A 140,432-nucleotide genomic window follows, 5' to 3' on the forward strand; every position below is an offset into this window, starting at 1 on the left:
TATGCTCTTGGATCCCCTCTGAGCTATCCTGCAGCCCACTTCTGCAGACGGTGTCTGTGTTCTGGCATCTCATTTCCTGCTTACTGCCTTTTCCACATTTAATGGCTTTTCTATTGCCTTTTCCCTACTTACTGCTTTTCCAGCCTGATCCCTCTGGAAGGGTTAGCTGGAAAACACCTGCAAAAGCTCTGCGGGTGGGCACTGCTATGAGGTGCACATCTAAGGCACTTTGCAGCCTGGACACTGAGCAAGGCTTTGCCGCTGCTGGGACTTGCCCCAGTTGATGTCCTGGCTCTGGTTTGACAGGTCATTTCCTCCTTCCTCCCATTTTAGTCACTGCGTCATGTCTGGGGCCCTGCTGGAGCCCAACCACAGTTTGTGGCCGCATATCAAATGCTCAGCTTGCTTCAAACAACAGCCACTTTGCCCTCATAGCTTAAAACCACGATGGGCACTTTTTGCTTGTTATGTGCTATTTTTAAAGTAAGACCAGAATGTGATTATGAAAATGTGCTATTCTTAAACTAAGACCAGAATGTGGGGTCCCTGGCCCATGAACGCATTTCTGTGAATATAAATGTCAGGTTTGTGTACAGTTCTCCCACATCCTTCACTCAAGATTTGCTTCCTTATTATTTCTTTCTGAAGCTTAATAGTTTTTCAAGCTGTGCGTCTTCTGTGAAATCCAGGCTTGCACACTCTTGAACTGGGTTTTTTAGGAAGCAAATTCTATTTTGATAAACCTTTTAAGCTTCCTCTTCATCCTAAACAGCATGAACCTGAGTTGCTCTTCTCCTGGAAGGCTGCTTTCCTGCTGCGATGCAGTACAGGCCTTTCTGAGGCTCCTTGCTCCTGTGCTGTCTCACGATGAATGGATGCAACACTAGAGCTTTCAAAAGCAAGCTGCGGTGCTCCTTGCCTGGAGGCAGTAGGACTTCTGTGTCATATGAAAGAGGCAGTCCTCCTACCAGGCCTTATGAAACAGGCAGCAAATTCATGCTTTGAAGTCCCTTTACTTTCTCTCGCAATGTTCCAATTTTAGGTGTGAAAGTCAAGTTTTGCTGTTGTCATTAGGGGTATCCAGAGAGGTTTGGAAGGGTCCCAGCAGTGCCTTCCAAGTGAGTATTTCTGCTCGCAGAAAGCATGCTCCTGTTGGTGGTGTTCCTGGCCTGGGATTTGAGAGGTCTTGCTCCACAGAGTGACAGGACTGGACTGAATCAAGCCAGTGCATGGTTTGCTTCCAGTTTCGGAGGCTTAAACAACAAAATAAACCTCTGAGTTCTCTCCAGATACTCTCCTGAGGACTCCCTCCCTGCTTCCCTAGGATTCACATCATTACTGTTCTTGCCGCTCCATCTTTCTGTTGATGTGAAGTTGGGACAATGAATCCCAACACAAAAAAAACCATGGGATAAGCCAGGAAAGCTTTCACTGAAACCAGGAGCATCAGAAACAAATCAGTAGATGATACGGTAAAAGGAAGTCAGGATGACTTCATGTATCCATTGAGCTACTAAGGCCCTCTAAAGGACTGGAGCAGGTTTGGTAGTAGAGGATTGAGTTTTTAGATATTTAAGCATCAGAAGACAGATGAGGCTCAGGTGTCCATGTCTATGTTATTTCCCTTCAACTTCTGCCCAGTTCATTGCCTCTTGCAGCTGCAGAGAGGCATTTTTATATCCCAGCTTCCCAAGGAGCCTTACTAGTCCCTATTTCGTTCGTCTGTCCCTCCTCCTGCAGTACCTGAGTGCCTACGGATCTTTAATGTACTCACCTTCACAGCACCCGCAGTCAGGAGACGTGGCCAGACATTGCCAATGAATGTTTTTCAGTCCCAAGGTTTGTATTCCTCCAGGACTTAATAGTTAAAACTGTAATGCAGCTAAGAGCTGTCAGAAAGTAATTAAAATAAGCTTATCGCTACTGCTGGGACTGAGGCAGACTTACTGTGTTTTAATTTTCCTGTGGCAGGGCACGGGGTTGAGGCCTGTGATTCTTTCTTCAGAGCACTGCAGTGTGAAATACCTGCTCACCCATGTATTTGTCTCCCACTTGGTTAGTCAGCTGAGGCAGCTAGATAAAACAATACAGTAGCTTCTGTCACAGGCTTTATTTCTAGCTTTGACTGCTCTAGCAGGGGTCTCTGAAAATATACTCTGGCACTGAATTTTCTTCCACTTTATTTTTAGTGTATCTAAAGACTGAGCATTAGATAAAGATTATGGCCGTAGGTGTTAGAAAAACAGCTTTTTCAGGTGCTATGTGTGCGGGAGTGCAGGCTCCATCCATTTCACACATTCATAATTTAAATAGTAATTAGAAATTCTAAATAACCTCTCCCTGGGCAGTAGCTAATCTTCATTAAACATCTAAACACCAGCAACTAAAACTAGGTCAGCTCCTCAGTGGCCCACGGTGGGAGGAAGGAGCCATGCCCGACTGCAGCAGTGCAGGATCTGGCTTCCCTGGCTCTGGGAAGGGGCTGGTTTGCTGCATGCTGAGGGCTGCACACAGAAGGCCCCATCCTCCACAGAAACGGGAATGCTCCTTCAGCAGCCACAGAGCTGTGCTGCCCTGCAAGCAAGGAAGAGATGCTTCCCTGTGAGGGTGCTGAGGCCCTGGCACAGGTTGCCCAGAGAAGCTGTGGCTGCCCCATCCCTGGCAGTGTTCAAGGCCAGGTTGGGTGCGACTTGGAGCAACCAGGTCCAGTGGAAGGTGTCCCTGCCCATGGCAGGGGTTGGAACTGGATGAGCTTTGAGGTCCCTTCCAACCCAAACCATTCAGTGACTCTGTGAGTCTATGATCCAGGTGTGGTAGGAGAGCAGGGCAACGCAGGGTGCGGGGAGCTGAGGAGGCAACTGCCCATGCTGTTCTGCAATTGCTGATGCAGGGAGCGGGTCTCAAGGCTGGGATTCAGAGGTGCATGCTCATCGCAGGCAGTGTAGGAACTGCTGTGTGGCTGAAGGACAAATCCTGCTTTTGCAGCTCCACTCCTGTGTCTCCGGATCCCTGCTAATAGCTTCCTGGGTTTTCCTGCCCACTCCACCCCAGTGCCCTCAGGTTTTCCTTTCCTTAAGTCTCATGCCTCATTTTGTTTTCCCTGCATGTGCTTCTCTCACTAACCCTCACCAGCCCAACTGTAGCCCCTTCTTCCCCTCTCACTGACAGCCACGTAACTTTTGTTTCTGAGTTCAGGGAATCAGCACTGCTCTCCCCAGTCAGTGCTTCAGTCCCTTCACTGCTGGAGAGAGTGAGGAAAGCCAAAGAGATCCTGTTGTGCAGTTCTGACACAGGCAAAACCCGGTGGAAACCAGACGGGGGTTCTATGAAGAGCCAAGGGCACTTCAGAGGAACTGCAAAGCACCAAGACGTGCAGCAAAGCATTTGGTCCACAGCAAGGGACGCTGCCTGTGTGCAGAGGTCCTGCCTGGTGGGCTGGCTGGTCTTTTTCATCCTAATAACTCTGTTTAGTGATTTGCCACAACAGCTTCAGCGTCGGGTTCAGAAGTGGCAGTGGTTCCCAGATTAAAGTAAACCATCTTATGCAAATGAAGTGCTGAAATGGTTTGCAGTAAAGAGTATCACAAGCAAGAAAACACAGCTCATCTTGGCTGATTATTGTACTAAAAAAACCTGGCTGTTAAAGGAAGCAGAAATTTGCTGTGCCTGTGGGAGGGAAAGGAGAAGAGAAGGAATCTTTGTGACTGCACATGCCTCCGTTAGTAGCATTATACAGGTGCTGTTACTGCTTCTATTCACCATCCATCTGCAGCTATCTAAGACTGTTAGAGCAGCCTTGCAGAACACGATCCTGCTTTGGGAGCAGGAAGTGTGTATAGACCTTGCAGAACAAAGAGATGGCCCCACAAGGGGTGCAGCGCTGGGATGTGCAGTTTGCATAGTCGTAACATGATTTCTTTCATCCCTCTCTACTCTGCTTCCCCCTTAGCTGTGCCTCTAAGGCAAAGCATAAGTTATTAGCCAGTCTGCTCCAGACAGATAGCATTAGCAGACCAGAAAGTGCTGCATCCCAGATGTGAGCCAGGAACTCTGCACGAGTGTGATGGCAACCTCCATTTCCACAGTGAAGCCTTCAGCAACCTCTTCAGTGTGGGACTGACCTTTCAGCACACCCTGTAGCCTATGTATTAGGGAGGCCAAGGAACCTGGTGATGGGTGAAACTGCTTGCATACAGTTAAAGGGGCAGTTTCCTATCCCCAGGAGAGAAGCTGAGGAACAGAAGGTTAGAGGGGAGAATGACAGTGAAAAAACCCACCTTTGCTCTCCAAAACCCCATTCAACCCTCCCAGCTCAGCATAAGCATTAGCATCACAACACTTTCCTTGGCACCAGGACAGTGAGACAGGCAAGAGGGCATGTCCAGCACTACTGCATCTACTCAGCTAAAGGGCAGGCACGGAGCAAAGCTAATATTGAGCAAAGATTTGGATGGGCTCCGCTTGCTTCCAGGGTCATGAGGCAGTATTCCTAAGAAAAGCATGGCTTAGCACCCTGCAAGGAAGACAACAGAAAGGTCTCTCTTACTTAAAAAGAAAAGCTTTATTTTGATACATTAAAAAATCTATACATTTCTTAGACTAAAATACAGTTTTGCATCAGTATCCTGGCACAATGTCAGTTTACACAGAAAATCTAAGATTAGATCAGCACTGTTAATTTCCTTTCTCTTCCTGCATTCACAGCTTGCAGTATAAAACATTTCAGATTCTCAAGACAACAATAAACAGTGTCACATTTGCTTTTCCCATTCCCAAAGGAGGTGGCTTCCACTGGAAAAAGGAGCACCTGTCAGTTGATCTTGATTCAATGTAAATCACTAAGCCAGTCCAGGGGTTTGATTGCCCTGTTCAAAGTGTGAGTGAAAGAGGATGAAAAATTTATTTGCAGATGAAGCTTGGATAGACAATGCAAGTACTGTCAAGCCTTCAAAATCTGTTCAGAAGATTTTCCTTTTTCCTTAGGTATCTGCTATAATCAGCAACACCATCCACCATATAGAAGTAACTCCTTTCTATAGGTATAGGATTCCACCTTCTTTCTTGCTCTGAAGAGCTCCAGAGCAAAATAAGAGCAGGGCACAGGGGATGTTGCTGTGAGATGTCTGTGAATCGAAATGTGTTTTCTTAACTACTGTGAAGATCCTGTGGAACATTTTCTACCTGTGAAATCCTGCTCTCCATGGCCCCATCTAACCTCTGACAGCTGCTTTCTGGCCTACACTGGAAACAAACCCACCTTTCTCTTTTCTTTTCCCTCACTCCCCTGTGAGACACTACAACATTCTCAGTGGCACTCTTTCTCTCATGAGAGGGATTCTCCCTTTTCAGTCAGAGCAGGGCAGGACCCAACCAATATTGAGACTGGAGCACACGCAGTATTTATTTGAGAATTAGAAACTGTGCAGTGAGCGCCCAGCTTCTGCTGGGTTTCATGAGTGACAGCGTCCTGATCTCACAAAACCTGTCTGAAATACTCCCTAGCTGCTCCTATTTCACTCAAATAGGAGGGAGGTGGTGGTTCACTTGAGGAATGGTAGCCACCTATGCTGCCAGCGTCTTCCATCACATACACAGAGAAGCCAGCTCTCTGTGTTACTGAAATTAGGCTAGTTCTTCTAAAGTCAGATGGTACTTTTGCTCCGAATGCTTGCAACTTTGGTTCTAAGGGGAGTCCCATATTTCTTCTATAGAAAAGTACCAAATGCTTAAAAGACTTAACTCATCATACTCGTGTATGATGACTTGACCTCAGGGGAGTAGAATCTGATGGTGTTTACCGGTTTTCTGTTAGTTCTGTTCTAACAGATCTCTGTCAAATGAATGTCAGATAGTTTAGCCTCCAAATGGGTATTTTTAGATAGATTCATGCTACCTATTGTCCCTAGAAATATTTTCATAATTCCAATATCTCTGAAGAGCTTTGGCTTGATTGCATTAGCTTGCAAACACTGCAAGACACATCACAGCGCCATCCCAGATCAGAAATTCTGCCTTTTATACATGACCCACATCACAAGAGACAAGTTTCATCTCATCCCTCATCTCTCCAAATAGAATAAAAATACCTTGAGAACAGTATTTGCTACAGAACACAAGAAATACAGTTTTACTAGTCTCCATTATATTTTGTTATGTGATGGAAGTAGCAGCAGAGATGAAGTAATTGAAAGAGCATTTGAAAATGAAATATTTAGAGTAAATTTCCATTATCCCAACAAGTAAGCTGAGTGCAAGAAATGCTTCAAATAAGCCTATTGGGTTTTGTTTTGGGAAACACAAGGTTGTTTTTTTTTTTTCCACAAAGAGGAAATAGGATTTCTGTGGTGATAACATGTCACACAAGCTGTTCAAGAAACAATGGACTAGTGATGTTTAGATTTAGTAAATAGTATCTGCACAGGCAAAGCCATGATTTAAAAACAGAAATGCTGTTAGGTATCTACTTTTAAATCTTAAGATTGTTTCTTAGAATGACTGTGCCATGTTCAATACAGCATGTAAATATTCGCTCAGAACCAAATGATCACTGGATGGCGATGATAAGTATATGTCTGCTACATGCATTTTATTCTGACTCTATAACATACATTCATAGAATACATCGTAACCACTCAGAACAAACCACTAAAGTGCATGCCCCGAGGGCATATAAATATGTTGTCTCGAACACTGGCTGCTTAATTGCCAGAACACTGATACAGAAAGGGCTCATTTTTGCTTTATATCCCCATTTTGTGCTGAAAGAGTAAGAGCTAGCATCCCCTGCTCCCTCAGTGAAAGGGAGCACCGCGGAGCAGGCTACTTGCCTGCGGCAAAAAAAGCCCTTTCAGAAAGAAGCAACCACCCTGAGAAGGTGCTATACAGAAATGCAGGGAGCAAGTCTTGGATTAACTCTTGGGTAAGTGGGCCTGTGTACTGGTTTGGGCTGGGATGGAGTTAGTTTTCTTCACTGCAGTCTGCACGGTGCTGTGGTCTAGATTTTTGACCAAAACAGTGCTGATTAACACAACTGCGTTTTACCTGTTGCTGAGAAGTGCTTGCACAGGGTCAAGGCCTTCTGTTTCTCACTCTGCCACCCCAGCAGAGCAGGCTAGGGTTGGGCAAGAGGGTGTGAGGGCACACAGCCAGGACAGCTGACCTGAACAGACTGAAGAAATATTCCATACCATATAATGTCATACTCAGCAATAAAACTCTGTGTGCGTGTGGTTCCAAAGTAGCTGTTGCTTGGGCATTGGTCTGCTGGTGGGAGGTGGTGAGTGACTGCCTTTGCATCACTTGGGATTCTTTTCTTTGAACTATCTTGACACTTTTTGTCCTTCCAATCCTCTCTCCCATCCTGCTGGGGTACTGAGCAAGCAACAGAGTAGGGGCTTATCTGCCAGTCAGGGTCAACCCACTACAGTGTGTAACTGGGATTTTAAGTTCTCCCTTCTGTCTAGGACATGCTTTCCTAATGCAGAAAGTCCTTGGGTTACTATGCCAAGCTAAGGCCACATGTAAAAACCCATCCTGTTTTTGGCAGCTAGGAGTGTGAACATAAGCTACAGAAAAGCTGAATAAGCAATTCTAAGGTGACCATACCATATGTTTAAATCTAGAGCAGCACTGAAACTGTAAAAGTGATGGGCTGCACTCCTAATGCCAGCAAGCACAGTGATGGAGTGATATTGTACAAAACAAAAACCCACCTCAGAACTTCAGGTCAGCACCTACTACCCCTCCCAATCAGTCCAGGGAATACCCTGAACCATTGCCTCAGGAAGGTGAGAAGGCATGTGCTAACATCAGTGGAACAAAGGGGAGCTGACACTCGGCCACTTGGCACTCATTTGCTGGAAGAGCAGTACAGAAATGAGACCTAAAAGAACATAGCTCTCTAGGGCTGGAAGAGCAATAAAGATGACACGCTGCTGCTCAACTTCCAAATAAGAGAGTAAAATAATGTGGAAAAAATGTAAACAATTTAAAGAATGGTATGCTATTTTCCTTTAAAACCTAGTTGATCAAAGGCTACAAAGCAGACCATTTGGAGGAACCAAATGCTGGGAACCGGCAATCCCACTGGCTTAATTTTTAAACTCAAATTGGCCAAATTGAATTTCCAGTCCTCAAGCACTAAGTCCACAAGTTCAGTGGACTTCCCAAGGAGATGATTTCTCTGTCTCAGCTGTCTTACCTGCTTCTCCTGCAGTCTTATTCCCAGGGCAGCATCACTGTCTAGTTAGTCTAGACCGCTTCCCACAAAACAGTCCATATACTGGCTTTAATAACCAGCTGCCAAAACCCAGTATTTAATCCATCATAACTGGCAGACCCCAGCACCTCTATGGCCAACTAGCCATTTACATGTCAAGTGTTCTCCCACGCCACTATCTGTACTAGGGAAGGAAAGCAGAGTCTAAACTTCTAAACTGAAAAGTTGTCTCTTCAGATGTCATCTTCTGCTTGCCTCCTTGCACAAGACAGAGCTGGAAGAGGGCAGTTTGTAGTTTGTTTGCAAATGAACCTCAAAGGATATTCAAAAAGCTTTAAAGGGCCACTGGAAAGCCTGCATGTGGATGGAACGCTTTTTTGGCATGACTGAAAAGCTCTGCATGTTGGATATACACTCAAGAATGGTGCACACGATTTTATTAAGAACTTGGTAATGATATAGATTTGCCACTTAAACATTACAACTACCCATAGAAAAGTGTTGCCTGTATCTTTTAAACACCATGTAAATAAAACAAATTTATTTTTAAAACAGGATAAACTGCTATAAAAATGGTGCACAGTCAAGTAATACAAAAATACAAAATTTGTTTCCAACTGCAGTTCTAGTTGCGATTACAGAGAAAAGTCCCCACCCAGGACTTCCAGTGAGCAGAGAACACAAACTTGTGGAACCGATCATAGCAGAAATTTGTTGTCAAAATGAGCAAAATTCAAGGCTTCAATCAAAGCACCTTCAATATTTTCCAAACAAGATGGAAATTAGTTTCTCTGGAAGCAACTGGGTATGTGATAAATCTGTTGGCCTTGGAATTCAGTTTCTAAGGTTCATCTAAGCCAGCTTCTAAATTTCTGTTGCTAACCCCCATTGATATACACAAATATCGGTGTTCAGTGCCACTGCTGTCTTACACATTGGTACAGCAAGAATGTCTCCTCTCCACGAACTTAAGGCTGCTACAGTGCTTCTAGATAGCCTGATCTCTAAGTTCAAGTGAGAGGCCTCTCCAGTGGTCCAGGTTGAACCCCTAGGTTGAAGCTCTAGGTCAGTTAGCACTTACACGGACGAGTAACTTACAACTTTCTCCTGATGTCAGTGGAGCTACCGATTTGGTTTCCTTAACTGTCTAAGAGCTGGCAGGATTGGATAATTCTGTCTCCCTGCCTCCCCAGCAGCTATAATTTCTAAATGCATTTTTACTTTCATGTAGTTTGGGTTCTGTGATACGAAAAGAGTAAATCCTTTTAATTGGCTTACCGAAAGAAAACTAAACAAATTTATCAAATGATTTATAGAAGCAGGAGTGAAATATTTCACTGTTGCCGAAAGGTAAGAGCACTGGTTAGGTACACGATATCATATATTTTTTTAAACCTTCGGCAGCAATTTGAAAGTCTGATCCTCTGAAAGGAAGCACAGATAACTGCTTACTTATTAAACCTTTGTAAGACAAGTTGTGCATGTCTCTAGCTAGACATACCACTCCACTCCATTGCAAACCTTCTGTAAAAAGGCTTTTCTCTTCCAAAAGATTTTCTTGAATGGAGTGATCGAACCATCGAGGCATTATTCATTTGTACAGAGCTCGTATTTAGTGCAATAAGTTTAAAAATTCTGCTCTGAAATATTAATTTTACATTAACAAAAATAGTTTTCTTAAAAAAATTGTAACAAAAGGAGTATATAGCATAGACAGAATCATGAATTCTTAGCAAATACACTTCTAAGCATTTACCATTACAGTATGCCGAACAATTTAATATTAGCATTTGTATCTGGTGAGCTTCCAGACTGAAAAGAAATATAAGTATCTAAAAATAATAAAAAAGCATGTTCTTTTGTTATTATTTGATAACTTTAGATAACTATCCTGGCAGTTGCATTTCCAAAGAAATGTTTCTCTGCCCTTTCCTGTTTTAGCCACCCGCTACAGTACATACAAATAGGGATGAAACGACAGGTAACGAACAGTCCCTTCCTCCTCCCAGAGCTCTCCAGCATGAATGAAATGAAGCATACAGTACTTTTTTGTACAGGTGTACAGTCCATTTCTCTTTCCATCCTCAGCATCTTTATCTCTAGTCATGAATTAATCATGAGTATGACTAAGACTGAGCTTTAAAAATGTTATTTCAGTTGTTTCATATGGAGAATTCATACCCTTCAAAGGAGCACTGCTGAAGTGTGAAGAAGGCTACTGAATTCAAGGGGAGGATAGAGGGCAATGGGTATGAGGGGTAAGTAGAGTAAAACAGGAAGTTAATTGCATATAAAAATTTTCTGTCCCCATTTTGTAGTTTCTGTTTAATAGGAGATGCAAGGGCTCCCACACACCTGAATACCTGAGGAGTTGGTTATTGTGATATCTGATACTGACAAAACAAAACTATGCCCAGCCAGAGCTGAAAAGTAAAATGACTGCTTGCAAACCTGTTCAAATTGAACGAACTCTCACTGAAACCACCTTCTGAAAAACTAAATTTGAGACTTTTCTTGATTTGAAGGTTTTCCTTACATATAACTGTCCTGACTTTAATGCAGATTTAAACAAACTAAGCAAGTAAAACTCTCACCACATTAGCAGTGTCATGGGAAATCTGTCTCTACACCAGTCATCATTTCAGATTATCTTTACAATGATACCTCCTCCAGATTGTAAAATATCAGGCAGATAAGAATCAACATTTCCATGACCACAATGAATAATTAAAAAAATGGAACAATGATAAAGCTGCTTGTAAAAGCCACCCGTATGAAAAGAGTACATGTTTCACAAAAATAATTGTTAAAAAAAGTATTAAATCCCTGTTCCTTTTCTCTGCTTTTGGCTGTTTATTTATATATATATATATATATGCATGTATATATGTATATATATACTGTTTTGGAATGTCAATGGGTTCCAATATGGCTGGCTAGTTTCAAGATGAACTTGCTCCAGAGGCCTAGAAAACAAAGTCATACAGTACAGTCTTAGACAAATGCTAAAGGACAAGGAGAAACTGAGTCAAACGGGTCACTGGAAATCACAAAGAAAGAAAAGTGAAAAGTTGTTTTTTTCTTGTGCCTGGATACAAGAACAGAAGGTCCCAGCATTTAGGGCATTTCAGTTTTAGAACTAATTGTCATGTCTAAGAAATATCTGCATTTCAAAGAGGCTGAAGCAAAACAGAAAAGACTATTTCTAAAAAAAGAACAAAAAAAAAAAAAAGAAGAATAATTAAACTAATTTTCAGATACCAAATTTTGGGACTATAGGTACTACTAGTACAGAAAAGGATTATGAGTGACCCTATCCTAGATGTAACTGAGGCCTTTGCCAATGACTTGGGGAAAGGTATAAGAAACTTCATGGAGGTAATTGCTGTGTCCTGTCCTTGTCAGAAAGTGAGATCCTAGTATTCCAGAAACTAATCAACTGGAGCTGAATGCCCAAAAATGGAAGACCATTTGAGAGAACACGGCGCCATCAGTTCCAAACAAGACAACCACATGAGCAGCAAAACTGGGAGTAATTCAGCAGGTGACACTCAGGGTGAGCCCGAAGGGCTCAGCATTTTCACCAGCAGTCCTAGGAGGACTTTGAGACAGTGCCAGGCTGAAGCACCGAGAGTCATGTTCATAAAAGAACAAGACCGTCTTTTACTTGCAAGTACTTGGTTTGCCCTTTTACAAGCAGGGGCACAGTGAATAGGCTTTAACATCCAAGCTTTAGGCAGTCAAGTAAAAAAGGCTAAGTTGCAATCTGTGCTAGCACTGATGACAGCATAAGTGGAAAACCACTTAAGGTAAATCACTTGTTTGAATTAGAGCTTGACATAATGAAATTTTGGACTGAGATATTTTCTGCATGTGACTAGAGTGTTTGCACACCCAATTCTCAATAATTTTAATGGTGTCTTTACATCTACAGCATTTAGATCACTCTGAAAACCTCAACATTAGTGTTTGTTTGAACAGCTAGAATTACTCCCAGAATAAAACAGTAAATGAGAATAGAATTAGTTTTTTTAGATGTATAAACACAGCAGCAATTAGGCATAAGCAAATCTAGAAATTGGTATAATGAAATAGCAACACACGCAAAGCTACACATCTATCCACTTTACACCAGGAACCTATTCCAGCTTGGTCAAAAAGTGTTCATGCAACATGGCTTCATGTACATCATTGAAAAAAAAATCTACTGTTAGCATACTCTTATTTAGATTCCATTAGGTTAAAAAATCGTCCCATGGTAAGGAACTGAGTCAGGTCCCAAATACTCTGAGAAAGTATGATGGAACAAAATTTTATTTCACAAAGTAATATTGCACGATGACAACTCATACCTTGCCCAGCCTGGCTCTCCATCATATGTTCTCACTTCTCCACCTTCCAAACTCATCCTCCTATCTGTTATCTGTACCATGTATAGCTGTTCCTTAGTCCAGGCTACTCAGACATGCAATGGCTTCCTAACAGGCACACCATAAGTAAAACAGGCTGCAGAAGCATAAATGATGCATTGTTCACTGTCTGTGTATCTGACAGTGTGAGATGGAAAAAGCACACAAGAGACAAGCAACGTAAGTAGTTGGCAATAAAAACAAACAACTGGGAGAAATGTCATTTCAGCAGGTTGAAAGGAATCACTGTATCCAATTCCATGGCACTGTATAATATATAAAATAATTTGGTGAGAGCTTTAAATGCCTGGTCCTACTTTGCAACAATGGGTGCACTCAGTAGTGTTCTTCAGGCTTTTATGGTGAACAGAAGATGAACAAAAATTGTTCAGCTCATGGCTGAAAAAATGATTAAATTCAGAAAAGCCCAATGAATTCCAGAGCCACCTTATTTTGAGAATATTTGGCAATTGCGACTGTGTGTGCATGCCACAGAGCATGTGCTACTAATCCTAATGAAATGATGCATTTGTTTCAGAAGACACAGTTCCTTTCATCTTACTTTTACAGGAGATGGTCTCAGCTGTGACAAAAACTCTGCCATCCAGGTGATAGGCAAGCTCACAAACAGAAAAAGCAGAACATCTTGAGTGATACAGAGAACAAAAACTTCTCCTGAAGAAGTGCAGTCAGTAAAGACAAAGAGGGAGAAGAAGTAAAAGTGAAACTCTTGGAGGATCGCCACCTCCTCATCTGCACCTACCATTGGTTTTAGCTCTCTGCCCTCAGCTCCACCTCCCCGACCAGCTTCTTTCATAGATTTCCTACTATTCTCCACAAACTCCTGAAAAACAGTAATGAAGTGAAAAGAGCTTTCTTAGAGCAGACTCCAAACATCAAATATCAAGACAAAAATTTAAGATGCAACTGCTCAAAATGTCAACACAACTTGTTCCTCTCATTTCTCTTGTTCAGATATAGTCCACAAAAGATCGAAAAAGCCTGCCAAATAACCACAAAGGTCTCCCTCATTTAATTCTGGAAGCCACAGAGGTATATGCCTTGTGTGCTGATAGAACTTTCACATTTACCACACAACGCTCTTCTATATGGGGCAGGAAGGTAAAGGGTGGTTTTCACAAAAAAAAAAAAAAGAAATTCCAAACAAAAAAAATCCCAAACCCACCAAAAAAAACCACACACACACACACAAAAAAAAACCTTCAAAAAAAAAAAAAAAAAAAATCCCACAGAAAAACCCAAAGATCCCAGTTACTACATCCCATCCTGTTAACTGTGTCTAATGTTAGAACTCCATTAACAGAGGCACTTGGAGACAAATGCTTGCAGTCTTGCTGATTTCCCCAACTTCCCTCAATTCAAGCACTTAAATTTTTCACTGGATCAAAATCACCTATTCATGAGGATTAGCAAAGATTATAATTCAATTTTAAGTCATTTTCTTTTTTCTTTTAAAGGCAAGCATTCTGTAGCAAATTTCAGCAAACATTAGCCGCTGGTGTTTTGTGATATCAACTGCTGACTAAAGAAACCCACAATGCTTTTAAAAGTTATCTGTCTTATCTTCCAGGACAGCATGCTGCATTTTACTCTTATCCTGTGCTAAAAACCAACTCATTAGCTACTATATACACTAGATTCTGCAGTGTTTTACCAAAAATTTAATACTAAATTCTTGGCATGGTTTTCTAACAAGTAATCAGAAAAAGAAATTATGCCTAGAATTCAAGAGAATCTTCCTCTGGCCAACGCATGAGTGTGTATTTTACAGTGACATATTCTATGGTTGACACAAAATACTGGTAGGAAAATTACCTACTCGAAAACAAACTGAAAAGCTTGAGAGGCAGGATTTTTATGTCTTGGTCTCTAGCTAGAGTGAACAAAGGATACGATGGAACAAACAATTCAGAACTGAATTGTGCAAAAGGCCTTGATGTAGCAACTAGGCTCCAGGACAGAACATAAAACCTGTTTTTTCTGTGTGTGACAGACAGTCAAATTCTGATTGCTGTCTATTTGAAGACAAAAAACTCCAGTGTGGTCACTATCCATGTGTGGGGTTGAATTCTCTGATATTTTTTCTTTTTCATATCCTAAGAGAGATCCTTCTTAGGAAAGCATAAAACCCAAGCCGTTACCCCTTCTTTTGCTTCTTTCCATTCTGCACTGTATCATTTAACAAGAAATGATACCCAAGAGTGAGATTCTGTAAGATCTAGCAGCCAGAAAATAGAAGCCGATATCAGTGATGCCAAGGGAAGGAAGCATTATTACTTACTTATTATTAATTACTTATTATCACACTGCTTGCTGATCAAGCCATGAACAAGACAGCAATGTAACCAGATTAAAAAAAAAACAACAAACAAAACATATTAAAGCCAGCTAGTGAGTTCACTTCCCTGTCAAAATACCTATTTTATGGAACCATATCTGTAGATTTAGAGAACAAGGCAAAACTTACCATAAGAACTTTATCCATGTAGAATTCCCTTCCAGGACTCCCATCATTGTATTTTGTATCGATGGCAAAACATAAGAAAAGGACATCAACAACCATTTCATAAATGGAAAGGAAGCAGTGAGCAACCAGGAATGCAAAGAGGCAGACAATGATGAGTGGCAGCACCCAGATGGTGTAATCTCGTTGGTAATTCAGCAACATGATCCCAGCCAAACCTGTACTGCAGACAATCAGGACCTGAAAAGGAAAACAGTAGACAAACTTAATGGTAGAAGACTTTTGACATTTTATTTTGGTCTGATACTGTTCTGTTTTGTTTTTTTTTTTTAACCTGTGTGCTTATTGCTTTGCAAAGGATTGATTTTGCTTGATTTTCTCTGTCTCATCTGCATACAGGGGAAAGTAGATCAGAACTCACATGAGGCACTTCATGTAACAGTCTCCACAGAACTATATTGTGTGTTAGACCTCAACAGACATCTATTTCACTGGCTACCAGCTTGGTCTTTGGGAATAATAAAATGACTAATACAATTGTTGTGGTAACTCAACATTTTGAACATTTCAGAACCTAATATTATGAATCGTAGAATAGGTGAGCTTTACTGTATTATGAAAATATCAAGTTGAACTGGTAGAGAAGGAGCATGATAGAGGAGGCAGGCTGTCAGCCTAGCACTGTTTTAGCTGACACTAATTTTTATATGCTGCACTGTTCATTTTAACATTTCTGTCACCTGTGCATTTCTCTAATAATTTCAAAGACATCTTTTCAGGGAGATGTTTTCTAACACCTTTTAGACCCCTCCATAAAACCGTGTTATGCAATTTCATTACCTCCCAAGCACCTATGCCTTCATTATGTGTTTATTGCTTCTCACATTTTATTGGCTTAATTACTAGATTAAAAGATCAGACTACTGTATTCTGACGTAAAAAAAGTAGAGGAACGTAATAAGGAAGACAGCTGAGCCCAACCAGTGTCCGAATGCTTATGCATTTGAGTGGATTGGTATTAATTTTTTTAGTAAATGATGACACATCATTCAAAGGATAGGAATAATTCACTGGATTAAGTTCCATGAAGTATATTTCCAACAGCTGGAGACCCAAAAATGTGGCTGACCACAGCAATTATTCTAGTCTCCTTTTAATCCTCTGATAGAGTGCATGCCAAGAAACAGGAATTTTAATGCATGTTGTATTTGAGGTTCAAGCCGTTGCTAAAGAAAGCTTGCTAATATTTAGGCCTGTAACAACTGTATATAGCAGACATACATACCTTTCCTAGAAACAGCATAAAATCCCCAACTGTGTTTATGGCAGCCACTCGCAAAGCATTTTCCACTAGAATAACAAATGCATCCTTTGCTGAGGTGCAGAAGTTGGTGCTGTTGATAGCTGTGGCTGTATATGCATTCTGGGAAAAGGAGATTGAAGATCTCAAAAGATGATCAGGTATTTCAGATGGGAGGGTGGAGGGGGAAGATACAGCTTCTGAATAAGTCACAGAAGTTATAAGAGGTTAATGAACAAAGATTCCCTTGAGAGTTGTTGAACCAAACAGTACGTACCAGCTGACAGAAGACTATACAAGGTGGAAGATTACTATTCTTCTCCTCCCTTGCTCATCATTTATGCATTAACAAGTTTATTCCAAAAAACTAATTAAATAGAATTTGCAATTTCTCTGCAGGAGGAGGTGAGCAGTGGCTTAACTACAGCAATTAAGTAGTTAGAAAAATATTCTGGAAATACAAGAGTTTGGGAGCCATACAAGTCCACCAAGATAATTTCTAGATACTTCACTCGACTGCATTCAAGGTTAGCCAGCACAATTTTCAAGGGTTACACTGGGTTTTTTAAAATACTTTCTTCTGATCTTATTTTTTATACTTCCACAAGCAAAAAAGTGAACAGTGGGAAAAGAGATATATTTTTAGATATACTTCACAGAGGTGGAACCACAGGCCAGTAAAATCTCTTTTACAAAGGAGTCTGAGCAGCCAGTGTGTTGCAACTTGCGACTCTTTTCACTTTGTAAATTATAATGACAATTTGATGTTACATACAGGTTTTCAATTCTGTGAGCCTTAAATATTACACCTAGAAAAGCTTCCCTCCCTTTCACAGCAAACGTATTTTTTGAAACTGTTATGTAGTTTGACAGGGCTGACATGAGGGGGAGCATCTCCAACCACTAAATAAATTGTTACAAGGTTGAGATACCATATTCGCAAAGATGAATACTGCCTATTTTTCACCTTTGCAATGTAAACAAAGACTAATGGAGTGATCTGAAGTGTAATTTCCGTAATGGAGACAAGACTGAGCTACCATAAATCAAGTTCAGTTCCATAGTATGGTACATTATATTTTAGCCTCAAGACAGCATTCTGGGAATATATCTGTATATTAGCAGCCCTTAGATAAACTTTTAATATTAAAAAGCTTACCTGATTTAAGTAGGTCAGGCACTTTTCTAGACACCAAAGGCAGCAGATGCAGGCTTTAAGCATACAGCGAGCACAAGCATTTTCCTAGGGAGCACAGAATGTGGGAAAACAAAGATAAAGAAGAAAACCAACAGATCTTAAGCAAACAATAATCCTTTGTGTTTCAGTAACTGATAGGTTGGTAATTTAAGCAGTCCCTCTCAGTTCCACAGTCATTTAAAGACCAGATATTCATGGAATCATAGAATGGTTTCGGTTGGAAGGAACCTTTAAAGCTCATCTAGTTCTAACTCATCTGCCAGAGGCCAGGTTGCTCCAAGCCCTGTCCAACCTGGCCTTGAACACCACCAGGGATGGGGCAGCCACAGCTTCTCTGGGCAGCCTGTTCCACTGCCTCACCACACTCATAGTGAAAAATTTCTTACTTGTATTTAATCTATGCCAAAAGAAGGCTTCCATCCTCCCACACAGATTACATAAATGTGCAAAAAACATCAGGCCTTGAGTTTCCGTAAGAAAATGTAATCTATTTCTCTTACTTTTCCTTTGAGTTGTGTATGAATATATATAAGGATCATTCGTGGTATCTTCACTAGCGTGATAATGAAAGACCCCTTTGCTACTGTTCCTAGGTGGTAACAAACAAGGCGATTAACAGATGCCAGAATAGGAGTGAATGGCAGATTCCTTTTCTCCCTGTTGAGAAAACGAGTAAAGTAGAATGATCAGTATGCATGCAACATCATCCAGAAGTGCTACAAATTCTCAATAAATAACATGTAAACCGAATGTGTTATCCTTATATTAGGTTTCAGGATATATTGTTCACTCCACACTGTCAGTCTGTGTAAGCCACAGTTTTGGCTCTAATGCAGTAACAGGAATAGGAAAAGGAATCAGTATGTCTTAAGGGCAGGATTCCTAGCAGCTGTCTGCATTACTGCTATCACCAGCTAGCAGTTCCTATAGAACTACATTTGATGGTGTGCAATTCAAAACCTTCCAAACCCAGCGAGAAACAATGTTAGTATTTTTTTCAATGGGACTACCGATAAACTTGTCTTCCCCTTCTGCTCTGTTGGAGATCTTTGTGGAGACTTTGGAGAGGACATTACTATTTTTATTTATTAGGTAAATCCTTCTCTCTGATGTTTTGCATTTCTGATTTAGCTATTATATCCTCAAGGACCCAAGTATTAAGCCCTAAAACAAGCTTTTTTACTGCAATATAGCTAGAATATTTTTAAGCTGTCAGATGAATACTCACATTCACAGGTTTGAAGCAACTCCCCTTAAAGTTTTTATTTATATTTCCTACCAGGGAAGCCACTTCCGTTTCTTTCAAAGAACAGCTCTATTCAACATTTAAAGAATGGCTCTTCTTTATTAGAAATGCAAACATAATTACAAGCATATTAAAGGAACAAGTGCTAACATTTCTGTGTTTTCTTCCAATTAACTTTTGAAGCTTAGGTGGGAGAAGCCAAATTCCATTCTCCCTTGGGCAAAATCACATAAATGGTCTGAGTCTTACACCCAGACAACCCAACTACTTCCTCCTTTTGAGGCAAATATAACTGAGGGACGAGTCTGTAATGCAGAATATTTTGATGTTTGCTAGTGTCTGAGAGGAATCATCCAGCTAAGGTGAATGAAGAGATGACATGTGTGAATTTTATATCACATTTTGTGAATTAACATCATATTTTATATGTGAATGACACATATAAAACATTTCTGCATGGATAACTTCATCTCATTTGCTGTGGAAAGGTGCTAATATGCAAAATAATGGGGAGCTCCAAACTAATGCCCTTTCTTTTCTTACAAAGTCACTTTTCAGATCAGAATTATGTCTTAAAAAGCACCAAAGGATAACAGTAGAGAGAAATGGGTATTTATTAACTTAAAATAAAATTCCTGTTATGGAATGACAGGATACAGTTAAAAAGAATTCACACTCAGGTGACAGAAAATACATAAACTTACCAAAGAAGAGTATACACTGCTAAGCAATCTATTTCAGTATGAAATTGTCATCTCTTTTCTGTATATTCCTAGTTCTTTACTCAATCTAGTTTAATTATTCAAGAGATTACATCCCTGTAACATCTCATAATAACTTCATAGATGTATTTCATTGGTATACTGGAGTACTTCATCATTAATAAAATAACAGAATTTCTGTCAGCACAAAAAATTAATTCCTTGCCTTTGATATTTTTGTGAGGACTAGGGCAGATAAAGAGTCAAATGTAATTCACATAACAGCCACAATTAAAAAAAAGACAAACCAATTAAACATTTGTGATAGGACTCATGCATTTGAAAAATATCTGTATGCATTATTTAAAACCGCATTATTTTAAATACCAGACACTTAAAAGCAAATGCCATGAATAAGAGGGTAGTTGCTGGATATCATTAGAAATTTTTGCATACAATATTCTTCATATGAAAAGCTAAAAACATGTATGAAAAACCACTAGCTAAACTACATGTGTATTTGGGTTACTAATGCATTCGTCTTGGCAATAACATCTTGGTTTTCCTTAAGTAAACCACCATTGCTAAATGTTTTGTCAACATACTCTACTCATGCTGCTCTTTATCCAGAGGATTTGTATTTATACTGTTTGGAAAAGACTTTGAGAATATCCAAAATAAAATAACTTACCTAGTTCCTGAACAATAAAATGCAGATGGGGGGGGTTGGGCTTGGGTTGTTTTTTTTTTAAAGAAATGTAATATGAACTACGAATATCTAGGCTGACATGTGGAGAAGCTTCATTGAACCATACTTTTATAAAACAGGTATTAATGTACTTGCTTCTTTTTTTCCAAAAGTATTTCCATAATACTTCATATCACTGATGTACCATTTATTCTCACAAAATACTAACACAGTGTCAGATACCACTTTTTTTTTTTTTCCCTGAAAAATTTCAGTCCTAAATGACTCAAATAAGATCTTTTAATTTCTTTACTAGGGACTAAAACCCCAAAGCTAAATTTGCTATTCTAAAACCAGTTTTTCACTTGAAGAAAAATTCTTGTGCATGAAGTTTGGTAAAACCATTGCTTAATAATTAGTATTGCCTTCTGAAACAGCTAGCAGATACATGCAGAACAGCCAGCATAAAGTATGCCTTGCTACATAATTTAATACCCAAATATAGAAATAAAATGTAGAACTTTAATGCACATTATTTTGTATCACTTTTTATTTGTATATGATCTTGTCAGAATCTACATGTAAATGATGAATATAGTAAGACCTTAAGTAACCTTCTGTACAAAAGATTAATGAGGTACTGTAATTTTAAAAGGGCACTGGTTTGCAATTCAAATAATAATCAATTGCTTTCAATGTTTTTTTAATCTTTACTGAGCTTATCAGCAATAATTATTAGCATCACAGATGACCTTCCAGGTGCATCCTGCTTTGTAAACAACCATCCATGTCCATACAATGTGCACACGTTACAAGGCAAACAAGACTTCAAGTCCTAAATATTAAGAATACCATATATAACCAACAAACCAAATTATCATACAACTTGATATGATTTAAAAGAGTCAATAAAATTCAATTGCTCCCCACCTTTCAGGATGGAAACAAGTATCCTCCCCAAAATCTTTATCCCTCATTCTTCCTGCTAAATCAATTTCTAGGCTACTCACAGTAGACTTAAGTTGTCCTTACCTTGTAAAGTAGTATGTTACAACAGCCCCTGCTACTGTCATCTGCTGACATGCTAGGATAAACTCGCTGATCCAGATGAGTCCCACTAAATGGTACCACCACATGTATTTCAAAGGACCTGCCATTCTAAATTCAACAAATCCTTCTTCATTTGGGACAGGATTACCTAGAAATAAATGAGGATAAAAAATGCAATGGTGCTTACACCAACAAAGAAGGAAGCATATAGCATTAGCAGTTCATAACTGGCTACAGCAGAACCCGTTTAGCTTCTACTACTAGCTCTAAATGTCATGTTTAGGAGGACTGTTCATCAGAAAGATACAGCTTTTGAGACAATCAATATAATGGCATTTGAAAAAGGCACTACAAAAGAAAACCAAAAACATTCTGAGTATACCCAAAATCCCACACTATTTTTAATTTTTAGCCACATGGTAAAAATTTCCAAAACTAACCACCATTAAGTAGCAAAAATTCTCTATAAACATAATGAAAGCCTGCTTCAGTCATTCCTAATTTCAGTCTGCTGCTCTGTTGGTATTATTCATACAGTAAGAATCAAGATTAAACTTCATAGCTCCTTACATCTAGATGTCAAAATTAACAATCACTTTTTGTTTCCCTTATGGTCTTTGTTCATGTATCTCAACAATATTTGTAGCTTTAAAGGTATTTACAGACATGAGGAGCAGCTTTAGAAAGTTTAAACATATGATTTCATACACTGACTGACAGCAGCCCTGAGGAGAAAGACAAAGGATGTTGGTTGGTGAAAAGTTCAACATGACCTGGCAGTGTGTGCTTGCAAGCCCAACCAACTGTATCTCAGGCTGCACCAAAAGAAGCGTGACCAGCAGGTCAAAGGAGGTGATTCCCTCACTCTACTCCACTCTCATGAGACCCCCCCCTGCAGTACTGCATTAGCTCTGGGGGCCCTGATGTAAGAAGGATGTGCACCTGTTGGAGTGAGTCCAGAGGAGGCCATGAAGATGCTTAGACAAGCACCTGTCCTATGGAGACAGGCTTGAGAGCGTTGGGGTTGTTCAGCCTGGACTCTTTGTCTAATCTGAATAGCAGTATGATGCATTAGTCTGATAGCACATATTAGAACCCTCCTAGGATAAGCTCTAGTTTAGTATGCTAACCCACATTGAGATGTTTTATCTTACACAACAGTTATGTGAACAGCTGATGAGGTTCAGTAAAATACTGGAAATAACATCGTGTTACATCAAGTGTAAAACACCTTGAACACCATTGTTTTGACTTAGCATTGATGGCACCTTCTCCACCTTCTTAGCTATGCTTTAGTGCTTATATAAAAAAATTAGCATTTTCTTGTGAATAAACCGAACTATGGAAATTATTTTGGTTTTAATGAACAAGTTCTTCCTAAGAGTAGGCTTCTTTTTAAGTTTTCCTTGTTTGGATTGAAAAGATCTGTACCTACTTGCACAAAGATTTTGTTCAACTGGTATCAGTGAAGATACTGAGTGCACATAAAGCTAAAGGCATACATTAGTCTTTGCAGAATCAAGGTGAATTAAAGAGTTCTGTCTGTAAAATATAATATCAGCCTAAATTCTGCTACAAATTTAGTCCCTGTGCAGTGGTCTGTAACTCCCAGAGTGAAGCATGGAACTGAGACTTAACTCACTTTTAGAGGCAAACATTTTCTGCACATAGCACAGCATGTAATGAAAATTTAAAATTTCAACTGTAATGAGAATGAGATCAAGAACACATGAATCCTATTACCTCCATCCCTTGCTAAGTGGCTATGAAATAAAAAAACACTTACCTTGCATTACCCTGAAATAGCTCTGTGACTTGAAACACTGCTACTATTGGACTGGCAGTAAATAATAAATTTAAAAATTTTAAGTTTTTAGTAATGAATGACAGTATCTACTGCCTACAACTTATTGCAAAAAGCATAGTCATCTCCCATTTTAAAAAGCAGTTGCTAGGTTTCTGTGCTGAAGTAACTAAGATTAGGACCTATAGAACCAAATAATTTTAGAAGTCCTTGTCAGTCCCTGAACATAAAGCTCTCATGTTCTATGCTCTACACAGCAGGCAGAAATTGAGAGTAGAGTGGCTGCTCTCAGAATACAAACACAGAAAATCTCCTTAATAATCCTGGAAAATGCAAGAATAATACTGGACACGTAAGTTATGAACAACTGAAAACTACTTCTGGTATATTTACATTTTGGGAGACTGTAATTGTGTGCAACAGCCCTTTCATTACTATGTCTTCATCTGTATGAGTAGTGACTACAATACAATAGCTTATGAAATCAGATGCAAGATTAGGCTGGTTTTAACCTGCTTATGTAAAATTAAGAGGGAATTATTTTAAAAAAATTGTTATACCCTTCTTACTAATGGAGTTTTCTGATTTGCAACATGCCAACTTGCGTCAAATCAAAAAGCCATCCTAAGGCACAAAGTGACATACTGGGAATGCAAACTCAAGCATACAACTTTCTCAAAACAAGTGTTTTGAAGTCATCAAAGCAGACAAGAACAGAAGCACAGTAAGTGTTTTGGGTTTTTTTTTCCTAGAGGTTCACACACACCTTTTAACTAACTGCCTGAAACCATACAAAAATGGAGTGGAATTTATTTAAAATAAGCCTGGTAGCTGCTTACCTGTAGTACCAAGGAAAAGCAGGACTGTGATCCAGTATGTCCAGAAGAGGATAAGCACAAAGAATGTCCAAAACGGCTGGAAGACTAGCAGTGGCAGGTGAATGAAGACCTTGCCAGCCACATGGAACAAGGCAATGGTGAGAGCTACTCGTTTACGCATAACTAACATTATCAAGAACAAGATAACCTAGAGGAGAAGTTTCAAAATCACATTTTAGAGAACTGAAAAATAAGTAAGCTATCATTTTGCACAGCTAGGATATTCAAACGCAGCAAATTAACTTTATCTATAGAATCACAAGATCAAAATGTAAAATCTGCATCAGCTTCTTCTGGTGAGAAATTATTTTCCAACTTACACTTTGCAGAATACCAATCTCATAATTATGTATTTGGAATCATCATCAGGCTCAGGCTGATTAGATTAGACCAGATTCTATCCTCAGTTGTTCTATAAACCAGTGAACTCAGCAAGATGTAATGAAGAATACAATTTAACATTTATATTTGAGCATGGTGTGGTGGTCTTGTCATATAAGTTAGTTAAACATTGTCAACTTTTAGTAGTAAAGTCAGTGACTCTGAAACAAAAAGCAAGGCCTAAAGAAGATAAATTGGTTCAATAACCAGTGTTAGTATTTCAGCTCACAATGATGTTTCTGTTAATGAAAAAAGTTTGGGAACAACCAATTTCAGAAGTAGGAATGGTTAAAGGACTTTAAAATAAACTGAAATGGCTAAGTACCCCTGAATGCGGAACCTAAGAAAAATCATGTAAGTGAAATTGGATTGGGAGTCCAATATTGTAGCTATTCTTGGAAGTCCCTGTGGACATTTTGTGGTAGAGGAAAGTAGCTGCAGGGTTAGGAAATCTCTCCTGACTCAAAACCAGGTATTAAAGAACAATGCCTGGAAGTAAAAAGCAAACGAACAAACAAACCCACTGCAACAGAGCTTGGAGTAGAAATAAGCTCTTAAAAAATGTGTGCAACATAAACCTTTCACCTGAATAAAAAAACAAGACACCATCAGAACAATAAAATAATACAGTCATTAGCAAAGCATACCGTGAAGACTGTAGCTGCAATGGCATAGATCAGGAGAGCCTGAAGATTGTCTTTGGCTATTTGAGTCTCAACAGCACTGGCAGATATTCGTTCTTTAGCATACAGCCACCACAGGACTCCTGTACCACCTATGTTTGAGAGAAAAAAAATGACAGGGTAAATGAAAGATGCTCCTTCTGTGTGACACTGTTAAACTACCTAGCAGAAAAGGAACTAAACAGTTTCTTCTTTTTAAGTCTAGTCTGGTAAAGAATACTCAGGGGCACTGATGCTTAACCCAACAGGAACTTTGAAGGAAGGAGAACTGCTTAGTCCTCCTCTGTTGCCCTCTTCTCAAGTGGATATATTCCTTTCCCAGACTCACAATACTATGACCACTTAAGAGACTTGCAGCTCTTTGTGTTTTAGGGTGAAGTGCATGAAAGAACTACTTCATGGGGAACCCTAACAATGAAGATCACACCTTCCAGCACACAGGCAATAGAGGAACAAAAATAAAAACAAAGAGTTATATGGTAGGATGTATGTTTATATGTGTATAATAACATAGGGAGTAAGAATTTAGGAAGGGAAACAGAGAGGGGCCTTTAGATTAGGGTGCAAAATAACAAAAGGAACAAAAGGAGTCTACAACTCCTGAGAAGACTAATCAAGAAAAGAAGGAACAGCCCTGATGCTGAAAATGGCACCTTGGACTACTGACACATAACTACCTCTTCATCACGCGGTGTCTTTTGAGCATTGGAACAAACATCAGTGAAAGGCACAGGAAGCCAGTATAACTTTCTCCTAACCCTGCTACAAAATCCTAAGTCTTGTGGCCAGAATATCATTCTCCTATCCTAGCTACCTGTCTGAGGTAGAACATTTCTTAAATAGAGGACTCCAGCCCCTCAGAGAGATGAGCTCCCCCCTTCTGAGATATAAATATAAATATAAATATATATATATATATGTATAGATATCTTTTGAGTATCCTTCTCTGTTCTGTTCTTATTTCTGATTCAGCTGCATAAGCTTATCTAGGCATCAGAAGCCATTGCTCAAGGTACTCCACTCAGGTCTGAAATGGAAGATGCTCTTTTGGCATCTCCTAAGCAAACAGTGAATACAAAACAAGCAGTATGTCTCACAATTGGCATGTCCTTATTCAGTTTGTGTAATGGGTGTGATTTTTTAGAACAGAACAACAGATGGCAATAAGTTATTCAACTCTTTCACTCAAAATTTCTAAAGAGAGTGAAAAAAAAAGAAACCTTTTTTTTTTTAGCTTTTCTGTAGTCACAGATCCTAAGACCAGTGAGCAGAAAAAAAACAAGTGATCCCGAAAAAACATAGATGGTCTGATTTTTTTTTTTCCATTCCTTGCAGTCATGATTGCAAGAATTAAATTGCTAGTGCTTCCTAATACGATTATTCTATTTTCATTCCTTCCCTACAATTATCTCCCCATACATTTTGGCATAGCTACTGAGTATTAAGAGTAGAAAGCTCTAGTTTTACAAATGTGAAAGTTAATGTGATAAAGTAAGGCTATTTTCATGCAAGCTATATAATTTTGGATAAGTCAGTGTGTAGCCATTCCGAAGACAGCACAGCTGGTTGCATTTCATACATGACCTAGGTCATGCAGAACTTTCCAAGTCAAACGGAAATACAAGATTTCTATTAAAAATGCCAGAAAAGCATTGCTTCCTCTCCTGAGGAACAGCTCTTATATACACCTACAGAGCTATTCAGATGACTGAAGGGACTGATCAAGACGACACGGTTGTGTGGGCACATCTACATCCCAAGATCCCCTGAGGCTGCATAAATAATAAGTTGCCCTTTGATTCATGCATGCTTAAGTACACCCAGAGGGTGGGTATACCATCAGACACACCCAGACTAGCTGCATTGCTGACATGCTCAGAAGGCAGGTTAAGATGTAGGAAATGCTTAGGTCTGTGCTACAAGTGCTGTGAGGAATATCCCATATTGCCTATGGAGGCTATAATGAGCTAGGCCAACGGGAAGCTTGCCAGCCAAACAGCGTGTGCAGCAAGCCACTAAGGAGCAATGTGCTCTCTGGGAGAGAACTGCAATTACAAAGGTGGCTTTTTTGCAAGACATATGCAAGCAACTCAACGGAAAGCTGGAGATAAGTGAATGGTCTAAGATCTTTGCAGGATTGTAGCTGGCCTGAGGACACGGAGCATAAAGATTAGAACTGGGCACTCAGAAGATGGGGAGACAAACAAGACTTACCAAGTGATCCCAGAATGACAAGAATTGTTAAAATCCAGACAAGTACTCTTGAAATGTACCTGATTATAACCATCAAAATCATGGACAACACTGCAAAAGAAGACAAATAAAATAAGCAGAGCAATTATGTCAAGTAGAAATTCCTAATTCTCCCACTGCAGTAAGATAACTGCCTTCCAGCAGGATTTTTAGACAGATTTCTGAGCCTTACAAACTCACTGCACAGACGGTTAAGTATTTTAGGTACCTCTACAACTTCTGCTTTTATACTGTTGATTAAAACAGAGAAAGCATAAATACATTTACAGAGTACATTAAACACAAGACATAATGTATACATACAAACAGAGATGTATTTAGACAATGACAAAACAGACAGCAAGATATGATAGTACTCCAAGTCTGGTAATGTAAACACACCTCCTGAAGACCAGAGCAGAGTCTGCACTCAGGTACACTCGTTAAACAAGTGCAGATAATGTGATGCTGTGTATTTCAAAATGTCATGCCAGTAAAATGTAAAAAAAATTACAACTTTATTTTCCACATTCAAAATAAGCTCATTAACAAGCTTTGTTCATATAGTTCCACTGCCATTTAGGAACTGCATGTTAAAAAGCCCTCTACAATCTCAGCCAACTAAGATTTAATGAGTGATGAATGTAAATGCACACACATATTTCTGCATATACATATTTGTGTACAGCAGTTACACTGGAACCTGGCTTTGTGAATCACACAATCTTACCAACTGTTTACAAATAAATAAATTCTGTAACCGGGAAGGTATGAAAAATATTTTTTAAATTAACTGTATGTAAAAGTCTGTACTAACTTCTGACTCTACCCAACCAGTAGCATTGCTAATCAGCCGCTAGCTTGCAGAAGCAGAACAGTCTTTCTGCCGTTACTATCAATTACTGCTGCTGTCAGAATATAAGAATAAACAACTTTCCAATCATAGTTGACAAGATACTCAATGGTCTTTTGTGTTTCTGGAGTGGTTTTTTTTTGTTTTGTTTTTGGTTGGTTGGTTGTTATTTTTAAATGGGATCTAGCATCTATTTTTGGCGGTTTTTTTTTTTCATTTGTCTTTTTGTTACCACAAAGGCAGCCTGAAAACAAAGAACTTTATTTGGTACAGCTTCACAGTGCTTCTTTCTAAACCACACACTGCTCATATACATGGCTGGTATCTGAAGCTTCCCATTTTAGGATTTCAAATTTTATACTTATTAGGAGTATAGAGTCATTAATAATTTATGTGGGTGAGTAGCATTCCACCTTAATTCACAAGACTTAAAACAGCACTTTGGTGTAGTACAATGTGTCATTCTATAGGCCACAGGCATCTCGCAACTGTAGAAATGAGTTAGCACCTCTATACTGCTGAGATTTTCAAATGCCTGAAGCTTTTAATTCTGGAAGAAGGGGAAGAAGGAGGTAACATGCAATAGAACAAATGAGCACTTAAGTTTTTTGTTTTCTCCCAAAAAGTTCTCATGTCCCTGCATAAGTAAGTTAAATGAAACAAACTAAACCCCCTACATTCTCAAAAATAGTGCTATTGTGCATTTCTCACCCTGTCCTTTTTATTCAGAAACGGTTTATTTGGAGTTGGGTTGGCAGAAAATGAGTATTCGAAATGGGAAAGGGGAATACTATAATAAAAATTAGGATAATGGGGATGCTCTGTTAACTGTACCAAAACTAATGTTGGCTAACCAATAGCCACATATCGTCTATCTCGCAACCAGTGCAAGCGGAGTAAAACCAGGAGTGCACACATAGATTACTTATGAGTAAGTTACACAGCTGTCAAATAAAATTTTTAAAAAGCATTCTGAACAATTTTTCAAAAGGGCTTATTGCTATAATTCATGTTGCTTTCTCGTATTGTGGGTAGAGGGTGTTAACAATCTCCTAATGCAGTACTAAGAAATAGCTAGTAATGAGAAAAACAATTACCTAGTGATAACAAGCAAAGTCCCATTATAATCTCTTTGCTGGTCATAACTCCACTAATCAGCCTGTGTAAGACACTACTGTCACTGACAAAGGTGATCAGGGCCTCTGCAAACTTGGCATAGCAGGAAATGTTCACAGGAGCACAGCGATGGAAGAATGGAATAGGTGCACTGGTGACACAAGAAAAAAAAAATCAGAAAAAAAAATTACTCCTACTTAATATAAATGCCACATCAACACACAAATGAGAGGTGAATAGATGCAACCACTCCACCCTCATAACATCATAACCAGAAACCATGTGTTGAATGCACAAGTGCTGCTGGAATGAGGATGATCATGAGACGTGATGCAGTTCTTACAAGTGACCCTGAGACACTGGCGTGCACAGTCCAATAGGAAATTATTACCCTCCCACTCTTAAACGGCAAGGCTCAGAAAATACATGTTCCTATTTCGACTTAAACATCTCTCAATCAAGTGTCAGGTGGTGAACCAGCAGCTGAAACAATACCTTTCACTCATGTTAGAATAGAATACTAGCCCGTATTTGCAGCAAAAGAAATCCCAGAATGACAATAATAAATATATCAGCACTTCCAACTGCTGCCAACCAAAACTTACGTATTTATTCTTTGTTTTTCCCATTCTGAACTTGCTCTTGTATTGAAAATTACAATCACAGGGTTTACTTTCATTAGCTTTGTAAAAATTACGCACTACATTCTTTGCAACACATGCAAAGATGCCTATATTGTTTCATTATTCCTGAAGTGTTTTGGGAGCATCCTCCCCAAACATACCAATGCTGTGCATTAAACTTTGCAGAATGCTCAGCAGAACCTGCTATCAACTCCATCAGAGGAAGATACAAGACAGCAAAAACTTCTCTTGAAAAGTGGGTAATTGTTTTCCAAATGTTTCCCATTAAGTAACTGCCTTTCTTGCTCATAAACTATGTCAGATCTCAGAGTGGCCTATCATATCTTTTGATCAATCTTCCCGATTACACTTCAGGCACAGTCCATGAACTACATGTTCCTTCCTGTAATATGATCCAGTGAAAGAAATACCTTTTGTATTAAGTCAGACTTTTCTTCTAACCTCTGTATTTGTTTCACCTTACCCAATCATCCTAACTTAAAAGATTTCAGTGGACTGTAGCAGCAATGCACATAATCTTTTGTAGTTTCCCCATTCAGCAATGACCTATAAACCAGCAATTTTCTGTACTCAATAACTATTTGTTAAGCCCATGCCTTTCCAAAATTCTGTCATTCTAAGCACATAGTAAGTAAACCAGCTGCCTTAGATGCACCCTTTTTATGCATTGTTTTTTGTGGGGAAGTTAAAAAAACAAACAAAAAACAAACGAAAAAAGACAGCTTGCTGAAAAGCATTAGTGTGTAATTATTCTGTCTAGAATTCAGGAGAACTTCTGATCACCTGCCACAGCTAGGTAATTAGTAGATCCTAGTTTTTGTTTGAAGTGACTGATGGTCGCACATGATACGGTTTTAAACTTACTGTGCTGAGTTGGTCAATGCATTTGGAGATGCTCATATTGACAGTATACTTTTGGGTAGTAATGAAAACAGCAGTTAAGCACAGCAAAGTAACCGTGAATTAGTCACAGTTGTTAAAAAGCAAATTAAATCCATACTGATGGCTGCCCTATTTAAAAGGTGGCCCGTGTATCCTCTCAGCATCTTACAATATAGCCTATTTTGGAATATGCAGCATACTGCACTTCATTATATGCAGTTATACTGGAAAATACCAGTAACAAATTTTAAGCTGGGAGTAGGCAAAGGACTGTCATTCCTACATTCAAATATGAAAATATCCATTTCAGAAAGGGTAACTAATGGGTTTAAAATACTGTTTCAAAATACATCCCAAAAGAGGAAACCATGCTTTTTGCATGGTTTATATTACTCATTTAACATCACTTAAGTTATAGCAATTTCACTGTACATTTTAAATTGCCTATTTCTATGTGCAGTAATTAATTTCTAATGTTGCTACAAATAATTAAAAAAAATGAGGTTAGTCATTCCTACAAGCCTTCCTGTATAAATGGGACTGCTGAGAATCCACCTTTTGAGATCTGCTGCTATTTCAGTGGTTCTGACTGAATGAGTAGGTGAGGTAAGGCATCTTGTTTAATAAAAAATATAATAATAGACCTGCAGTACTTTATATGGCCTTTTGATTATAACTTGGTATATTACATACTGAAATGGAATGACAAGTTTCTGAGAATAACAACATGATGCTTGATCGTGAACAAGAGTTAGTAAAGTTCAAGCCAGGAGATGATGGTGTTAAAAATAGTATTTTATGATGGTGTTAAAAATTGTATTTTTAAAGCAATATTCAAGTGATGTTAAGGGACCCATCTGATTGTTCAAGTACTAGATTTCAGAGGAGAGCTCTTTCCTCTCACCACTACACCTGGGCATCTATAGCAACCTGTGTGTGGGGATTGTGTTAGAATGCCACTGCTAGCTACTCTTTGTAATTTCTTTATATAGGGCAGCCCTTTGGCATAGCTCAGCATAGGTGGCTGATAGAAAAATGCTGCAGGTAAAAGCTGGACCCATTTTCCTTTAGGGTTTTCTAAAGAGTAATGCTCTACTGAGGCTGAGATGTAGTAGGCACAGTTCCTGTAACAAACATGTACGGCTGGCTGCTTTGCTAGACTGTGCTGCTGTGTTGAAGTTGGAAATGATGCTTGAAGCTGGAGGATCAGAGTCCACTGAAAGGTGGAGCCCCAGATGAAGGGTGTGAAGAAGCCTGGTCATGAAACAGAAATCACCAAGGAACAGTTCTCACGAAACACCCTACCTCCATCCCATGGCCCGAATGGGAATCAGATGGTTCGTACCTCTGACAGATCAAATCTGAGAATAGGAGTGTTAGGCAAGTTCTTCCTGAATGCCTCGGCCTACATAGAGTTGGGGTTTTGTTTGACTCCACAAGACACAATTTCCCTTCCAAATTACACTAATTTAGTCAAATAATTTAACTATAAAAATCTGAAAAACAGAGTGGTTTACAGATACAATGTTGGCCATTTTTGTCTGAAGGCATTAAGCTCAGACTTTTCAATCTCAAAAATATTAAAACATATTGTACATTTTACTCATACCAGAAAAAAAGGCAAATATTCCACCTACACAGTGGCTTTTAAAAAATAACTCCTGAGGTGGCTTTTGTAAGGAATTTCCATAGTGTCATTAGAGCTCCAACACACTGTTCTATCCTGTTTTCTTATTAAGCTATATTCATTCAGATTGAATAACATGGGAACACACAGTGAGAAAAGTCACTATAATTCTGGCAAAAATTAAGACTGACAAGCCTTTTCAGTATGCAAGCTGGCACTGAAGTTTTCATTTGTTTTTGTATTACAGCTCTAACAGCTGGTTAGCTGCATGGAATATTAATCTGCTGTGGAGAAAAGTAAAAAAAAAAAGTAATATTCCAGCTGCTACTTATTGTCACTATAATATAAAAACATTATTCACTACAGAGGCTAGAATGAATACAAGAGAGACTTAAAATCACAGGTTTTAGAACTGACACAATTATAACATGTATTAAAAACGTAACAGAAAACTGCACAGGAAAAGAATCTGCAGTTACAACCCACTACTGAATGTGTCTGAGAAGCTAAACTTTGAGAAAATACAGTATGATTGCTCTTGAGTGAGTGGAATTACTGTCAGAAGGATATGAACAAAAGCAAACAGATCACTACTTTTCTCATCAGTGGTCATCTCCACAGTTCAGGCAGCACAGCTAGCAGAGTTTCGGGGTCTACAAACTTCTCTATCCTACTTCACAAACAATATAATATTTTAAACAATAAAATTCAAATCAATTTGTTTATAAAATAAAATCCTCTTTTTTGGTACTTGGCCATCCTCGTATTAGTCATTTGGGGACTGAAAGAATTCAAAATGAAGAAATTTGCTAAATTTGATTGGCTGAGGTCAGGTATAAGAAATTAACACTACAGAGGGCTGCATGTCAACATATCTCTTTTCCTCCCAAAGATCTAAAGTGCACCATAATTGTCTCTGATCTGCATTGCTGACATTGCTTGCTATAGGGTGAAAGGCAGTAAAACAGCTGATACTCAGCACAGTAACTTTGTTACATGAGATAAAAGAAAACTTGAAGATACCAGCTGAATACTCTCAGTAACAAATGAATGGCTACTTTGGGTTCTCCTTTAAGAGCTGCCTTCATAACCTTTTAAAAACATATGACAATAATACACTAAAATATCCACCTGTCAAACTGATTAGATCTGTGCTGCACATTTTCTGAAGAACTATCACAAACAAATCGTTGTCCCTCCACCCCCAATCAGACAAGATGTTAATATTACCTCTCTGGAACAGGGTATTTAGGACATAACTTGGCAGCCGCTGGGTCTGTAGTGTATTCCGATGGCTGTAGTTCATAGCTACACAGAGTGGATCCTGTTGAGAGGGAAAAAAAAAAAAAATATATATATATATATAGATGGGAAAATAAATCAAATATTCCTATGTTTTGCAAATCATATTACAACTGATACAGGTCCTGATTCTGCAGCTCCTCATGTTATTACCACAGTTATGCTACAGTTCCTCCTGTAATGGAACAGTGGATCAAACCCAGCACAGGCTTCACTGTAACAGAATGACACTCTCCATCTAGCTTTGGTCTTCCAACATTTGTGTATTCGAGTAGAAAAGGCTAATTAACAAAGTAGTGTAAAAGAGAAGGACATAAAGCACTTAGAAGTCACCCTCCTCTGCTACTCCATCACACTTTTTTTTGATCATTTTTGGTGCATGAATATTGCATAAGACAATATTCATTATAGAAAGAATATTCAAGGTGTTTGAGGTTTTTTCGGGGAGGCTGGCTTTTTTTATGTCTGTTTTCAAAATATAACCGCTCTATAGATTTCAGGGAGAACAAAGGAACTGAACTGCTGAAGTTAGAAAGTTGCCTGAAAAATAACATAAGCTCTGCAGTAGATGTCCAGACCTTTTAATGAAGCTGAGTTTGTTCCATTGAACAAATTGATATAGCACAATAAAGATCAAGTTGCCTACAACAAAATTCAAACATAATTTAAGGCTTCCTCAGTACCTTACACTTGCCTAATGGAAGTACATTATCTAAACAGATCTCTTTCCATTTGTCTATGATCAAGATACTGAATATCTGAGACAATGCTTCTAGGAATATAGCAACCACAAACAGATTGGAGCAGCGGTCTCTCAGAAACTGAAGAGGGAAGAAAGCCTCCAATGGTATGAGCTGCCTATACAGATAAGAGTGTCTTCCCAGCTTGTTTTATAACAGATAGCTTACTCCCCAGTGCAAGGGCTCTAGATACACAGCCTTTAGTGTCTTTTTTTTGTTTTCCTATGCATTAAACTAAGGACATCTTGACAATCCCTATAAATATTCAATTATTTACATTGTGAAAGTCTATTTTCTTGCAATGCTTTGTAGCAGAGAGTTCTACAAACTGGCTCTGGATAATACATACACACTTCTACCCAAGGAAAACCAAGACTTTTGACACACAGCCTTATCGCAGCCTGTGTGTCACCAACAGAAGTATTATGTGTAGAAACTGTAGAATATTATTTGCAGAAATCTTGTTTACCATTGCCACACTGCTATCTCTATTAAGAGCTATCTTCTATTTACAGACTGAAAGAGAAGACAGAACAGCTGAGCAGGCCGTCCCATGCAAGCTATCCCATGCAGTTTCTGGAACATTACTTAAATACCACTTCTATGAGCTAGTTTTCTGGGGGCAGATCAAAACCACCAAATACTCCATTGAAGAAAATTGGACTTCCAATTATCAGGTAAAACATGTTAACTCCAATTTCAATCATACTTTTTATAGAAATCCTTACGCTTATGAAAAAAACAGGGCATCAGACAAACATCAGACATAACTACCTTTCTTACAATGTAGTTGTAAATGTAGTATCTAAAAGAATTGTTCTTTTTGGACCATAGGTTCTATACTGCTGCAAAAATTTTTAATCTATTTTTTTTATATGGAAACGTTCTGGATCAAGTGCATTTGCAAACAACTCCAACACTGATGGAGGGGCAGCAGTAGAGAAAGAGTCACATGTTTATCTCTAAAACAGAAGGAAAAAGAATATTGCAGATATTTAAATTTATTTTGCTTTGAATACAGGAAAAAGGCTAAGTTACAAGGATCGTCAACAGTCAACTAACATGAGCCAGCTTGTGTCCAGGAGTGTAGCGATAGGACAAGGGGTAATAGGTTTAAACTTAAACAGAGGAAGTTCAGGTTAGATAGAAGTAAGAAGTTCTTCACTGTGAAGGTGGTGAGGCACGGGAACAGGTTGCCCAAAGAACTGGAAATGCTCCATCCCTGGCAGTGTTCAAGGCCAGGCTGGACAGAGCTTTGGGCAACATGGTCTAGTGTGAGGCATCCCTGCTCATGACAGGGGAGTTGGAACTAGATGATCTTAAAGTTCTTTTCAACCCAAACTATTCTATGATTCTAAGACAAAAAAGGTAGAATTTGCTATTGCCACAGAAGACGTTTCAGGCTCTTTGCAAGAATGTGTATCTTAAGACCTTCTGTTTGGATCTTAAATCTAATCCAAGCAAAACCAAATGCCAGATCTTGATCTGCACACAGGTCACAAGCTATTCGAGTAGAACTTACAAACAAGGGTAACCCAACAAGCTCCTGGCTGTGGATAAAACTAGAGACACCTTTCCAGGTCCCTCTGGAGCAAAACGGTGTGTTCCCTCCTGTCATGAAATGGAACATTGGATGACTGGCTGTTGCTATCATCTCTTGTCTGAGAACTGCTTTTGGGGCTCCTCTGGATCTTTTCTCTTCAGATGCCTACTTCACACAGTGAACTTCTTTAGACTTCCAATCAAGCAGAAAAATACTTTCATGGGGCTTGTCAGACAAGAAACATTATTTACTCTGCATCTATACAAACTATCAGCCCAGTAGCTGAACTAATGCCCATGAGAGTCAACTGTCCTTTTGTCCTACATAATTAAGTATGTTAATTTTTTATTATTCCAATAAATATTTATTTCTTTGTATTTTGAAAACCTTCCAACTTCTCTAATACTGTGTAGGAGAGTTTTATAAGCCAAATGAGTGCTTGAGTAATGTATCACTTTACATCACACTTAAACTGATTTCTTAGCAAAAGAGGCCCTGTGCATCAGTAAATGTTTGAATTTTGTAAGGTGAGAGTGGGAAGAATGGACTGCTTTGCTAAACCTTCCACCCCATACTAGTTTTTCTGTGTTAGTAGAGACTGTGTTAGCACAGCCAGTCTTATTCTTGCTGTTTGAGTTTGCAAGGCCTCCAAAAGTTTAAAGAATTTGAATCATCTACCTTCCTGAGATAATTACTTTACCGAAGACACTACTATTATTTCCAAATTATTATAGCTCGTAAATGTTTCAAAAACATTATGGGTAGAATTCAGAGAATAAACTAAAAAATCATTAAAGTAATATATCCTTTGCTTCTGACATCAATGCACATATTTCTTCTGGAGAAATCATTAGGCAAATGGCATCAAACTGTCCTACAAGGATTAGATTTAAGACCCCAACATACTGTAATCTTAAAGAAAATACTTCTAAAGTACACAAAGCAACAGTTGGCAGGCTAGCAGTGAGCACACAGAGTTTACAGGTCCCTCAGTGCTGTACTTCGAGCTTTCAGCTACAAAGCAATATTTTGGAGACACAACACAGCTTCTGTTCCATGGTCTCTTTTCTATGAATAGCATTGCTTTAGCCATTAGAATATATGACTAGAGCAAAGTATCTCAAGGGATAAATTTTCCTTTCAACCTTAACTTAGTTGTAGGAAAATACAGCAACCATTTTCTTTAAAAGCCTTCTTTCTGTTTTGGCTAGGCTTGGATTAGTAAGGAGCTGAACATACACTGTCTCTGGCATTCCTAAAACCAGCTACATATAGCACAAATTTGGTAAGATACTGTAGAAAGCCAGGACAAAGGGGGTCCAAACACTTAATTCACAGACTCCTTCCAACTGACACAGCAATTAAAATTCATGTGGGCTTAGAGGACTTTCCACAGTAGTACAGTAAATAGGAAGATACACACTAACCTGAGTTGGTTAGATAAAACTACTTTTAGAGACCATAGCTCCAGTACAGCTTTCCTTCCTGTATTTGCTGTGTTGTAAACAAACACACAAAACTTTTGCTACATCAGCATCACTACCAATATCAAAGTTTACAGCTTGAAAAATGGTTAAGACTTCCTAAGTCATCCACTAAAAGGACCAGCCCACAGAGGAAACCACTGACATTCATACTGTCTGAACAATAGTGGGTGGAAAGCACACCAGGGGTTTTGGATCCCATTCTGAGCTGCTCAGCAGTGCCTACCCATCTGTTGGCACTCTTAGCAGAAACTAAACCAAGGACTTTCAGATATAGAAACATGGTCTCATATTCAGAGTTAAGGATTTAAGCAGAAAAATACAGAACTATGAAGAGATACCTGGGACAGCTTCAGAACCAGCAGCATGTTCTGCTTCAGTTAGGCATGGCCCCTTTTCAGAGGCAAAGGACAGCCTGACAGACTAGACACCACAGTTTGGTATGGAAATTGATATGATTTTCCATTTTTGGTCTCACTGTTCTGATTGACAGAATGTACGTACTGTACATGTATGTAACGTAACTGACTTCTAGAAGACCATATGATGAAATAGAGATTATGGTTAAAAAAAAAAAAAAAAAATCAACATCTCAATTTTAAGCATTCTCTCTCCTTCTCAATCAACACCCTATTAGTCCATCAGTAACATAAATCCTCTGACACGGGAATCAAACTCCGGGTAATCACTGATACAGAAATGTGCAGAAATGCTAGCAGGAGTGAGCCTGTTTAAATCACAACTACTGGCCTCTGTATTTTCACAGCCCAGTAGTAATTCCTCTTGGGTTCTAGGTGCTGTAGAAGTAAGTTTCACCAATTAAAACATAGCTAACATTGTGAATGCGTGACTCACAGGTGATTATATGCTTGACCAACCCACGCAATACAAGCCAGAGGTACTGACTGCTGAACATTGACAGAGGTGGAGTTCACTGGCATTCAGGAAGGACAAGGCTCTCAGACTCTCACAAGGATGAAATTCTTTACAGTTTTCTACCTTTCTCACTCCAGAGCTTGCCTTAAATCTACCTGTCAAACTTTATCAGCTCAAAAAGTTTCATATGATGAGACAACTTGGTACACTACTAATAATTGCATATTATATTAGCATATTATGGACTAACAACGTGACATAGAGAAGTGGAAGCTTAACACACTGGTTCATGTATCTGTAGGGAATTATGCTGCAAATTCCAGAGCCAAAACCACTGAACAGGTAGGATGCTAAGCACTACTTCCACAGAATGACTTTGCAGCCAGGATTTCTCAGATTAATATGATAGATTTGTTGTCACTGAAGAAAATAAGCTTCATTTTCTAGATCTATGCACTGGTGCCTTCAAGAAGCACAGTGTGTATTTTAAAGGAAAGTAAGGATTGAATATATCTAAGCTTCTAACTGTTGCAGAGAGACAGACCATCACTTCTTTTAAAGAGTGAGCATCACAGGGCGGGAGAAATTACAACTTGCATTTCAAAATAAAAGTGAGACTGAAATAAAAGTAAGTATTCTCCAGAGCCTGAAAGAATGTTCCAAGAAAGATCCAGCACACAACCTCACTACTTAGATATTTAATTGACTCCGGAATTGAAGACCACAAAGAGAACCACTGAGACAGCTAAGCATGCCTGCTGTTACAACTGACCATATGTAAAAAAGTCCTAGAGTCAGAATTCATATATATGCATTTTGGGTTGTAATTAAAAAGACCAGACTATCTACCCCCCATTCTTACAAACAGTACAGAAAGCTGAGAACAAATACTAATATATCCATTACTCCACTCATCTCTCTTCCTGTGCTAAACAAAATCAGCTATTCTGGAGTCAAATTAAAACTCCATTTTGTTCAGTAGCAGATGTTTCCTCTGCTGTATCTTTATCTCCCCACCACTTTTAGATCAAGGATATCTTTGAGTACTAACCTCTAACTAAACAGCCAAATACTACTATTCTATCAGTTTATCTTTTAGTGTCTGAAATATCCTCATGGAAATAAGTTTCATAAATTAACCATAACTTGTGTGGAAAAGAAAAATCTAACTTTTGATGCCTAGTAGTTTCATTTTTTACCTCTGGTTTCACATTACTCAGATTATGAGATCTAAGAGAAGTATTTTTTAAACTTCTCTAAGCTGTTCCTGCTTTTAATGACCTTACTCTTCCTGAGAAGAAGAATCTTGTTTTGTGATCATTCTTGTTTCCCTTCTCCGTATGTGTACACATACTGGGAATATACAATGCATGTGTGTGCATGTGTATAAGTTTAAAAAGTTTAAGAAAACACTTTGCCAAGGAAGGACCACAACACAGCCTTTGTGATGCCAACAGACCATGAGTTTACACACAAATAAAGTTCCTATTTTTTTATCTTCACAATCCACAAACATCATGCTTTCAGACAACGCTGTGCTTCTACTCAATCCGCTCGCTGTATTGTCAGTAGCGCCACAATCTGTTTCCCATGCAGCAGTAAGCATTTTAAAGTAAAATGCTAAATGCATAACAATAGTTGTTTCCCACACCTTCATTCTGGGGGCATTCCCTGCCATTTGACATGTTATTCCACTGCAATTGATAACAGATTTTTTTCATGTAATTCTAAATAATTTAGAAGCTTGTGCAGATTTATTACTTGACTGTTCCTCCCCTTTACAAATGGCTTATTAATGTAATCAATAACACAACACAATATTACTGGAGAACTCCACATGCAGCCAATTTCAGTTGTAAAAACAACTTAATTCTGACTACAGGATCCATTTCCAACACAAGACCCTGACAAGCAATTCTGGTAACAAGGCAGAGTAGCAGTGGGTGACTCCGTATCTCAAAACCAGTTATAGTGTACTTCTATTTCAGCTATTCAAAAAATGACACTCAAAACTAACATACCCAGGTGCCCAAAGAACTAGCAGCACAAAATCTCATTAACTGTAAGGAAAGTCACAAGCAAAGGTGTAAGTTTCAACCAGGACACCTTCACTAAACACAAAGTATGTGGGGGGAATGACAGCATAAGAAAAACAACAGAAGCTGGGAGCAACTGACGTAACTGCTATTTCTAAGGCGAGTACCAACAGTAACTGCAAAGACATACTCTGATTACTACACATGAAGAAGTTATTATCTTCAGGCAAAAGAAAAATCCTTTTTGTCTTCCCATGGTTCCTCCCCATAGCTCCCAGAGATGACCTGCTCTGACTTAGCCAGACTGATTTCCTTTATTGATTTCTTTCAGGTCAAACTCCGTAGCAGGCTTAATGTAGCTTTACCTCTGGCTCTAAGTCCACCTGGACCTCAAATAGCCTAGCCCAGCTACAGAATTCTAACAACTGAGATGCCTGTCAACATGTTGTAAAATAGAAAATTCATTTTAGGTTCCTAAACATGTATCCAGTCATTTACACAACAGATAGGAATATTAGTTCCCACAATGACCACTCACTATAGTTACCACTGAATTAAACACGGCAGAAGTTATGGCCACTTATTTTGCATTTCTTTTTAATAATGACATTTCATTATTCATTTGGCACAGTCATACGTAAATTATATCTTCAAGGATATTTCAAAATGCTTTTGCAAGTCCTTGAAAACAGCAGCACAATATGTCATGGACATTAAATTTTGAAGCATCAGTCAGATTACTGGAAAAAGCAGCTTTCAGTTCACATTACTCAAATTACACTTTTTAAGTGCCAAGACCAACAAAAACATTGAATCCCAAGTACTTCCTGCCTGAGGTGTTCTGCTGCATGAGAAAATCCTGGGGAGACCAGCCACAGCCAGTTCACAATATACAACGTTCTCCGTTGTGTCTAATCCATAGTTCCACAAACTTAAGCATCAGCATGGCTGTGTGAGAACAGCATTAGAACATGATCTCAGCCAACACTGCTCCTTTCTGCTCCTTCCTCCAGAAGTTACCAGAACATTCCCATATTTTAGAACTTGCACTTTTGCACAGGCTGAAGATCTGAGTGGTCAACTGCACAACTTTTTCCTTCCCTTTTTTCTTCCTTTTGTAGAAGGTTACAACTTGGTTTCCAGCTTTCTGGGTGCCAATTATTCTGAATAGGTTAAAGGTGCACACTGAAATGCGTTCTTAAAAACAGCCATGCTTTGTGAGGGATGGGCTTCTCCTCCTCTTTAGACAGAAAGATACCACAAATGCAGAACCTGACTGTGGGAGAACAAGAAGGGTGGGAGTGGGAGTGAAGTTACTGTTCTGAAATGTCAGCTGTGTATTCACCAAATCAGCTCCTTTCCCCAATTTACAGCAGAATACCAAGTATATTATTACTGATTCCGGAAGCCAAAATGATGCTTTGTCATGAAATGATCTTCATGCCTCAAGCAAGCATTTTCTCTGCCCTAAATGGTTATTTATAATCTTGCTTACAGAAAAATACAAGCTGTACTGCACAATAAGTAAGAGCTCTGCCATAATTGCTTTGAACCTTAGGGGCTGGCAGTTCTGACATGTTGTGTGGAGGCAATCAAGTGCCTGTCCCTCTTTGGAAAATATACCATAAATACTAAGCTAGCTGGAAGATCATATTGGCTATTGATAAAATCATAAATCAATATAAGGATATTGTAGTATATGTCATTATGTTACATCTTTTGATAAAGATGTTTAGATTTGAAAAAAACCCAACAAAACCAAACCAAAACAAACACCAAAAAAACATTTGAACTTACCATACCACCTCTCGACAGGATGAGGCACAACAGATGATTTCTCTGGGATAGAAGGGTTCTTAAGCAGTAATTTACGAAAGAATTCCAAGATGCATGGACAAGTAGGGTGATTATAGATATAACATGTGAGCCAGGTGAAAATGGCTGGCTCTTCAAATGCACATGCACAGAGCCCACCTCCAGCACAATTGCTATTTTCAGGCTGCAGGAAGGGTTAAAGTTTTCAGAAAGGCTCAGCACAGCAAAATTAAGAGTTGACTGCATTCTCTACCCATGTATTTAAAATACTAAGGTGTTTTTCTTTTTGAGTCTTAGAAGCTCAAGCCTGGGGAAATTCAGCATTATCACAAGAAAACAAATACATATGTCTTGCCCTCCTCCTTCTTCAGAATTTGACAGCTGATCTCTGAATTTCAACTAGATATCAAAAACAGTGAAATTGCAATTAAACTCTGTGCAGTCATGTTCAAAGTCCTAAGATTTCCTCATTATCCTTTTCACAGTGGAGTCTATGGTCGCTTGAATCAGACTGCCAAACATAATCCTAGTATTAATTAATTTAAACCCATTATCATAGTTACAAAGTGGATCTCAGAAAAATGATGCTGTTTACTGAGTACTACAGGTTTGGTGCTAAAGCACAGTTCCTGTTCTATTGCAAGACTGAATCATGCTTGGACTTTTACTATACATATGCTATATTTAAAATTATCAGTACTTAAGCTGTTCATTTGCTGCAGACCATCACTTTTTTGGAACCTGCATAGCAGAAATATAGCCATGATGACAATATTTCTCTGAACTGTGTGATTTCAGTCTTACATACAGTTCATCTACAAAAGCAGAGTTCAATATAGTTTATAACCTGTTTTGGATAAGCCGAATTCCTAATGAAAATTAGGAATCAAACTCATCAACAATTGTGTTCTGCTGTAACACCTGGCTTGATACTTTTGACCAAGCTTCTGTAAACTGAAACAACTCTGATACTAATAAAAAATACATATATCCTTCATCTTAAAACAAAGGAAGATATAGATAGAACAGATAATCAGGGAGCATGTTTTAAGAAGAGTGGGTATATTTTAAAAAATGGCTAAAATGAATATATTTCAGGCACAGTTAGAAGGAGACTTGACTTATAAACACAGAAACAATGTTTGTGGCAAAACAAGGCATGACTACATTTCATTATTTCCAGGGGTACTTAAGAAACTTCACTACTAATGGCCTTGACTTCACACCAACAAATAACCGGTCTCATTAGTTAAGAAAAACACAGCATGCTCAGGTAAGGGGTAAAGAGACAAACTACAGATATTGGCTAGTTTCACTGGGTGCTTATATTTGACAATAGCACACAGATCAGGTGAAGAAGCTCCCTTTCTCAGACCATCCACTGCACTGTGCCAGCACAGCTGTTTGTGAAGCTCCACACATGCTCTGATGCCACATGATAGTTCAGCTCCGTGATTCAGGCTGTCAGGCACCCAGGTGTGAGGGCACAATGCAGTGGGAGAACCAAGGGCACTAACAGTATTGTATGGCCACTTAACTCGCTCTGCTTTCAAATAAGAAGTACTCACCTGACCTGTACCAGAATAGAAATCAACATTTCTTTTCCTTCTGTGTAATCTGTTTCACTGCTTTGAACTTGGTCACTCAGACTGACTCATCATTAGGTAACTATCTTGCAATGAAATCTTACTGCAGCATTTTAGAAGATTAAGGAGGCAAGCTTAGGACAAAACACTCACTTAAATAGCTGAAACCCCCTGAAATTTCCTCAAATTAAGTTATCTTTACTTTCTTTTGGAATGCCCAAAAGTTGGTTAACTCTCATGCATTTTATTCCATACAGTGTTAAAATTTAAATTGAGCTAGTAATATCAGTATTACTACCACAGAGAAAAACTACTGGTTTTAAGGAGATAATATCTTATTTGTTAGTAACATTAGTTTCCTTTATGCTTCTTTGAAAAAGTGTAAGAAAACAAAACAAACCCCAGAAACTGCACTGTAGCACTGAATGAAAACAGGAATATTTTCATATACACAGCCATACTCTGTGCAGCAAGTGCCGTTCAATAGCAGCATTGCTCACTAACCCCATATACATGAGGGCATTTCAACAGCATTACTGTTAAGCAGCAATGTCAGAACAGTTCAGTAGGTGTTGAAAACATACTGTATAATCAGACATCTCATCAAATTCTTGTTACACATTGTACTCCTATTTTAACAATGAGTTTTCAAAACTGCCCAAGGCTTGACAGAAGCATACTTATACTGTGAGACTTAAAGTTTTAGCTTAATAAAGATATCACATTATTTCTACTGATATTTCTTAATACATATTTCATTTTTAGTTCAGCTAATGCACAAGTCTCTTTTTAATCCTATGACAGTATCTCGTACATGAACAAAAACAAATGCACTTTTTGCATACCATTAGTTTCCGCAAATTTCTGAATATCAGCCAGAGTTTTTAGTTCTTTCCTTGGACAAGCAGACACACACAAAGCAAGAGACTTGATCTTCTGGTGTACTAGATCAATGTTGCATGGATCTAAGAAGAACACATACCTAGAGAAAAAAAAAAGTAAATTACTTACATTTTAATTAACAATTACACTGAACAAAATCAATTTCATTTAAAGCTAAAGGCTTCCGCCAAGACTAATCTTCAGTCTATCCAGAAACACAGGAAATCTGATGTCATAATTGTGTGGGTCAAAAGAATTCACATACTCTGCATATCCACCTCAAATATATGAATGTTTATATGCTTCTGGATCACACAGAATGGATGTTAAACTCTATCAGACTCAAGCCCAATCACATGGTGCTGCTCATAAAACCAACAGCACTTTCCATGGCTCTTCACAGATACAAGTCCAAACACTCACAAACAAAGTTCTATTCCAACCTTGAACTTCAAGATTTCCAACTTTATCCAAAAAGACTCAACAAACCTGTAAGGTTATACTCACACTGCAAAAAGAACAAAGTTTGTGGCTATTTTAATGAATACACATTTCACCAGTAATTAAGAACAGCTTTTTTGTTTAGATTGATTTTCCACACTACTGGACCATATGACTGAGCAGATTACTTTGACACTTATTTTGAAAGAAAAATTGTTCAGATATTTCAAGTAGAACTATATAATGCTCATGTGCAGTATTTTAAAGAGATTCTATTTTCTAACTCTTCATGATGAGGCACTGCCATTAAAAAACCCAGTGCATGAAATAGGTATGATAGCTTCCTAGCTAACATCTTCTTCTGGCTATACACATTTTATCACAAATGCTAACCTTACAGTATTGTTCATTTATGGTATAAAACAGATGCAGAATGTTCTTCTATTCTGAAATTGAACAAGTTTTTCAAATTCCTACAAATATGGTAATGTATTATGCACTGAAATACTTTTTTTCGTATTATCTAGCATCATTATAGGAAAAAACACTAAACCACCACATAAAATGCCATTTCTATTCTTGCAGTCCAGAGGATGGGAATTTATTTGGTAATAAGCAAAAATCCCTTCTGTTCCCAGAGTGCATCTAGGTCATGCCTGAACACTTTCAGTCTATACACTAGTTGCTGTCTAACTTTCCCACACAGAAAGACTCTTCTAATTACCCAGTTCCAGTATACAAGAATTATTAGTACATAGTATAGTCTTACTTCTTGGAAGTCCATCAAATCCCATTTCATCTGTATCAAATACAATGTGGCAATAGACTACTTTCATTCCTAAAACATTTTTTTCCTTGTCCACACCTCTATGAAAATTATTCAGTGCTATTTCTGGAGTTTTTTACTTAATACACACTATACACTTCAGGACTCCATAGATCATAAAAGTCTAAGGAAGCAAATGCATGCAAACACGAAAATTTCTGTCCACAGACACAGCCAAAGTAACTGAATGTGAGCAATAAGCCACTAATTCCACAGTTCGCCTTTATACCAAGAAAAATACTCCTGAGCTAATACCAAGAAATACAATACTTGCATTAACTAGACACTCCTGTTACAGCTTTCTCTTCATGTGGGCAAGTTCCTGCGTTTGCTATTCCATACCGTAAGGGTACATGGAAGGAGAACATCTGCTCCTTCGAGGGTATCTGGTCAAAGGAGCTACAAATAACCTACAGAATCAAACCTGACTGACATGTAGTAAGGGAGGTTGTGACGGGAATAAAGTTGGTCAGTAGAACTAATTGGCAAGGATATGTGGAGTGTGAGAACTGTTATCTTTGAGTAAGATTATCTGGTTAAGAACCTTGCCAAACCATGCTGATAAAGAGGAGGGACACACCTCTTGAAAACATAAGCCTTGACCATTTACTGCTAATAAAAAGTAATGGGAGACAAACCCAGTCCATCACAATAATTGATGTGCTATCAAGAAACTCCAGGCAATGAATTCACAACTGATAAGGATGCAAACCCAAGGATGAAGGAAACAAGAGGGGTCAGTGGTACTGTAACAGCTGCTGAGGGAATGTGCATGGGACAGGATTCAGGCAGAAAGAAAGGGGATGGGGCAGACAGAAAGAGGTCTAAAAGGGGACAGTTGTGTGTCAGCTGACATTGCTCAGCCTATTGGTCTGCCCTGTCTTTTTTAGTAAATCCTTTCTTAACTCTGTGCAATTCCAGTCACTAGCCCACACACACAGGTGCTGCAAGTACTGCAAGCACTAAGTGCCAGCTACTGGGGGAACCACCATAACAGATTTGGTGCCAGCGACTGAAGTCAGACCAGCAGTTTAGGTGTCCTGGACCTGTGGTGTCTGCTACCAAAGTGAACAGGGTCTCACTGCCAATGATTGGGGCAAGGAGCTGTCTTGGCCACCACTCACTGAGGAGCTAGCAACATGTGTCCCCAAAAAACAGTTACAGAGGAAAAGGGCTCAGCACAGGTGGCTGGAGCAGGACAACGAGTCACAGCCTGTGTGGTGCTAGCTACTGGCAGGGGCTGAGCATCCACACCTTCCCCAAAGCAGCATGTTCATGTGTAACACACCAGCCAACTCCAAGATGTACTAGCTGTTGAGCAGAAGGCTCTGGGTCCAGGCAGAGGGGTCAGGTGGGCAAAGGGGCTGTTCTAGTATATCAAGATGCCTGTGGGATGAGTGTGCATGTTTGTTAGTAACCACCAAACTGGAACAGCTGCAAGTAGGGTGGACCCACTGGAGTGAGTAAACGGAGCCTGAGATTCAGGCAGGGGTGCAGAGTGAGCACAGGGGCGGCACTAGTACTTGGGGGATCCATAAATGTAGGTGTGCTTGTGAACCTGGAGAGTTTCATGTGTGTGACCTTGTCTCTGCCAGCCCACAAGGAGGAAGGGACATGGCTGGCTGTGCTTGAAAGTATTGTGGGTGCTGCTGAAGGCAGTGCTTTCTCAGTTGCTGTGGTTAGTAACCAGCCATATCAGTGTCCCATGTGTCTGTTCATCCACATTCCTCACGCCCAGGCAGAAATCCTGGGTCCCAGAATGGATCAGGCTGGGCTCCAGTGGTTGGTCAGAAGGCTTCTCCAAACGTCCCTTAACACATATTAACTTAAAAAAACAAGTCAGGAATGTCAGCATTAACAGGCTAGAATCCACCCCATATCTACTGCGATTCAAACTCAAGGGCCAAGGTATAATTTTATTGGTCAGAAGAATTTAAGAATATTTTGTAAAACAAACACTGCAGTTTTAAATCAAGGCTAGAAATTTAGGAATACAATCCAACTACAGTGCGATGTGGAGTTTTGTCAGAAGCATACTGTGTTGGCATACTCTTAAACAAACACATGTAATTCAAACACTGAATTACATGGTTCAGAGACAGGTCTGGCAGCAGTAAGGCAGCTGCAAAGCAAACTCAAGCTACCAAATCCGCAGCTTCAATCCATGGCCTAGGAAGACAGAATTAAACTTTTTTTTTCATTTCTAGCAGCTAAAACAGGAATCAAAATGCTAGGCACCAGTATTACAAGGGAAACGGTATTTTGGTTTCAGTTTATGAAGCTTACTTGCCGAAAGTAAGTGATTTTACTGCAGAAAATTCTATACTGTGTCACCACCAAGCAGATTTTGTTTCCCAATAGAAGAATGTACTTCCATGCCTTGTGCTGCAATTTCAGTTATTTAGAATTAACAATAGACTAATTTGTTGATAAGAAAGTAACCTGGATGAGCAATGCAAAGACTGAAGTAAAGAAAGTAATCATATTGTTAGACATGTTTCCACACTGCAAACCAAAAATTGTTTGCTATAGGAAATTCAGTATATCAGATTTACAACCTAGGAATCATCTTTATGCATATTTATGATGTATCAGAGAAGATCCCTCTGCAGAGATCTTGAGGGTACTGGTGGATGAAAAGCTGGACATGACCCAGCAGTGTGCTTTCGCAGCCCATAAAGGCAACCATATGCTGGTCTGCATCACAAGAAGTGTGATCAGGAAGTGAATTCTTCACCTCTACTCCAATCTAAGCCCTCAATCAATCTAAACCCTCTACTCAATCTAAACCCTCCTGTGGCACAACTTGAGGCCATTTCCTGTCATCCTATCATTTGTTACCTGGGAGAATAATCTGACATCCACCTCATTACGACCTCCTTTCAGGTAGCTGGAGAGAGCTATGAGGTCCCCCTTGAGCCTGCTTTTCTCCAAACAAAACAATCCGAGTTCCCTTAGCTGCCCTTAATAGGATCAGTTCTCTAGGAATTTCCTGGTTTTATTGCCCTTCTCTGGACCCACTCCCGCACCTCAATGTCTCTCTTGTAGTGAGGGACTCAGAACTGAACACAGGATTAGAGGTGCAGCCTCACCAGTGCTGAGTACAGGAGGATGATCACTTTAGAACAGATACAAGGAATAAATTCTTTACTGTGAGGGTGGTGAAACACTGTACCAGGCTGCCCAGGGAATCTGTGGATGCCTCATCCCTGGCAAGTTCAAAGCCAGGTGCGACAGGGCCTAAAGCAACATGGTCTAGCTGAAGATGTTCCTGTCCATGGCAGTGGTGTTGGGCTAGATAATCTTTAAAGGTGCCTTTGAATCTGAAGCATTCTACAGTTCTGTAACTCTTTGATATTAAAAATTCACTTTTTTGAAAATCCAGGTTTGTTAAAAGAATCTCTGCAATAAAGGAACCGTAATTTCAAAATTAGCAAAGTTTGGGGTTTTTTTATAAATAAATAAATAAATAAATAAATCAACAATTTTGGCTTCTGCGTGGTAGCTTACTAGGCAAACATCCTATTACCTGTTCATGCCCATGAGAAATACAGCAGTCTCCTTTTCCCTCGCAAAAACAGGAAGAGAAAGCATTATCATTTTGTACACTACCCCTTGATTCTGGAAGCACTATGGCAAATCATATGAACAAGCCTATCTCACCTTCAAGTACTTCGTGCACTTAGTTTGCCAGTGTCACTGATTTTCTGTCAGCCTTTGAGGCACCTCTTTATAGGCAAACGAGTACTTCACTGAATAAGCTTTGCTGTGATCTACAAGCATCTTATCACAGTAATGGAGAAGTAAATTAAGTGATCACAGCCACTTTAAACAAATTATGGGTAGGGCATATACAGTTTCACTCAAATTCTTTGTATGCATGCTGCAAATGCTTCCTGGATTTTGCCACTACCTAAACCCCACAAATCCTCCTGAGTCAAAGGCATTTATTAAGACAGAATTCCACCTTAATGCTTCCCTATAGCAGCACATGCACATCTTCTCACACTTGACTGAACAGCACAGAGTGAATTCTGTCCAAGCAGAAATGTATTGGTAATCAAAAACTCAGTTTGAACTTGCATTTCAGGGATTTATACTTGGCTGCTACGGTCATCATCTATTTGAAAATAAAAGGTCATTTTTAACCCCTGTATTACTGCCAGAACTTGAAAAGCAGGAAGCTTATTTGAAGCAAACAGGCTTAATGAGAATTCACTGCCAGAGTTAGACTATAATCCTGTGTCTCACTCTAAAGCACAGCCTACTAAAGCTGTACTGTGTTTTCTTTGTAAAAATAAAAAGATGCCTAAGACCAAGCTGTAAAATCCTCCTTTGCAACATTTCTTCTCACTGGTTTCAGTGCAACTGATGCACATAGATCAAATGAAATCTGTGTGAGGACTCTGCTCTTCACCCTTACCACCCAGATTTCGGTGTCCGCTCAGACCACATCCATTTCACTTCCTCATTACAGTGCTCATGGGTTGCTGTCGTTTACAAGGAAGAAAATGTTATTTTTACAGATGATTTAACTTTTCTGCCTTGGAAATGAAGACAAAATTACCTTGCAAGCAGAATGAAATGAGAATAACTTCATGTTTCCAGAACATGTACAGCTTAAAGCCCTTTCTTTCTCTACACAAACTGAAATGCAGAAGCAAGAAGAAGAGTTTATTTTTACAGTCTGCCTCAAAAATATTTCGACAGAATAGCATTAAATACTCCCATGAACTGGACCTCAGACACTGCAGGAACTCCATCTGCTAGAGACAGATGCAAAGCAAATAGTTTTTGCTGAGAAATTGCAGAGGAAATAAAAAAACTATAGGGTGTGAGAGTGGGAAGGATCCCTTGCTTACGTAAGAACTGGCCTCTTCCAAAGCGGGCACTCTGGACTGTACCAGGCACTTCACTGTGAACAGTTACATAATAATCTGCCTTGGTAGGAAGTTTTCTCTCTCAACCAAATGGAGATGATTATATCCCATATGGGTGTATTTATTTATTCGCTTAGGTCATGCCTCCAGCCATGATACCTTTATTAGAAAAACATAATCCTTTAGAACCTTATTAAGACTTTGATAAGCAACAGGCTCTATTAACTGTGTTTAAAGTGGTCTCTATTTTTATTTGCTTTCTTTCGACTTTCTCTTTACAAGAAGAAATCACTTAGCAGTGGGAAATATTTCTCCTCACGATGGCCTGATTTCTGTCACATGTAGGAGACACACTATGAACTGTTACGTTTCAATAAGGCATCTGAGTTTCTCCACCTTCACACCTCAGACACCGTTTCTTTCTAAACATAAGTTTAAAATTTTAATTTTTTTTATTTTCTTTAACAACACAGGAATGACAATTTTGTACTGAATCCACCTAATTTTAGGTAGTGCTAAATTTTTTATATAAAAAGGTAGAAAAACTATCCTGTTGGAAGCTGTGATTAGATTATGAAGTTATTCTCTCGACAAAAGAAATCTCTAAAAATTTTCAGCCTATTTTATTTAAATCAAATTCTTCTGGTAACCCATCAGTTACCTACCCACATTATACCTTAAATCAGATATTCAGAAACCCTTATTATAGCAACTCAAAATAAGCAGATCTTAGGAAAGCATCCTTCCAAAACAATTCATGCAAATAATAGATTTTCTGTTAACTTGAAAATGAAGTGTGAAGCAAAAGGATATCAGAGTCAGAAATCAAAGTTATTTTAGTTCATAATCACCAATGAGATAAACATCTTATACCTGTGCTGGTTCTGACCTGTAAGTATGTGTTTTAACATGACACTGCTTAATAAGAGCTCTGTGCTGCTTAAAGTTCTGTGCATTTTCTCAACAAGCCACTTATATATATTCTGCTTACAGTTTAAACTCTCATTTTAATGTGTCAGAGTCATCCCATCTCCCCCTAAACTTGATGACAAAAAATGAGTATACAACATCAAAGGCAACCATTTCTACATATGTATCAAAGGCCTGTTCCCAAATCTGAGAATACTTGTTGTACCTAAAACTCAAACAAGATTCTTCAGTGGGCTGATACAGTCTCCTATATAAAGTGGATGCCAAGAAAGGGAAATTCTCTCAATATCTTAGCTGTACTTACACCACACATCTGTCAACATATACTCTCAAAGTCGTACTGCTGGTTGTTACAAAAGACAGTTGTTCTCTAGCTGACAGGAGTGGAGAAGGACAAGTAATAATGAGTTAGCATATCCCTTTTTCCAGTTTATTGAAAACCACTCTCAAAGGAAGACAGGTTTTGCCTTTCCTGGTTTACAGAATGAAGCAATTGGAATCCCATACTCACTTCTTGTGTGTGAGGTCCAGACCACTGTTGACTATTCCCTCCACCTTTACATTTTTCTGCCCACAAATATTTCCATAACTGTCATATCCTGAAAGCAGTCTTGCAGCTGCTCCTGTAGCTATTGAAAAGCCACAGATAAAACCCTGGAGGAGGAAAAAAAAAGAAAACCAACATAGTTCAGTAATACTCGTGACATCTGGTTAAAGTCAGTTTAATCCATTTATTTCTAAGTGGAGGTTCTTTAAAAATTCTTTCAGACTGAAAAAGGAAAGACAAGGACGATCCAGAGAACTGTTGTGCAATTATAAAATTGAATGCAGTTCGAAAGAGAATTCAGACATCTAATGCTGCACATTATCCAAGCATAGTTAAGAATCCTGTAGGTGATTGAGTCATATTGTCAGCAAGTGGTGCATGAAGCAGAAGGGAGGAGGCCAAGGGCAGGCACTGGAGAGCTAGAAGCAGAACTGGAGTTGTCAAGGATTAGTATGCATCCTGGAGGATTCCCAACAGTCCAGATTTTCCTGCTTTAAGTTTCTCCTGTTCTTTTCCTTCAAATTGTGTACTTTCAAAGATAACCTAGAATCTAGAAGTCTATCTGACATAAGTTCCCTTTAAAGAAAACCTCCAAAGCAAGTGACCAGATCAAGGCCACTATGCTAGGCTCAAACGCAGGAAAGAAACAGACCCAGAGCAGGGGAATACAAAACAGCTCAGAGTAATGCTTCAGTATCAGGGAGGCCTTGCTGTGAACTTTCAGATGTATTTCACCAACAAAACAAAGATGAAGGCAGTGATTATGCAGAGGACTGTCCCAAAAGAATCATTAGCTCTCTAGGAACACTGCTGACAGGGAGAAGTGAACCATCAGTTCACTCCACTACCATCAATGAACTTTTCATAGATGAGGCAAGCTAAGATTTCAGAAGGGAAAGCAGAGTAAACAGCTGAGACAAATGTGTGGAGCAACCGATGACAGCAACAGGATCAGATGAGATGGTGACAACAGATAATGAAGTTGGCATGGAACTGTTGAAGTATGGGTGGTTTTTAAAGGTCTGAAGCTACAGGAGAGTGGCCTTCTCTGACAGACATGCTATCAATATATAGAAATTCCAGACAGCAAGCTGGTCATTATCTTTCTCTTACCAATGCACTAACGCACTCATAGACTTAATATTCGAAGTGTAAACAAGGGCAAAGTGAGCGAAAGGCTATCATAAGTAATTAAAGTTATTTCCATCACTCACTTTCAATTTCTCAGATCCCTTACTACTCTGTAAAGGACATATGAGCATGCATTTTACTTACATTAGTACTCAGGTTCTTGGCTTGTTCAAGAATTTCTTCCCTACACACAAGGCAAGTGAAATAATGCACCTACCTCCATCTAAGCTAATTTACAACAGTGCAGGGATGCCCACCTCACCCATTATAGTACCTGACCTTTCAGATGAAGTGTCCTAGAACAGTAACTAACAGGATATTTGACCCAATAAGAAAATTGCTCTGTATATCATACTGCTTAGGCAGGAAAATCTGGAACACTCACAGCAGATTAACAAATAATTGGGGGAACAGGTACGTATGGACTGAGTAACCACAGAACATCAACAAAGACAGGAAAAAAAACAACCACAAAAGAACTGCTTGTTTCAGGAAGTATTGTGCTTTTTACAATCTTAAGATGTTCACACTACAGTAAGAATATAATTCATATGATTTAAACAAAACATTACGCTTTTACATTTGAAGCACAGAAAATAACAAACACTTTGGGAAAATAAATTTTACAGTGGAATAATTCCAAAGACCAGATACCAAGGCACAGCAGAAAAGAAAGCTGACAGCACAGAAGTTCCAAACTCCTAAGGGCTACTGCTTGCAACACAGCAGTATAAGACAGTGAGAAACATTCCCTGTTTAGGAAGGTCCATGAAACAAAAGAAGATAAAAAAAACTGTATTCCTGATTTTCACTCCTCTGCAGCTTTTGAAGGTTTGTTTTTTAAATATAAAGCGCACAGCGTTGTGAGGCTATGTTGAGAAATATGGCAGTTTCATCACACAGGATGAAACTGGGATAACTTGGAAAGAAAGATCTTGCCATTAGTACTACGGTTATTAATAGTATAACAGCATCCAAGAAAAAACAAGTCGACTTTTTGATATTCACGATTTCTGTTTCTCAGAAAAAAGTTTACTGTGATACACAGAACTGTTTACCAGACTCAAAGCTGGATACACACAGTCTCATAAGGAACATGAGTCAAGTGATACCTCACCATGTTGAAAATCACTTACAAGTGAAACTGGAGTTTCAGGGGAAGGGAAGCCAGAAGAATAACTGACACAAATAATAAACTATGGATTCCTACCAAAGGTCTTTGATACATACATACTACCTGCTTCAGTTGTACATCTGATAGTTCACATGCCAGTATACCCTCAACTTACTCAGTGACTAAGTTACTGAAGGGTTTTAAAACTTCTAATAAATGCACAATCTTTAACTATATAACATTCACAGGATCCTTTGAGTTTTACTCACCATTCCTACACAGAAGAGGATAAATAAGAGTAGCCATGGTACATCTGTGCAGCTGTGGTCCTCGAGAGGCTTCCACTCTCGCTTAGAGCTCTTGAGTGAGAAAAGAGGGGTGAGGTTAACAACATTTAATAAACTGTCTTCTATTCATAACAGATAAATCCAGAAAACAAATATCCAGGGCATTAGCATATAGCAGGAGTTATCTTTAAACTCTGACACAGCTGAAGCAGCTTTGTCAAAAAACTTAAAAAGGCAGGCTCATGAAAGACTCTTCAAAATAAGCACCTCCATGGGAAGCTAGACCAACAAAGAATTATTTACACAGAAAACAGGTAATTTTCCCAGGAATTTACAGGTATTTATCCACAAGCAAGGTTATTTTCCCTTATTTTTTTATTAACAAAAGCTAATGGCATGGGATCAACAATATCTGCTACTGCAGTCTTCCACAACTACCTTCCAACAATCTGCTTTCCAAGAAGGGTAAAAGGCTGAACTTCTCAAAAGCTCTTCAGTTTTAAAACACCATTTACAGGTTTAACAAGTTTTGCACACAGTGAATGTAGAAATGAGCTAATAAATTGCTGTTAAAGGAACAGTTCTCTACCTGCCAAGAGGCAGCTGAGCTTAACATGTCAGCAAAAAAATCCCTAGTCAGTATAGCCCAGATGCCAGAAAGGAAAGTTGTGTACTTAAAGGTTGAAATATTCAGTGATGGAGGTTCTATTGCAGAGTATAATGAAAGCATTGTAAGCAATTCAAACAGTTTGGTGCTCCTAAGGTAAAATTTCTCAACTACGTATACATTGCTAAGATAATTAAAATCTGTTAAAAACAGCCATTTTGGCATCTAGGGGAAATGGATTTAAGAAAACAATGTTTTGTTTCCTTTTTTTTTTTTTTTTAAAAAAAAAGGAGCACTGACTGCCATTCTCACCATACAAGAATTTGTTTACTGTAACAAGAATATTGATTATAGCTACTTTTAAAGATAGTTACACATACAAGCTTTTTCTATTAGCTCCCAAATACTAACTCTTCACATACTTCTACTAAGACCCAAAACCTGCACACATTGTTTTCACACTCGAGGAAGAAGAAAAGGAGATTGATACGGGGAGAGTCCAGAACAGCTGTCTTCAGAGACAGAAGAGGTAACCTATTCAAATTTTTTAATTCTTTCTTCTCTTAGGACTCTGAAGCATCTCCAAAACTTTGCTGACAAGGTAGCAAATGTCAGAACTGAATTAAAACAGAATGGTTGTGCAAAATGTCTACAGTTTTTATCTCAGTATGTATTTTTTTTTCAGATTTATCTCCAAAAAAGCAATAGCATATAACTCATGTGATATTAGCAGGGTGGATTTTTTTGTATTCATTACTTTAGTTTTTACTAAATCACATGCACAAAGCAACCTCTTTAAATGCTACCATTAAAAAAACTACAAACTGGATATAATATAAATGAAATCCTGCATACACCATACTTCAAAACACAGTTTTCTAAGTAGGCTGGCTTTGTATTAGTGAATTCCACATTACTTTTTCAATATTTTATTAAATAGTTTCCACCTGAAGATATTATGTTTGTTTTCTTAACTCAAACTGTGCAAATTCACTCTAAGTTCTAAATAGTCAAACTTCTTTTATTCAATAATCAGTAGTGAGAGGTGCTGAAAGATCACACTACCGATTCTACTACATTCATTCAACAAAACTGTTTTCTGATTCTGGTAGTTCACACTTAAAACTAACACACTATTTAAACTTAACATTTACAAGAAGATTGTGACATTTATATTGTTATAATTAGCATAATCATAATCGCATAAAATATGTAAAGCCTGACACTTGTTATTCCTAAATCGACTCCAACTCTGAATTCTTTAGAGATTTATTTTCATGTACAAACAGCAAAGACCAATTTCAGCTATAGCTGCACCTTATGAGCAAACTGCCCTTGACAAATAGGGAAGCAGTAAGATGCACTGCATAGTGTGGTTTGTTTTGTAAGGTTTTCATCCTCTGTACCATCTGCAAACAAAATCTTTTAATAGGATTTTTAAAAGCCACTGGGCATCCTCTGAAATAGCTCTTGCAAAGATTTAGGTTGTCTGACTAGTAACACTTACCATAAGTAATCCATTTATTTACCAAGTGGACCACAATTTGTACATCAAAAAGAAACTTGAAATGCCACAGTGTAGCACATTATTAGAAGGTTGAGCAGAATTCAGTCTGTGTCCATAGCCTTTACTCTGCTCCAAAACATAATTTAAGGAAGTGGGGAAAATTATTTTAAACAAAAAGCACTCTTGGAGGCAACTCATAGAGCACCCAGCATACTAACACAGTATGAAATTATTACCTCCTTAGAAAAACACGCTCTTCCAATATCCTGTCCGAACTTTCTTTTCACCAGACCTTGCTACAACCCAAGCTAGCTGCCGTTATCTATCTACTGTTTTCTCCTCAGTTGCTTCCTTGTATTCTGGATTCCCACTGAATTTTCTTCCACAGCTTCATACCTTTCATCCTCATCTTTCCTGCTGGTGTCTGTATCTCTCTAGTGATTATTCCCTGCCCACTTAATACCCTTAGATGTTTACTTAGACCATGATATTCATGCTTAGGCAAGACAAATCACTAATCTATGGTCAACATAAGGTCTAACAGATGTTGTTTGTTTTGCAGCCTAGAAACTATGTTTTGCCTCCATTGTAACTGAACTACCATAAAATTTTAGCAGGCATGCCTTGCCTGCAATCCTAAATCAGCACTTCTACCCTTTTCAGCCTTTCCTCTAAAATCGTTCAGTATTTGCTGATGCAAGAAAGCTAAAGAACCTAGAGGAAAAGAAAACTTTTTAAAATTATTTTATTAATTTCAAGTTTTCTCTTAAAACAGAGATTTCATAATTTATGCTATGCTCTCCATGGATATTTTTGTCATTAATAAAGCACAGGACTATCTGTGCACTGTTAATGACAGCACAGATTAACAGGAACACTATCACTCAGGAGTGGAAGGCAGGCAAAAGAGCCTGTCTCTCCATGTTTCCAAACCTGCAAGTTTCCAAACTTGCAGGTTGGAAACACTTTTCCTGCCCATAAGAGCTCTTCTGTGCTGATTTTAAGAGTTATTTACTCAAGAACCCAAATTACTGTGTTCAGAAGCTTACATATGTCCATTTTACAGAAGACTTAGCAAACTCAATGCTTCTCAAAACCAAATCAAAACTGTTGGGTGTGGCATGATTTTACAATTATGTCTTAATACCACACCTAAAAAGTTGAGTGTCTGAAGTTAGGCTTTCTCCTGCAGAAGAGAATCGTGAAGAATGCCAGCATATTGGCTTTTCTAGTTGAACTCGCAGCTACGCGGTCTTAAGACAGTAAGTGCTTGTATGGAAACACAAAATAAAAAGGGGCTGTTTTCCTGGTAGTCATTGCATCCAACCACTTCAAAACACAGAATCAGCCCCATCCAGATTTCATTCTTCCTGTCATTTCCAAAAATAAACCTCTGCAGTACCAAACAGCAGGTCTGAATTTTCATCTCTTCTACATACTGTAGTATGCTTCTTTACAGGTATCAGCATAGCACAAAACTAATGGTTACCACTTTCACTGTTATGGTAAGATCTGTACTGGATGCCACCATATAAGCACTCATCTGCCACAGCCAGAGTGCAACACACACATAAGAGCACAAAAAAGTGCAAAAATACAGCATATGAGCAGGAGACTACAGATGCAAAGAGATACAGCAAATTGGTTTTTAAACACAAAGTGTCTCATACAATGTAAAATTTGGGAGTGATGTGACTGAAGAAGGAGCCAAGTAAAAAACATCTGCAGTACTATATATATGAATAATCAAGCTGTGGGTAAGTAGCAAAGATGTGAATAAGATCAGGATAAGATGGAATTTGCCATCAGCAGAGGATGTTGCAACATCATGAGAAAGGCAACAGAAAGAAATCCTAAAATCTTGTGGTGATCATATGGTTTAGGAAGAAGAAAATGAAGCTGCTACTGAGACAGATGGGCTGCATTAAGAACAGCCCAGCGAAAAACTGGACTCAGTAACATCCACTGTATGAAAAGGAGAGGCAGGGAGAGGTTAGATGCTAGGCTTTACTTCATCTAGTGAGCTTAAGCTAGCAACTGGAGAGTATGGGACTATTACAATTTGCATATGAACACAGAGGTCATAAGAATACAGTCATAGCTTCATTCAGGTAGTTAAGGACAAAAAAATAAAATCAAACCAGAACAGACAAATACAACCCTCACACTCTTTCAGCCGAAACCAAGTCTTAGAAGAGACCCAGGATGAAGGATGTCCCGTCAAAATTCTATAGGGAGTCATGAGGAAGAGCAGTCCTGCAAACTGCTAATCTAACTCCAGGACTACCAGACATACTGTTAAGAAAGCCCAGAGAAGACATTTTAAAAAGTGTTCACGGCCAGCAAAGCTAAACAGAGTTAAACTTCGTGAGATACCAGTTACATGAGCTACACTGTTCTGGCTCAGAAGTCTTCCAAGTGCAGGTGCTCAAAAATCCTCAAAGGTACACATACAGGACAAATTGTTCATTACCCCTACTTGTAAGTAACACTAGATAAAATCTTACATGCATATGAAAGAAACATAGTGACCCAATATTCTTCTACTTCAGCATTTCATTTAAATTCATGCCACTTCAAGTAAAAAATAACAGGGTACGTCAAGAAAGTTGAAACGCACACATTTTGACATTCCCTCTTGAAAAGCAGTAAGCTCTTTTGGTTTAGTTTTCTTTTTCTTTCAACCTGGTTCTAATGCAAGACAAAGATGATGCAAAACATCCAGTTTTCCATTTGCAGGCACTGAGAATAAGCTTTTGTACTTTCTGCCCTTAGAAATAGCCACTTTTTTGTTATTGAATACAAGACACGGCAGTGTTAATCACCCATCTAAACAATCGGGCCTAGATTTACAAAGTTTTCTCATATCTTGGTGTACTTGGGCACTTCAGCATTTGACCCATTCCCCCCTTAGCAGCTCATACCATGCTTTAAGGATGTGACTTTCCAGACCATTTACAAATTCCGAAGCTTCTGTTGTCTCAGCTGGTGGGTTACAGTACTGCCAGACACAGACCCAGTGTACAGAATCGTCACCACTGCTTTCAGCATTTACATTCATTCACTATTTGACCTTTCCTTAAAGACCAGGTAAATTCACAAAACAAATCTAGTCATTACTCTCCCCTCAGCAAGGAACACCAAATTTTTAACCACTTCTAGCCCTTAACCTCCTTTCTATATTACACCCACCTTCCAAGTTTTTAATATCTCAAACATGACAGCAATTTGCCCTCTACAAAATCTCCTCCCTAAAATCATCTACAAAATGTAAGAAAATTGTAAGTTGCATCTTCCTTCCGCAGAACTATTGTGTTAGGCTGTCAATTAAACACTGTTATGCACAAATACCTGAGCTCCCATTTATTCCTCAAAACGGTGTCTGTGACTAATGTTTTCAGTGGGATACAGGGTTGGGTTTTTTTTTGTTTGTTTTTTAATCACAGAATCCAGCTAGAAAACAAATCAATAGCTCTAAATGCCATGGAACTAGTTAAGATTGATTTCCTTTGGTCTTTCTGCACAGTACAATCAGATTCTTCTGAATATAACAAAGAGAAAGTTCTGATCATAGTCCTTCATGCAGCAGAAACAATTCCTGATTTTTAATTATTTTTTTTTTATTATTTCTCATTTAGTTTTTCTGGTATTTAAGAGTAACTCAGCTTTGTTACAGCCATTTTCTCTTGGCAACAGTGTTTCGACCTCAATCTTTCACTAAGCTCACAGGAACACGATTGAATCTCTGAATCAGCTATCACTGCCAAGTTACCTAAGTTGGACCAACGATCTTCAAGAGTTATTGGGAGAGGGAAACAAGTAGCTTCCTGAAGGAGCAAAAAATAGACCTTTTTCCTAAAAAAAAAAAAAAAAAAAAAAAAAAAGTAAATTACCAGCAGTTTAAATTACTACAAAAGGATTATGTAAGTTAACTTTTCAAATAGTTTTAATTAATTTGGGGTGGGGGGTTTGTTTCTGCAGAGTCATGGTAGAAAAACTTGGAATATTCGTCCTTCTAATTTCTAACCAGGTTCGATAATTATAAGAAGATACTGAAAATCTGGGGTTGCAAGTATTTCAGGGTCTTATTCTTTTTAAAAGGTAGTTTTTATTGTAGTTTTAGAAATCCTCAAGGATATTATTATTGATGTGTCACTTTAAGATTTTTTTTTACAAAAACCCATCCTAAGAACCATATTCATCTAACTATATTCCCTTTCAATTTGTTTCCCTTTATCACCTTCATGTAACATCTAGATTCAGAGTATATGTGACAGCAGCTCAATACTGCAGAGTAAACAGAAATGACTGCTGTTTGTATATGTAAATCAAGGAATTCAGAAATTACTGTGTAGCTACCTATCTACCTAGGAGCTACAGTATGCACAAAGCGTTAATAAACAGTCCTTAGAGACAACAAAGGGTACTCATCCTGAGTGGATCTTTTGTGGGAAATTGTCACCAATTCTTGCAGAACCTACTTTTCCTAAAAGGAAGGCTGGTTCTAAAAAAGCGCCAGCGATTCAACTGGCTGCATAAACAGCATTCAGTTTATCCTAATAGCATAGTGAGTACATAATGCAGTCATTTTACACCTACAATGCAAGTTCAATGCTTCAGAATTGGTGGATCCATTTGTCATACTGTGCACAACACAAAATGACATAAGGCATGGTCCACTCTTGAGTCCTCCCTGGGAAACAGGAAAGCCAGGTTAAAGAGGCTGTCACCAAGAAGTCATTCAGTCTAGAAGTCATCCTTTATTCATTTTACATATCCTTACAAGCTAAAGAACAGTCTCAATCACGTGCTAGCCTTTAGCATGAAGCATACCACCTATAAAAAAGAGGAACTGTAATTTACTAGTTTATCAAAATGCTTCCATCATAAGAATATAATTCTACAGTTTATCAGACAGCATGGTATTTTCTGTCCAAGACATGGGACACCTTTCCATACCACTCAGCTGTTTAAGAGAAGCACTAGTATCAACTGTATACTGTCCTAATGAAACTTCTTCCACCTGTGAACAGATCTTAATTCCAGAGCCTAAAGAGGAAAAGGAAATTAATCTTGACCCCAAGCACTAATAGTTTAGGATATTTTTGGATTGCTCCAACCCAAAGCAAAACATAAAAACAAGACATAAGTCCTCTATTCATAAGCAGCTGCAACTATACTGACATCAAAGGAAGCTACTAGACATTCCTCTCCTTTCACTATGGATGTCAGACAACTGTAAGATGACTAATATATTGCATTTGAAATAAATTTTGAACAGGGAGTGGTTAAAATATACATGATATCCATTACAGGTATAGTTCAAGTGTCTCACTATAAACGCAAATCAGTAACTTACTTCATGAAAAACAGAGCATTTATCTGCATACACTGCCAACTTAGTAGGTAATAACTGAACAGTGCATAAAACATCAGAATCTACAATTAAAATCTAGAAAGTTGTTTCACATTTTCAAACAAAACCAGTAGGGAACTTCTAACATGTTAAATACACCGCAGAAAAGTATTCATACTGAGAGGGAGGGAAAATACATGGACATTTTCTAAAACCTTCACAAATAAACAGTCTTAGAGTCCCTGACAGTGCCAACGTGAACATCTCTGTTATTACCTCTAGGGAGAATGAAGTCTGTAATTATTCTAGGATTTTCTATTACTCTGAAGATTGGATGACACTGTTGCTAAAAAAGCCCCAAAACCCCAAACATCCCTCAAAACCACAATCCCTTCTCCATACAAGTACACTTCTGAGAACAAAAGTTGCAACGCAAACTAGCTCTCCATAAAAAATCTTCACTAGGTGAGTGCACTCTAAGGGCACAAAGCAAAGTCTTGAAGTGTTAAAACTACATTTAGTTAATTACTGCATCTGCTATCTTGCAATTCTTTATAGAAAACCCTTAGTCTGCAGCACTGTGAAGCCTAAGAGCACTGTGCAAAGCTGCCCTAGTAAAAACACTCATCATTACCTACAGATTTCCTGTGCATGATATACAGGTGTTCAGACACAGCACCAAGCGGTAGCTTACTACAGTTTATCATGAATTCAGATGATTCTCTCAGATTCACAATAAAACTGATTGTTATATAGCAAATTATTGGTATGCCTCCATTAGTAGAGAAGGAACACACACCAGTAAACCCAGATTTTTACTTCCCTCACCTATACCAGTTCCCTGAAAGGAGGAACTACACCATATCATTAAACTATCTCCACAAACACATAAAAAAAAATCTTAGAGTAGACTTCTCCTGGATCTACCCCTAGGGAAGAGCAGTATTGCTCCAACCTGATGCAGCTTGCCAATTATAGCTTTTTCCTCGGAGGCAGATGTTTGACTGCCCCCAGACTTACAGAACCAAAGCTATGTCTCCCACCTCCAGGGGCAAATGAACTTGTCACTTTAATACTGTTAGAGCTACAAGTGGCAGTCTGTCTCCCACCTCCAGGGGCAAATGAACTTGTCACTTTAATACTATCAGAGCTACAAGTGGCAGTCTCTCTAGAAAGAAAGGAAAACACTACACACTGTTCCCTGCAAGTACTCTCCATGATGACACTATCCTCTAGTTAACAAGCCCAAACAATGGGGCAATTCCAAGAGTACTGCCTTACAGAACATGCAAATCACAGTGGTGCCTAACACCCATTTTTGTGGAATTTCTGCTTCAATCTCATTCAAAACCACTTTATTTTTCAATTTACTGCAAAGCAGACATTAGTCACGCTTTTGGATTTTACTGAAAGCTACATGCCAGCACTTTACATCTAGGCACCCACATGCTTATTTGCCTAATAGCTCCACATCACCATTTCTCCAACCCCTTGTCCCCTGAAAGGATGCAGCTATTCTTTGTAAGTATGAAACTCAGAGTTCCTGCTAGGAAAAAAGTTTTCTGATGGTGTAATGCTGCTTTAAAGTTATCCACCAAAGGGTAATGGATTTATATTTTGCTTCTCAGAGACTAAGCATACTACCAGTACAACATGTCCACACCTGCTACTTCAGTAATGTTCTCATACTCCACACACAATATTTATGAGTTTTCAACAGAATGTAAACAAATTTGAAAGCACACAAGACAGCACTTAAAACATTACTGATGGTGTAATATAAAGATGTTTACCCTGAAAACTCATACGTGGAGACTTCACTTATGAATCTGACATATGTTGTGTTGCATATCATCTTTCACTCATCTTTTCAGTCAAACACTGCTTTTAAAACTCCTTTATTACATGCTTCCACCTCAGTCTACAACTTAAATATTTATCTTGAAACATAACACAGCTGATTAAATAAACAGCTGACATGATCAGCACACCTGCTGATGTTTTGAAGTTTAGAAATAAAGCCATCTGCACACAAAAGCCCAGGTTTTAACCCTCAAAGTATTCAGCTATTGTTTCTTTTCCTCATTACCCTTTGTTAAGTACTTATCTGAAAACAGCAATAAATAAGGGCACTTTACAAATAGCACAGTAATATTATTCAGGGGATTAAAATACCCATTTCAATGCATGTTTGGAACTTCCATCGTTCTTAGTCATTAGTAAAAAGTAGTCATGGGGGGGAAGGAGAAGGAAAAAAAAAACCCGGGGGGGGTGGAGAGGGAAACAAAAGCAAACAAACAAAGAAAACCCAAACCATTTCCCTTCTAAAGATATTTTGCACCTACCAAGTTACTTTATCACACTGTATTTTCTAATTGTGTATCAACCTGTTTAACAGATTCCCAGATTTTATTCTTACTAAGAGACTGCAAGTCCCATATTACAAAACATTTCAAAGCTCTGGACTGGTAAAATATTGTCCAAGTACAATACACACTTTGCTTCCAAATCCATTAGCTTTTATCACAATATAACATGATCAGAAGAACAAGAAAATGTAACCCATTGATGGTCTCCACAAAAGACATTGATGGTCCTCACAAAAGATAAGGGACATTCCATAGGAAATGCTGCCCCTGTTCTTTGTACTCTCTTCATGTGAGATGAGCAATTTTCTCTAAAAGAACTTTTCACCCTTTTTGAGTGTCTAAAGCCACAATGCAAGAACAAAACGTCACAGCTTGTGGCCTGCAGAGTACTGCTGTGAAAAACAACACTAGAGATATTCATAGCACCTTGCTAAATATTCTTTCACAATGCATCCTACATTCAAATGGGTTTGTCAATTGAAAATCTTTAAATCATGTCTTTTTCTATTGCATTTACAATCTTGCAGAAGAAGTTCCTACCTTTTAAAGGCAAAAGAAGGCTTACTTGGTGGAGGGTTCTGCAAGGTCTGAGGCTCGCATTTGCACATGTCAAAGCAAACATGGTCCTTATGGCACTACAGTGAAAGCTATGAACTAACTGTTGCATAGAGTGGCTGCGTACGTTCTTTTGTATCGCTGTGTACAAAAGCCAAAAGAGCTGTGATAGAAATTGAGAAGCCAATAGCCATATTCAGTTATATTTAAAAGATTGTCAAGAACCCAACAAAAACTTCTCAGAACTCTTTCTCCCCGGCTTGCTCTAACAATGATGAAAAATTTCAGAATATATTCCGGGGGAAGGTTACATGACTTCTTACATACAAAATCCCAATTTACAGGTCAAAAATTCTGGCATAACAAGAAAAGAAAACCACTCAGGATTACAACAAGAGGGCAGTGCTTGAGGACCCTGGAAGAGTATTAGATTAAGAGGAACTAAAGCTATGAAGGCTTTGTCTGATTTGTGAAAGAAAGGGTGGGAGGAGAATGGAAAGGGAAATGATGTGTCAAGCCTTTAGCTTATTACATAAGCATACTTTCTTACAAGTAGGCAATTGGACCTTAAGATCACCTAGTTACATCCATGGCAGGGGGGTTGGGACTAGACGATCTTAAGGTTCTTTCCAACCCTAACTGTTCTGTGATTTTGCAGTTTTTCATAGCAGGCTAGGGGGAGTCTGACAAAGCATTCCCAGCGGATGCCTATCATGAGCTTAAACATAATACGTTAATGGATTTCCTGTTTTGTTTCTACAATCTGTACATGATATTCAGAGGTCTCTTCCTCAGTCAAATAATGTATCTGGGGATACATTAGGCCAGAGTTTATTTCTGCTGTAAACAGCTGCTTAACTACATTACATTTATTATTACACGACGTCCAGGCACAAGTCCCCATGTGCTGCTTGCCATAAACCTCCACCATATTCTAGCACCACTGGTTAAAATAGCAACAGCTAGAAACTAGCATGTAAAAATGCAGTATGGAATCTCAGCTTGCCTATATACTGCAACCATCTCCTACTCTTGCAGTGCATCATGCACTGGGTGTTGAAATCATATTAAAGCAGAATCCCAGTTTCTGTCAAGTTGGTTTGCAAATTTTGATTTTCACAAAAGAAACCACTGAAGTAAGTTCAAAGGAACAAAAATTGTAGTCAGCCCAAAGGAGAAAAAGGCATACACAATTAGCAAAAGCTTGTCTTTAGAGTAAACAGCATAAAGACAGTTGACAACTTCACTCCATAAGAACCATTGTAATTTCTTCATAATGAAAAATAAAAGCAGTCAGTTAAATGATACTGAATATACCTTCACAATTACTAACCTAAGAGTCTGATGGCTGACAGCATTCTAGCTGCTAATAGTTACAGTAATATAATATATAATAATATAGTAACAATAACATAAGCTTTGGATTTAGTATTCACTATTAACAATGAAAGATAATCAATCTTTTCCAAAACTGTCCACACTTTATCAAAACCAAGTCTTGTAAGGATGCAATGTCCCATGTTGGTTCTTAATCCAAGCTATCACTTCTTGACGTGTTAAAAAAAAAAAAAAAAAAAAAAAATAGTCAACCTTTGAGTTACCCAACAAAGTAAAGGAAATAATGTGCTACTTAAAACCTTTTAAGATGTGTCACAGCTGAAGAATAGCCTGAACTTCAGAAGGATCTAGTCTTCAGTGGGAAAAGCTCAAAGTGTTTGAAAGAGTACTTACAAGCATCTACGTAGTTGAAACATTTCTTTCTATGTTAAGATCAAAAGAAATTATTTGCACAGGTTGCGCAGTTGCTTGTGACAGCATTTGTAAAAGGACACCTCATGCTTCACAGGAATAGAGCTCACAGACCAGAAATACAAAAAGTACTCAACAACTTCATGAGTTGCCTGAATCATTAGCACTGTTCTCTGGATCCTGCTTATACTCTTCATCCTTCATACTCTATCTGCTTGCCAGAGGCTAGAACGGAAGCTTCATCTACTGTCAGTGAGTTGAAAGGGAAATCAAGCTTCCTAGCTCCTGGAAGTAGAATTCACAACTCATCCTGTTTCTGCCCATCAACACCGTTACTCAGCTGGTCTTCATGCATGATCATACCCACACTCACAATGAAACAGGAATATTTTGGTACCCTCTACATTAATTTGGCTGCAAGAACCTCTGACAGCTGAAGACAAATGGCTGAAGTACAATTAATGGTCTTCATTGTCCATAGCAGTTCAGAAGCTACATTTAATCACAACCACAAATTTATTTTTAAGTTAGGAATTCTAGATTTATTCTGTGTTGCTTTGACAGCAGACACTCAAGGGAAGTTAATGGATCATCTGTCTTCATCTCCTCTTATAATGGGAAGTCCTTTTAGTTTTGTAAAAACCAAGGCCACCTGTAAAACCACCAAGAATATGTGCTTTGTTTATCCCAGTCATGCCTCCAATTTTCATCAAGATTTTAAGCTTTTCATACGTATCTTAGATAAAGCCACTAAGATACAAAGCTGTAAAGATAAAACAAACATGCACAGTATTCCCCTGTCCCAACACAAAGATGTCACAAAGTCTTGCTTCCTGTAACACCTTGATAAAGCAAATGCCTTTTAGCTAGAATCAGCCACTTTAATTCAACTGGGTAAGAGCAGAAAGGAAGGATGGATTCTGTGTAACAATCACTTCAAGAGAAACAATTTAAGGTTCACTTCTCCCCACAGTTTGTTCCCCCTCATGAACTATGAAATTCTGTCCCCTTACATAAAGTAATGTGAAATTTATGGAGTGGTGCTATAAACTCAATCAGTGGAGCAATCTGAGGTAAGTTTGCTTGCTTAAAAAACAAACAAACAAACAAAACCCAACAAACTCCACAAACCCTACATGAATTACTTCAATCCAACAGATTTATAGCATAGCCTGACAATTATGGTGACATGGGAGTGTTTAACTCCAGTAGTTATCTCCCACAAAACCAGTTTTATAATGGACTAATGCTGTGATAGCAGAAAATACCACTGATGAAGGAGAAGAATGAAAAGAAATGGAAGAGAGTATTGCCACTCAACTGCATATTCCATTTTTCCTCTTTAATGAAACTAAAGATTTGAAAGAAATTTGATTATTCTATCATTGTGGAGCTACAGCACCATTCACTCAAAAGATACCAACACTCAGGAAGGGAAGATCCTTTCCAAAACAGCACAACAAAAAAAAAAATCCACCTGTATCAAAACTGGGTAGAAATTTTTTAAGCTTTGCTGCATAGCAGATCTATGATGAACAATTTGAACCTAGACAGAAGCACCCATCTTGAGAAGCCCATGATAAAGACATGGCAAGGGAGGACAGCTGACTGAAACCGCATGAATGCATTGATAAGGAACAGCACCACAAAACAGGAGACACAGAGAGGTGTCTGGGGTTTGGTTTTTGGTTGGATTTGGGGTTTTTTTTTTTCCTCCTGTCCTTTACAAGGTTTTAATCTCATATAGGTCAGCACGCTTTGGCCTAACTACAGTTCAAAGAAGTTTAAGGAGGATCTGGCCATGGTAATTAATGAAGAGTATATACACTGCTCTAAGACAACAACTGTAATATGAAGCTGACATTGCACACCATTTTCCCAACCAGCTCAAGGTTCAAGATGGTGAGAGTCAAGAGACATAAAAAGATACAGTTAAGTCCACCTAAGTAAGCAGAGAACAGCAAAAGCCCCTAAAGAAACAAAGAGGATGACACAGTTGTTAACATCAAAAAGTAACAACAGGTAAACAAGAATTCTAGTTGTGACAATGAAGAACAAGTGCAAATCCCAGAAGATACTACACCAGGAAAAGTGAAAGTACTTCATGTGAACGTGGAATAAGCCGGAAACAGAAAAAAGAAATACACTGGAAAGAAGTATTCCAGATTGAAACACCCCAACGAGTAAAAAAAAAAGCAGCAGAATAACAGGAAAGAATGTGCACATCTGGGAGAAAGTCCATTATGGTTGTATTAAGTTAACATCACTCTTAACAGTTCAAGTCGAATAATCTGGTAATAAAAGGATTTAAGTTAACAAAAGGGGGGAAGAGTGGAAGTAAAAGCACAGACAGCAGAAGAGGAAAAGAAATAATAATATGAAAGTAGAAGGCAGTGAAAAACAAGAGGACAGTATTCCAGAAGTCTAGGAAGAATAAGACATTAAGTGGCCAAGAACTACAGATAGTATTGAAAGCAGTACAGATCAAGGAGTGTAAGAAAGGAAGGGAATCTCTGCAACTTGGCCAGAAAGAGCCTGTATGGATCTTAATGAAGGTAATTTCAGCAGCGCATGGAACCTGGACTGGAACAGTACAATGAAAGAAGAGAGAATGTTTGACCACAAATGTAAATTCTTCTGTTTAGAAGTTTGGAAAAGAAGTGGAAGCAGACTATAGTTCACTGTCAGCTTTAAGGATGGAGGACAGTAACTCAGAATAAAATTATGAAGGAAGCAAGATGGCAGCCAAGAGGTAAAACCCAGAAATTTGGAATTAAAACAGAAAAATTGAATGAATGGGGCTTTGGGGTCAGACTAAACTGCTAAAGGAAATAAAAGCAGAGAGCAAACATGAGGATCCATCACTGTAAGTAGCAGGCAAGAGTGCTGAGCGAAGGTAAACATGCCGATTCTAATCGGTTTTTCTCTGGAAACCTTTAGATTCTGCAGGGGAAGAAGAAATATAGGAAAGCTTAACGGAGATTTCTAGGCAGCCTGCAAAGCAAAGGAACTGGGAAATGCATTCAGGGAGAAAGGGGGAAAAAAAAAAAAAATCAAAACGATAATTGAGTATGAAATACAAGTTAGAAAGAAGACGTCAAAGAAATCTGCCATGTTCAACAAGCAGTCATAGTTACTGCATTATTATAAATGAGATGAGGAGGTGGCAGTCATGAGAAAGGGATTTGGAGATGCAGCAATCAGATAAGATGGCTGGCAAAATCAAAACAGAAGTAATAATTTCTCTCAGAAACAGAAATGGGTATTAGCAGATGAAGCTCAAATAGGCTAGAGAGCCAAAGAATAAACTTAATGAGAAATCAACATGAAAAACAGTCAATAAGGAATGAGGGTGAGTTGTCCATGATAAGAGGAGAGACTGTATGGCAAAGACTAAGATGAAGGTATGCGGGGAGAAGCAAGAAGTGAGGCAGCATGAAGGAACATCTGATGGATCCCTGCTCAAGGAAAGCTTAAGAGGAAATAACAGAGGGGAAAGTATAAAGACAATGGTAGATGAAGAACACAACATTTATTCTTAATGATAAAAGGAAGGATAAGACAGACATTAGGCTCTAACATAATGCTGTACTCTTGGTAGCAAGGTTTCTGCAATCAATATACCTAACAAAACTGTTGCTGATAAAATATTCAGCAACTAGCCTTTGATTTGAATTTCCTGAGAAGACACGCAATTGCTTATGGCTAGGGGATTAAATAAACAGCAATTCTTTATACTTCAGTTACATATACAGGATACAAAGCTCACTGTACCATATCTCGCCACACACAAGGAAAACAAATGAAAGAGGTTCAGCAGCATACTATTTACATCACACACCCTGACATGGGAACACAAAATTTCACTAAACAACAAAATCTATGAAGAAAAAGAAACCTATGAACAAGACAGATATTTAAACCACCCAATCCCCTATTTCTTCTGCTTTTGATCTAATGTTACCCACAATGTGCCTGAATTTTCATTTAAGAAAAAGAATGTAACAGTGAACAGCAATTTAAATTCATAAATGAGAGCTAGAAAGGACCTGCTAAACAGTTATGAAAAGCAATGTGGATAGGAATCACGGAAAATAAGGTTGGAAAAGACTTCAAAACATCAACTTCACTCTCAGCGCTCCAAGTCAGTTTTCCTCAAGCTACTCCTGACAGATACCTATCTAACATTTATATATATATTATATATATATTTAGCAAGCCTCAAGCAATACAGGCTCCACAATCTCCCCAACAGTGTACTGCAGTGACTGAACAATTTTTAAATCTTCCCCTAACATCCGGTATATATGTCCTTCTCTAAAATTCAAACCATTTCTTCATGCACCATAAAGCTGATTGCTTTCCTCTTTGCAGCAGATTTGCTGTAAAGGATGTTCTCTATTGCAACTGGACAGCTCTGCAGTGTTTTGCATGGGAAGGACAGAGCCCTTATATAAAAAAGGAAAAAAAAAAAAAAAATGGTCTGCCTGAACGGATGAGCTACAAAAACTCATCTCTATGATGAGTCATCTGGGACAGCAGAGACGGACTTTCCCACATAAGCAGTCTGCTGGAAGCTGGATTCAGCCACCGCAAGTGACACAGCCAAAAGAAACTAACATTTACAAGCAAGCAAAGCATAGCCACAGCGTTAGTCACGATCTTTCATCCTACAGCCTTCAGAAAGGAGCCAAAACAGAATAGCCCTGGTCGTGTCGTTCAAAGGGAAAGTTAAAATAGGAAGTAGAGTCGCAAACTGGAGTGCTGGGTGGAGCTCCCAATTGTGCCTTGCTTGGCAGCACCGCTCTGGGGGAAAAAAGAGGAGTCAGTAAGGGCAAAGCAGTGCACTGGGGGAGGGGGAAGACAGAAAACCCGAGCTCGGAAATAAGAGATGTGCACGGGGCAGGTCACACACAGGGAAAAGGTTGCAGGGAGGCACCCGAGCCCCTGGCCACGGAATGGGGAAGGGGATTGGGATTAGAACTGCCTCCGTTTCTAGAGGCAACGTACTGGGGAGGCCCTGGATGTGCCAAGTTTCCTCCTATGACATGGCCCCTCTCTCTAGGGGCCCCAAAGGAAAAGCTGCAAGGAACGCGGGGGGGGTGGGTGTGTGGGGAAGAAACTGCAGAGATATAGGGGGTGCACAGAGGCCTTTGCTCCCCACTCCCTGCAGTAGGGAGGAGGGAGTGGGGAGCATAGGACAAGGTAGTAAGGCAGTATGGGGATAGCAGGGGAGAGCTAGAGGTTTGCAGCTGTTGCAGCTATGGCAGGGGACTGGAGCACGGTATGGCAAAGATTGCAAAGCCATAGCAGGGCTGAGGGAAGAAGGGGCAAAATGATGCAGATCCACTGGGGAAGCAGAGCACAGAGCAGTGTGCACAGCAATGCAGAGGGTGGAAGTGCGTAGCATGGTGGGAGCAAGGCTATATGAGCTGAACCTGGGGGTGCACAACCATAAGAGGGAAGAGCAGAGCTTTAATGGGGAGCAAAACGCTGCAGAGTTACATGCACCAAGGCTTGGGTGTGCGGTGTAAAGGGGCACACAGCCAACCATGAGAAGTCAGACTACAGGAGAAGAGAGCAACGGGTCCACAGCCGCGAGAGAGCAGAGCTGTTGGCGGGGCGTTAGGGGGAAAGGGAATGCAAAGGGTTCAGAGTATGATTACAGCGGATGCATACGAGTGCGCAGCCATAGGAGAGCGGTGCTACAGGTGTAGCAAGGGCATGCACAGCTATAGGAGAGATACGGTAGGGGATACGGTAGTGGGAGAGAACAAACTGGTGCACAACCGTGGGAAAGCGGGGCTACGAGGGGTAAAGGGGATGCACGGCCACCAGAAAGCACGGTTATAGAGGCAGGAGCGGGTGCACTGCAATGGGACAGCATGAGCGGCAGTTCTGGGAACGGGGGACGAGTGGATAGCCGTAGGGGACAGCAGGCCTGCGGGTGTAACAGGGCCCGGTAGAGGGGAACAGCAGAGCCAGGAGACGGAAGAGGAACGGACAGGAGAGGGGCAGCTAGGTCCGGCGGCGGGCGCGGGCCGCTCACCTGCGCGGCGGAGCTGCAGCAGCCCATGGCGTCCGCGGGTCTCTGCCCTGGCAGGGGCCACTAGGCGCCAGGCGGCGGCAGCAGGCAGGCGCTGGGCATCCACTCCAAGGGACGGCCCGCCCCGGGGCGGCGGCGCGGTGCAGACGGCCGACGGGAACGGCCGGGAATGCTCAGGCGAGGAACGCGGCTGCGGCACCAGCTCCGCCGCGGCGCCCCCTCATCCTCCCCCCGCGGCGGCAGCGGCCGCGGCTGAGGGGAAGGGGCGGGGCCAGGGTACTGCAGCGCGGGGGGTACCTGCCGTGGAGGGAGGCCACGCCCCCCGCATCGCCCCGCCCCGGCCCTTCCGGGGCTCGAGTCGCTTTTGAGCAGTCGCCGGGCCTGTCTCGTACCGTCCTGTCCTAACCCAATCCAGCTGTGGGGTCCTGGCTCCCGCCTTTCCAGAGCCCGAAGCTTCCAGCCGCTCGTCCCTCTTGTTCCTATGGACCGCCGCGGGAGGAGCACTGCCGAGTGTGCAGGACAGCTGTGTGGCGAAGCCGTCTTCCCGTCAGGGTGGTTTCCAAGTGGATGGTGCTCTCTGTGAGGGAGAAGAGCGCCGCTTGTGTGGCCCTTTTGTAGTACCTGTACTTGCAGGTACAAGAGGTGCCTCTACTTACTGGTGGGAGATGATGAGAAAGCCACAGTCCAGCAGGCCTGTGTCTTATGGGTGCTCTGGCATTGGAACAGGCTTCCCAAGGAGGTGATGGAATCTCTGTCCCTCAAGTGTTCAAAATTCATGTAGGTGAAGCCCTTAGGAACATAGTTTAGTGGTGGTCTTAGCAGTCCTGTGATTTGATGTTCTTAAAGGTCAAATCCTGGTTGGACATAATAGTCTTAAAAGTCTTTTCCAACCTAGTTGATTACATGATTCTATTATACTGCCTTTATTGTGGTTTATCCTATTTTCTAGACTAACTCTTACCATTGATGCAACATGCAGAGTATCCAATCACCTGAAGTGGTAGTCTGGTGAAATGAACAATGAAATTAAATTAGTCCCTTGGATTCAAGCTGCGTGCCATATTTTTGCATCTGGTTTCGGCAAGCTTTGTAGAGACAAAAATGCAGGTGTCATTTTTTTGAGGTGTACACGTCAGTAGCTGCTAAAACCTTGTTTCATGAACTACATCAGGATGGTGCTTGCTGCATAGTTAACTGGTGCAAGTTCAGTCTCAGAACTGTAGGCTGGACCATGTTCCTAAGCCATGCAGGTAGCAACAGATGCCTCAGAGCTTCTGAACCAGTTAGGTCACTACATGGCTGCATCTTGTAGCCATTCATTGCAACAAATGATTTTGCAACAGCTTTTCTCAGAATGAGAAAGTTCTCTTTGGAAACTGGCAGTTCCTCTTAAGGTAAGTTTACTGGCCCAGCAGTTGTGTTTGAATGTGGCCTGAACATATTAGGCAATACTCTTAAGTTAAAATACTGGTTTTGCTGAATCTTAACTCTATAGGTTTAATTCTGTCAATATAGTAGAATATCTATGATTAGAAATAACATTACAACGACTTAAGTTTAAAATGATCTTTTGAGAGGTAAAATGAGGCAAAGAGGCCTTGTGACTAGAGAAGGAGTCTTGTTAGTCTTCCAAAATAGAACAAAAACTGGCATGTGGGTGAACTGTGAATCATACTTTTTTTTTTTTTCAGCTCTTCTCAGTTTAAGGGCAAGTAACATCACTTCTCACAATTTTCATATTTTCTAACACCTCTCAAAATAACCTTTTACTGCTTACATGTACATTGCCATTATTTCTCATTGTTCCACCTTGTTCTATCCAAATATTTCTGTTGTATTCAAAGGCATGACCATCAAAAGACTGTTTTGAGGGAACACTCTCTAGGAGGCATCTTTCTTTTGTGATTGACACAAGAATAGATAACAAGAAATCCACAGTCAATTCTCGTGTAACTTTCCACATGTCACTTCTTTCAATTTTTCTGTTTCTTAGTTTTGCCATTTATAAAATTGACTTTTGATCCAGTGTTTGTCTTTTTCGCTTGCTTGCGTAATGAAAGCATGATGTCTGTGCCATAGATGTGATTTAGTCAGTCTGTTAAATGCACCAGATTTTTTTTTAATTTTATTTTTAATAGCCTTTCATTTAGGACTTTAGTAGTTTCATTTAGGATCTCAAAGGGTTGTCATGGCAATTAAATACTGCCTTCTATTTTTTCCATGTAGACTAAGCAAGTTCAGTACAATTATCAAAAGATAGTAATGGAATAAATGCAAGTCCTTCATTGGCTGGGGGAGCCTTTATAGAAGAGTTTGTAAAGGCATACCAGCTGTAGCATAGGTAGCTGAGTGTAAGTATGTGACAACTCTTTAAAGTATTTTGATGAATCTGAGTGTTAGAAATAATCACCAGAGTAATTACCTTTATCTCTGCTCCTGGTCTGAAGAAATTGGTGGAGTTTTTGACAGGGTTGCTGTAATAGAAGCAGAGGTAGATGTCTGGCTTTATTAGTTTAACTGTGCTTTGTTTGGCCAGTCACACAAAGGCGAGGAAAAGTTGAACGGTTCTTGCTTATTCATGATTGTACTTGCTTTTGTGTTTATTCACATTAGTATTTTGTGAAGTAACTGAAAGGGATTGAAATGGTAAGTGCTGAATCTTAATTCTGTAATAGAGAAGTTGAACATTAAGCATATGCCTAAGTGCATTTTTTGAATTATGCTTTACAGATTCCTTTCTGAAGCTGATCTTAATCTTCTCTAAGGCATGGGTACATCACAAGCTGCTCAAGTGCCAATCTGACTGCCCAGATTTAGTGTTGGGTAAGAATCTAGCTTTTTTTGTGTGGCAGGTTTGAGTCTGCCCTTCTCTCATCAGCCAAGAAGGATGAGCTTTATATACATTTTCATTTCATTGCAAAGATCGGAATGATGCATTAGAGTTTTTGAAGTATTGTCTGAGCGTAAGAAAGGGAGAGAGCAACATAAAGAAGGCCCTAAAATGACAAGAACGCCTTGAGAGCTTGAGTTGACTAAACTGTAGGCTGTACACAGGCTGTTTCCACTTGGGAAGTGTGGGAAGGGCATAAATAAATAAATAAAAATTTAAGGAAACATTCCAGAAACCATAAATTGTGTGATAATGTTTACCTTTTTCCACCAGGTGTAGGATCCTGACCCATATTTATGCACCTGTATTTAAATACAACATAGAAAACACTCTGTAGCTTTTGTTCCATATCTATGAGAGAGATACCTTTAAAATAGCAGTAGATAAGTGCACACCATTTAGATATGCTCTTATGTATAAGGTTTGGCATGGAGTTTTCAAAGAGGCTCAGTACTGGACTAACTGTTCAATCAAGAGGCAGTCCAAACCTGGCCTTGATGTTAATGAAAGGGAAGAGTTGCATCATGCAGACTAAAAATTGAATATTGCACCAGCAAGGCGTTTTCACAATCCGTGTGTTTGCCTCCCTCTTCTAATAGACCAACTCAGCTCATTATCATTCTGCTGACTTTTTCCACCTACCAATAAACCCACACCTATGAATGCTTGCCAACCACTCTGCATTTTTAAAATCCTACCCTGTGTACTTAGACTCAATATTTCTGTTTGGTTTTGTTTTATTGTTTTGTTGTTGGTTGGTTGGTTGGTTTGTTTGTTTTAAATCTATTTAAATACAGAATCACACATATTCCCTCCATAATGTGTCCAATGAACAAACTGTCAGCTTTCATATATATGTATCAGTGCAGGACTGGGACTGATTCTGCTGATATCAGCAGAACACTGATGAAAATACAACACGAGAAGACATTCCAGAAAACGTGTCAACTAGTATGTCAGCCCATCTCTGTTAGCAATATGGGGGTAAAGCACACTGACCCGCTGAGAGCACTGTGGCCCCATTATCTTGAGGGCCATATGTATCTCAGAACCCACCTGAAACTGATTGTCTTTCTGAGATGTTCACCCATGCTATTGCACTTTTTTACTGCTGTGGAACTGCAGCATGGATGCTTGTGTCAAGTCACACAGGACACCAGTCACAAAGCAGAGAACTGACTGTATCTTACAGACTCCAGCTTGTGCATCAAAGATCCTGTCAGCTATGAATTTTAGTTAGGCATGACAAAAGCATCCCAGTGATCCTGCTTTGCAAATAGAATGGCAGGATTCTTGCAGACTTTCTCATCTCTAAGAAAAGCTGCATATTGCTCAGTAAGTCTGAGCTTTTAGAAGTTAAAGCTAAGATTTTCTTCTTGCTGCGTGTCTGAGCACACAGGAACAGGTTAATTCAGTGAACTTACTAGGAAAGTCAGAAAACCTGCTGTGATTCTACCTTGTGCTGCAGTCCCATAAATGGGTCATGTTAGGTCTGTTTCAATTTCAGAACTGCAGACTTCAAGGAAAGAGAAAGCAGCAGAGAGCTTTTTGAATTGATCAGGAGTCTGAAATCTTCTTTCCACAATTCTGAATCAAAATTTTGGTCCATTGTACTCTTAGAGATGTAACTTCCTGGTGAGGCGATATAGGTGTACAGTGGAGGGCCTGTCCATAGGTAGCTATCATAAATGTTCAAGACTTATTGAATTATAATATGTTGTTGTTTTGGCAAAATGGCTTTCTAAGCCTATAATTTGTACCTATGGTAGTCCAGTCATGCCATATTGAAAGTAAAATAGATATCTTTTCTGTATTTAAATATGTTGCTTTTCACTATTTAATACCTGTTGGGCTTCATTCTAATATTGGACGCCTATGCATGAAATGTAAAAATAGATCACTGTCACACATTTACATTGTTTTTAGCCTAAGTGAGAGAATCATGCTAGCAGTTTGCATCTGAAAAGTTCCATATCCAGTATCCAAATCCCAAAAAACTCCACTTTTCAGAAAATGGTCTTTAAAATATCTGGGTCAGTACCATTTTTTGTGGGAGTGGAGAAGTGTCTAAGTAGTGTCACAGCAGCAACCACAAAAATGTAATTTGTTTCAGCTTTGTAAAAAACTTCTGCATTGCTCCAAGGAGGCATGCAAACCCAAGTACAATCCTTCCAGTATAATCATAATACATGATTAGCCATTATGATCCCCTGTCATTTTACTTCAGGAGAATTATGGCTCTCGCATTGAGGATGTAAGACTACAGATGGAGGACTGCCTGCTACAAATCTCTTGTAAGGCTGCTGCAGTAAATCTCTTGGAGAAAAGTCATTGCCAAAAAACCACTATGCTAAAGGAACCTGACATTTGTTTTCTTAAGGAAGATGAGAGAGGGGCTGCAGAGGGAGGTACTGTTCCATTCTACACTCCTTAGTGTTATGCAAGGAAGCATTCATCAAGGAAGATTCAGCTTTTTCTCAGAGTAAGATGAAACAATGGCAATAGTCAATATGTCAAGTTGCTCTGGCTTTCTGTATAGGGTTTTGTATGCAAGAGAGGAAGAGTAGAGACATCACTCTCCAGAGACTGAGTTAGGCTGTTTTGTATTCTATAGCTTAGTTACAATAATGGCCAACTAGAGATTGCTAGATTGACACAGGTCTGGGCCATTGGCTGTGGAGAACATCTACAGTGAGCTCAGAACTGGCATTCAACTCAGGTGCAGGCTTAAGACAAATAGTGCTTTATCATGAACACTACCCCTAATTCATATGCTCAGTGTAGCTGAATAGTCACCAGTGGAACTCCAAATATTGATGGGTATCCTGCGCATGAGTTCTTAAAAGTACTCTTTTGAAACTTTGAGGGTGAGTTAAACCAGCAAGGTGGATAGAGAGATGGCACTGTCACAGGGCCCAGCATAATTCAGCTTCATACTGCAGCTGGCAGTACACATACGATCAATGCAGCCAGCAGTGAGAGCTAACAGGAGAAGATACGAGTGACTTCACATTGAGTTTCACTGGATGTGGTGGGCTTTAAAGGTCCCAGCCTCACTGTTTGAGTCACTCATGTTCGTTTTTAAAAGGAGGTATTAAAAATTTGAAAAGCATTTCATTCTATACAATGCCCACCACTCCACTTACAAAAATAAGTGCACGTACACATATATATAAACAGGCCTCAAGATTTATTTGAAACTGAGGATCTCAATTTGCATGTTTTTCATATATATAGGCATGCTTAACTTCAAACTTACAGTAAGTGCTTTGTTCAGTGAAAGCCTGTCAGCGATCGCAAGAATGTTTGAAAATCTGATGCTATGTTAATTTTTCTGGCTTGCAGAAAAGACGGAGACTTTCAGAAGTTCTGTGCATCCATCAGCTCCTGCTGGATGGTGCTGTGAGCAACGCATGTGCTCCAGTAGATGCAGATTGCATCTGCTCAGCAGTACCAGATACCAGGATCCTTTGACCCTTGAACCAGGCTTGTGCTGGCTAGCACAGACTCAGACTAACAACTATGGGGTCTAAAGCCACAAAAAGCTTGGGTGGAGAAAAGAGTAATCCTTGCACATCTGCAACATTCACTGTTGTATGAGCATCAAAGGAAAAGCATTGTCTGACAGTATTCTTGAGAAGAGCAAGTCATACTGATTTCTTGATGCATTTTTTCTTGTCTGACTCTATCTTTGATTACCAGGTCTTTGACTACCTAAAGGCTATGGCTGACTTGCAGAATTTGCAGAGATAAAGTTGCTTCTGATTGTTCATCCAAACTCAGAAGTATTTACACTAACATGATCAGTCAGTAGGGGTTTTTAGGTTTGTTTTGTTCTGGCTACATCTGTTTCATTCGGCAAAGTACTGCCCTAAATACTAGAATAATAATCACCAATGAGTTGTTTTATAATATGTAGAAAGCCAGGATTTGTCTGTGGGAATTTTGTTTCTCTGCTTTTCCCATAACCATTAATTTAACAGTACTGTAGAATGTTCTAATTGCTCTTTGCTCTGTCCTGTCACCATTCTAACTCCAGCCTCTAAGCACTTGCATCAGCTTTTCCTCTTATTAATGCTTCTGTCAACAGTTGTTTTAAGTTCCCAGGTAGGAGAATACTATCAAAATAAAAGCAGAAGCAGTTTGCCTGCAGATAATAGGCTGACATGCCAAGCATGTTGCTTCACTGGAAGATACCTCACCGTTGAACAGGTATCACTGAGGAAAAGCCCTTTTGCTGTGACATCCTCACAGTTGTGGCAGACAATCAGAAGTGTTTAACTTCTGTTGCAGGACTAATGAGTATACACGAATAATGAGCGTGTGATTAATGACACAAAACTGAAATATTGGGGTGAAGATATTCTGGCAGCAGACCAAGGCAGGAAGGTGGGATGAGTAGTAATAACTGACTGAAGAGGGTTTCTTTATTCCACTACTGTCTCTGTTGCCTTGCTAGTTAGATTCCAGAAACGTGACCAAGGCAGGTAGCTAGGCATTGGCCACAGATCCTCCAACAGATCCTGGATACAAACAGTGCTGCTTTATTGTCTTCCATAGCACAATGGAAAAACCCCAGGGCAGGATGTACAGTCTGATAGGGATTCTCTTGTAGCAATTTCTGGTAGGAGGGATTGGGGAAGAGTGAAAAGTGTGTCACTTTGGAATTTAAAAGTCTTGGTAAGACAGTTTTCAAGCTGAAAGATGGAAAAAAATTAAGTAAGGAAGAAGGGGTGGGGACTTAACAGTGCTGTGGGAATGTTGTATATTTTTAAGAGGTGGAGTCTATCCACCAAGTCTATCCAAGGTGGATGCTTGTGATAGCTCATTACCAGTAAGCCTCTTGCAAATTTTATAAGTAGGTGAGGAAACTTCTCCCTTCTTGTTTTAGATCATTATGTAGGGCCCAGAGCACATCCACCTTCTAGTTTAGCTGGCTAAGTTTAGGAGTCTGAGCTCCTTCACCAGTAAGAGCTGTTGTAGAGAAGAGGACCTGCCCTTTCTCTCCCTTGGGAGCTGATCTTATGTTGAGGTTTTACTGCTGTGCACGTGTCACAGCTGTGTAAGCAGATGTGTCTTCACCTCAACCCAGATCCACTGGCTAGGCTGCCTGTCTTGACATCAGACTGTTTTGCCTCTGGTCTGTCTGACACACATCACTGTCTCTGTCCCTGATCCTGATCCACACTTGCCGTTCTGCATTTCAGCTCCTTGTCACTGAGATCATGGCTCACAGAAGCCGTAACAGGACTCCCACCTGCAAGCCCACATCCCAGTGGAGCAGCTGCCCTCCTCACTGCTTCCTGATGCACTGTGCATTTGAGACATTGAGAGTGTAGCAAGTCTGTGTTTGCAAAATAGGAGCAATTAATGAATGAAACCAGTGAAAGACTGTGAATAGATAGAGAAAACATTTCTCATGACTCTCAGACAAGTTACATTAGACATTGGACTTTACACAATAAAACTTCCTTATCAGTGTTAAATGGTGACCATCCCACAAAACCAGATTTCAGTAGGTGTTTGTTCCGCAGTATGAAAAAAAGGATTCAACACCACATTTTTTCTTTTTTAATAATAAAAAAGCTGCTTTTTGAGTTGATGAGCTAATTACAAAGATACTGGAGATGCTGTTCTAAGTATTGTGCTGCTATTCTCTCATTTTTCAAAATAATAACTCACTCCTTGAGCAGTTGATTATGTTTGGGTTAATGACCAAGGGCAGACTCTTAGTGTAGATCCGACATTGTACTTCAGGTATCAAAATTAATTTCTGACAGATTTAGGGCAAGATTTATGCATTGCTACAAGATGTTTCAAAGAATTTGCAGTTTTCACTGAGAAACTGCTTAGTCAAAATATTTCTTAAAACAACAAGAGAACTACGTTTTATTAAAAGTGATGGTAAAGTGAAAGTCTCAAAGACTCAAAGTTATGATCAAGAGACCTGCCCTCCATTTCCACTTTTATTTCGTCTTGTTTGCCAAACAGCTTAACCTCAGAGACTTTCCTAGAATAAGTATCATACTACTGCGAAGGTTTTCTCTGATCAGAGCCACCAATTCTACATTATTTCCAGAGTATTCTGCTGCTTAGCGCTGGTGGCTGGATATGGGAAGAAAGGACTTCTTCCTCTGCTCTGAGTGGATCTACCTTTTTCAATGAGGGAGCTTACTCTATGAAGGAATTGGAAGAGCTGCCTGCATTTGGTCCTGCTTTAGAACAACTGTTCTGTGGTAATGGATTGCCCATGGAGTATTTTCCTGTCACATTTCGACAACTCCTCAGGCTTGGAGAAATAGATAACTTCCACCTGAGGTACTGAGTTTGCACGAGGGACCACGTTTCTTTTATAGTGCTGATTCATTCTATTGTGAGGAGGGTTGGTTCTGTGAGTCATCGTGGAAGTCGATAAGCTGCTGTCAAACTGTGTGTGTGATAGGCAGTCAGCTACCTTCACTCTAAGTAGTGAGGATTGTGGCTTCTACTGTTCTTGTGTTTGGCTTTTTTTTTCCTGGGTCTGTCTGAATGCCTCTTGCAGCAGTTGTTTCTCTCTCTAAGTTTCTAAGGGCATGAAGTATCAGTCACTTGTTTGTTAGGGTAATACTTGTATTGTCACCCTTTCAGTGATATGTTATGCGAAGCTGTCTGTGACACCTGCAAAGGAGTATTTTGGCCCCTTTCTGTCTGCTGAAAAAATGAGAATTCTGGGAGGAAATAATTTTTTTGCTCCATATCTGTTTCAGTCTGTGCTAGCATGCCTCACTGCTACGGAGTAAGAAAGTTGTACCCAGTCCTGAGCTGTGACCCAGTGATTCTTCTGACATGAAGAACTACAGAAGCTTTAACTACAGAAGCATCTAACAGGTACTGATGCACTGTGAGTGTCAAGCTGACTAGCTGTGTACAAGACTTTTCACTGCATTCTTTCTAGAGGTGCCTGTGCTTTGGGTCACGTCTATTTAAAGTGATCAATGGCCACCACCACCATGCACACACATGCAAGATCTAGTTTTAGCTCTGAAAATCAGATCTCTTAATAGCACCTCAGGATAGAGAATCAAAGTCGTGAGTCATTTAGGGATCAACTGCAGTATAAATGTAGGAATATTCATCCAGTCTAACTGTAGAATTTTTGATCCTTCAATCGGACATGTAGGGCAGTATGGTTCTAAAAACCAAAGCTGCAAACACATTCATATCGGGAAACAGTAGAGACATATAGTAGGACGTCTTACCTGAGTTGAACCTTTTAAATAGACCACTTAAGAGATCTCTGTGTGCACCATTCAGTTCTTTAGAAGGTAAAGCATTGTCTGGATCTTCCTTGTATTCAGGTAACTTTCCACTTTTCTCCCATTAGTTTCCGAGTGCAATTTGTTATTGAAACAAACACTGCCTTAGTGATTCTGCTTTCAAATAGCAGCTAGAATTTCCTATTCCCTGAACAAAACAGAACAGGGAGAGAAACCAGATGGAGCTGGAGGGTAAATTATGTATACAGTGGAACAAGAATCTGGCATCCTACTCTCTCCTACCAGAATCTCACTGTATTTAGTTGTTCTAATGCATGGTTTAATCACCAAGAATGTAGCATTTTTATTTTGTCTAACAGGATAGAGAAGAAAAAAAATGAAGTGGCTGTTGATTTACATATATATTTTACAGCATCACTGTGATAATCCCAGGTGCCTTTGACTCCATGTAGTAAATACATGCTGTACAAAAGGAAAGCATGCCTTCCAAAGATTTTAGGAATAACTGCATGACACAAAGTCTGTCACTCCTCAGAGAGTGTAAATACTTATTGTTTTACTTTACTTCTTTTTCCAGCTCACAGTTGAAAAAGCTCTGCTTAAGTGCTATAGCTTCAACCAGAAAACTAGCCAACACTAAATGTATACTGAAGTGCAATAGAAATGCCTTCCTGAATAGTTACCTTTATTTTCCTGGGCAAGGCTGGATAGCTGTATGAGATAAGGGATTATGAAGACACCAGACTGGACTCTCACCTTGTTTAGTTCCGTGGGTTCTGATTAAATTTTCTGAGTTACAAATGTGTAAGAAGGAACAAACCAGCCCTGTAGCTAGCTTTACTTCCAGTAGCCAGTTTTTATAGCACCTTTACTAAGGATGTAAAACAGATGCACAACTACCTACGGACAAAGGATTTTCAAATCATCACAGCGAGGAAGCTGGAGATGGCAAGCCTGGATTCTATTTGCAGCTCTGGCCTTGCCAGGTTTTTAATCATTAATTGCAGACTTTATTAATTAGTAATACAGGCCTGTAAGCAGCTCAGCTTTTTGCATCTTTAGTCTTTCAACTGTAATTTTCTATCCCTTTGCTGTCCCCTTTGCAAAGGCTTGAAGAGTGTTTTGCTATAGGTAACCACTGAGAAATGCAGCAGGTAGCAAAAAGTTTAGGCCTGTATAGCCTAGGAATGCTTCCAAGGCAGTTGTGTAGAAGGCAGTTGTTTTAATGCACATGATTTTGCTCTGAAAACATATTTCTGAACATCATGTTATTTGTTTCCCTCCAAAACAGCGGGCATAGCAACCTTTCCACCTAAATGCCTTATGTCCTCTTAGAACCTGTGCAAATGGCACAAGACAATGAAAATAAGGTCATAGGTTCCTGGGCAGAAAAGAACACATATATTTCCACTGAATGCAGGCGATATCTTTTTCATGCATAGCGCAGGTTAGAGGGCTCCATCTGTCATTTAGGAAACTGCATTGAATCAGTCTTTGATTGCTGGAGATTTGGGGTCCAAATCAGGCTCACTGTCCAGTAAGCCAAAGAACCTCAGTGTCTGCTGCCTTCCCCTCTACCAGTGTTGTGCGTCTGTGCAGACAATAGCTGAGCCTACTTACTGAGCTCCCTAAAGACAAGTTCTAGCGTCGTCAGCAGTTTCAGTGTGTGCTGATGAACTTGGAGAGAGGGGTCGTGCATAATGGCTTGGTCATCCTTTTCATGCACTGCTAAGCAGCAAACACTCACTGCCTTTTACGCTGTGAGCATGGAGTCAGACTACCTGGGTGAACTACGGGAACCCATGGTGTTATGGCAGTGCCCATCCGCTAGCTATGGCACAGTTACAGCTGTTAGTGCCAATCTGCTCTTGCCCCGTTCATAAACTGTAGGTTAATTTTTCTTGGTCACTAGGTGGCAGAATTGGCGTTATTAAGCCGTGCACGATTTTTTCCTTCAATGCTTGCAAACTACTTCTGCTCTGTCCCTGTAACTGAGTCGCTAAGTCCTGGTAGAGGGAGCTGTGTGCAAGGAGTAAGTAGGACTCTATCTCAAGGATATGATCTGTCCTGAAGCTGATGGGCCTCTTGCACTGTGCTGGATTCAAGACATGGGCAAATATGTCAGATTCTACTGTTAATGCAATATTTCAGGCTTTGATTTGATGGTCTGGTGTCAACAGAGGTTCAACCCTGATTCTGGGAGGACTTTTCTATTTGCTAAACAATATTTGCACTTCTCATCAAGAGGAATCTGTCTCTGAGACACGTCCTGTAGTGCTTTTGGCTAAGTAGTGGAAATCTAAGCTCACATTACATCACAAGGGATCATGGGGGATATATTTTTTGGTCTAAGTTAAAGCACTTGGAAAATTCAGGTTTGGAAAGCTCTTTTATTTTAACCTCTTTCTGCCAAAGTGTTTTAGGTTGGTTTGAATCTTTCGGCCGCACAATATAGAAAGGACATTTAAATAATGTTTTTAATTCCAAGCACCTTTCTCGTAATTGGAAAATGTCCAGGAAACATGTACAACAGGAGTGTGATTTTACGAAAGATCTTAAACTTACAAAATCTAGATATGCTGCAGAAAAACATAAACATAATGATACATGAAAAAGCTCCAAATCAAATCAGTTTCTAGTTTGACAAATTAATCTTGAAGTTTCTGTATCTTCTGTGCTTGGCCATAACAAGTCTTTGTTCAAAAGGAGCAGCAAATGGGGAGAACAAGATCTTCCAAGAATAAGACTGTTGTTTCCTATCCTGGTAGATCTGGCAATACCTAGATAGCTGAAGAATGGCATAGAGAATTGCTCCGCATCAGGGCTATCATGCAGCATAAAGAAACACTCTTGCCATTTTCCTTAATCCTGTAATTAGCATATTTTGCTGTCCACACTTTGGAGAGAATGACTCTTCAATAACTCAGAAAAATGGAGGAGGAAGGAGTACTACTTGCCCATTCAATTAAGTTGCTGGCTGTCCACAAGGAAGCATGATGTTTCAGTATATGAATTGATGAAGGAATATCTGTCTCTCCTTGCATTTCATTCCAAATACGCAGTTGTCAAATCAGTAGAAGCATTTGAGGAGAGCTTGCTAGTATGAAAACTCCTTTCAAGTGTTCACGGATGTTGAGTGAGATTTCAAGATTTTGAACCAAAATCTTTGGACCTTGGGGGAAATCCAATTGCAATAAAAAGTTATGGCCTTACCTAGCTCCAGTTTTTAATTTCACAGGCTTCATAATGTTCTGAAATGTGTTCCCAGATCTCAATGTCTTCAGACATGAAACCCAATTCCAACTCTATGCTTTGAGCCCACTGGGAATTATTCTGCATGCACAATTCAAAACTCTTAACCTTCATCAGCAGTATTCCCCCTGGCTAGAAGTATTGAAGGCTCTGAAGGAAATTGTTTTGCTGTAGTGATTCAACTAATTTTATATTTTCTTTTTGGTTCCTTTGGGTCTTGATACTTAAATATGTTGTTATTATTCTTCTCTAGTGAGGGTTTTTTTCTTAGGAAAAAGAAAAGGGATTTATTATACTTGAAAGTATAATACTTAGGTACCTAATGCCTTTATTGCCTCAGTCGCTAATAGTAAGACCAGTTGTTTTTAGGGTACCCAGCCTTCTGAGCTGGAAGACAGAAATGGAGAGCAGAATGAAACCTCTGTAATCCAAGGGGAAATAATCAGCAACCTGCTACTCAGAAGCTCATGTGTCTACGGACTGGATGGGATCCACCCAAGGGTACTGAGGGAGCTGGTGGAATTGCTCACCGAGCCACTTCCCAGCATTTATCAACAGTCCTGGCTACCAGGAATGTCCCAGTTGACTGGAGGTTAGCAAATGTGACACCCATCTACAAGAAGGGCCAGAAGGAGGATCCGGGGAACTACAGGCCTGTCAGTCTGACCTCAGTGCTAAGGAAGGTTATGGAGCACATCATCTTGAGTGCATCACACAGCATGTACAGGGCAACCAGGTAATCAGCCCAGTCAACATGGGTTTATGAAAGGCAGGTCCTGCTTGACCAACCTGATCTCCTTCTATGACAAGGTGACCTGTTTAGTAGATGAGCAAAAGACTGTGGATATTGTTTACCTAGTCTTTAGTAAAGCCTCTAACACCATTTCCCACAGCATTCTCATGACTTGAATGGGTGTACCATTCACTGGATAAAAAACAGCTGGATGGCTGGTCCCAAAGAGAGGCGGTAAATGGAGTTAAATCCAGTTGGCAGATGGGCACAAGTAGTGTTCCCCAGAACTCAGTACTGGGGCCAGTTCTGTTCAGTGTCTTTATCAATGATCCGGATAAGAGGATCAAGTGCGCCCTCAGTCAGTCTGCAGACAACACCAAGCTTTGTGGGAGCATTGATCTGCTGGAGGGCAGGAAGGCTCTGCAGAGGTATCTGAAGAGGCTGGATCGATGGGCTGTGGCCAGTGGTATGAGGTTCAACAAGCCAAAGTGCTGTGTCCTGCGCTTGGGCCACAACAACCCCATGCAACACTCCAGGCTTGGCAAAGAGTGGCTTGAAAGCTGCTTGGTGGAAAAGGACTTGGGGGTGCTGATTGATGGAGCCGAACATGAGCAGCTTGTGCTCAGGTAGCCAAGAAGGCCAATGGCATCCTGGCCTGTATCAGCAACTGTGTGGCCAGGAGGGCCACGGCAGTGATCATCCCCCTGTACTCTTGGCACTGGTGAGGCCGCACCTCGAATCCTGTGTTCAGTTCTGGGCTCTTTACTACAGAAAGGACATTGAGGTGCTGGAAAGGGTCCAGAGAAGGGCACCAAAGCCAGTGAGGCTCTAGAGAACAAGTCCTGTGAGGAGCAGCTGATGGAACTGGGGTTGTTTAGCCTGGAGAAAAGAAGGCTCAGAGGGGACCTGATCTCTACAACTGACTGGAAGGAGGTTGTAGAGAGGCAGGTGCCAGTCTCTTCTCCCAGTTATCAAGTAATAAGAAGAACTGGCCTGAAGTTGCCACAGGGGAGGGTTTATATTGGATATCAGGAAAAATTTCTTCAGCAAAAGGATTGTGAAGCATTGGAACAGGCTGCCCAGAGCAGTGGTGGGGTCACCACCCCTGGAGATATTCAAAAGATGTGTAGGTGTGGCATTTAGGGACATAGTTTAGTGGTTTACTTGGCAGCATTACCTTTATGGTTGGACTTAAGAGTCTTTTCCAACCTAAACAATTCTGTGATTCTACAAAAGTGGCATTTTTGACATATATTATATTTGAAATGGGAGGAAAGTTTATTTTTGATTCTGACATATATGGAAGCTGCTGAAGACAAGATGTTTGGCTGAAATGAGGGGATCCAATTGTTCCATTTGTGTTGTCTGTGAAAATAAGTGCATTTCATAAGTATTGTTGCTTTACACAAGAAAATATTCTAAGTCTCATTTCACTATTCAAACATTACAATACTTTATTTGCAAGCAGATGGAAGGGTCCCTTACAATACTGTGGTCAAGATATTTGTACAGTTTTTAAGAGTACTACTTATCGTCATGCAAAATTCACACTGAGCTGGCCATCCTGCCATTTTATATATTCAAAGACCTGATTTGCCACACAGCTGCAGTAACTGCATATCTATTTGAGAATAAAAGAGTAAGCTCACAGCCCTGGGATTCTGCTTCTTTTCAGTGTTTACTCTTAGAAATCAGGCCTGTTGAGTGCTCAAGGAAGACAGCAGCTATTTATGCATACCAAAGTTCTGCACTAGAATGAAGACTGAAAGTATTTTTAGCATCCATCTTTTTGATGTCAGCAAAAATGTTGTTACCTACTGTATTAAAAATAGTTTTACAATGACAAAGTTTTCATATCCCAATATTTCGTCTCTTCTTGTGAGGTATGGAGTTTTCCAGTTTAGGATCTAGTAATGCAAGACTTGGGGTTTTTTTGATCACTGGGCTTCTGAAAAGATAGGATGCTTCAGAACTTCTGATGACAGCTTTTCAGGGATGATCACTGCCAAAAATCAATGCCCACAGGCTTCTGTTGTGTTTTTTGGTTTTGTTGTTTGTTATTATGGGTTTTTATGTGCTTTTTTTTTTATCTTTTGTGTGTGTGTGTATAGTTTTTTGGTTTGTTTTGTTTGTTTCATTTGTGGTTTGTTTTTGTTTGTTGTTTGCTTTTTCTTTTTTTTCTTTCCACAGGTGGTGGAAAGACATTAATATGGAATTAAATAACTTCAGGAAAAAGGCTTCCCACTATACCTTCCTTCAGGCCTGTCTGGCATCTTAGTAGAAGAACTCAATGTCATATTGTGGTGGATGTAAGGATCTGGTCTACCAAAGCACTTTACACAGGTAGTTGATTTTAATCATGTGCTTAAATGCTTGGCTAAATGATGATGAACTTCAAGTATATGTGTAATGCTGTGTGCTTGGTATACGCGAGTCAGAAAGGCTGACCTGTTGCTTCAAGGACCTCAGCTCTCAGCTCAGGTTTCTGGGCCCAATGGGTTTTTTTTTGAGTTGGAGCAACTTGTCAAATAGATAATCTCAGAATGCATGAGAAGACTTGATACCACTCTGGAAAAATGATATTAACCTTGTAATGACAGTGAAAGAGACAACTTAAGGCTGCCCTCCTTGAGGAGGGAATTTGTGTTTATTTGTGCTTGGAAGGACCCTATGGCAGATAGCCACTGAACTCTTTGTCAGGACTCCTGCTTCCTGCTGGTGGCCATTATTTTATCTGAAGATAATGCTGATAGATTAACATGACAGGAGTGAAGATGAGCAGTTCAGTAAGAGCAGTCTTACTGCATTGTAAGGATCCAGTTGCCACAACTATTAGCTTTACACCTGTGTAACTGTCAGACAGGACTGATGGCTTTCCTTCTTTATCCAGTCAGCAAAATAATATTGTCTTTCTCCTCCTTCGTGCATTTTGCAGTGCTTTTCATCTTTTCAGCACACAGAAACCATTAGCATGTGTTTGGTTAAGTGGAGCGGTGCTGAAAGGGCAAGGAGCTGGCATGCTGTTAGCAACGAAGAGGCTCTTCTCTCCAAAGCAGTCTCTTTATCTGCAGTGGTGGCATTGCTGAGCTACTGACCAAACCACGTAAATAGATCACGATATGATAAAGGAAGCAGACATGTCTCCAAGGCATTATGACAGAAGATACCCCTATATGAATAAATAACTGTGTGCAAGTGGGTCAAAAAATGTATGTTATAAACCAGTGACTCGTCTGCCATTTCACAAAGATGGACCGCAGCATTTCTTTCCTTCCTGCTCTACTATATAAGATCATAAGAAGAGACATATTTTGTCAGAACCTAGGTTTATGTTTCCAGCACAAGCCAAAACACAGAGTCTAGGGAGAAGCTTTTAGAATAGATCAAGGATGCAGTAATATTTTTAAATACTCCCCCAAATCCTACTGAGGACTCAGCAGAGAGGAGAAAAAGCAGAAGTTTCAAGGAAACTTCCTGCTTTCCTGAAACAAGTGTTTCCAGGAAAGCAAGGAGGCTGCTGCTGTTGTGACTCAAAAACCTCTCTGAATTGGGATGTGGTCCCCGTAAGTGTTGAGAAAATTACTTCTTGGAGTGAATACCTTTGTTTAGAATGTAAAAATACTTCTGGCCTTAATGTGAGAAAAAGAAAATACCTACAAACTTAAAACCACAAGGGAGATGAATAGAACCAACATTTTAGAAGTGTCATGATATTTGAGTCAAGTTCATTTTTGTGTATTTAGAATTGGAAATACTGAATATTTATGAAGTCTTCCATTATAAATACCATAAATATACCTATGCACAGCATAATGGAGAAACAGTAACCTCCTTGCCTTTAAACTTGCAACCCACTTCCATTAGTGAGCTCTATGTTTTTGTCTTGAAGTATAATTTGGCATGGAAATTGTTACATTTGAAAGCAAATGTGAATATGTTCAAAAAGTCTGAAGAATGTTCAAGAAGTAAAAGCTGGGAAGATTTAAAAGAAAGGTCATATTTCAAAGGCAAATCAATCTTTCACGGTACGTTTGCTGAATTTTGCCATTTCTAGAGCCATACTTTTGAATTATTTTAGGATACCAGATTATATACTACCCATAAAAAATGGGCCAAATTATTGGCTATACACAACACACTGTGACAAAGCAGGTTGTCTGTACACAACAGACTCTCGTTGTCTTTGTTTTTTGAAGTGGTGAGAGTCACTCTGGAAGTGACCTGGCTCAATTGATGTCAGTAGCTAATTGTGCGGAGAACTTGCAGACATTTTTTAGGCCCAATTGTCCTGTTTCACAGTACATGTAGCATTTACATGGTCCAGAAATGGTGAGAGGTATTGAGGGCAGACTGTGTGAAAAAGGGAAGCACTGAAGACACCTTGGCTTTCCATTATTTCCTTCTGTGGGGGATGCTGTGGGCAGCGTGTACTCTTCTGAAAGTGTCAGTGCTTCTCTGCAGAGCAGAAATGCAGTCTTGTGGTGCTCCTGTAGCCTATGACCACAGTTCACTGAGACAGAAGCTTCAGGAGAATTCCTCCTCTCTCTCCTTTCACTTAGCCACCAGTTGTTCAGATCTTTTCTAGTGTGTTCAGCTGATACAGCCCCTGTGCCTGTGACAGTGCTTGTGATAACTCCCAGCTCTGAAGTATTACTGGAAGGATTCCAAAAGCAGGAAAAGGTTCCCCATCTTTTTGGTTAGCCACTGGCTTTGAGCCTGAGTCTTGCAGCTTCTCAGAGAGCAACTTACAATCCATCGGTATGTGACTGGTCTTTCTCAGTACCGAGGAAATTAGCCAGCAAAACACTGCGTTTAGATTCTGATTTGGGGAGTTTGTTTTGTGGATCAGGACACAGGGATCATTTGCTTAGAATGATCAAACTGAAATTGTCCAAGCTGACCCAATTATAACAGCTTTCATTGTGTTTTCACTCAGTTTATTAGATGCCAGTATTTCTGGCAGACTGTGTCAGAGATTATTTCATCAGAGAAAGCTGAGGACTGGGGATATGATTCTTCTTTCAGGCAACACTGTGTCTTTTCATGTAGTGTTATTTTGGACTGAAGATGATCTGTTACCAGATTTTCTGTCTTCTGATAAATCTGATTGTAATCACACAACAATCCACAAAGAAGACAATACTGTCTAGTGGCTGTGAAAAAGATTGGGAGTTCAGAAATGTACTTCTCCTCTCTTCATTCCCAATCTTTTCTCTTCCTTGATTTTGGCTGTTAACTCTACAGTAAAGGAAACATTTCTGCATAATGCTTGGCACTGAGGGGCTCAGACAGGGTCTCCAGAGGCAGTTGCAGCAGAAAGATATATATTTCAGCAGCTCTGACTCTGAGATTTTTTGCATACTTTAATCTCTTGTTTCCACTGTTGATAGCTAAGGTTAAACTCAGTGGGTCAGGTTTGACTTTGTTATTACTACACTGATTTCAAAAACTTGTAATTCAGTTTGACTCAGTAAAGAAGTGACTGTGTAGAGTTAGGAGAGAGCTTCACACTTAGTTATTTTCTTACTAATAATGTGGTATTTCAGTTCATTATAGATGTTTTCTCTTTCTCTGAACAACTTTCCTTGAGAGCTTTGCTTAATATTTTATGCTGCTTGTTTCAGATGAATAAGCATTAATTATTATTAAATAATCTAGATGTATTTCCCCTGATTTTGTAGCCCCTTCTTATTCTTCTGTCCACATGCACCCAAACTCATTTGTACAGTGAGGATAAAGATCTTATCAGCTTGCCTTCCTGTCACTGAAATGCTGCTTACATAATATTCATCTGAGATTAAATCTGTTATTCTGTTAAGATTTGCTCAGTACCAGACAATGACTTTAGATGTAAAATATATCTCTGATCAAATCAAATACTTGCCTTACAGATCGCTTGATATACAGTCTTCATTGCTCACTGGTGAACTAAGAAGCCAACAAAATACTAAGAAGGAGAAGCAATTTTTCAACAGACAGTGGAGAGCTCCAGTGAGAGCAAAATAGCAATGTCTCAGATTGTCATGCTGGCTGTTCTGTGATTTACTCTTTTATTTTTTTGGCAGTGGTATTTTTATAGCTAGACTATTCTAACTAGCTGTCAGCATATTATTAAAACAATTGAAATGTTATTTATTGCCCGTAACAGTTGACTGATGAGGATTCAGTGGGCTCACTGAATATTTTGAAGTATTATGAGAAAGCCTTTTAAATTGTGGATGACTTCTGCAACTCATTAACATGTTGTCAATACTTCTACTGACCTTTTGCAAAGTGTTTTGCAGTCCCTGGGTGAACTAGATCCCAGAAGTGTCAATAGTGCTTTTTTATTAGTGTGAGCATGAGAACAAATGAAGCAAGAATCTTGAGTGTCAGATGACAGTGCCACTCAGGACCTCGACAGACCAGTATGTGAGCTTCGCCCCTGTTGGCAGGCCTTTGTAATCTGAACAGCACAACTAACTACTCCTCTTGCTCTGAAGCAGTATGAAACTTCAAAGAACATCAAAGCTGTAAGGATCCAGTGCCAAGCATCATAATATTTACTTTCCCCCATTTGAATGACTTAATGCATCAGTGCCATGAAAATAATGCTAGAAACATCCCCTGCCCTGCTTAAGATTCAAGTTCTTCTTGAAGAGAAGACTGCAACAAAGGATCTGAATGCGACAGCCTACTTTTAACTTTACTGCCTCTGGGTGTTTGGCTTATTGTTTGTTTCCCTAGTTCACTTTGCTGGCACTTAGACCAAGACCAAATGTTCACTTTATTGAAAAGGAAGCATAACCTGCTCTCTGTATACTTTCAAAAACAATGAGACAAGAAGGCCAGTAAAGTCTTTTACTGAAAAGTCTGACATGCAGACCTGAAGGAGGAAAAAAAAAAAGGAAGATATAAAGTGCTAGTCATAACACTGTGAAGAAAGAACTGCAAACAATTCCTAAAGAGACAGAGAGGCATTTGCCTTGTCTTGGGATTGCAATACTAAAACTATAATCAGCCTTGCTTTTGAGTGTATAGTTCTAGCTTTTTATCTGCAACAGGTAGGTAACAAATTAATTACTTATGCACCCTGAAGTCAAAGAATGAGTTTGAGCAACAGCTAGGTTTGACTGGCCAATATCAGATGAACAGACTGAAGAAAATATTAATTGCTACAGAGCTGTTTTCAGTTCTGGTTCAGACAGCAGAAAGAGAGTACCCAAAAAGGAAAAAAAAGGATATTTCCATGCCCCTCCTTGAGTCATGCTTGGTTACTTTGCTCTTCTCAGTCATAACTCTCTGCATAGATTAGTGTGGCATAACACAGCTAAAAGCCTTCTGTTTCCTGCCCAGTGCCTTCATGAAAGTGAAGAAACAAGGTGTACAAAAGTTTCCATTAGACATTGGGTGTCTGCGAACAGAATGCAGCCACTAACACCTGTATGAGAGATGTATTAGAGCATCCATCTAGGCATTTCATTTTTAGAAGCATCCCCCTCCAGTTGCTTCCTCAGTCTTTTGCAAAGCCATGTATGCCTGTCATTGACCAATTGCTTGATGGAGGCTAGATAGATAGTGGGAGAGCAACATCTTTTCCAGATGGCCAAAGGGGACACATCCATGCCTGTGATGGCTGTTTCCATGTTTCCTTTTTCTATCTGCTTCTACTTATTTCTACATGGTTCTTCCACAGTCTTTGGTTGTACCAAGTATTGTCATTATGAATTTAGTAGTTGTATCTACAAGGCATATCCTTAAAAATAGTGAATCTCATTCTACCTTATGAAACTCAAACGTCGGGATTTGAATGCAAGAGCACCTTGCTGTAACCTCTTCTATAACCTGAAAATGCCAGTTATTACATCTTTTCATTTACGCCCAGTCTTGGCTGTAGACATAAAACTCTACTTCAAAATTAGCTTTGATGAGCACTTGTAAGCTTCTGCTACTGCCAAATATGTCCACTTGCCTGCTCAGTCAACAAGCTCTTGCAACACACAGCTTCTCTTTTGTAGTCTTCAGACGAGCAATTCAGCCATTGAAGTCTTGGCTGCTCTGAATCCCAGTTTCTCTGTGCTGCTTGATGGTAGCATTGTTCAGAAAGAAAACTTTGGCTTTCCAACTGTAGACTCAAATGGAAAGCAGGCACAGCAGGTGGTCATTCTCAGGAGGTAGCACTGTTCAAGTGAACCTAAAAACACATGGTTTTTTAGCGGCACTTGCCAGTTTATCATGCAAATATGTGTCTGCCACTGACTGTCTCACAATTTGTCCAATATTGTTTGCCAGTCCCAGTTCAGGCAGTGTGAATGCTCACTTGACTTATGCATCCTCCCTCCCATGTACGTGTCCATGGGATTCTGCCAACCCTACTCGTCAGTAATTAGTCAAATGTTACTGTATACATAATATCTTTAGCTTTTTTTTTTCTCATTCCACATTAGAGATGAATGTGAACTTGTATTCTTTATGTCCTAAACTTTGAGATTTCATTAAATATTTGGATGAAGCAAGCAATTTAGTACATGAAGTACTCTCAACTTTTGGAAGAAAGAGTCATAGAATCATAGAATAGTTAGGGTTGGAAAGGGCCTTAAGATCATCAAGTTCCAACCCTCACTGCCATGGGCAGTGACACCTCACACTAAACCATGCCACCCAAGGCCTCATCCAACCTGGCCTTGAACATCGTCAGGGATGGAGCATTCACAATTTCCCTGGGCAACCCATTCCAGCGCCTCACCAGCCTCACAGTAAAGAACTTCTTCCTTATATCCAATCTAAACTTCCTCTGTTTAAGTTTGAACCCATTACCCCTTGTCCTATCACCACAGTCCCTAATGAAGAGTCCATCCCCAGCATCCTTGTAGGCCCCCTTCAGATACTGGAAGGCTGCTATGAGGTCTCCACGCAGCCTTCTCTTCTCCAGGCTGAACAGCCCCAACTTTCTCAGCCTCTCTTCATACGGGAGGTGCTCCAGTCCCCTGATCATCCTCGTGGCCCTCCTCTGGACTTGTTCCAACAGTTCCATGTCCTTTTTATGTTGAGGACACCAGAACTGCACACAATACTCCAAGTGAGGTCTCACGAGAGCAGAGTAGAGGGGCAGGATCACCTCCTTTGACCTGCTGGTCACGCTCCTCTTGATGCGGCCCAGGATACAGTTGGCTTTCTGGGCTGTGAGCGCACACTGAAGCCGGCTCATGTTCATTTTCTCATTGACCAACACCCCCAAGTCCTTCTCTGCAGGGCTGCTCTGAATCTCTTCTCTGCCCAAACTGTAGCTGTGCCTGGGATTGCTCTGACCCAGGTGTAGGACCTTGCACTTGGCATGGTTAAACTTCATAAGGTTGGCATCGGCCCACCTCACAAGCGTGTCAAGGTCCCTTTGGATGGCATTCCTTCCCTTCAGTGTATCAACCGAACCACACAGCTTGGTGTCATCGGCAAACTTGCTGAGGGTGCATTCAATCCCACTGTCCATGTCACTGATGAAGTTGTTGAACAGGATTGGTCCCAACACCGACCCGTGAGGGACACTACTCGACACCACCAGTCTTTTAGAAACACTCTAACAGAGTACAAATTAGGTCTATGTTCATGACCAGAGCACCAATTTATAACAGAGCACAACAGCAGCAACCACTGTTACATCTTGCTATAGCAAACATATAGCAGAGAAGGAGGAATGGGGACTGTCTCCTCTGTGAAGAACAGAATTGAAAGGCACCAGGGTGTTACATCTCAGTAATAGTGTTACAATTTAGTAATCTTTTGTTTAGGTCACTGATCTTAGATATAACAGAAGTTTTATCTCAAGTTGAGACTCAGTTGAAAGTCTTGTCTCTGCATTTCTCATACGACTATAATGTTTCCTAATAGTACCATGTTAAGAGTCTCCACTCATTTCCCCAAAAAAATTCTATTCAAAACAATATGCAGTAACTCAAGGAGACAGCAGAGGAAACCTTTTTGAGACCCTATGTATATAAAAAAAAAAATCATCTTAGACCTACTCACATTTGTATCCTTAAGGAAGAGCAAATTTGTGAATCTGGGTGGGAAGTCTCTATAAAATAAATTCTTAGACTACAGTGAGGAATGCCATTGAAAACCAGCAGTTTTATCTGTACAGGGGCCTTTGTGCACTGAGCAACATTTACCTGACAAAATTTATACACATAATGCTGGCTGGCAGATGCAGCACCAACTTGACAGTTTTATCAGTTCTTGCATTTGAGCAAGTATAAGCAGATGCAGTTAAAGGCCCAAAGCAAAAGCACTTGCAGCTGGAGAACAGCTTGTTTTGAGGAGCTGCAAGCTATGGAACAAACCACAATGAGTAGAAATGCCATGAATCCAAGTCACCAAGAGAACGATCAATATCCAACAGCAGAGAGCTGCAACTAAACTAGCAACTAGCCAATCAACTTTTTGTTATGTCATTTTCACACTGGGGAACTGTTAATCTCATTTATCCTTGCTCCCAGGACACTGTTATAATGACAATTTCATTAGATAAGAGAATTTCACAGGAGAGTGTTTCACAGAACATGCGCATCTGTCCAGTTGAATCTAGAACTATAGTTGTATACAGGCAACAACTAACTATACAGTGTTACTTGAAAGTTAGGCTAATATTTTTTATTTGCTTTATTTTATTTATTTATTTTATTTTTTCTCATTCTGCTATTTCATTTTCCTAGTCTCTGTTGTATTTGTCTAGACACTCCCCTTAACTATATGGGGCAAATCCAGACTGGATCCATGGCGAAACAATAAGCACCTGCGTTCTTCAGTCTGTGTGTGTTTTGACTCTTAATTTTGCTGTCTTTTCCTGTTCCACATTCCATTCATTTTTCTAAGAAAGTTTAGATGCAGAATAAGTTGACACTGATAAGAATGCTATGTGTGATAAGTGCAGACTGAGTAATAAGATCTTTGTGACCATTTGAGAGGGAGATTACTCAACTAGTCCATTACACAGCTTCTGGGTTGTGTGACCTTCTGCTCTGATCCTGTGAGTATGGCTTGAAAGTGGAGGGACTTACGTCAGTTTCTCAAAAACAGCCAAGGAAGTGTGAGAAAGGATCATCCAAAGCATGAAAGTGCTGCAAGTGATTTTAAAGCTTCAAAATGCCTATGTACCAGGAAGATTCTCAATTTCCACAACCCATGCTCACCTCCTAAGCAGTGGCATGGACACCTGCTGTGGTAACAAAAAGAAGCAGATGCCTTCTAGTCTGCTGAATTGAAGATCTTTTTTCAGCCATTTCTCGAGGAGCTTCTTGTCTTGGCTGAGATGGGAAGTGCCATTTTGTGCTTTTGCAGTTGTCTCCTCTAGCTCTACAGAAAAGTTCATGGACAGAATGGAGTTCTCTTTGTGTATGCTCTGCAGAACCATACGTACTCATTTCAGTCACATGCAGAGTTGCTTTGGCTTCAAATCCAGTCTGTTTGGTTTGCTACAGCTGACGTCAAAAGTTGACAGGTGTCTGTGGAAAATTAAAGTTCATTGAGAGTAAGCTGAGGGACACTTGAGAGACACTTGAGGGACACAAGATATGCAGAACATGGAGGGTGCTGAGAATAAACAATCTGTACCCCTGATTCACCTGAATGGAACAAGAAACATTCTCTTGAAGAGTACTGGCAAACTCTCAGTCTGCAGCAGCCTCATGACCCTGCCTCAGGCTGAGGTTTAAGAAATCAGTGTCGGAGAATGGATTCCAAGTTTACTCGGTGGATAAGCATAAGATGAAGTCATTAATTTCTGGTAAGTTATGTTGCTTTACCCATTTGAGTGAAATGACATTTGAACACACTGAATTTGTTATTATAGGAAATTGGGTTGCAAGTGAAAATGAGTAATAATCTCAGAGTTGCTAGCCATTTACAACAGAAATTGGGAGCACGGTTCTTTGCTCTTCCGGTTCCCTTAGAATTCCCATCCATGCAGGTTTATCGCAGTTCATCTGGAGCTCTGGGGAACTATTTACAACTGAGGCCTAAGTCAGACACCATTTTTTTTTTCGCACAACTCATTTTTTCCTGCCTCTACTTGAATTTTTGGTCTTTATAGGATTTCAGTAGGCTTCATACATTAATATGAGGAATTTAAGTGAAATGTACACATTCAGATTTGTCTCTGATTATCTCACAGCAACAGTGAGGCTATTTGAAATGAGAATCTTTTTGGCACATATGTCACTGTTTTTTCTAGCTACTGAACAGCTATTTTGTATATATCCATTTTCTATATCATTGTCAGTTTCTGTCTTTTAGAAAGCTGGAAGTAAAATTCACATGTTGCTGGGTACTTCAGGAACACTAAGCATTTGTATCAGTGGCAAATCTTTCACCAGTAGAAATTGTCTTGATTACTTTAATCTGTATTCAGCAAGGCAATTATGCATGTGCTTCACTTTAGTCATGTAAGTAATCTTTTTTTACTTCAGCTGGATTATATGTATATTTGAAACTGGATTTCAAGTTTGTTCAAACTCTAGTTTTCTGAATAGGAGCCTCAGAATATAAAACAGTGCAACACAGTCAGCTAAATACATTCCAGATGAGTTAGAGGAGAGGGATGAGAGTTTAAAGCCATAAGTCCTAGCTTTAGGCCTAGTCTGTACTCTCCTTCAAGCAGTATTTGTTTTATTATTTCCACAGCTTGCTTCTTTAAAAATATCTCTTTCTCCTCTTAGACCCTGCTGTTTCATAGTTTTGTAAAGTGTGGCCATGAAAAGACTTCTTTCTCTTTACATCCGAGGATATGAGGGTCCCCAGACACTCTGTTTCTGTATCTGTGTATGTGCTTAGAGGAATGGTGTGCTGTGTGGACATCTTGATCTCCTCTGGGAGAACATTCCAGGTAGCTGGAGCAGCCCCCTGGAGAGCTCTGCAGCTGCTCTGCCTGTTCTCCATGCTGACCGGGACACTGTCCTATGTGTTGCAGAAGCCTTCCTCCGTCAGAAAGAGGTCAACTCTCTGACAATACGAAGATCAAAACTGTCATCTTATTTTGACCTGGAGCCAGGGAAAAGAGCAAAGCCCAGAGCTGTTCTGTTCTTAGCCATCTGTGTTGCATGAGCAGATGGCCTGCTGTGTAGTAAACCAGCTGTGACTGTTTCAAGGGGCATCTGTTCTGTACTTAGGCATAACAGTTGATGCTATTTAGACTTGGCAGTCAAAAGTGACGGGTCAGTGTAGCTCATCCTGACAGGATGGGTGGGGCCTCTTGGTAGTCATCAGGGAATGGCTGTTTGAGTAAGGAAATGAGAAAAACAGTGCAACTGTCAGCCTTTCAGCAACAAGAGAGAGCACCTCACAGGAACACTTTGCAATAGCTAGCAAGAGGGAAAAAAATCAACAAGTTAAGTACCTGCTTTACTGTGTGACTTTGGCAAATCAGTTGTTTCTTGATATTTGATAGATAAAGTGATACACTGAGCACAGTCTCAGGCCACTGCTTCACTAGAACAGGCAGACTGTGTGGATAAGACAGAGCATATAACCCCCTAGGAAGGAGATGGTGAATGATGAGTTATTCAAAGTGCTTCCTTATGCAAGCTCCTTAGTCTTCCTCAACATGAGCCATCTGCTCTTTCAAAACAGCTGAACTTTCAGAGATCTGAGTGGTAGATTTATTTGCACAGGATGCAGCATTGATGAAAGGAGACTGTTGCCAGCATATTAACTGACCAACACTTTCATGATCTGCCACTGGAACTTCATGAAAAGGATGAGTGCAGGTCAACAACTAGATCCTCCATGTGTGGAGTGCCCCCAGTATTAATGAAATATCTATTGTGGTATTTTTGACTGCTTGTTTGTTGGCTTTTTGGTTTTTTTAATTGTCTTTAAAGGCCTCAATTTTTCTGTCAGCTTCTGTTGGTGAGAATTTGTTGAGTGAGTCGTTTTGTTTCTGAGAGAAAGACAGCTGCTACAAGATGTAGATAGCTGCTGGTTAATCTTTGATGATGTGATGGCTGCTGTGAGAGATTAAGTGAGGAATTTCCTCTCAATCTCTACAGCCTGCACTACATAGCGTGTCTCCACACTAGAAGGCCGTGAAAGACTCACATCCCTACCTGGTCAGGAAGTTTTAATAGGGAAATTTGCTCCCTTAGCCCAGCTGAGTAGCTGCTAAATTGATTTACACAGCTGTCCTCAGCAGAATTACTAGTCTGGTAAATCAACAGTGCCAGTCTTGTCTGTATTAGTTTCCAGTGTGTAGGTATGGCTCCAGGCAAAGAACTGTTAACAGCAAAGCATAGGATGCGCTATAAACTCACTCCCTTGCATACCTCAGGTCTTTTGTTTATGCTTAATGTTTTCAGAAATTAAAAGCCTCACTAGGAAATTAGGTGAAGCCATCTTCTGACTGTGCTCACAGCTTTGGATATATGCTTTCTGACCCCAGTGTGGTCCATCTTTGTGTAGTAGAAACTACTTGAGATGAGCCACAACACAAACAGTATTACTGGCTATTCCTAATTATTCCCGGTGTTTGTCATACAGTCATTCCTGCAGATCTAGATAAGCATTCTGTTGTGTTTGGCATTGTAGAGACTAATAATAAAAAAATATTGCCATCTCAAAGATCCTGTGGTGGACAGGCTTGAAATATTACTTCCCATTACAAAGGCATAGAGAGGTTTGGTGACTTCCCAAGATAACAGAGAAAACTGGTGCCAGAGTTTTGAACTGAAACCTTTCAATGTGTGGGAACAGCCAAATCCTTGTCCGCACTGCTTCCAGTCTCTGAAACCTAGCTTCTGATACAGCAAGTACCTTGCTGTACTTACCTGCAGTAAGTAGAGAAACTGGGATAGCATTCATCTCTCCTGATCCCATGCTGTGACCTGATGTTGTTGTGGGTCTCTTGGAGCCAGAGACATTAAAATTCATTGCCTTCAGCAAACAGAAAAGTGATAAAAATGAAGTTGCTTGATTTGTGTGTGTATTCATTACAGTCACTGTAGAAACAGATATTGCAAGATAAGGTAGAAGTATGTAGGCCATTCAAAATCTGCTCTTCCCTGGTATGGAGGAAGTTGGTTTTCTTTTTTCCTGCAGCTAGAAGATAGGGTAAAGACTGACACTGAGAGAGAATGGAAGCGACAAGTGATGAAAGAGAATTAAAGTGACTATTGTAACAAAGCTTTTGAATTAACAGCAGATGAAAAGAAACTTGAACTAATTCAAGGCTAAAATATGGAGATATTTGTCTGTGATAAGGCAACAGATACAGCACTGAGCAATTAAAGCTGAACATCAATTCTGAAGGCTGGACTACTCATTCATTTTGGAAAACAGCATGATAATGAAAGGTGCACAGAAAGTATCCCAGATCAAGGCTGTTGCATAAGCAGTTTGACTTCTGTAACATTACAAACTTCATCTATGACAAAATTAATTCACTTCTTTTCATGAGTCCAGTCCACAGCACTGACAATGCTTCTTGTAGAACTAGGCCCATGTGTCCTGGGCTATCAAAGGCTAACAAGTATTAATACTAGCTATGAGCTGAGAACTGCTTTGGATGTGCTGGTTCTGTTTCTTACCTGCCACTAGAGACTCTGTTCAGAATCAGAACAACGTAAATTCTACGCCTTTCTTAAAAATGTAAGTACAACCTATCCAGATACAAGAAAAACACTGAACTTGTATTAAATGAGACTTGAAAACAGAGGGTCAAAAAACAATACATGAGCATGTTTCTAATTGGCTTTTTCTACCGCTATGCCATTTCAATTTTCAGCAGACTAATAGCTGCTTCAGTGGAGGCATGTTGCAAAACTGTACTGCTTCCTGGTCCCTTCTAACAATAGGGTCTCCAGGCCTTCTACTTCCGCCTTATATTGTCCTTCACACCTGGATGAACAGGGCATAAAATGATTCCATTCTAGTTTCAGAGCATATAAAACCTATTTGTCACCTCTATATGCATTTGAGAATGATTAGGAAAAGTAGAAGGCAAAGCAGAATAAAAATTTCTGCAGAGAATTTTTAATGTCCATTTTGTCTCAGTTGAGCCAAGTCAGAAACATTTAACCAATGTTATTGGCAGAAAGATATTAAATGTTAGGGGAGGGGTGGATGATTTAAGACTCTTTCATTTAATATTTTGACATTTCAAACATTGTTTAACAGCAATGCTGCAATGTATATTATGTCAGATGACAGAGACTAAACAGAGGACCTAGTCAGATATGGGTAATTCCAGAAAGGATTCTTTCCAGATTTTCTTTCAGAAAATAGTCTAGCAATATTGTTGCTATTTGGGAAGAAAATAATTCTGAAATACTAGAATTTTCTGTGCATAGAAATGTATTTCTGCATTTTGATGGCTTTTTATGGTGTAGAATTTGGTGTGCTGCATCTTAGGCTAGTATAGCGCAAACACTATAAGACTGGTGTCAGCAAAATACCCCAAAACTATTCCATAAGCAGTTCAACTTCTGTGCTACTGCAAGCTTCCTTCCCCTTCCCGGGCCCCAGTTCTGGATTCTCCCTCCTCTCTCTGTTTTCTGTTTCCTGCCTGACCCTCTCTTGTGCTGGCATAAATGCTTAAATAGAGATCTGCACTGGGTAAAAGTTAAGGGAAAAAAGGTATGAAAATCACATATACAGACATGTATTTCAAGAGATCATTAACCTTTTTCATGCTGAATGAAAAACATATGAAAGAGAGTCTGGGTTATCTCTCTTCGTTTTTTTTTAAATGAACTCAGATTTCCAGAGAGCATAAAACTCAATTGAGGCCATCTAAGCTACATCAACCATCTGGTGTAAAGCAGAAGGAAAAGTAACATGAAGTAAAAGCTGAGTAACTGTATCAATATAGCATTTTCTGGCTGGAGTTTTGATAGCTTTGCCAATACTCCTTGCTCTGTAGTGCATAAAGTGGGTCTTACAGCACAAAGACAGTAGTAAAGCTGTAATTTTTCATTTAATTTACTTTTGCATGTTTTGGCATTATGTAGTGTTTTGTGAGACCTAACTATTACTACTGTTACTAGTTGCCCTAGCAGCTTAGGGGCCACACATAGGCCAGCATACCACAGCGGCTGGAGTCGCACAAATAGGGGACGAAGTGATCATCACTGCCCTAGCACCTTTATAGGCATCTGCCAAAACAAGATTACTCCTTTTACATAAAGTTGCACCAATACTTTGGAGTTGCTGACACCGTGCAGATTTACACCACTTGAGGGTTTGCCTTCTATTTTTGTAGCTATAGCTGGATGTGGTAGCCCCCCAGAGAAGCTGAAGACAGCCTGGTTCTCTTGCCAAGCCGCAGCTACTCTGTTTGCAGCTCCAGCTATCATCTGGAAGCTTGCTGAGCATCTCCTTCACTGGGAGCTGCTGCTTCACACACTGAGGTGAAGCAGTAAGACAGCCATTTTAATTCCTGAAGACAGCAATATTTAACTCTTTGCTCTCATCACCTTGCAGGTAAATCCAGGTAAAACCAGTGCAGCATTGCACTGGTAAAACCTTCCAGCTGCTGCTCCTTGGATTGTTGCTGTGCTCTCTGTCAGGCAAGTGGCATTGCTTGGCTACTGGAGTTAAAATGGGGTATCTGAATGTGTGCAAGTGAGAGGGTGGGAAGTGCTTGGGATGTGCTGGTTCTGTTTCCTGCCTGCTAGGAGAGACTGTCTTCAGACAGACACATTTTCGTTTCAAGCTTTAATACCTGGACAGTGCCACCTTTATGCTCTTAGAATGTGAAGTCATCCATGTGTGACAGTGAGCCCTGCAATGATGCTCAGCCTCCCCCACTGGCTTTGGCATGCTTTAGGTTCTGTCTGTATCGTACTTGTGTGCTGAACTTCAGGTTTCCTTCAAGCTCAGATTTAGTTCATAATACAAAGTTGTTAGCTTGACTCCAGGTGGCTGGGTAGCCCTTCTGCAGGCTTTGCTTATCACTATCTGAGGTTAACCCTGTCCCTTTGCCTCCTCCCCTCAACTGTTTGCTTATCAAGTTTGGAACTGCTCTGATCTGGAATCAAGAAAAGAAAGTCTCCTATATGCTATCCCAGCTCTTCAGTGATGTTCCTCTTTTGTGTTTGTCATGGTTTAAGCCAATCGGCAAGTCAGCCACTCAGTTTCTCCCCCCGCCCCCTCAGAGGGATGGGAAGGAGAATCGAAAGAATGTAACTCCCATGGGTTGAGATAAAAACAGTCCAGTAACTAAGGTATAACACAAATCACTACTGCTACCACCAATAATAATAATGATAAGGGAAATAACAAGGGAAGAGAATATGGTACCACCTGCCGGAAACAAGCCCGACTGAGCAGAGAGTGCCCTTCCGGGTAACTCCCAGTTACATCCCCGGGCATGACGTGCTGTGGTATGGAATACCTCTTTGGCTAGTTTGGGTCAGGTGTGCTGTCCCTGCTTCCTCCTGGCTTCCTCTCCTCCCTGGCAGAGCATGAGACTCACAAAGTCCTTGGTCAGAGTAAACATTCTGACCAGCAACTGAAAACATCAGTTTTACCAGTACTATCCCCAGGCCGAAAGTCAAAACCACAGCACTGCACCAGGTACTAAGAAGGAGAAAAATTGGCTGCTACTGCTGAATCCAGGACAGTGTTCATCTACAGCCAAGCTGCATAGAGGGGCTGGTATCTAGTGAGATCAAGGAATCCAACAGAATGCTGCATGGTGAAAGTCAGGTGGGTGAGAAAGGGACTTTCAGGTCTTATGGCTTAGGCAGGGGAACGGAAATCTGTAGTGTAGTCCTGTGCCAAAGAGGTGATTTCAAAAGCTGACAACTTTTTTTTCTTGGTGCCATTTTGAACTAAACTGAAGGTTCCACCCTGTCCTTTCAGGATGCAGGAAGAATAGCAGCCCTGAGTTAGGCCTGGGAACTTTTAAATTTTGCCTAATTGTGAGGGAAAATACAAGAGCAGATTATGGCTTTAGTCAATAAGTATTATGACAAGCTTTGTTAGTACCCCAAAACTCGATTTTAAAGTGTCAAATATTTTAAGATTACCACAAACCTTGAATTAACAATGGTGCACAAAATGCCTCCCTGAAGAGCGTTTTAATTATGTTTTCATCTACTTTCAGAGAAAGTATTTTTAGCAGATGATCATGCTGGAGGATCATGTGCTTTTTAGTTTAGCCTTGCTAGCTTAGCAAGTTATTTAACAAAATCAGGTTAGAGAGAAGATAATTGGCGATGCCAGAAATGATTGCCAAATGCGAAGAGGACAGTACTGTGCTAGCCTGCAAGATCCATACACCTGATTGTCTCATGGCAGTGGGGTGAGTGGTCTCTGGAGCAGGTCAGATGGGGAATAGCTTGTATAAACACAAAACCTGAGAAGACAAATAAAGAAGGATTTAGTAAAGAACAATGTTCCATTGTACTCCATCAGTATCATCTGAAGCAATAAATCCTCTACTTCTTTGGATACCACATGTTAGGAAAATAGTCTGAGAGGCTTGAATTATTGGTAAGTCTTGATAAACCAGTTGGCAACAGGAGGAGCAAGTAAAATATTTTTTACCCCTGAAACATTGTTATTTTTGTATAAGTTGTGTGCAGTTCTTGCTAGGCCTGAAAACTAGTGAAGGGCACGACAGCTTCACAAGCAAGAGATAGATTGGCTGAACAGAAGTATGTCAAGGCTGCATGGCTGCAGATACTGAATTATCAGGCCTACAAGGGTACACATGCTGGAACAAAGTTCTGTTCTCTGCAAATGCTCCTCTGCCATATCAGGTCCCTTCATGGAGCAATTATATGTGTACTAAATTTATATAAACTTTAATACTTTCTTTTAGAGTTCATGTACATAGAAAGCTGAACTCTCTTGCTTTGCATGCTTGCCTATAGCTGTAGAAATAAACTGCTTCTGTCTCATCTGAATCTGCAAAGAAGACTGCGTGTTTATTCTGTAACAATTCCTACACCACGTATGCAAAGGCTATTATTTTTCCCCTTTGTTAGAGACAAGGGGCATGCCCTTTTCTTAGTTGTGTTTAACTATATATATTTATATTTCCTAAAAATAACTATTCCATACAATTAGGTTTTCTATTTGGTGTTAAAACTAAGGAGATTCTGTGTGCATGTGGGAAGATGAATACCATGTAATAGCAGGCAGATTAAGGAGGAGGAATGTTAAAATGGTTTCACTTCTTTAAGGTGACTCAGGACTCTTTGCTGCCTCTCTGGGGCAACTCCTCTTTTGCATCGTCAGTGAAGAAAATGCATATGGAGGCCCACACACACAAGAGTTAACAGGAGATTACCTCCTTCTTCAGAGCCTAAATTCTGTTGGTTATAGTTTGTAATTGAAAATATTTCTAACTCTGCCAGTTTGTCCAGGTATGGTCTTTCAGGAGATTTTCTTAAGCCCTTGTTTTTGTGAATGTTTCATGAATGTAAGCACCAAGCATCAGCTGTACTAAAAATGCATTTTTATCTTTTCCTGCTTTTGTACTCCTTTACAGTCAGTGAAGACTCCTGTTTACAACAATTGCAATGTGGTTTACAACAAAAGAGCAGGGTGGTTAAAGCATATTATCTATATATCACATAGCTTTAGCATGAGCTTCACTTTTCCCTTTTCATGCATGATATAAACTGATATATTTTTTGTGTCATTCACCAGATAAGTTTCACATACATCTCAAGGCTCTGTAACTGGTTTATATTTTTTTCGTGTTGGAGAGACAGTTCATAAACGAACTATGAGGTTTGTCACTTACAGCGACATTCTAATATCTTTTTCCTTAGCATTTTCTCTAAGCATTTTTATTTCCTTTCGATACTGGCTTCCTCAAAAAAAAAACATTTCACATTGCAAATATAATCACAGTGGAATTGGAATACTTGAGATAAAGCCAGTACTGTAAGCATGTAATTAATTTATTACTTACTTTTATTGATTATACAGTAATTATGCATTCTTTTGATTAGTCATAAAATAATGAAAAAACAGTTAATAATGTTATATCAAATGGTTTATAATGCTGATGATGTGCTTTAATATTTACAGTGTCATAAATGGCTACAGCTGAAACCTAAAGTGAGTTAGAATTAAAGTTAATTGTTTCTCATCTAAAGATCTTTAAAAAAAAAAATTATGACTGCTTCATTTTTTTAAGAAAGCTGAGGTTTTCTGAACCTGGCTTCTGCTTGAAAGAGAATTATTTTAGGAAATTTGAGCAGAAACAGCTTGGTGCAATCAATACATTTTCTTCCTAGCCTTTATATTTATAAAAAAAAGGTAGGTTTTTTTCACTAGCGGACTAAAGCATCTCAAAAGAAGACACTGGAAACCCGAAATCTGGAATGAACAGAATCCATGAGACTCAATGGAAAAAAAATACAGTGTGGTTTAGCCAGATCATACATATGTAAATTGCTTGCCTTGACTCTGTATTAGCTAAGACATCACTAGGTACTTGGATCTCATTTGTTGTCCAGCAGATTGATTGGGATATTAAACTGATTAATGAGGAAAGGCTACACTGGGAGCACTAGCACAAGAGGAAATGTAGTTCGTATTTGTCATTTGTTATGCAGAGAATTTGTGAATAGTCACTGAAGTATTGCAATTGCACCACATTGGCATGAGGTGTCAGAGGTAAGAGTTGGTGTACAGCCTTGGGGTACTGGACCTCTGTGCTCCTCACTTTGCCATCCTACTGTTCTGCTGTAAATCCAAGCAATTGCATATCAGCATTTTATTGTCTGTTTTGATGGTGTTATGCTGATTTGTATCAATGAATGATCAACCTAACAGCCTCATTAAAAATCAATATGATGTGAATCATATTGTGTCATGCTTTTATTTAACCCTTGTGCTTTATCTGCCCTGGCATGGGATATTGCACCTAAATTCCTTTTAATCTGTGTCGACCTTTACTTAGTTTGACATAGAAACTAGTCAAGCTCTGCTATGATTAAGCAAGGCACACCGTCAAACATCTGGCTTAATTTGGAAGCATGTCAGTGATCCTGTTGAAGTGAGAGTTTAGCATGTACTTAAGTGCCTGCCTAGACAGAGGATGTAATTAAAGATCTAGAGCAATATCATGGAATGATATTTCATTCAGTGGCTGAGAGCAGAATTGCATCAGATTGAAAATTCAGCTTGACTTACTTAGAATGTAAATACATACCACCATATCCCTGGGATCGGTCTTATTTTAAACCTGAACCTGAAGTACTTCCACTTTTTAACTTCCATTCTGTGAACAAGAGCTGTTTAATGTAGCATTCAATCTCACTATACAGTGGCACAAATAGACTGCCAGTACTTCTAGCATCCTACGAACTTTTTGTCAGAACTGTTTGTCTTCATAATAACTTTTCTACCTTTGACTTGTGCTAAAGAAAGAAAAATTAATAATGATTTTTTTCTTCAAACATCAGGAATGTGGCAAAAGTTTCAGCAATGCTATGAGGATGTTGTATTTGCCACTTGATCTAAATGAATGCTGAATGTAAAAAAACTTAATATTCAGAGTTCACCCTATTTCAGAGCAACAGAGATACATCATTAAAAAAATTTCTGATATGTCTGTGAGCTATAAATTACCATGCAGTGCAACACTGTAAAGACATAACAAGCAACTCCCTGCTGCTGTATAATGTGCCAGCACATGGAAGATGGTACACAGAATGAGACAAGGAATAACTTCTTAGGGAATAAGATACTTCAGGCCTAATGCTGAGATGGAGTGAGAGGCATATATCTCCACTGAATGAACTGGAGCTCAACTGATTTACAGCAGCCTGGGTGCCAGCTCTTTCTCATTAGTGAATAGAGATGATGTTCCCTCTATTATATCTTTTTCCTCTCCACCTGAATAAGATTACTGCATCGGCAATGTTAAGGTTTGTCCATTGATAGACATCTGCTGCCAAATCTCATCTTTCCACTTAGACTGGTTCTCTACTCTTCTGCTGCTTTAACTGTGAATGTATCTTGACTGCTTTCCAGCTGGTGGTCCTCAACAACTTGTCAGGAGACTGCAGAAAATCACTACCTGTTCAGAAGGCTTAAATTTACCATACAGAGATCTGAACTTTAAATGGAAAAAGAGTCTGCAAATTGATAAAGGTTTAATATCAGAATCCTAGTGGTTGACTTTTGCAGTTTGAATGAGATGACAGCAGTACATGGCAGAAGGGCAGGAAACAAGCATAAGTGGAAAGGAAACAAGCATAAGTGGAAACAGGAAGAGTCTAGATTGATATAAGGAGAAACCGTACCACCATGAGCACAGCCAAGCTAATGGAGCAAGCTGCTCAGAGAGATTTTGCTGTCTCCATCCTTGGGGGATTTCAGAATGTGACTGGACGAAGCACTGAGCACCCTCTCTGATCTCTGATGCTGACCCTTCTTTGAGCAGGAGGTTGGGCTGGTCACTTCCAACCTAGATTATGCCATGATCCTCTGACTTTCATGGAAATTCCTTTTAAGCTGTCTTTATCACATTTTGGTGATATTTCTGTGTTCAAAAGCACAGTTACATATGCAGAAATATATCTATATATATTCATATATATAATATCACATATTTTTAACAAAGGTCACACTAGTACAAGTCTTTCAGCTGCTTGGTGAAAGATGGTTCATATGGCTGAACCATTTCTTACTGTAATTGTACTGAGTGAATTTTGTCTAACTGCTAGAAGCATTGGAGTTCAATCTGAGTTACACTGCTAGTGCTTCTTGCCTCTTACTGTGCCCAATTTGCATATTTGACAAAAAAAAAATAATAAAAAGAGATAGTATTTCATTTAGGTAGTATTTGAATAATGGCAATTAGAAAAAACCCCAAACAATCAAGCACAAACAGAAATCACTGATTTAACATGTCCCAACATCCCCTGCAAGTAATTGGCTGCAAGCAAGCCCTGAATCAGTAGATATAACTTTCAGTAGATGTTCCTCCTGTAACAGGACTCCCGCATTGCCTGTGCTTGCTTAGCTGATGTGTTTACTATCAAAGCATGTTTGCAAAATCATAATTAAATGCAGAACATATGCTATTGTTGTGTATGTGGCCTCTCTGGGAAGGCGTTTATCAATGGGTGTTTTTGTCCTGGTCCTGGGGTTATTCTAGTGCAATGGAAGACACCCAGATCAACAACTGTTTGCAAAATTGTGCCTCTGAGCAGTGCCAGCCCACAAGGGAATTCTTGAACCTGCCTGTATGGTCTGTGAGAAGTGAGTAGAGGCAGGCAGAAGGGTTACTAGAGTTCAGCAAAGGCCTGCAGAAAGCATGGATTACTCAATTCTCACAGAGCTTTTGCTGCCAAATGAACAGGAGAACATTGTAGGATAAATAGCTGTTATCTGCATTTAGAGGATGCCTTCCAAGTGAGATGGAAGGTGTTCTGCGTTACAGGATTATCTGGCTGTTCATCCTGTCACGTGAAACAGCCATATTCTGGTTGTTATAAAACACAGGCTGTCAACATAGGGGACAAAGGATGGTTTCGTAAAGTCACAGGCACCATTTCTACAGAAGGAGGCAGAAGCCTTACCCAAAACCTTTACTTAGGTTCACATATTATTAGGTTCACTGATACAGGAGTTCTTTTGAGAGAAACTAGAGGCTTCTGAGTCCAGCCAAGTCCAGTTAGCAAAGTTGTACACATGATTTCTGTTGCTCTCTACTCTGAGACTTTCTTTTCTATTAATGGTAAGAATAATCACAGAGACTGAGATTCTGACATGGTTTCTCTCCTCTTCTTGAGCCTATTTCATGATGAGCGTTCCTGGTTATAAACAACACTAAATCCAACCTCATGGAAAGTAACAGTTTACCAAAGTTGACATCAAATATTTGACTTTTGGATCAGACGTTCATTTGGTGTATTCTTGGATAGCTTCTTTCATGGTTTCATTACTAATTTTTGTGGGGGTGGAATATGACAGATACAGCAGAGAAGATAATGATGAAACTGTGGCATCCACAAAAGTGCCAGCTTGACTCACCCACCTGTGTTTATCTGTAGTTCTATTCATTTGTTTCTCTAGAACAACTTGGCCTTTACTTTAATTGTCCATGTCACCCTGTCTTATACCAACCTTGCTAATTTTTTATAAATCTGTCTTTGGGAAGAGGTCAGGAGAAAAACAAGAATTTAGATGTTGTCTTGAATTTAACTTCTCAGTTGGATGAAAAATACATATCCCACGGGTGAGGTTTTGGGATAACTCATCCTAGCATGACTTCTTTCGTGAGCTTTTCTTACCTACTTAGTCTGAGGCAAGAATGGCACAAAATTTCTTTGCCCCTTTTCTGTAATTTACTACCTCAGTAACCAAAGCTCAGCAAATTTCATTGCTTCCTGTTTTACTGGGCCACCATATGCCCTTTCACCGGTCACACCATGCAAACCAGCAAAATCTCTTGCTTTCCATCAAGCAGAGGAGAATACTTCCTTATTCTTCCACTTCCCATTCCTAATGCCTTCTACATGCAGCTGCTGATACAAGACTGGTACAACTCTTTCTACATACTTCTGTTACAGCTGAAGAAAGCCCTCTTCCTCATTACCAGATATCACTCCAGCTTAATATACTGCTATGTTGAATTTAAAAGGCAGATTAACTCAAGAGTGACTTGGGCCAGTTTCCCCACCTGTTGTCATATATTCTGGTTTGCTTTCTTGGTTAAGCCTGTTCTGAATAGGAGGTTGGACTTAAGAACTCCTAAGGTCTCTTCCAAGGATGTCATCACACTTCAACAGATAATCTTCCTTTTGTGCTCACTGTATAGTGGAATATAATCACTAATGTAAGTAAAACAGTGAGATGGCAAGCTTGGAGTTCACTTTACATTGTGCTGAACAATAGTGCAGTAGGTTGTTTTGGTTGGTTTGTTTGTTTTTTAATGTGGGGGTATTCTGTGTTTTCAATGGTATTACGTCTACTGAGGAAAAACTTTTATTGGGGAAGTATTTAGTGCTTCCTGACAGTTCCAATTCTGGTACCACTTGAGATTAGCAGGTTGACAGGCTCTTACCGCCTTTGAAGCTTTGCATCTGCCTAGAAGGAATATATCTTTTTTCCCCACCCTTTGCCAATGGTGTAATCATGGGGAACTGAAGTGTTCAGTTCAGCACAGCTAGTTGTTATTTTTAGACATTAAATCATTTCTTTGGAGTTATATTCCCCTTTAATCATAAGCATTAATGATACAGCTAGCATTTTTTAAAAGACAAAGTAAGATCCTGAGACTATTCACAGGTGCTGGTGAGGCTTTTACACGAAATCACTGATGTCCTCTACAAGTGCCTATTGTGCCTTAACTCATATTGGTTACATTTTAAAAGGATCAATTTTGTGCAAATGATTGATAAATGATGATAAAATCAAGAAAACATTTCTTCCAGGCTATACTCCTTTTGATAATACTTACTCAAGATTAAAGTAATAGAACTACCAAGTCAAACTCATGTCAGCAGGTTAACACCAGCACTGTCTTGGGATAAAAATTCTCTCCAGTGTTAAGCTATTCTATGAACACAGCATATCAATCTGTATAAATCCCAGGAAGGAATTCAAGGAAGAATCCAGTGACTTCAAATTCTACTGATTACAGTATATTACCAAAGCCAGTCTTAGAATCATAGAATCATACAATGGTTTGGGTTGGAAGGGACCTTAAGACCACCTACTTCCAACTCCTCTGCCATGGGCAGGGACAGCACACACTAGAATTTAGTCAATTTAAACAGTCAATTTAGTAAATTTAAAGAGTCAATTTAAAGGGTCAAGTAAGGAAACTGAATTAAATTTTGTGTCTGAACTGCAGCATTATAGTGAGTGCAAAATCTCCTTGCAAGCTGTCTTAATTCCATACACAGGTTAATGTTTCATCATTAATTCTCTCTATAGTTCAGGCCATCACTGATGCTCTGACAAACGACGTTTGGCAGCCGTTGGCTGGCAGTTTTTACTTCTTCAGGTTGCTCAAACAGAGACTAGAGAACATGCTTTGCTGAGTACCTGTATGGGGCTGATTAGGACTGTAGAGCTTCCTTTGTAAAGCTTCTTCTCTTTGGATTTTTTTATACTACTTAGATGTGCACAGGACAAATTATATTTTTATACCTCTTATGCCTCCATTGGGAAATTAAAAACCTGAAGAGGCTATGGATGAGATCATGCTCAAGAACTTCCATGACAGCACTTTGGCCAAGTTATCATGAGGTGTTTTCAGTTTGGCAGTGTCAGCATCACTGCACAGAATAAAGCCTCCACTCCCTGCTCAGGCTGAATCTAAAAAGTGCAAAAGTCAGCTTTTTGAGAAAGTTCTCTCCTTCTCCTCCAGCTTCCTCATGACTGCATCCTGCGTGACATGTGGAAAGCTCACTCACAACCTGGTAAAAGACTGGAAAGTTTCGGCTGCTTGGCACTCAGCTTTCGAAATGCAAAAGCAGTGTAAACATGTTATAGTCAGATAGCACAGCTCTCTTACAGAAGAGGAGCTAGCTCTGCACTTGAGGGAGTCAGAAGTATTGCTCAATATGACTTCTTGTTTGCACCTCCCTTTTGGCTTTCTTCAGGTGTAACAAGAGGCAGGCAAATGTATTTGCTGATCCTGCAGTTTTCTGTGTCTGAGGTAGTAAGTGTGAAGGTCCAGAAATGCCAGCCACTCAAGCCCTGACCCTTGATCTTCACTGCCTCTGCCTTGCATACCTGTTCCATAACCCTCAGTGATGCTCCAGACCTCCAGTGCAGCTTGGTGGCCCATCACAAGCTATTTTCAACTCAGAAGGGTCAGCACATGCACAACAAATGAATATACACGCTCCTTCCTCACTGTGGATGTGTGACTATTAAATAAGTGTGCTCTTTGAGAAAACAGTGTGAACATTTTATGGGCAGACTGAACTATTCTTCTTGCCATTTAGGCCATTCCGTACACTTTATACTTAGGGACTTACTTAGACCACAAGTCCACGAGCTCATCTTTAGAGTTTTATCCCAGTAGAAATAAGCAGATGGACAGCCAGTGATTTAGTATTAGCTAGATTTTCTTAGGAAGTCAAACTTAAAATATGGAAAGCTTATTTAAGGCCTTAATTATCCTGCATACTTTTTTCTCTCACATCATACTGCAGAGCTGTTGGATGGCAAAAGCATCACAGATATAGATGGATTAAAATGTCTCATATGTGCTGACTCCAAACTGCTGACAAATTCCAACTACTTTTTCTCATTAATTGTCTCATTATAATCAGAAGAAATAATCTTCTGAAAAGTTCATCAGAGACTCTGGAGTCACGTTACGGTGTTTGGATAACATTTTATTTCAGACCTTTGATTTCCAAGGCTCCATGCAAGGAACACAACACAGGCCTTTTTATGTTCATGTAAGTCTCAAACACTTTGAAAAATGCCTTTAGGTGTACTCAGGAAACCAAAGATTGAAAAGTGATGAAATTCAGGGCATTCCAGTAACTTTTGTTCCTAAGATGCTTAGGTCTTTTTAAAGCTTTTATTCTTAAGAATATAAAGGTGAGCAAGGGTGAGTTAACTGCTGGTGCTTGTATACATTGAATTGTGGTGGCTTTCTGAGTATAACAATGTGAACATGTGATGCTGCCCCCTTTAGATCCTATTTCTTGAATCAAAATAAATTAGTTCCAGAAGTAGCAGAATTCATGAATCCTGGTTTCTTTGGATGTGCATCTTACAGTTGCTTGATTTTTTTTTTTACAGTTATAGGAAAGCTGATTTGCCAACTCACTCCTTATTAAATACCAGAAAACAGACTGCAGAGTCAGTTTTTCTAGTCTGTTAAGTATAGCCCTGACTAGAGCTTTCCAGTGGTTGGGCATCCTGTAGTATCTCTGTTCCATGTGTGTCCTGTGCTGTTAATGAACGTTTAGTGCAGCCTTTCCCTTAGTGAGTGTGATGATAAAAGTTATTCCGCCACCCATTCATCTGTTTTCCTAAAATGTGAAGGAATTCTGTAGCTTTGTAATTTCTTTCTGTCAAATTTGACTGTAACTGGACTATGCGTTCAGAAGTTATTAACAAAAACACATACATCTGCAGCATGTGACTTCTTGAACTCGTTTTCCCATAGGACACCACGAGGATACACAGACCAACAGATGGGCTAACAGGCTTTTCTACTGTGAAGTAACATGCTTTGCATTTGGGCACTCACCCAACTTCAGTCCAGGATTTTGTTGTCTTTCCAAGGCCCCAGATCCATGCCTTTGATCTGTCTTGGTAAATTCAGTGGTGTGCTCTTGACATGAGTGCTTTTAAAACTCACCCACCCTTTCCTCACCACTTTGCACACCTGCCTGCAGTCTCTTTGATCACAACTCTGCTGCTGCTTCTAGAAGGAAAACTCTTGGGAGTGCTTGATATCTGCAGGTATGTATCTCCAAGCAGAACAGGCACACCAGACTCAGTCCACAGGCAACCTCCTTACAAAGTTGCCATTATTCCCATGCAGCAGGTATGCTGTCACAAATACTGGGCAAGAATGTAGGGAAAGGGAAGGGCATCTTGAATGCATTTGGTTGCAATGAGATTCCAGATAATCTGTAGGTGGAAGGTCTCTCTTTAGCGCACATGCGAATGAATATTTACCCCCTCAAAATGTGATTACACCCTTCATTCATTTCACAGTTCAGGTGAAACAGGTGATGCAGCTGGGAGAAAGCATAAGTTGAGAGAAATCTAATGGCCTCTTTTACAGGTAGATGCCAGAAACTTCTCATCGGTGTTTATACAACTCCCCATTCCTGCCTCCTGCTCCTCACAAACATGGATAATAATAGGTATAGCACATATCTCATTGGGATTCCTACAGAGAGCAATTAAAACTTTGAAGATATAAATGTTTAACATTGTTTATAGTCCAGCTGGAAACAGGAAATGCCAGAAATTACATAAGCTCTCTAAGTATGAATAGGCTCTGTGTAAGCATCTGCTTCTCTTCGGTTAATTGTTTGGCAGTACCTTGCATAATAAGCCTTTGATTCTGAGTGGGAATACATGGGGGCTGCCTGATCATAAATTACATTAAATGATAATCTGAACTGTTGGCATTTGCTGTATACCCATAGCCAGGGCTGTAGTTCCCTCTCTCCCTGGCACTGTCCTCACAGGATGGAAACAGGGAGAAGGACTCTTTCACTGAAGATTATATTTGTTATTTCCTTATTCTGTCCTCTAAGGAAAAATAAATATAAGCCAAAGTACACATTTTCGGTCAAAGGAAGATCATCAAAAGGCAGTGGCAAAATGAGCATTTTGCTGTGGCCTTCACAACAAGGGAAAAGATATGCTGATGTTTGTCTGCTGATGGGCCATTGTCATAGGGAAAGGCATTAAGAACAAATGTGATACAAAACCTGTAGGAATTGGTGAGTGTTTGCCAGGACTGGATGACGCTTGCCTGGGAGTTCCTAGGGAACCAAGGAATAAAATAACCATGCTGGGGACAAAAAATTATGCTCTTTATCATTCAGAACAGCTCCTTGGCTAGAGAGTCACCCATGTTATAGTACTCTGCTAGGAAAAACTGTTAGAAGAAAATATTGTGAAGCAAATCATCGGAGATGGAATTACACAGCATTGTAATGTGAAGAGTATCATAGGGGGTGAAATAGTCCTGCCTTTACGAATCATGCTTCTGGAGTAAATTTCTTAGCAAGACTAGTGAAGCAGATTCTTGGCTGCTAGGCTCCCAACTGATATAAAACAGCAGAGTCCCTGACTTCAGTGGTGTAAGGCTGAACAGCATAGGCTAAGGAGAGATGAAATAAACCGTTCATGATAAAGAAATGAAATTTTCTAAACAGCTTTTTTTGAACTGCCTTGTTAGAAGCTATTAAGAAAGGGCTGAAATTCACAGGCTGAGAAAGCATTGAGAAGGATTAAAATTGGTTACTAGTTAGAAAATGGAAGTCCCTTTCTCATTAAAGCAGCAAAACTGGCTGAGTTAAACAGAATTATTTAAGGTAACCAAGACTAGGGGAGAGTAGAAAGCTCTAGAAAAGCTAGGTAATAATACAGTACAGTATTGTTTCCCTTTCCCATCTTTCCTCTTCCTACTGCTGACTGCACACTCCTGCAGTTTCCCCTTGTGCCAGCACAGGCAGCCACACAGCTTTTATGAACTGACTTGGCTCATTAGAAAAAGAGAAAACTACTCCAGCAGCAAAACCCAATTACAAATGGAGTGGACAAGCTCTGACTAAGGCTAGAAGGAAAGTGACCACAAGCAGCAGTAAAAGCAATCTATACATTACCTCTGTCTGCAAGCAGAAATTGGATGCTTCTCAGAAGACACCTTCTGTGAGGGCATCTTCTGTTGGTGCTAGGCAAGAGCAGAGTGATGTGGAGAATTTTCTTCAAGAGTCATGTCTGCAGATAAAAATTACTCCACAGGATACCTGGCTGAGATGTGTCAACTTGTAATACATAGATTAAGCTGTGCTTGAATATCAGAGGTTCCAAAGGGTCTCCTTTCTTCTCCTTTGCTTTAAAAGAGTCAGGATTTCCCTCTTGGTTTGTTGTTCAAACTGCTTCAGAACTGCAGTTTATTAGGTGCTTATGGCTTGTAGTATTAGCAGTGATCAGAATATGGCCATGGCTACCAACCACAGCCAGATAGTAGCCCTGTTTAACCATGGTAAGCAGGACCCATCACAGGTACACAGCTCTGACTGCACAACTCCCAGATCTCATGCACAACAGGAGAAAGACAAGCCTTTTATAACATATTATCTCCTGTGAGTTTGCACAGAGACCGTGACCTTGATTTTTGAATACAAATTATTGAATGGCAAATGGATGTTTATGTCCAAAGTTAGGCTGACCCAGACCCGCTTGTTAATCAGCTGGCAGGGAAGAAACAAATATTGCTGCTGGTCGTTTTGTTTGTGGGATGGAATTTTTGCAGGGATTGGAACAGTAATTGACAGTGGTAAGTCATTCTCTAAAGACAGCATCGATAAAACAGCAAGTGGCACAGGATAAAAGCTCCATCTTTTTCTAGGCACTGAAAGATTAACTCAGTAGCCAATAAGGAAGTAGAACATCTTCCTCTGTATTGTCAGCTTTTATTGTGGCTCATGCCCTGAGTCATCCTGTTTTGAACAAATAATTGTCAGACAAAAGAGATGCCTTTTCTCTGGTGTCATTCCACCCCTTCAGGATGTCAGTCCCTTTCATCATAATGAATATGTTCAAAATCTCAGCTTTCTTACCTTAATTAAGCACTTCTTGACAGTAAGGCAAATTCATTTGGGTACCTTTCAATTAACATAGATTTTTTTTGTGTTTTTGTGGAAATTCAAGAGTTGATGTTACTAAAGCTGAACAAAAAAAAAAAAAAAAAAAAAAAAAAAAAAGAAAAAAGAAAAGGAAAAGGATTTAATGATCGACTAGAAATTATTCAAGTTTAAAAAACAGAACCAAACCCACAGTGATAGCTTAGCTTTTTTGGTTTATTTTCTCTTTCTTAGCTTTACCATTCTGTGTTCTCCATACATACAGAACAATGAGCAAAACTCAAGTGTGCAGGACCTGAAGCTGAAGCAATTAACAAAAGTAGTCTGATTTCCAGATGCTGAGTATGTACGTTTCCCGAGGAGGCTCCTGACAGCTACATGTGATCATCAGCTCTGGAAACCTGTCCTACAAGTGTGGTTTTAAAAAAGATTTTCTATTTACACTATATTCATGTCCTTAAGCACACAAATCAGGTATGTTCATGCAACCCTCAGTGACTTTGAATGCCATATTTGAGTCAGCAGCATCTAAACTTCAAGGTGCATCCAGCTGAAATCCTTCCCTCTTCCTGCTCCTCATCTCCAATAAAATATCCAAAGTTGTGGAGTTAGGAAGATGTGCAATTTGTGTGAAAACATTTGCCATTTGAAATCTCTTTTGCTTAAAAATCATAACAATAACAAAAAAAGAAGCAGGCACCTAAAGCCCTTTGAAGTGTTTGAAAATTTGGTCAGTTGTCTCATGTAATAATTTATGTACAAGAAAGAGAGAGAAAGCACACACAGCAGCTGGGTTTGCTCACCCTTTGTTTCCAGCATTATGTAAATGCAATGTGAATGGTATCAGCCACATCCTGGATTAAATAAGAGCCTTGTGTACAGGAGATTGGACTAACCTTTTCTTCCAACATTTGCATAGCCCAAGGACAGGTGGGTGTCCCTGCAATTGTAGACAGTGTTTCCCATTGAAAGATAGATGTTGACTGCATGGAAGTGAATTACTGAGATGTGTTCCTTGCTTTAATTGTGGGGGTTTTTTTATTATTTTTCCTTTTGTAGAAGTTTCATTGTAAAGGCACGCATTCAACACAAGAGATGACTAAGGCAGCACCCACATCAAAGGGTAGTGATAATTTAGTCTTCCCAGTTTAACTGAGGAGATGACAGCCATCTTCTACTGGGACAGGGTGGGGGCAGGAGGGAGAGGAACTATTCCAAGTAAAAGGCTGTAGGCCAGACCACAGCTTCCAACACCCCTTATGACAATATTCCCTCAATACTATTCATAGAATCACAGAATCATAGAATAGTTAGGGTTGGAAAGGACCTTAAGATCATCAAGTTCCAACCCCCCTGCCATGGGCAGGGACACCCCACACTAAACCATGTCACCCAAGGCCTCATCCAACCTGGCCTTGAGCACCGCCAAGGATGGAGCATTCACAACCTCCCTGGGCAACCCATTCCAGTGCCTCACCACCCTCTCAGTAAAGAATTTCTTCCTTATATCCAATCTAAACTTCCCCTGTTTAAGTTTGAACCCGTTACCCCTTGTCCTGTCACCACAGTCCCTAATGAAGAGTCCCTCCCCAGCATCCTTGTAGGCCCCCTTCAGATACTGGAAGGCTGCTATGAGGTCTCCACGCAGCCTTCTCTTCTCCAGGCTGAACAGCCCCAACTTTCTCAGCCTGTCTCCATACGGGAGGTGCTCCAGTCCCCTGATCATCCTCGTGGCCCTCCTCTGGACTTGTTCCAGCAGTTCCATGTCCTTTTTATGTTGAGGACACCAGAACTGCACACAATACTCCAAGTGAGGTCTCACGAGAGCAGAGTAGAGGGGCAGGATCACCTCCTTCGACCTGCTGGTCACGCTCCTTTTGATGCAGCCCAGGATACGGTTGGCTATTCATGTGTTACTCAAAATATAGGTCACAAAGGTAAATCACTGTGTTGTTGAGTTGTTTTGAAAACAAGAGCAACCAGCCAAAGAGCAGCTTTGGAACATTATCAGCAAAATGGCTGATGCCTTTATTTGTGAAGGTGTGTCTAGCACCAGGTCCAGATTTACATGGGGTTATAGTAGCGTTAGCCCTTCTTCATATGAATGTTTGCCAGTGCAGTGTGTGTTGCACATGATGGTCAAGTTGTATCACCTCTAAGTACTGATGGCAATTAGTTTAAATTTCATCATATGAATTAATGGAAGTCCGTCATGGAATAATGAACACAAGGTGAGGATACAACATTTGCCTAAACCTCAGACTACTGAAAGATGACAGTATATCAGCAAAAATATTTCTACATCATCTTTCTATTCTTACTTTTTTTTCCTAAAACCTTGTCTTTGGCTATTGTGTGAGACGAGATGCTGGATCAGCGGACATCTCGTATTTGTAGCTGTACCTGGATGTTAATATACAACAGAGTTGGACTGTTGTTGACGTCTTACATCTCTTGTAGTGGTGCTGTTTTCATTATGGCTTCTTTAGACACCTCTGAATGCATTGTGCTTTTTTGGCATCTTTCTTCTTGTTTTGCTCTTTCCAGGAAAGCTGCACAGATGGAAGAGCTAGTTCACTTTCTCTTTGTACCTCAGTAACTATTCCAGGCAAAAGGAAATAATGCTCTGTTTATCAGGCTGTTTAAATACCTAGAATTTTTTACTGGTTGTCCTTTGAAAGAGACAGAAGTTCAGGCTTCTCTTTCAGCATCTATCTTTGTAATGTTAGACTGGTATTCTGTTTGTGATGTATGTGGCTAAGTAGCTCTGAACTGGAGCTCTCAGCTGGTACTGATACAAATCATTACAGTCACTAAGTAGGAAATGGAAAATGGTTCCAAATCTGGGTTGAGTCCAAGCAAATGTTTTAGCTAGAAAAATAATGGGAAATGTTGTAACTTGTACTTTGTATTTCACCACTAATTTGATAACCTACATGTCTTTTGGTTTGGGTTGAACCAGAGTGATTATTCCCACAGCTTTTTAGTGTGATTATTGAATAAAAAGTTCACCATTTGTTTTCTCTGACATAGCTCAGTTCCTGCCTCTGACAGTACTTTGAAAAGTACTGTGAAAGTACTTTGAAAAGTGTGACCTTGAACACTTCCTTCCATATATAAGGAAACCTCTTTTTATAAAATGACAGCAATGTTTACAGTCTCCTTCATAAAATGCTTTGAGATACATGGATGAAGAACACTGCAGGAGACCTAGATTACGTGTTGTCATCAAAGGTAGAATAGGATTCATGTGACTGGCAGTCAGAGTTTTCACTCTATTTTCTGAAGGTATTTCCAACTCTTCTGACGTTAGGCATTAGAGCCTATGAAATAAATATAGTTGAAAATCTCAGAAAACAAAAGCACTGATGAAGTGCACATCAATAGCTACGGTCTGCCTGGGTGCATCTCTGCTGGTGTGGTTAATCACTACTCTGCTAATAATCCTTCAAAAAAACTAAAAATAAATCACAGACAAACTGCAATTACATTTTTTTCTTGGTCTTTGATGCAAACTGGTTTTGACCCAGAGAGGATAATGTTCTTCTCTTCCCAGGGAACCACATTTTCTAACTGAAGTTTCCACAGGTTTGAAAGAATAATTGATTCCGAGAATGACTGCAGTTGAAAAGAAGCTCTGCAGGTCTCTGGTCTCACTGCTCACTAAAACAGGTCAATTACATCAGTTTGCTCAGGGTCTTACCTGTTGAGTTTTCAAGAATAAAGATCCCTGATAGGCCTTTCCAGGCCCCTGTTCCAGGACTAACCACCTTCACAGTGAGAAGCCTTTTTGAGAGTTTCTCAAGTTGCAGCTTGTGCCTGTTACATCTCATCCTGTCACCTGCTCCTCAGAGCAGGGTCTGGTTCTCCACACTGTCACTGTCATACAGATGTACTTCACACCCCTTACTGTAGACCAATGCACGAGCCAGAGTCCTGGAAGGCAGCCATACATAAGCCATCCTCCCACTTTGCAAATAAGTCATCAGAGAGCTGATAAAAAAACCTTTATACAACCCAGGCCTTCAGTTTGAACCAGACCTGACATACTCTTTCACCTTCATGTACAGAGGCTTTCTTAAACACTTTTTATAAACACTAAACTCCATTCCAAGGTCAGCTTATTCTCAGATGCTACAGCTGTAATCCATAAATCCTACAGAAGAAGATCCAGTTTCTCTTGTAGGAGCCAAAGTAGATGATTGGTAGGAATTATTACTGCAGTGTATGCTGTGAGTAGCACAGTTCTGGGCAGGTTTCAAACTCAGCCATCATACCAGTGAGGATCTTCCGGTTTTAGAGCATTAATTTAAAACTTTTCCTTTTTCTTTTCCTTTTTCATTTTCTTTCTTTTTTCTTCTCTTCCCTCCCCCCCACTTTTCCCCCTCCCCTCTTTTTAACTTAAAGAGACCCTGACATCCCTGAATTTTAAGTCACTGGAGACAAGAGGTTATGTCTCTATATAGAGAAATACCACTACGTGCTTGCCCTCTTTTTATATTCATCCTTATGTGCCTGCTACTGCCCTCTGGACACAGAGGGAGACAGAGCTGTGACCTGCCTGATGCAATCACTGATAAGTTCTGTTAAAACACAGATTTGGAGGCATTCAGAGTTCTGATCTGAAGATTATGGCACAATGGCAAATCACCAGTTACGTTTTACTCACGTGTCAATGGAATACAAAATCTTCTGAGCAGACCAATACACTAGGTGATTTCACACTGAGCTAAAGCTAACAGGACTCGGAGAATATTAACATAAAAACCTTGACGGTATCAACTGTGGTCTGCATCTCAGTACTGACCACCTTGTTAAGTGTAGAAATACCATGCCAAGAGAAAAGTTACTAATAAGAAAAGCCTTTTGTGTCTTACTGCTTTCACTTTGCTGCAGCAAACAAGCCTCAGCATGAAACTAGACAGTAAGTTCCCTTTCTTTTTCCCTGCATAGGATTGTGGCAAGACCTTATATTGTCTTATCCAGGATACAGTTCAAGTGCTCTGAGACTTTCACTTCCTCTTCAAGCAGAAGCTACAGCACAATACATACCTCAGTTTTACACTGTCTTTATTAAAAAAGCATTTGAGGTTACTGCTTGAGTTTGGTACTAAGATAAGCTTGATGAAGTGTCAAGTTAGTTGATAATGGGAAGAGTTCTTGGCTGTATATCCTGGCCAGCTGCTTACAGCTCCAGCCCTTCTGCTCAAATGATGCAGAGCTATGTGCACTATTGCTTGGACCCAGCAGTCCCCAGCTGTGCAATATATTATGATCTGTGATGCAAGAACTGCACCTAGAATGCGCAACCTCTTCCAGGGCTTAGGTTGGCCACCCCTTGCTTAAAGCCCTTTTAGGTAGGAGGGACCCAGATTTTCTCCTTCTTATCAAGTAAACAAAATTATGATCAAAACTATATTATACCTCCTGGCAAAGGGATATGGATGCTGATGATTTTCTCTACCCCTTCCCCTGCAACAAAGTGGAAGCCACTACCACTAGGACCCAGAGGAGCAGTAGAGAATGAATATAACACGGGAAAAAAGGCTGGAAACTAGGAACTGTGTGTTTAACATTTTTTGTCTTTTTGCAATAATTAGATCTGACTGACAGTAATTATTTTATTAGACTATTAAGATTCTATTTATAGTATTCACAAATCTTTACCTTTATGTATAAGGTGTATTTACTTCTTTCACATAAAATTTTGATCACAGCATGACTTCAGTGTGGCTGCTTAACAGAATTTATCACATTCTGCCTGGAGTTACCCATCGGTGACTTCAACTACATGGCAAGGAGACGCCATGTAGAGACTCCCTGTGCATGGAACTCCAAAATAAACTTCTTTCTTACATACAAGGGGAAGATCCATAGTCTGTTGGTGGCTGACAAACACAACTTTGAATTGCTTGTTGTGACAAGAAAGGAGATAATTTTACATGGGTCCAAAATCATAGCAATGTCACCTCTCATGTGACTGCCAGATTTTTCCTATAGCTTTTTTCCTATAAAGTCTTATGCAGGAGGGGTTCCTGTGACATATGAAGTACAAATCAGAATGTAAATACATATCTGTATGTTTCTCTGTGGCACTGACTCTACCTTTATGAGTTTCCACAGTTCTTCATTTAGTTGACAGTGGATTCCAGATTCTGTTTTCCAGGTGCTACATGTTTGTGCATGAGTTTTTGAAGCATCACATACGGATTTAGTGCTTTGATTGCCATTAAAATGAATGTTGGTTTTGTGGCTAAAACACTGCATAAGAAACATGAAAATGCCTGTCACCCTAAACATTCCATTTTTATTTTTATTATATGTTTTTATACACTGCTAAAAAGAGATTGAGTATCACTGTTTCTTTTATGGGTTACTAGTAATATAGAGTGGCTTTTAATACTTGTGGTCTTATCTTAATGGCATCTGTTTCTTTAGGACATCTAGACAAAGTTTATCTTTACCGCATTTCCAGTCTGATGCTGATTAAAAAAAGTAAGAAAACAATTTCTACAGAACCTGGGAAATCGCTTTCTGTACAATTATATATATTCCTGTTGGACTCAGAGGCCCATAAAGTCAAGCCCTCATGGTGCTACCTGCTGTACAGAATAGTAAGATAGCCCCGGTTCTGCTAGGAGAGGACGAGTTGGGTAGCAAATATATGTGTGATGAAAGATAAGGCACTGAAGTGATATCCACGGAGCTTCTGGGTTCTCAAGACGTGCAGTTCTGTGCTCTATGTATTGGCTTACCTTAGAGACCCCACATTCCTACATCTCTTCTCCTGAAATACCAGAGCTGAATGAACAGCCAGGGCAAAAGAGAACTCCAGGAACTCTTAGACTTCAAAGTCTAAGAAAAACTAATTTTCAACACATTCACAGCCTTTTTTTCATCACTTCCCAGAAACTTTCTCATAGTTAGATTTTCAGAGCATAAGTACATGCAAAATGAACGATTCACTTATTTTCCCACAACAGAAAACTAGGAGCTTGACCATGGAAGTAGTCCAGACTGTTCTCATAGAACGTTAGTGGATCTGCTTACTTCTTTCTGATAGACACAAACAAAATTCTTTGATGCTCTATGTGTATAAATTCAGGAATCTGTTATAATATTATACACGTGAATCTGTGCTAGCCAAAAACATGTTTTAGACTCAGATGTAACACCTGAGACACATGTTCTTGTTGCTTAGTTACAGCATGTGACTCCAACGAACATGAAAACACAGATTATTTGTCGGATTAACTCTTGGCCATGCACCCCACGTATTCATTAGATGGAGAATAAAACTTTGAAATATGAAAATGACTTCTGAGGGTTAATGACAGAAACGTGCAGAAGCTGAGTTCCGGATCCTCTTATTTGTTACAGAAGCAACACTGTTACACTGCAAAAAAGCATCATGAGCTGTTCTATAGTGCTCCCCCTGGCTGATACCAGAAACTGGCTTCAGAGGAAACACCATTGTGCCTGGGAGAATGGCTGAAACTTGGAGAGGTCCAATAAACCCGTGGAAATGGGTGGCATTCAAACCCATTGAAGCAGAACCCATTCCAAGACTAAACTTGACTGCACCTGCACACAACCTTAATGTATGATTAATGAGCCACGGCAGACATACATCAGGTCAGCGATGCTGACACTGACAGATAGAGATTTTTCTAACAGAACTCTCTGAATAATGGTACGCCTGTGGTAAGTGCTGCAGAAAGGATTACCTTTAGCTAAATGCAACTGGACATGACGAGTGATAGGAATTTGCTTGAGGGGACTGACTCATTCAGGAGAAGGAAATTATAATAATCTATTTTTTTATTCAGTATTCATAGACATTCCAACATTTACCTGTGTGTAGGACAGGCCTATTTATACGCTTGACACTTGTGAAATAAGACAAGACATGATGGGGTAGAAAAGAAGAACACAAAATCACAGGAACTCGTTGTTCACAGGAACTCCAGAGTTTCTGGTTAAGCGACTGTTTTTCTGCCCACCTTGATACACAGCCAGAGGTCCTGGCCCTGTTTTGGCATGCTTCTGTGCTGGCAGCTGTGAAGGGTTATACTGGAGAAAAGGATGTTACAGTACACACAGGTAATCCCACAATGCACATATATGAAACAGAAAGGTATTAAGAGGCTGCAGCAAGGGCAAACTCTTCCCCATTATCTCTGCTAGCAGGTTTTTTGTGTTTTTGTTTGGAATAAAAAAGAGGCTAATTACTCATCTCGGCATAAGGGCAACAGAAGAAGTGTTTGCACCACCTCCTTGTTCCAGCCTCCCAGCTCCCTACCACTGATTCAGTTGCTCATTTAATTAAAAAAACCAGCCACAATGGCCAGATGTATACATGCAACTGTAGTAACAAGCCAAAGGGCACAGGGGAGTCCTTCACAGCCACGTTTCCGTCAACACACCATCACTACACACCCTCTGTGTACATGCAGCGCTTTATGACTCTTAACCTTCTGCTATTCGCCAGCTTTGTGAAGACACCAGGGGAAGCACCTGGCTGTTTAGACAACCAGGTACGGTCTCTCCACCATTCAAAGCAAGGGGGTTTGTAACTCTGAAGGATAGTTTTTGGCTGAGACAGAGACAAGTGACTGTGGCATGCCACATATGAGTCTAGCAGGTATAACCAGTCTCATCCTCTTCTGGAGACAGTGTGCCATGGCTGTTTGAATTTAACTCCTCTTTCCACACTGAGCTCAGAGTCTTCGATCTAAAGTTTAGTCTCACTCTTAAAATATTTAAGGGACAATGCCTGTGAGTGTGGCACTCCTGAACTTGGAGAACACAGCTTTTAGTTACTAAAGGAAGGTCAGGCAGCTGGCTGCAGAGCGCCCTGAGAGGTGCCTTCAATCTTTGCAATCACTCTGCCCAGCAAAGCAACTGAGTCTTCTATAAACAATTCTGTCCATGAATCCTGTTTTTATTCCAAAAGGCTGTCCTTGTGATTTGTTTGGAAGATCACACAGTAAGAAAAAACTCTAGAAGAAACAGCTGTTACCTTGATTTCTTAGGTCTGACTGCATCAGGGTTGCTATTAGAAAATATAGTCACTAAATTTAGGGCCAAAATCTTGCCTGAGGCAAGATCAGATAAACAGAGAGATTTAAAAGCCCTGCTGTTTCCACACTGTATTGCTACTGCAAAGGAGGCACTTTAAAAGCCCTGGGCTACTAAACTAGTTCTGGATTTCACAGAGAAGACTCTTTAAAGTATTGACAGCCTTTAGGGGCAGATGAAAACTTACAAGTGGCTGTGTCAGTACAGTCCTGTTGGTTCACCCACTGCGAAACTCCTTGAATGGTCCCATCGCAATTTGCTGAAAGCACTCTCAAGATGTACATCATGAGATGATCCTGCTAATGTACTAGGGAGAACTACAGGAACACACTCTCCAGGGTGTCTGCATACCCAGGCTGGAGAACCCTGTGTGCCTCCAGCTGAAAACCACAGAGTGGTTAGGAGACTGAGGAGGCCCGTAAGTTCTTAGTAAGATTTTACATAACACTAAAGTAGCTTTTAAAATATGGCCCTTTCATCCCTGCAAAATTCCTTACCATTGCACGTAACAACTAAGTTGTAGCTCCAAAATTATGCCAGCATGTTTTAGAGCCCGGCTGTCCCTTGGCCTCCATAGCATATATCACCTTGCAAACCCAATGCCTTCGGTGGTTGTCTAATGCTGAAAACAGAATTTTGCATTTCCCTATTTCTGTGACTCAAGGCAGGAAGATCTGGTTCTGCCGTGTGGCCTCTTCCAGCACTTGTAGTAATGACAAGAGTTCTCCACTGGGGTTACTTCAGTTCAGAGACATTACACAAATGCAGCGTGCCCAGCAAAATGCAGCCACTTCTGAGCTAAAATGGAAGAACTGTTTTAATAGCAGAGCACAGAGAATACCTGAGAACAGAAGGCATGAGTTTAAAAGGAGAAACAGCCTAAGTGTGCATGAGGGTAGTACGTGCTCTGTGTAACAGTCTGCCAGCCGTGGCTATAGCCAGAACCAATGGCAGTTCAACGGCAATTTACTTAAAAGAAGATAGCATTTGGGGATGTTGCTAAGGAAGGATCAGGAAAGACTAAGCCAGTTCAGTAAGAACAACCCCTCTCAGTGCAAATAGCAGCCCCCAGTCTTTTGAGAAGAACTTGGAAAGATCAGAGAAGTACAACCCAAGGCACAGTTCCAGTGGAGCGGATACTTGCCTGCTAGATTGATGAGAAGAAGCATGAAAGTACAGCTGCTTCTAATGCAGCAGGCATGCGAAGGTCAGGGGAGAATTCTCAGTGTGCAGTGATCCTCAGTGTAACACATTTTGTGACTGTCTGACAGGACCTTCTGGTAAAAGCTGAGGATAATCTAACAGAGCAGCTGTAATTATGGGAGAGGCTTGCTTCCTTTACTTGTTTTCCTGGGTAATGCTAAGGTGAGTAGGCACCTGGGAGATGCAAAACCAGGGCGAGAGGCAGTTTTCCTACCATCTCCATTGCCATCTACTTCAGCTTGGGCTTTCCTGGTCCCTTCGTAGCAAAGCCCCCAAATGGTATCTGCTTTTAAATAAGTTGCTATTGAGCTACTTAATGGTTCTGACTATAGCCAGAATGGAACTATCTAACTTTCTTCTTTCATCAGCAGTTCAGTAGGGATGTGTGTTAAAACGGAAAACTATTGATGATCTCTGCTGAGATGATCAGGGCATGGGTTTGGAATCTGGTTCACGTTTTCTGAAACATGAAAGATAAAGAACCCTTGTAAGTTCTGGGATATGACAGATGACCATTAAAGAGAAGTGTTGGCCTGCTCAGCCACTGCAAACTTGTCATGACTTTGGAGATACGGTTCCCTAAATAAAAGGGATACTGGGTAAGAAAGCAGGGTGAGAAAGCAGCAATAGAGAGGAGGTAAGAGTGATGCTCAATTTCATCTGGTAGGTTAAGTGGGAGAAATGTTTGAAGGTGTATGCTATTATGGGAGTATAGTTATACACAAGGATAGTGTGAGATTATAGCCCGTTCCTCATGTTTGCTTTATGTACAGGAGATACTGATCTGCAAGAACTTAACCAAAGCACATGTAGCAGATGCATGACTCACCCCATTTTTGCTACAGAATTAGTTCTGTGCATGTCTTGTGTCAGCCTGTTCTGTGAAACCACTTCCTTAATTTACTTGGTCTGGATGTCGTGGCTTAATCACTTGGTGTTGAAACCAATCTGGGGTTACCATAAGTCATTCACCTTACATTTGAAAGCAGGCTGTGTGAGCGGAGTAAATTAGAGGCAAATTTTCAGCCTAGCATCCATATGACTTCATCAAGAATAATGCGCTGTGTTGTGGAATACATTTAGATTATGTAGGACAGTTCTCTTCAACGGCTTAGAACTAAGAAGCTCCAGAGAATTGAATTTGCCAGATTGCCCATGCAGCTCAATCCCCACTGAACAAACAGGCAGCTGCACAGTTGGGGGGATACGAAAAGAGCTGCACCCTCTTTCCTCCACTTTCCCTCTCTTGTAAAGATGCAGTGCGCACAGTTCAACAGGGATGAGGATCAATGCCTTAAGTCTAGCAGTTTTATGCTGCCAGGTAAGAACTGACGCCTGAATTTCATTTCCATTGGGAACGCTCTTGCACACTTACCTTCCTTTCTCACGCTCTTCCAAGTATTATTCTGTCACTGCGTGTCTCAGTTGTCGACACAAAGGACAGGCACGTGGGTGTAGTTAATTTTTATATTCATGGGGCCTTCCAAGCGTCAGAACTTGGAAAGAGGCTTTTGTGCAAGCAAAATCCTGTGGTATGACAGACCTGTGAGCACTGCTAAAGAGCAGGTTGGGAGACAAAGAAGAGCTCTCAGGGATACACAGGCAGTCTTGTGACCCTCTGGTACCTGGGATGCCTAATTAGCTGGATGCTACAAAAGGCTGCTTGCAGCTGGCAGGAAAGGTTGACTGCTAGGAAGGAAGAGGCAAGAAGGGCTGTTTCCTGAGCAGCAGGAGGGCAGCGGAAGATTCTCTATATTCTGAGGCTCAGATACAGAGCTTTGGACTGAAGTTACTGGATGCACGTGAAGTGGCAAAAGGCAGTAAGAGGGCCTGCTGAAGGTAGCTGAACTACAGGTTTGATGTGTTAAATGGAGCAGACCACCTTTGTCTATGTGGCTAGAAAGCAGGAAAAACTAGTGGCCTGTGAGGCATGTGGTCTTACAACAACTATGGGCAGCCCACAACACACCTAGTAAAAGCACATAAAATAATGCTCAGTGAATCCAGTGTTTTCAAGAGTTTGCCTCCAGGTACCAAAGTGAGCAGGCTTGTGATCTAACTCACAGGTCAAGGCTTCTCTCCTGAAGAACAGAGCCACCGAAGCTCAAAATCTTTGCAAATGATCCTGTGGCTGCCTCAACTTTGGTCCTATTTGAGAAGGCACAAAGTTAGCTTATCTATCTGAAAACAACGGCCTTCAGGCTCTTTTGGTTGGGCTGGATGGGCTAGCTATGGGTGTGTGCACTCAAACAGAAAGCTGGTTTTCGAAGGATTCAGATGGCTGAGTGCAGATATTGCCCTGTTGTCCTCTTTCAGGCATGAAGAGCAGGCAGAATCGGTGGCAATGTCTAGTCCCCAAAAAAGAGGTTTTTCTCCAAATGCATTGCTTGCATCAGCCCCCTAAGGCAGTGAGGAAGTTGCATGTCAGCTCCATTTTGTCCCTGTCTGAATACTTGTGGAAAGTCTCTAACAGTGAGAGAAATCACTGTAGGAAGAAGTTTGTCAGAAGGCAAAATCAGCAGCATGACACTTAAGCTACAGTGAGGCATTATCCGTCCTACGGTCATGGAAACAAAGGTCAGCTTAAACTAAGCTTATTTAATGTAGAGTCTGACTTTAATGGGAGAGGCCAGGTCAGGCTTCTCCTGTGTAACAGGGATAACAGCTCCTAAACAGTAAAGTTGGGGTGCAACTATACTGGTATCCAACTAGTAAACTTCAATGCCTAGTATTCGTCACTTTCAGCAGTAACTTGGGCCAGATCAGCTCCTCTCCACAGACTTCGGTGGCAATTTAACCATGGATTCAGGGAGTAAAGCAAGGTGAACACTTGGAGAAGTGACTGCCCATCTTTTGTGCAAACCCAGCACTGAATGAATCAGTACCCTGAAATCAAATACTAAGATGTCTGTCATTTACCACTTCAGACTGTTCCAATGTTAGGAAAACGGACTGTAAATACTTTAAGCCAGAACTTATTTTCAAATTGTACTGTCAGGTAGCCAGCACTTCTGAGGGTGCAGTAAAACAGAAACAGTATGCTTTTAGGAATGCCATTCTCTGACTGCCTGGACAAACATAAAGGGTTTTGAAATAATACATTCTTCCCAGTACACTTTGAAGGTTCATACCAGCTTTATCTTTCCTTCTTTACTGAAACATACTTGCAGCCTCCCCATGCTGTCCTCTGGGCCAGCTGTGTTCTGTTTCAGCACGTTCATGTTGTGGGAAAGCACTGTGTTCTGTGAGGTTAAATACGTTTATGTTCCTCAAGACTGGGCCACACGGTATCTGGAACAATTGCTGCTGAGGCAAGGCATCTGCAGAGAAGACTATTACATCTACGAAAAAGGAAAGCCAAGTGTACGGTGAGTTTTCATGAAAGAATAACTCAGGGTGATGCCAGTTTCAGAGAAACGTAGACAGTCTCTCTGCACTTGAAACAGAAAATGGAAGAAATTCACATAGATGTAATGGAAACATGGGTTTAGAAACCTACCATAAAGAACAATGGCATCATGTTTTCTCCACGTTGTTACTGTCATCATATGTCCTACAGTTTAAGATGGATGGCTGAATGAAGCAGCCTTCATATTCAGCCAAATGTGCTTTTTGAGATGAAATCTACCCAATGATCTCTTATACCTCATGTTTACAAAAGGCAGAAGTGGTGACACAGGATAAACCCAGCAAGGTCTGCACTCATGTAGTTTACATACAGCTGTAAAGCACTTGCAGAGCTCCTGGCAGTAAAGTTTTGTTTCAGTTATAATAATCACTGTCTCCTATCTCTGGATACCCTCAAAGCTCAAAAAAAATTACACACCGGTGCTCTTCGTGCTCTGTAAGCTGTAGTACAATTTGAAGTCTGCAAAAGCTGCAATAAATTATTCACAGTTTAAAGGAATTAAATTCCGGAGGGCGGAGAGGAGATGAACACAGATTCTGAGATGCTGCAAGCCTCCCTCTATTACAGCATCTGCACCGTGCCGTTCTTGACACTAACCACCCTCCTCCCGTTTCACTGAACAAAGGCTCCCTGCAGCGGTGCGCAAGGGAAAAAGCTAAAAAAACACCGGATTTCTTGGCTTCTCCTCGGGAGACTTCGGGCTCCCGGCGCAGCTGCTCACCGAACACGCAGCTCCCAGCTGGAGCTCCGGTCCTGCCCGGGCAGGGTGCTGCGGCCCATCAGGCAGTCACACCTCTGCTGGCTGCGCGCCCGATGCCTCCCCAGCGCCGCTGCTGGTCCTTAACCCCGTCCACCGGGAAGCTGCTGGGGACTACGAACTGGCACATAACGATGCCGATTAAATGTACACGTATATACACATTACATATATACGTGAGAGCTGACGACTCTTTTTCACATGCTGGAAACAGTAATACAAAGGTCAGAGCCCATCTGAGTAAGCACCAGCATGAATTACCCAAACTCCTTAAAAGAGATTGTAAACAGATAAGAAGTAAAGCCATTCGCCTTCTTCCCTCTCCCACATCCGTGAAAAAAAAAAACAACAACCAACCCTGTTAAAATCCACTTGTGAAAACGACGACTAAACACAGCCTTACTACTAGCAATACAGGCCTACAAACACGAACTCGTACTCAGACGGCAGCTGGCGTGCCGGGTTTGGGGGTGCCTGCAGCGGCAGCCCCAGCTCGGCTTGCGTTGCCGCAAGGCAGGTGCCGCAGCTGCGGGATGCAACCGGCTTGCCGGGCGCAGGGACCGCAGCGGGGCGGGGGCCCGAGGGTGCTCGGTGACCCGCGGGAGGGGGGGGCCAACACCAACCACTTCGGAGGCGCTTCGGGGCGGCGGGATTCAGCCAAGCGGAAGACGCAAAAACCCCATCCCGCCGCCGCTCCGCACCAGTCCCTGCCTGCATTTCCTGCCCTTCCCCCCCGCCGCAGGGCAGGCGCGGGGGGGGGCGGGGGGGGGAAAGGTGCTGGATGGGGGAGGGAGAAAGCTTCCCGCGCACGCGCTCTTCGACCGCGTTCCCCGAGGTCGCTGACACCGAGTTACTTTTCACCCACTTCGCCGCCGCACGGCCTGCCGGGGTTACTCTCGGTCAGGAGGCAGCACCCGCTACTATCGGCAGCGGGGATGGGGCTGCTGCCGGCACCCTCAGCAGCACAGACACACACCGGCCCCGCATCCTGCCCGCTCCCCGAGTTGCCCCCCGCACCCCGAAGTTCAGCCCCCTCCGTCCCGCAGCCGGGGACGTGGCCGTGTCACTTCGCGGGGGTGCGAACGCCCGCCGGTGCTAAAGTCACCATCCCGGCTCCCCCTGCCCTCCCTTCCGCTCCCACCACCACTGGTTTTGCAGCCGAAAGGTTATGCGCTTGCCGGATACCCCAGCGCTTGCTCATCCCCAGAGCTGGCAGGCGAGGAGCGTGTTTTCGCTCCCAGGGCAGCGCGGCTGCCTGCGGGGTTACTGCCGGTCGCCGCGACTTGGCGGGGGGGGGGTGGCCTCGGTCCCGGTCCTTCGCGCAGCGCCTCGGGTGCGCCTTCAAACGATGCAAGGCGGAGCGGTTGCGTAGCCCTGTGGTGCTCCACAAATACGCGAAGTAATGTGCAGGCTGAGCTGCGTGGTTGAGGGTTGTGTTGAGCGAAAAGCTTGCTCCGACACTGCTTTAGCGTGAAAGGTGTCCCTGCCCATGGCAGGGGAGTTGGAACTGGTTGATCTTAAGGCCCCTTCCAACTCTAACCATTCTGTGATTCTAGTGAGAATTCTGATCCTGAATCGAGCATAAGTGCTCAAAAGAGACATGAAACCTCTGGACACCATTCTTTCTGAGCTGGTGGCTGTGCTGGAGAAAAGAGTTAAAAAAAAAAAAAAAACGTTTTCTGCAGTCTCTTTCAGGAGCAAACTGAAATGCTCATTCACCCTAGAAGAGCTGGGTATCTCTGCAGTGCTAAAACCACAATGGTGAGGCATGCACAGCAGTTTTTAAAAGAGCTGAAGTAAGTCAGTTGTAGCTGTGTTTACTCAGACTGGACACGTGAATCCTGCAGCTGGGTTGAATTTTGTGCTTGGAGGGGTTAAATACATAGGTGCAATTTACCCTATCTTAGTTTGGCCCCTTGTATTTGCTACGGAAGTTTGCCCTGTGGTCTTTAGCCAGGAAAATCGTGAGAGGAGTTTGGGTGTTGTATGCAGCCACAGCACCACTGTTCCTGTGTTTCAAGGACAAGGCTGTAAAGAACGGTGAAGATGACCCTAACCGGCCAGTGACCTCAAGCTTGGATTATCTTTGGGGTGTTTTTTTTTAACTCAGGAATGATTGTAGATCTTCCTGACACTGTAATCACTTTTTTCTTTTTAGCTGCCTTAACAGCAGGATACGCTGTCAAAGCACAGCACAGCAGTCCTCCCATGGCCTAGAGGAGGCCAAAATCGAAGGAAATTTAATGCTGCAAGAATTTGAAACATGATACGTGCTCCCGGTTTTTGTGTACCGCTCCATACAAGCAACTGCAGTACAGCTTAACTGTCATTAAATAGTTACAAAAGAGATTAACGATTCCTTTTGTTGTTTCGTTCTTCCAGGAGATACAGATTGCTCCTGTTCTACTACTTAAGCTGTAGCGTACACTCGCACAAATTGCACCACATTGCACAGCCATGTAAAATTAAGCAGTAAAGAATTTAGGAATAATCTTTCTTTACTTGTAGAAACAGCTTTGCGGTTTGCTGTAGAGTTAAATGCTTCCATTGTTTTCCCTCTCCCTTGTGTTTTTTTTTTCCCTGGAATCCCACCCGTCCCCCTTGCAGACTTTCTTCTCTGCACTTCTAAAGCACCCGTTCGTTTCAGTCTCTCTTAGTACTCTGTTGGTACCAGGTTGCTGAGTGAAGTTGTTCGTTGGTCATCCCCATGCTGTACAAATGCACAAATAATTTAAGCGGAAATACTTGGATTTGCTACGGGAAACGGGGGTGGGTGTGGTAGGAAATAACTCTTTTCATCACTTTGTGAGCCTTTGAAGTTCTTTCACTATCACCACCCCTGTTGCATTGCCCACACCTGTTGATAGAGATTTTCCATCTGCATGTGTTATCTTTCACTCCAGGGATATTTCAGGGAAACTGCACAATTACTGTTTACTAAGTACGGAGCTGTCTGGGGCCCATTACATATACCAGTGAATCCTCTGACTTGCTCATGAATAACAAAGCTTACCAAAACTAATTTTTGTTTCTTTAGTGGGATAGGGAGGATACCTTACATTTATCCACACAATTTTATTGTCTCCTGATTTTTGTTGCAGGTGTGGACTTGCATATGTATCAGTGAAGAAATGGGTTTTATACTTTGAAGATAAAAGAAGTGCCAGCATACTTGAGGGGGACAGAATCACGAGCTGAAATGAATCCAGATGAAGAGTACAACACCAGAGCTGGTATTGGCCGTACCTTCTAGAAGATCCTGCCTTCCATGAGTTGTCTGCTGGGTCTGTTCTTGTGAGTGCTTGCACTTTTTGTGCTGTCTTTGCCTTCTTCTTTCTCATCTGTCCTTGCTTTTCAGGCCTTTGTCCCTCCTTGTGTCCCCTCCTTGTGTCACTTTAATGACAACTCAGAGTGGGAGCCAGACGTCTCAGACAGCAGCAGCAGCAAATGCTGTGCTCCAGGAAAGAGCACCTCTCCTCATTGGTCTCAACAGTGGTTCTGTTTGAAGAGCAGATGGACATATACACAGCATTTTCAAGCAGCATTCCTGTCCCACTGTATTTTAAGATGGTTTTACATTCTAATCTAGACAGCTTAAACTGTAACAGAGCTGTTCTTGAAAAGAACATTTACCCAAGGATATAAAGCTCATGCTTCTGCCGTGTTCTGACAAGACTAGACATGTCTGCCCTGCTTGGAAACTAAGCCAGCTGAGCTGGAATTTTATTGTAAACTGGATTGTCTTCAAAAATAGCACAGATTTCCAGTTCAGTTTCCTTGGAAGTGTAATTGGAGCCTTGTTTAATGGAATATTCATTATCTGGCCTACAAAGACAAGAACTCCAATTACATTCTCACGTTGGGACACCCTCAAAAGTCCCGCATGGTAAAGACAGCAGTTAGGATTTTGTAAGTGTTCATTTTCAGCTTCCTTTTTAGAATTCGGAATTTAGAATTAGGAACTAGAATGATGCTCTAATCTCAGACATGGGAGTTTTTTAGTCAGATTTCTTTCCCCATTATCAAGAACATCATTAGCCTCCATAGGCCCAGGTTAAAATTTTTGTCATATAACTGAGATTTCAAAAGCAGGTTTCTAAAATTATTTAATGAAATTGTATTTGTGATAAATGAGGCCATCTGTGGAACTGAAGGGTCTTATTTTTTTATATATAAGGAGTTCACGGCAGGGTCTTATTTTTTTATATATAAGGAGTTCACAGTCTGCAGATACACAGTCTGCAAATACAGTGCTTCAGGTGCATCAAAAACGTTAACATGCTGTCTTTTTATTTGGTGTTTACATCTGATTACTAGCTGGAAGCCTTGTGCATTACTGCAGTGCAAACAATAAAATGAGTTGTGGGCTTTATTATGCGTAATAAGCGATAACGCTTTTGCATTAGTTGGAGGTAAAATCATAAAGCAAAATATCACTAGGAATGCGAAGTCAGACAGAAGGTAGGTGGAAGTTTGTTGTTGCACCATAAGCTTTCCAGGAAAAACTGAGTTTTCAGTTTCTTTGTTTTCGAATGGCTGTCCAACATACGATTAAAGTAAGTGGTGAGTACTTCTCTGGATGCGTGAGAAATCTGGGCGTTCTTCTCAGCTGAGCTCCATTTAAGTGTTTGCTAGTTAAATGTTCAGACTGTACATACAAGTGCTGCAGGCTGAGAGACTGACAAGCACCCATCTGCTTACATCTGATCGCAGGAGCTGGGCTTTCAGTCTGTTGTGGCTGTGCCCAGACACTGTTTGGGGTTTGTCATCACAGTCATGGGCACTGTACAGGTCTGAAGTAACAGTGGACTGTGGAAGCTTGGGTATGAAAAAGTTCAGTTACCTTTTAGTAATTCTGTGCAGGTTTTCTTTTGCATGCCAGAATGGTAACACACACTGATGAGCACAATGAACAAGCTAAATTCTCTGGCACTAACTGTTCCTTACAGCTTACAAATCTACTCTGTGTCTAAACAGCCTTGTGTTCTGAACAAAAGCCTTCCTATTGGAGAAGTAACTCCCTTTGACTTCCAGAACTGTGCTGAACTCAATAATCTCTTCCTGTTCTGTAGCTGAGGAACTGAGAGGTTTAATACTGAAAGAAAACAAAAAATCTCTGCAGCATGGCAATTTAAAACCACATAGTTTAGTATGGAAATGAACATGGAGCCCAGCCCTCTACCTAGTGAAGCAAGCACGTTCATTTTGATTACAGTAAGAGCAGGATTATTGCTTTACATCATATGCCGGTTATTTAATTTTCCCTTCAGAGCCTGTAGCATGCTCAGGGCACTATGTAAATAACAATTCTTTCTGTGTTAAAGAAGCACTGTCCTCTTTTTATATGTAATTACCTGTTAGCAATAGCTTAAAGCCTCTGCCTGAGTCTGAGACCTGGTTTTACAGCCCCAGCTGGTTGAAGAGATTAATAAGTACACAGACAGTAAGTGCAGCTAACTAGGAGTTAGAAACACTTGTGATACACTTGGGAATTTTCTTTCCTGTAAGGATAGTACTGTCTGGATAATTCTTCTAATTGCCATTAAAAAATTATAAATTAGACATTTTAGTGTTGAACTGAGTAAAACTCTAAATCATATGTTTGAATCCCTGTTCTTTGAATTCATCCCAGAGCCTGCAATACAATAGAGACTGAATTGAGCAGTCTTAACCCTTCCCTTTGTTTTCCTGATTTCAGTCATTTTGGTACTGGTGTGAAGTCACCACAACTTGTCAGATCTTACGAGCAGTTGTATTAGTTCAGCTACCCCTAAAGGAAATACTGGATGGGTGAAATGAAGGTAGAATGCCCATGCCACAGGAACACTGTTTGAATTTTTAAGATTTGTAGGGTTTACTGTAACCTTCTCCTTTCTCTATTCAGTTGTTGTGGGGTATGGGGGAAATACACGTTGTTCTTGCCTTTACGTTACCTCATTGTACTGCATATGAGCCCTGATTGTGGTGCTTGATACAGTTCAGATGCAGGACATGGGTCTTGGCTAGGAGTACTGTTTTATGTCCTAATGTCAATGCCATTAAAAGAAGGGTGCAGTATATGCATTTTTCCAGAACTGATATTAACAATGATGAAGATCTGAACCCCAGTGCAAATCGATGAAAGAAGTCTGGGTTTGGCAGCTGAACTGCACACACTCCTGGTCCTTCCTATTTAATCAGCAATGTAGAGATGCTCTAATCATTAGTAATTTTTGGCATTCCTGACTTAATTGTCTAAGCAGTCCTCTGAACTGGCTTGCTAAGAAGAGTTATAGTGAAGTACACAAACGGCTTTCACAGTTGTGTCCCCCTCGGGGTTACCTGGAAAGTTCCAAAATGCAGGGCAAAATCCTTTCCCTGAAAAGCGAAAAAAGGGAAGGGTTTTGTGGATGTCTGTTGGTGAGTAAAACATGCCTCACCTGAACATGCCTGCAGGAGGAAATTGACGTCTATTCCTTAATTCCTGCATAAAAAGAAGGATATTGACTTCTGGTTGGGGATACGGGTAGTCCTGTTTACCACGGTTATCTGTCAGGATGCTTTTTCACTGCCAGAGGGTTTTATTTCTGTTTCAATAGTAGCCGTGCACACTTTGAAA

At 40.2% G+C, this 140,432-nt stretch overlaps 1 protein-coding gene across 2 annotated transcripts; it reads right to left on the bottom strand.

The window, feature by feature from the left end:
* Positions 1–10,938: 10,938 nt before the first annotated feature.
* SLC44A1 (solute carrier family 44 member 1) lies at positions 10,939–73,155 on the bottom strand. 2 transcript variants are annotated; one of them, XM_080637078.1, is made up of 16 exons: positions 73,008–73,155; positions 54,798–54,887; positions 52,248–52,390; positions 44,623–44,759; positions 33,626–33,719; positions 29,224–29,393; positions 27,256–27,345; positions 25,006–25,133; positions 23,939–24,125; positions 21,278–21,443; positions 18,111–18,267; positions 17,572–17,655; positions 16,398–16,535; positions 15,116–15,352; positions 13,391–13,471; positions 10,939–11,184 (listed from the first exon to the last, which is right to left on the bottom strand). In XM_080637078.1, the coding sequence occupies exons 1-16, from the start codon at positions 73,032–73,034 to the stop codon at positions 11,161–11,163; spliced, it is 1,953 nt and encodes a 650-aa protein (XP_080493204.1). In that variant the 5' UTR covers positions 73,035–73,155; the 3' UTR covers positions 10,939–11,160. The 2 variants fall into 2 exon arrangements, with proteins under 2 accessions (XP_080493204.1, XP_080493203.1); XM_080637077.1 differs by lacking the exon at positions 10,939–11,184 and having other exon boundaries at positions 13,179–13,471.
* Positions 73,156–140,432: the final 67,277 nt, after the last annotated feature.

This window comes from Psittacula echo (genome assembly GCF_963264785.1).
Source record: "Psittacula echo genome assembly, chromosome: Z".
Classification (NCBI taxonomy): domain Eukaryota; kingdom Metazoa; phylum Chordata; class Aves; order Psittaciformes; family Psittacidae; genus Psittacula; species Psittacula echo.

Bases quoted from the DNA above. Each gene is read 5' to 3' on its own strand.
- SLC44A1 (XM_080637077.1), bottom strand. From the start codon at position 73,034: ATGGGCTGCTGCAGCTCCGCCGCGCAG. The intron at 29,394-33,625 runs GTAATATTAACA...TTGTGTCACCAG, and splicing joins AAATACCCTGTTCCAGAGAG to TGCACCTATTCCATTCTTCC. The intron at 17,656-18,110 runs GTAAGAGAAATA...TGTGCTCCCTAG, and splicing joins ATACACAACTCAAAGGAAAA to GAAAATGCTTGTGCTCGCTG.